Below are 144,179 nucleotides of genomic sequence, written 5' to 3'. Positions count from 1 at the left end.
TTTTGTGAGTATTGGTTCTTCATATCATGATTATATGACACTAATGCATCTAGATTTCAGCTAATGTTTATCGTTATGTGAATCACGTCGAGAAAACCACAATATTAGAAGCAGAAAAAAAAACGAGCGTGAAAGTTTTTTCTGATTCTGTTAACTCTCGATTATCCAACATACTCGGTTATCCGACATGATTCCTTCTACTACACTGGTGGGCAAAAAAGTGAAAGATAATTTACCAAATTTTCTGAAAGGGTACTGAAAGAGAAAGCCTATGACATTTATTTGTCTTATTACAGTGTTTTGTACACGATACGATCAATGAAATTTCAAAAAAATGCACACAACAGATTTGTGTGTAACATATAAGCATACTACTATATTGCTTTTCCACTTTTTCGAGGCTTAGTTCGTCCTGGACTGGAGTATGCTGTAAGGTTTTGAAGACCATACCTACAGAGGGACATAGACTTGGTTGAAGGGGTGCAGAGAAGAGCTACGCGTGTCCTTATTGGCACACAGGGCTTGAATTATGAAGAGAGACTTCATTTTTTGAATATGTTTACATTGGATGAACGCAGGTGCCCAGGAGATATGATCGAAGTGTTCAAAATTTTCAATGGGATGGATAGGATGGACCATGAACTTTTTGTACACCACCAATCGACTGCTTTTACAAGGGGACACCAGTATCGATTAGTGAGGGACAATTCTAGGTTGTAGTGTAGCAGGGAATTTTTCTCTAATAGGGTTGTTAATAAATGGAATAGCTTACCCCCGGAGGTAGTAAATTGTAACACAATTGACACGTTCAAAAAGAAATACGATAAACATGTTGGCGTAAATCGAGAAGCTATCCATACTTAGTATAAGACAACCATAAGTTTTCTTTATGGGCATTGTATAGTATTTTATCATGTGTATATGTTGATTATAATTTTTGTTAATTGCATTTTTAATTGGGTTGCTGTATTTTTGAAATATATGACAACCATATTTTTATGGGCATCTTTTTATCAGCCACCTCGTTGGGCATTTTGCCTGTTGTGGCGTTGTATTTGTATTTGTATTTGTACTATACAATCCTTGTAATTTCGGTTCGTAGCCTGCATCATCATCACTAGCCGAATGTACTGTGAAAATAACAAAACATTTCATTCATAGAATTGTGTTTCGAATATTACATTAATTTTGAAAATTAAACACTTGAAATAAATCAATAGTCAATTAGTATTTTTAATAATATTTCTACTGAATCCCATCTTTCACCATGTTAAAGGGTACGAACCCCCCCCCCCCAAATTCACCAATATTATTGAAAAATATTGATGTTTTCTATAAACTAATTGAATCTCTTCCATCCGATTCAGTCTTAGTGACACCGATGAAATCGCAAACTACAACCATGGAACAACTGGCTACTGATGCAACTATGACAGAAGACGTGACGGATACTTCTGATCCTGCGACTACTGATGGCGACGTGGTATATGACTTTAGAATATGCCCCTTCAAACCTCGTCTGTGTAATCTCATATGCATACGTAGGGGAGGAAGAGGAGGTAGATGCGGTGGAATCCGAAATTCCATCTGCATATGCTTTTAAAAGTTTTGGGATGTATCAGCTTGAAAATGCATTTTTTCGGAAAGAAAATACCGAATAAAAATATATTTCTCTCAATAAAAGGTATTTGAATGATTTCTTGGTGATTCAGTTAATGAACTACTTAAGGAAATAACTTCGATACCCCCCCCCCCCCATCATGGGCCGCAACTGATACTTGGGCTTCAGAGGCTTCTAACTGGGTTGCACAAAGCAACTTGAAATCCGGTTAGAAATTCATTTGTTGTACTACTGGTTTCAGAGACGTCCTCACGATTTTCTGTGGACCAGAACACTAGTGTTCCGGGAAACCCTGGGGTTCCGTGAAAGTTTTCCCGTGGTTCTGCATGGTCAAACGCCATGGAATTCTTGAATTTCTGCCTGCAAGACCACACTCGGCGATGGGGGGTAAAAAGGATCATGGGAAAGGGGCACGAAACCACAGAAACCCGTGTGGGTGTAAATCTTTTTTTATTCTTCGTAGGATGGGAAAAAAAGGTATTGCACCAATATTGCATATGTAAACGGGGTTTCAGTGATTCAAAATGGGTTCAACGTCTTTCGGTTACGTAAAAGATAAACATGGCAAAAATGTAACAGTGAAATAATAAATTATCAGAGTAATTTCTCACGTAACTAAAAGTTAAATTGGAAAAAAATATTGAAAATAATTATATTTCATTGCACAAGCAATGTTACCAATTACCGGGTTTCGGGGCAGAGCGAAAAATAGCAAGAAACAGGGACATCTGGCCACCCTAGTCCGGAGCAGCCAATCTTGGGTTTTTTAGGGCTCAAAAGCTCATAGCTGTTTTCCACCTTTTCTCAGTCTTTGACACTGCCCTCCCTATACACAAGCTAGTAGCTCTTGCCACTGCAGATAACCTGTAGATAACGTGGCATTTCTAGGCGTTATGAATCTATCCAAGTCCCCCATTCATAAAGTGGTATTTCTAGCCTAGAAATTCTAGGAACTCAAGCTCTACCTAAGGCGCCCAAAGAAAAGGCGATACTTCTTGGAGCTTATTGATTGGAATGATTAGTCAAGAAAACTAGACTAGAATGGGTGAATGAACGGCACCAAAACAATTTTTATGGTTCACACCCCACAAAACACTGAATCCGCATCCAAAAGGCAGGGTGGGGGAGAGGCAAAGCCCTCACAGGAGAGAGCTGTGGAAAAATTGACGTGATGAAAAAATTGCGTAAACTCAATCGCTTTGTTTATTTATTTTGTTGATAGCACAGCAGTTCAAGTTGATAGCACAGTTCAGTTTATAGGTACTGAAGAAGTATCTGGGAAGTACGGATGAAGTACCTTATAGGTACTGAAGAAGTATCTGAGACACCATGTGTGGCGTTTCCGATATATAGGTGGAGGCAGTGGCGTAGCCAGGCTTTGGTCCGTGGGGGAAGCGAAATTGTGAAAGGCGCCATTTTTTTGTTCGTGCTTAAGGCGCAAACTTAAAATTACGCATTAGTGGAAAGAACTTTATAAATTTCCCAATTTAAAAAAAAATCAATTTATTTTGTTTTTCAGTTGATGTAATTTTTCAAATTATAAATTAATTACTTGTCACTTGTGTGTGTGTGTGTGTGTGATTAATGTATTTTAATTTTTTAATTAATTTTAAATTCCAATTTTATGTTTTGTGTACTTATACAAATGCAAACCCCAAAAACAACTGGGAAGTCACCCTAAAAGGTAGTTGGAAGAAATTTAGATTAAAATATTAAAACAAAAAATGATAGGAGAAAATGAAATATAAAAAAGGAAAAATATATATTTTTCTCTCTCTAAAATTGTTCCAAGACATGAAAGCACAGAGAAATCTTCATGCTTCCATTTAATCGTTTTTATCATGTTACACTCTTTTCGTCAGCACGTATCACACGTACACTACTTCTACTTAATCGTGCATGTACTTCCAAGACTTATGGAAGATAGCAAGACCGATTCATCGAATTTCTAACAAATTAATGCACGCCGGAAAAAGTTCTTTCTTATATTATGCGTGACCGTAACGTATATATGATGTCATAGTTATGTATGGTTTCAGTTCGAGAAGTTTTGCCATCTGTCTTCCATATTAGAAGTAAAACTGGCAGATGCCTGAAGTTTCGTGTTATGCAAATACCACGGTGAAAGCCTGCCTGAGGGGTGCGGTAGCCCGGTCGATAAGATGCTCGCCTGAACTACCAAAGGATGTTTAGAGGTGTCGCGAGTTCGATACCCGGCTCGTCCTTGTCAGTAAACTTTCCTGACACAGGGGTACAACAAAAAACGGCGACTTGACCGCAACAAGAATTCCCCCATCGAGGGGTTAGCGCACCAACCTCTCGATGAGTATAAAAAACAAGCCTGCAGTTCGAAATCGGCAATAAATTGTAGGTCCCGATCTAACTAGCCCTCGTGTGCTAAAAATGACCGTGGTGCGAAATAAATTATCAAAGCCTGCCTGCTCTCTGCGGGAAGGCTTTCCAAACGAAAGCGTTTGTATTCCTACCTAGAAATTGGAAAAACAAAAGACTCGCTCCGGTCATCGCCACTGTGCCACTAGTGCAGTTCAAACCGGGGTGAATCAGAACCTCCTAGAGATAGAAGGCCTGGGCACTCAGCTTGTGACGTCAGTAAGCAGTCCATTTTCCCTCAGAATATTAAGGGAAAAAAAATTCCCTGCTCGTGCCAGTATCATCGTTGTGAGGAAAATAAATGTTCAGAATTGGCGATTTCTATGCCCCACAGCCAATCACTACGCCGTATATGTGAGCCAATCAGGAATATGCTACGCCAAAATAAGAAGAAACGAAATAGGATGCTGTGTTTCAAAATGTGGCTAACTTGCTAGGTACTCTGAATGACGTTTATGGCAAACAGTGCAGAGGCCTTCTATCTCTAGGAGATGAATCCACCATGATGCCCACACGATCGCTGTGGTTATCACATACTACTAGATTGCAGACGCAAAGAGGGTGACCTGAATCCAAAAAGGCTTAGGAACCACTACTTCAAACGAATTAGTGTGCGCCAGAAATTGTCGTGAAACCTGACGTGAAGTTGTTTTGTTTCTCTGTAATGCTTGTTATGTGTAGTGCTGCCATCTGCCACCAGTTTTTCTAACTATGAGTGAAGTGTTATGATTGAATGATTTATCGTTGTACCTTTGTGTAATTTTCAAAAAACGTCTTTCGTTCCCCCATCACTGTTCTGAAGTTATTAAAAAAGACAAGCAAGCCACAGCGGCCCTTAGCAAACATTTGTAGGCGTAATACCGCCCTTTCTATCAACAAAAAACACATTTTGTGTGAATTTATCATTCGTTCTACATTACTTCACGCAACTCCTGCCTGAATATACGCTAGGAATCATGATATTGTTGCAAATTCGTCTGCAAACAAACAAATTCTTCATTTGCTTTAACCAAGAAAAATAGACCAGTGAATGGTCTCTATCTCTAGGAAATGATGGGTGAATCCACCATGATGCCCACACGATCGCTGTGGTTATCACATACTACTAGATTGCAGGCGCACAGAGGGTGACCTGAATCCAAAAAGGTTTAGGAACCACTGCTTCAAACGAATTAGTGTGCACCAGAAATTTTCGCATGTGTCCGTAATCTGTTCAAGTATCTCTGAGGCGTGTTTGTAATGCCACTGCTCATCTTCCAAATCGAAGTGAAAGTGGCAGATGTATGAATGGATTGAAATATTTTTCATGTTCCATTATCTACCAGCTTCCTTTGGAGATACTATTTAAAGGAGAGTTCTCTCTGATCGAAGTTGAAAAACTTAAAAAAAGGCATTGTGCATAGTATATGTATATTTATTTCTAGTGAAATAAATTCATGCCATGTGTTTTATATAACAAATCAGAAGAATGGAAATATGTCTAGTAATGAATGGTACAGACTAGCGCAGGGGTTCTGAAACTTTTTCCATCCGCGGTGCCCCGTTACTTTAATCAATGCTTGTCCGCGGCTCCCCAGAGCAGTTTAACAAAGATTCTCTTTGAAAACCCTTCGGGATGCTTCGCGGTGCCCCCGACAAAGGTTGGTGTCGCACAGTTTGAGAACCCTCTGGACTAATAAGTTCTTTGATTTTTCCCCTCGTAATTTGACCAGAGGGACTTTCGGGCAAACCTCACGACGCCATAGTTCATATTAGAAAGTATCGTAAGCGCTCGGATAAGTGCCAATTAAAAACTTGATAATCTTTTAAAACTCAACGTTTCGTGGACACTTTGTTTTTCTGAAATAGTATCTGTATGCATGTATCTTCAGTTACTTTTAAACTTTCCTCATAAACATAGACAATTTCAGGCCCGGCCGGTCCAGGTGCTTCAAGTGCAAAAAGGACTTCATGAAGATGAGATCCAGTTAAAATTTTCGAGAGAGAGAACTGTTAGGCAGGCATTTCTGAACAGGTAGAGAGCCTTAGAAAAGTCCCTTTGATGGTCGTAAGACGGCCCTGCGTAGACCACCAATGTGTTGTTGTGGGAAATAAACAAATAACGCCCGAAATTCTGCTTTAAAAAGCGATAAAGCGATGAGTATACACATAGCGCATTTTTATTATTTTATTTATGAAATATTCAACGGATTCTCAAAGTGTATGTGCTTATGGCTCATCGCCACCCTTTTTTGAGGAACGTCTCAACGCGTTGGTGTATTGATTCGTGCTCATTCAGCTCTTTGTAGTGGGTTTTTTTTACATTATGCTAAGGGGTTCTCAAACTGTGCACCGCGACATCCTTGTGTGCCTCCAATCTTCGTCAGGGGTACCACGGAGCGGTGACCCTGACAAAGGTTTTTCGAAAATGTTTTTTGTTAAACAGCTCTAGGGAGCAGGCGGAGCTCGCGGATAAGCATTGAATAGGGGAAAAGGGCACCTCGGGTGGAAAAAGTTCGAGAACGCCTGCGTCATGCTATTCTGGGCAGTCACGGATAAATGATGACGAAGTGGGGGGGGGGGGGGGTGGGAGCCACGGGTGCCAAAAGTTTAAGAAATACTGGGATTAATTGGAGGGGAGATATATGTCATGAGCCGACAAACACACTGGCCATAACTTTTTGCAGGGAATAATTTCGCCGATTCGGCACACTGCTATGCATAATGATGAAACAAACAGTGATTCGTGGAAGCGAGAAACTACACCTACAGAAAAAAAAAAGGCAATGCTTCTGAAAAAGTCACATTTTAACATAAAACTATATACTATCACCGTATACAATATAGTATAATATATTGTCGTACAAATATACAAGACTAGTTTTCTCTACATATCAGAGCGCTATATGCCCAAGATTATAGGTCTTTATTTTCAAGAAAAACTCTTCCAGAACCCCCTTTTGTGTTCCAAAATCTTGGGTTTTTTAGGGCTCAAAAGCTCATAGCTGTTTTCCACCCTTTCTCAGTCTTTGACACTGCCCTATACACAAGCTAGTAGCTCTTGCCAATGCAGATAACCTGTAGATAACGTGGCATTTCTAGGCGTTATGAATCTATCTAACGTTCCCCCATTCATAAAGTGGTATTTCTAGCCTAGAAATTCTAGGAACTCAAGCTCTACCTAAGGCGCCCAAAGAAAAGGCGATACTTCTTGGAGCTTAAATCTTAGCCATTACTTCATAGGTTCAGTAGTCCGCCCAATATAGGTTCCCGTGCCTAATTTCTTCAAAAAGCGCCTTCGTCAGTGCTCTTGGTGGCATGAGCATTTCGTGAGCATATCCTCATACCTATCAAAGGTATTTCAAGGAGCTCTACCGAGAACGACCAATAGCAAGAGAAAAAAGAAGTGGGCAAGATTCTGCCCTTTCATAAAGGTGGGGAACAGAGGCTTATCTGAACATGCTTCCAGAAGAAGAGCTTGAGAGCAATTGTCAAAAATGGTAATGAAAAAACCTCCACTTTCTTTTCCTTCTCTTAGGGATTAAGTACAAACCCAATCACTGTGAAACTGCAAGAGGCGCAAATATAAATGTAGATTTTTTTTCCTTACTCACATCATTTTAGTCAATGAAGGTAGAAAATGAAAAGTCAATATTTTTCAAGTTTTTTTAAAGATCAAATGTCATTCAGAAAAATAGGCGCCGATGTAGGCAAAATTTCGATCGATTGGGGGGAGCAATCGTTCCCTCTGCTCTCCCCCCCCCCCACCCGGCTATGCCACTGGTTGGAGGAGCACCAAAATTTGTCTTTTATGTGCTTATGTTTGCCCTTATGTCTGCAAACTTAATTACTCTATTGTCCGTGTGATAGCCTACCTTGAGCATCGTACTTACGTCGTACAAATGGTTATATGGTTATGTCGGTTTAACGGTTATACTCATATTGTATAGCATTCACATTGACTCTCTTGCTGTTTTTTTTGTTGGCTCTAGGGTGTACGTAATTACAAACTGTGTCAAAATCTGAAAAAAATAAACTACTTTACTATTTTTAGTTACCTAAACTTCGACACGTCATTGAGCAGTTCAAATATTCCAATTAAACAAATGGCTGGAAATTCCACGGTTTCGATCAATCAGAATCGACGCCAAACATCTGTCAATGATCAAATTGTGTAGAAAAAACAAGCGCAAAAACGCGCATATGGTATTATTTGTTTAATTTGCAAAAACTACGGGAATTCCCAATTCGTCATCATATTATCAGCTTTAATTCAGCTCTACTATAAAAATCCATGGATGAGACGTGAATCCAGTAGATATTCCGAAAACCGGAACAAGAAACGCACCCTCAGGTGAGCAAAATACGTTTTATGCAAAATTTTCATAAATTTCAAAATACAAATACTCTTTTAACGGTCATCCCAGAGATGCGGTCAGCCCTCTTCTCTTTTACAGCCAACTAATAATTTCCTTTTACAGTCCACGCTGCTTAATGTGATCACATCGGGACTCGGGGTTCCCGATGACAATAACCGAATAATAACTACATCCTAAAACAGTCCCATTTGCAAATACGGTGACCATACATCCCGTTTGGTTGTCACCTATTTTCAAGAAGCATTAGTTTTTTCCGATTGCGAGATGATAACTGTTTCCTCCCACCCCAACAAGAAAATTTATCCACCCATCGCATTTACTTCCCTCAGTATGATACAAAAACACCTAGTATGACGAGTGTGGCTTTATATAGGAAGAGAAATACTTTTTTTTGGGAAAAAAATCTTTTTGTATTATTTTTATACTGAGTATATACGTATTTCTTTTTACTATGCTGAAAGAAAAGGAGGAAAAAGCACACAATATATATATATATATATATATATACACACACACAATATATATATTGGTTGAACATCCACAATTTCAACGCGTTTTTAGAAACTGTGTTATTTCGGGGGACGGAAATAAAATAGATCAAGTTTGACAAGATATCTCGGGATTGTCGCCAAACGGGACCTCTTCCCCCCTCCCCCCCTTTAAGCTAAAATTTAGCATTTTTGCTAATCAGCCATCGTAAAGCGTTAGAATGAAACTGTCTGATGTATATCACGAACTAAGATATATATATATATATATATATATATATATATATATATATATATACACACACACAATACGTTTCGACTTGACCGCAGCAAAAATTGCTACCGCAGGGAGTCCCCCATCGAGGGGTTAGCGCACCAACCTCTCGATGAGTATGAAAAACAAGCCTGCCGTTCGGAATCGGCAATAAATTGTAGGTCCCGGTCTAATTAGCCCTCGTGTGCAGAAAATGACCGTGGTGCGACAAAAAAGATCAAATGATCACAATACGTTTTATAGATCCCTTGAGAAAGTCTCCCGGGAAAAGAAATTTGAATCTGGTCAACACTGAAAGCAGCGATAGAGGATTGGCGATAAAATCCGTCCGGATTTCAGTGACGTTTTCAACATCTTTGGAGGCACGCGATGGCATGTCCTGAATTAGTGAATCGTTCTTGCGGTCATCCAAAAAAGGCAAGTGTTGTTTCTCAACTTTGCGCGATGGCTTCCTGATGAGCGATGGACCCAGCATTGACGCTTTGATCCACCGCCGTCTCGATGTTGGCTACGAGGAGGTCCCAGTCAAAATCCTTATTTAATCAGTGATTTTTGATGCAGGCGGAAAAACCCTTTGATTGAGATTGCTTTGCCGAACCGAAGAATGGCTGCCTCTGTTCAGGGTGGGTTTTTGTTCCCGCCAATAATGAGAGCCTGCTAGGAAAATTCCATCGAGAAACACATAAAAATCACAAAATCTGAGACTGAGTACGGAGCGAGAGATCAAACGTCCGTTCCCTGCCTACAGTGTTTGGGGCTCGAATGTATTTTCTTTTCTTTTTTTTTGAACTCCTCTCTCCCTTCACAATAGGAAGTCCATTGCAAAATCGCCTATGGATCACAGCGATCACACAGCACTATGTACTGATTACGACATACCGTACGGAAATGTGCTTATCAACAAGGAAATGGGGGTGGGGAGACACCGTCTATCCTCCTACGTATTGTCCTGCAGCCTGATAACAATAACTTACTGGAAAAAAATTAAGTTTGGTTAAACATTAGCTACAGAATGGGATTATTAGTCCCGATAACAACAAACGAATTTTTCCGTATGTTAGGGTAATGGTCCGTTCCGTTACTTGTAAAAATGATAACAATACCCGAATGTGATCACATTATCCACGATTCTAACAAGCGGCATCGACTGTATTATAAAGTATGCATTTCAAACCCCTAATTAATGGTCACCCGTTTTTTCACAGACAAATTTTTTTTTGTCACACCGGTGTCCTCAAAAGAGGGTTTTTAATGCATTATATACATGATAATAATACCGCAATATTAAACAAATACTAACGAGATCTCTGAGGATCTCTAATTTTATGTTTTTTTTATGCGAAATATTCACGGAAACTCTTTCGAACAATATATTCGTGTAACAAAAAAATACAAAGATTAAATTTCCTTCCGTAATTTTTTGCAGAGAGATGATGAAACCTATTATGTGGACCTCTTATTGCGTCGTGTTGCTCGTTTTTTGTGAGTATTGGTTCTTCATGTCATGATTATATGACACTAATGCACAGATTTCAGCTAATGTTTATCGCTATGTGAATCACGTCGAGAAAACAACAATATTAGAAGCAAAAAAAAAAAAAAAAACGAACATGAAAATTTTTTCTGATTCATTTAAATCTCGATTATCCAACATACTCGGTTTTCCGACATGATTCCTTCTACTACACTGGTGGGCAAAAAAGTGAAAGATAATTTACCAAATTTTCTGAAAGCGTACTAAAAAAGGAAAGCCTAAGATCCATGACATGTATTTGTCTTATTACAGTGTTTTGTACACGATACGATCAATGAAATTTCAAAAAATTCACACAACAGATTTGTGTGTAACATATAAGCGCGTACTATACAATCCTTGTAATTTCGGGGTTCGTAACCTGCATCATCATCACTAGCTGAATGAATAAACGCCAGGGGCTCTGCCACCGGACTTATCCCGTTGCCGAGATCTCTTCCAGCCCAGCTTCGAGGCAGAGTCTGGAACAAAGTGAGTACACCTAACAGTCTGAGTGTGAAGCTAGTGTTGTGCTTGATATTTCAGTGCTGCCATCTATACTTCAAATTGTGAGTGAAGCGTAATGATTGAATATTTGTTACGTTGTAGGCCTGTTGCTCTCTGTGGGGAGACTTTTTAACGGAGAGATCGGCTTGCATTTGCGCCTTGGATCATCATCACCAGCTGAATGTACTGTGAAAATAACAAAACATTTCATTCATAGAATTGTATTTCGAATATTACATTAATTTTTGCTTAAAATTTGACATAAAAATTACTTCATCGGAAATGACGTAGGTAGTCCAATATTGATTATTTATCATTTGATCATTTTTTGTCGCACCACCATCGTTTTCTGCACACAAGGGCTAATTAGACCGTCAGACCAGATACGACCCGGGCTCTGTTCCTCCCGGGATATAAGCCTTTTACCCGTGTGGGTTGGGTCGCGCTAGGGAGAATCAGGGGTGCCGCGGGGGTGCCTTCCGGATATTCTCCGGTGGGCGCCCCGGCCCGACCCTCTGTCTAAGACCCTAGCTGCAGGCGCAAGGCCTGGTCTTCAGGGCTTTCCGCCGCAGCAGCCCCCCCCCCCCCCGCCCAGGAAGCCAACCACCAAAATAGGCCCACAGAACCGAGTAGCAGCCAGGGGTGACCCGACCCCAAATTCCCCTGGAGATTTATTTATGAAGATGGGTGAAGATACAGATATGTATAGTTATTTTGATGAGTCAAACATGGTGGTGCTTCGGGACTCATGCTGTTTGTGGCCGCACACGCGACAAGTGCCACAACGGGGCGCGGCTTTCCTGTTACATTCCACGCGACAGGGTCCCATGTCGGGAGCGGTTCATTTTTTATTCGTGGTGTTTTCGAGTCTCTGTGGCCAGACGCTGACCCGCCTTTATTTCGATTCTGACTGTTTGGCTCTGGTGAGCCCGCTGCTTGTCTTTATGGCCAGCCCTGAGGGCTAATTAGACCGGTACCTACAACTTATTGCCGATTCCGAACGGCAGAGCCTGTTTTAAGACGGTGATGGAATTACTGCACTAACCCCTCGGTGTTGGACTTCTTGCGGTAACAACTTTTTTCTATGATCACATTGTCGCCGTATCTGTTGTTCCTCCGCGTGAAGAAAGTTACTGACGAGCACGAATCAAGTATCGAACTCGCGAAACATTTAAACATCTTTAAGGCGAATATCGACCTGGACCTACCGCGCTCAATTCATTGTTGTTTTTTACAATTTTGATACACTTTCTATCAAAGAAAGTTAAAGTTCACTCCAGAATTATTTTACAGAAAAACGCTAAGAAAAAAGTAGTCGGATGTTAGGAAGGGGGGGGGGTCTCATACCTTTTACCTGATGTGAACCATGTGATGTAGTAGAAATATCATTAAAAATACTATTTAAACCATAATTTATTTCAATTTTTTTTCACATATTCTCAATTGTATATGCCATCATACGCAGTAAAATATTTCACACAACACTAATGCATTAAAAACATCTTTCGCGCAAGACAAAATAGCACGACATCAATGTAATTGAAATTGATACGCAATATAGAGGAAACTGTTCAGTCCCTGAAATGAAGGAAATGATTGAAAAATTTCATTCACTTAATCTTATTTAAAAAAATAACATTTTATATAAATTTTAAATTTAAAAACTTTATATTTATCATTTGATTTCAGAAAAGATTGAGTGAGTGGAATCTCAATCTTTTGCTTCAGTTCATGAGAAATAAACAGTTTTCTAATATTTTGAATCAATTTCTATTCAATTACATTGATGCCATGTTATGTCATCATACGCGCAAGCTGTGTTTAATGCATTTTTTTCCACAAAAAAAAAAATTAAATATTAGAGATATGTAAAACTTTATTCAGGCATAGAATAGCATATAAAATTGAAAATATGTGTAAAGCACTTGAAATAAATCAATAGTCAATTAGTATTTTTAATAATATTTCTACTGAATCCCATCTTTCACCATGTTAAAGGGTACGAGACCCCCCCCCCTTAAATTCACCAATATTATTGAAAAATATTGATGTTTTCTATAAACTAATTGAATCTCTTCCATCCGATTCAGTCTTAGTGACACCGATGAAATCGCACACTACAACCATGGAACAACTGGCTACTGATGCAACTATGACAGAAGACGTGACGGAAATTTCTGATCCTGCGACTACTGATGGCGACGTGGTATATGACTACAGAGAACGTATCTTAAGAAGAATTGCACCTGGATAGTGTTATCGCATATGCAAACGTATGAGAAGATCCGGTGGTAGACGCGGTGGATTCCGAAGGCTCGTCTGCATATGTTATTAAAAGTTTTGGGATGTATCAGCTTGAAAATGCATTTTTTCGGAAAGAAAATATCGAATAAAAATATATTTCTCTCAATAAAAGGTATTTGAATGATTTCTTGGTGATTCAGTTAATGAACTACTTAAAGAAATAACTTCGATCCCCCCCCCCCCCATCATGGGTCGCAACTGATACTTGGGCTTGAGAGGCTTCTAACTGGGTTGTACAAAGCATCTTAAAATGCGGTTAGAAATTAATTCGTTGCGCTACTGGTTTCAGAGACGTCCTCACCATTTTCTGTCGACCAGAACACTAGTGTTCCGGGAAACCCTGGGATTCCGTGACAGTTTTCCCGTGATTCTGCATAGTCAAACGCCATGGAATCCTTGAATTTCTGCCTGCAAGACCACACTCGGCGATGGGGGGAAAAAAGGATCATGGGAAAGTGGTACGAAACCACAGAAACCCACGTGGGTGTAAATCTTTTTTTATTCTTCGTAGGATGGGAAAGAAAGGTATGAGCACAGTTGATTCACCAAATACCTCATTCTTCAAACACCAATATTGCATATGTAAACGGGGTTTCAGTGGTTCAAAATGGGTTCAACGTTTTTCGTTTGCATAAAAGATTAACATGGCAAAAATGTAACAGTGAAATAATAAATTATCAGAGAAATATCTCACGTAACTAAAAGTTAAATTGGAAAAAAATATTGAAAATAATTCTATTTCATTGGACAAGCAAAAACCGGGACAAACAGGCTCCCCGAGAGCATTTTTCAGAGCAGAGCGAAAAATATCAAGAAATCTGGACATCTGGCCACCCTAGTCCGGAGCAGTCAATTTTGGGGGGAATGATTAATCAAGAAAACTAGACTAGAATGGGTGAATGAATGGCACCAAAACAATTTTTATGGTTCACAGGCCACAAAACGCTAAATCCGCATCCAAAAGGCGGGGTGGGGGAAAGGCAAATCCCTCATAGGAAGGCCTGAAAATATGTAGTCGTTGTTAAGTGCTCGTATTTGGTGGGAAAATGGGGGCTGAAATGGGAAGAAAATCCTGCTGAAATAATTTTTTTTATTTTATTTTGGTGGTATATATACCAAGGGTTCTTTTTCCTTCAGATAGTGAACACATTCTCTTCAATTTCACCTCCATAGACCTGTTGTTTCTTTGAGCACAGAATTTGGATATTTGTGTGGAATGAAAAAAAAATATTCTACCTCATATACAACATAGGGATTTTTTTTCTGCTCAGCAGAAACTATGTACACAAAAGTGCTCTCATCCTTAGCCATTCTCAGACTTTGAACGTCCACATTTTGTAAACTTATTAACCATGAAAACAAAATGGTGCTTTTCTTAGTTATTTTCGTCCATAATCAACAAATGGGTAAAAAGAAAATTTTGTCAGTCAAAATATCTCTTTTAGAAAATAACTATAATGTACAGGATGTATTGTTATATTGAGAAACATCATTTAACTAGAATTCCTTCTGCCACCTATAAAATAAAAAACACAACTGTTAATGATCCTTCAAATTAGAAGTGGTGAAGAATGATGCGCTGCATAAAAAAGCAATATAGTATTTAATTTATGATGTTAATAAATATTTTTAAGCAATAATATATATTTAATTATCATTTGATTCTCAAGTTTGTCCCAAAAATTTTGACACTTGATATTTATATCTAGTAAAGTAATATTAATAATAGTGTAGCCATAAAACATTGATTGTCTTTTAATTTATAGTAATAGTTCAAAACGCATGTAAACTGAGAAAACAGTTTCATTACGACATTATATGCTCTTCGATTGCAATCGCAAGGAGCCAATGGGTAGCTATAACCCATCAAACCCCCTTCATCACAATTCTGCCGATTCATGTAGCAGTAGTGCACTTTGAAATAATGTTTAATAAACAATAATGTGGGTGAATACTCAGGTTCACCCGAAGGGGCTTCAATTTCGATTTTTTTTTCAAAATAAAAACAGACACAGCCAACACTGGCCCCAGCCAGTGGTAGATTCTCAATTACTGTCTACAATGTGATGTATTGTAATTAAATGTGAGTAAATACGATTATATATGGATAAATGTATTTATACTTCTTATTTACACCAACCAGGATCATAACGACTGCAGCTCAACCGAAAAGAAAGCCAAAATGAGTCACCCAAAGCATACATCTTTTTTTTTGATAAAAGGAATCTTATCAGGGGCCAATGGTGATATTCATCATAATAATATGTGTAGTATTATTTTCTTCTTTTTTTTTCAAGAACACTGGCATGCAGAATCAATTCGACCTCAAGGGCTTCTGTGCCATTACTTTCTGCTACCATCATAATTAGAGCTGTTTATGACACCTGGTAACGCAGATCTGGCATATGCAGATAGTTCTTTGGTCTTTTCGGTCTTAACTTCTGTCTACTGTCATATGATAGATTTATAGAAACGCTCACAACCCCGGACTGACGCAAAGAACCTTACTTCCGTTACCTCAAAAGAGACAGAGTTGTGTCGGAAAAGTTAGCAAAGATTTATAATGGTGGCTCCCCTTGCCCCGTGCTCGCAAGTATCGAATCACTCGCGTCGTTCTCCCCCTGAAGGCATCAAGCTCTACGCCGGTTCTAACGCACCAGCGCCATGGGCGGAGATACGGGGGGTGACGTGGGGGGGGGCATGCCCCCCCCCCAGCGTCAAAGATGGAGTCCACTGATCTAATGTATATATGTATATAAGAATTGACATCATCATCATCGTGCCCCTCAACAATAATGGCCGTGCCCCCCCCCCAGACTTCCAAGTCTATTCCGCCTATGACCAGCGCCCGACCAGTCCCACCATTTTTTGTAAATTTGAGAGCCTTACTAGGATCCTTATCTGTACGACATAAAGCGCTATCATCAGCGCAAAGAGCTGTGAAGCCCTTAGGGGCAACAAGAAAATCATTCATATGGAAGTTGTGCAGGACAGGGCCCAAAACACTTCTTTTAGCAATTGATGGACGAAAAGGTCTGAATTTCACATTGAGTCGTTTATCCGCTTTCGGAAAGAGCGCGAGTCGAGATAGTTGCTCACAAATTTAATGGTGTTGAAAGGCATTTTCATGCGAATCCTTTTAAGCAGAAGCCATTTACGCCAAACTTCGTCAAATGATTTTTCAGGTCAAAGAAGGCTACTGCTGCGGTGTCTTTATAAATTTTTGCTTCCTGAATGCGTTCAATGAATCGCAATAACTGGGTAGTAGTCGAGTACATGCTGCGGAAGCCGTGTTGGACCAATAACGCTGTTATGCTCAATGAATTTATGAATTCGTATTCCCACAATTCTCTCAAATAACTTCCTAAGTGAACTGAGAAGCGAGATTGGGTGCCAATTCTGAGGGTAGTGAAGGTCTTGCCCAGCTTTGGGGAGAACCTTAATTTCGGCTAGTTTCCAGCTATCCGGAAAATGATTCAGTCGAAGAAATTCGTTAAAAACTGTAACAAGATATTGAACCATATTGTCAGGTAAATTCTTGAGTGTGTTGTTGGTGATAGTGCCTTTTTATTTCACCGAACCCCAATCTATTTTGAATTGACGACCATGGAAAATTTTATATAACATTGTTAATTGAAAAATGAGACGAAGAGTGGAGGGAGGGAGGAAATTAAGTTCGTTTTTAAGTTCGGACACGGAAACGAAAGATGGCCAGCGGTCGTGAGGAAATTGGGTGTATTTATTTCGGATTGATTCGAGTTTGTCTATATTACAGGAGGTGTAGGGGTCCCAGATTTCAGCGGCGTAGGAAAGAACGGGAGGAGATATAAGTTTGGTAACAGAGTAGTCTGATATCCCGAGTGGAGGTTTAAGGTTGCGGCGGAGGAAGAAAAGTTAGTTTAGACACTTCTTGTAAACGTAATCAACATGTTTGTTGCAACGTATGTCGGCTGAGATTATGACACCGAGGTATTTGATTTGGGAAACTTGGGATAACGTTAAATTATTCATGGAGTACGAGTATTCAAGAGGAAGTAATTTACGGGTAACTTTCATGTGAATCGTTTTTGAGATATTGATTGGCATTTACCATAAAAAAAAACCAGTCCGCAATGGAAGCCAGGTTATGTTAAAGAAGTTATTGATCAGATTCATGGTGAATGTTACGGTAAATTACGCAGTCATCAGCAAATAATCTAGTGGTTCAGTTGAGGGCTTCTGGGAGGTCATTGATGTAAATTAAGAAAAGAGTAACGGGGAGAGGACCGATCTTGGAGGGCTACCAGACTTTATGGGGGTTGATGGGGAGTTATGATCATTAAAATGGAAAAACTGTTTACGATGTTTTAGGAAAGCTTCCACCCAATTAAGTAATTGTATGTTGAGGCCAAGTTATGAGAGTTTAAGAAGTTTACCATGTGGGGAACTTTATCAAAGGCTTTAGAAAAATCTAGGAAAACGGTAGAGGTCGTGGGTGGATGAAGAGGGCCAATTGAGAGGTAGTAGAGAGAGATTGTCTAAAGCCGTATTAGTTGGGGGGAAAAGTTGGTGGAGTCTAAGTGGGTACGGATTTCTTTTGCTGCAATATATGAGGCTTTTAGTGAGCGCTATGCCCAGAATAGCTGGATTTCGGCCAGCCCGATCAGAAAAGTGCGGGAAATGATTTATATGCTTCCATCTTAAAGAAAACGAAGTTGGAGGACATTTCATGTAGGAATAAAAATTTCTTTTTCCCTGCAAGCATTTCTGTGCTCATCGTGGCACATCCCTCCCCCCCCCCCCGATCCTCTATTCACAGACGTCCTCTAATATGAACTTTAGTGTGAAATAAAAATTATGAAAATAATCTTGGGCCCATGCTGGAGCTCTGCTAGTCTCCACCCCCATGTAGGGACATGCGGAGACTTGAGTTGAATATTGGTTCGATGATAAGATCTTTTACAATGATTTATCACAATAAATATGTATATTAAGAGCAGAGACACGCACGGAGAGAGAGTGGATGGGAGGGGGGATGCGTGATCCCTGCAATCCAACCAAACATTAAATAAAGTTCAGTATTTCCTTTAAAAATGTACATATCGGAAGAAAATACCTTTTATGTGCTAATTTAACCAATTGCTGTTAATTTCGGTGCTTTTTGAAGGGTGATAACTCAGAATTTCTCGGGGGGACATTTTTTGTACCTCCAAGCCGTTTGTGACCCTTCAAAGGTCGATCCTGCGTACGCCCCTGATTAAGAGGTGGTGCCCAAGCTCTCTATCATTTTGTTTAGATGCTATGGTGCTGTTCAGATGGCAGTAAGGACAAACTTTTTTTTTGGATAAATATATTTGAAAATTTGTTCCGTATTACAGCTTCATTATCATCAATGGTTCCGCTGCACAACCTTATAGCGAACAATGGATCCGCTGCACAACCTTATAGCAAACAATGGTTCCGCTGCACAACCTTATAGCAAACAATGGTTCCGCTGCACAACCTTATAGCAAACAATGGTTCCGCTGCACAACCTTATAGCAAACAATGGTTCCGCTGCACAACCTTATAGCAAACAATAGTTCCGCAAGTAGCTCTACGTTGGAAACCCCTGGACTAGAATTCCTGCGTCATTCCCCCAGCAGAACCGAGTGCGTCCCGCTTTGCTAATCTGTTAATGACTATAGTTTGCATAATCTCTGTACTGAACATTGAAGGACCGGACGCACCCCGCTTCCCATCTCAGAGAGATATCGAAACTTTCCCGGGAGGATGGGTGTATCCGGAAATTTATGTGAAAATAACAAACAACGATATACATAAATACAATAAAGAATCTGGAATAAAAATTGTGATCATAGCATCTTCCACAGATAATCAGTCCGTAATCGCAAATCGCAACACTGTCTTTATATAGATAACCAAAGAATAATCTTGTTTTATATGCGATAGAATCTGGAATTGATTTTATCCAATCTAGAATATACCAATCTCATTGATTTTCACTATAAGCAATCAAGCTGGAATGAGATGTAAATTGATGTCCATATGGCCGGCACCTCCATTTCATTCACACCCGTCAGAAAAGGATGAAACAGTTGACATTTGTCTTCTTGGCCTTAAATTATATCGATTATTAGATGTCGGTGAAACAATCGATGTTTTTCTTCTTGGCTGTAAGTTATACTTTTTAATAGGTAATCGTGCTACCTCTCTTATTAGCTCAATCAGACGGGTCCTCCAAGCGCGAATACCGTCCCCTTGATCCCACAGCTCGCATCTTATTGTGGAGTAGATGTAGGTACTGTTGGTACTGCCCATTTTATAGAATTCTTTCCAAAAATTATTTGGTAGACGCGTTGAATATTTATTGACTATCTGAAGATGTCTGTTTGTAAGAAAACAAATGAAAAAAACCGAATGAATGCGAGTTTTCCGAAATGACTAAATTGAACGATATTAGGAGCGCCATCTATCATTCCTTATCCCTCACAAACATTAAAAATAAGAAAATCAATACCTTTACACTGAAAGAGATTTCGGCTCTGTCACGGAATCAAGAAAAATAAATAAATACCGTAAATAAACAATAAATTATTGTGTTTCGTATTTCCTTCCACACGGCAAGCTAACAAGATGGCGCACATAAATTTTCTTCTCTATACACATATCTTCCATTAATGGAGCTCCGTTTGGAGATGTGTTTTTTTTGGACATTTTTCTTCCGCCCTTTTCAAAGCATCGTTCTCACATGCCATGAAACCTTGTAAGAGAAGAATAGAGCCGGGAAAATAGAGGAAAAAGTGGGATATTTATACCCACAAAACACGCAAGGAATCATTTTTCCTCACTATATATTTTTTTCTTTTATCAATACCTAATCGATGGATCTAAAAAAACGCCACAAGGATATTGTCCATTATATATATTTTTGTCCCGGATACCACAGAGAGCATCTCTACAAATATATCTCTGTCCTTTGATCTGTTTGTCACTAGCATTTCGCTCCTGTACTATATTCTGTATAGAATTGGCCAGGGAAAGTCATCGATCAGTATCTTGTGTCTAGATGGTCTGGAAGTCTGTCTACAACAGCAAGGATCAGCTGACTCCGAAAATGACAAATTTTGGGATGACAAAAGCTTTTATTGCAGTATTTCTCATCCTATGGTCCGAGGACTAGTAGTGGTCCTTGATTATGGCAAAGGTGTTCCGCTGCCAGACTTGATAATTTACTTCCAAACAGTTGTAAAATTGTTCAATTGGTGTAGTTGATATTAGTGATATGCTTATGAGTTCAGAAAAAAATTACAGCTTCATACTTGTAGTCACCATGTCTTATCGATAAAAATGCGGGAAATTACGACCCCAAATATGTATTTCTCGGAAAACATTCGTCATGACTTTGTGACCATATTTCATTAAGTTAAATACGGGAAGCAGGGATCTTTAAAAATACGAGACAAATACGGGACACGGCAATTCACACGGGAAAATACGCGACATCGTCAATTGTCACCAAAAACGTTGCAAAAAGTCTGCGAAATCCAGAGTTGTTGCTTAAAAATTACAAATGCTTAGGAAATGAAGGACTACTAGAAACAGTGGCGTAAGCAAGATCGACCTTTGAGGGACCAAAAATTTTGTTCACGAGAAGTTTTATGTTGTCATCCTTCAAAAATGGTTAGTATAGCGTATAAAGGATATTTTTTCCGACGATATTTTAATTTTTTCACCTAAATATCAATTTTCCCTTAAGTTTTGGTCGGCTTGGGGGAGAGCATGGGTTCCCTGTGCCCCCCTCCCTGCCTACGCCTCTGGCTGGAATACGCTGTGAATTGAAATGTAGCCATAATTATCATAATATGATTTATAAACTACAAAAATTTCATCATTCACAAGTTTAGAAAGCATCTCACCTTCATAATAGATACGAATTTGTTAAATGTGGTGAAAAATATAACAATATTATGAAACTATTAACTTATTAATATTAACTAAGATTTTTACTTTTCATTAATAAAGTTAACGCCCTCTATTATCTCAACAGAGAACAAAAATAAAATAATTAAGTGTACGTATTGGAAAGAGCTGGAGTACCTGGAGTCCAGTACTTATTCGCAAATGTATTTATTTTAACGTAGTGACATATTTTCCATTCACTCAAAATGTTTCTTTCAATAAAAACATTAATATGTACGTATATAGTGGTTGATGTGTATTAACTGTTGACACGTGAAGTGTAATATTCGTTTAAGCGTGGAGAAGTAGTATGTCATTATAAGTACTTCATGTGACTTATACATATCATATTCCCTATTTAACCTCAAGTTAAATATTATTTATCATTATTATTTTTATCTACATTTTTTATCATATTTTTATAGCATTAATCATATCTCTATTAACATATTGCATCTTTAGCATCTTACTCATCCGTATGGTGTGATTTTATTTTCATAATTCATCTCTCCACCATATTATATTACATCATATTATCACTTACAATTAGCATCAGTTATCATCAATATTGATATCCATTAGTTCATGCGGAGGTGGCTTTTAACTCCCGTTATAAAGATGTACGTCTAGCCACATTTATGAAGTTTTCGTTATCTTAGAGATGGTATGAGATGACTCTTAAATTGTCATCATCTTTAGCCTCTTATACCAGCCACATATATCTTCAATACACAACTGCATTTAATTGGCAGAACGATGATGGAGGGGGTATGAGATGTTAAAGTCTCATTTACGGAACCCTGATATATGAGTGATTATTATTGTAATTAAATATAATTTTCATTCTATTTTTGATGTCTGATTTGTTCGAGAAGCTTTATTAATATGTTGGTCCATCATCAGTTTTCAATGTATAAACTATACAAACGTTGTAAAATTTCGATTGAATGGCGCCCCGCATAATCGGATATTTTGTGCTAGAATCGTTGATATCTGATTAAGCGGGGCCAACTATACTAGCCGAATAAGCCTATACAGGAAAATTTTCAATACTGTCGGCTTTTTTTGCCCTCGGAATTTTACTACATACACGGGATAATCTGTTTACCTCGGATATGAGCAAAAGAACATCTTCATAATCCGGAATTTGAACGAATTAGCATCCGAACAAAAAGAAAAAAATTTGCTTTTTTTTTTCCCCCGCATCCTCTTCCTCTTGAAACTGTTCAGTCAGTGCAAAGTTCGGGAAGGATCACTTCTTTACTGGGGAGAAAATGTATCCAAATAATTGATGATCCTTTTCCGTCCCTTCTTTCCCAAACATCCTGTCGCAGGGAAGAGACTTTCGGGATAACTTCATTGTTCGGAATATTATGTATACGTACCTCCCTCTATTCAAAATGCCCGAATTTCACTTTCATTTTTATGCATTATTTTTCTTTCTAAGGGGTTTCCTTCTGGGATACGATAGAGATAACACGCTTCTTTTAAGCCGGTATGTTTTTGTGTTTGCTACACATTGAAAAACACCTTGGAACCTTGGAAAGTCTTTAAATTACCTAAAAGTTTCTTTTTTCCCCCCTTTTTTTTAATGATCGAATTGAAAGGTGACGAGGGTTGAAGGAAAAAATACACAGCACGCTTTAGCACAAGCTAAATGATGTGTTTTCCATCGTGCAGCGTGGTTGTGGATGACATTGTGTGCAATTTACAGCAGCATAAAATTACGAATTTTGTTGCAGAGAGAGATGTCTTTCATAAGAGATAATCCTTGTTGGATATCTGTTTGATTAACTGTCATAGATTCAGCTTGTCCATCTTTTTTGATGGTTTTCGAATTCTACTTCGAAAACTGAGCCCAACTCCGACGTGTCACTGAAGAATGATATCAGCATTCTTCTTTAATGGCCAAACAACTCAATAATCTTCGGATTCTTTCATGACTAAAAAACTCAACAAGCTTCTTCTTCTTCTTCGATGACCAAAGAACTCAATCAGCTTCAGCTTCTTCTCCATCGATGACCAAAGAACCCAATCAGCTTCAGCTTCTTTGATGGCCAAAGAACTCAATCAGCTTTAGATTGGTCATCTTTTTCTTTTAATGATATTCATTCTCATCCAGCATTGGCGATGATGAATGAATTCAATCAGCCTCGACTTGAACGTCTTTTTTTCAATGGCCAAGAGACACAATCAGCAATAGTTTAACCATCTTCTCTTCGAATGGCAAAAGGAACTCATTCAGTTCAATGTGGTCATCTTTTTCGATTGGCAAAAAGAACTCGATTAACTTCGACTTGGTCATAAAACGTAATCAACTTGGTCATCTTTTTTTGATGGCATTCACTCTCAATCAACATTGGGTTGGTTATCTTCTTCGGCGGTCAATGAACTCAACTGGCCTCGGTTTGACCATCTTCGTCAATGAACAAGGAACGTAATCAGCTTCATCTTGACCATCTTCTTCGAGTGACGAAAGTAATTCAATCAGGTCACCTTATTCATCTTATTCGATTTGCAAAAGGAATTGAAACAGCATATTCTGGTCACCTGGTCATATTTTTTGATCGGGTCTTCTCCGACCGGCAAAAGAAATTCAATCAGTTTGGGCTGGTCATTTTCTTCAGTTGTCAAAGGGAACTCCTTCGATCAGTATCGGCTTGATAATCTTCTTCGATAGACGAAAGGAATTTAGTCACATCCGGCGGATAGTCTTTCTTGATTGGCGTGAGGAATTCAAGCATCTAAGAGAAAGGGTCATCTTATTCGACTAGAAAAATCATCTCAAGCTAGTCATCTTCATTTGTCAAGGGGAACTCTACCAGCTTCAGCTTGGCCATTCTTCGATTAGCGAAAGGAATTCCAGCATAAAAAACTGTCATCTTCGACTGGCAAAAGGGATTCAATCAGTCCCGGTTTGGACATCTACTTTGATGATCAAGCACAGCTGCCGATTGAGCTCTTTGGACATGGGACTACCGCCAACAATCAGACGTAATTAGACATCGCAACGCTCGCATTCTGAAGTAAAAAAAAAATCGCGTTTTTTGGAAGATAACTCCTGATCATGCAATCTCAGCAATCAGCCGGTCTTCTATCCAAATTTCATTGGTAGTTGCTTGAACATCCGTCTCAAAGTCCCGACATGTGAATTTTTGCCTTTCAGCCCTAAAAAAAGCTTATGAAATAAAATAGGTTGGGGGGGGGGGTGGATGCACGATCTTAGCTTCTCGTGTTTTCCTATGGGAAAAGTCTCCCTCCTTTAAGGAATATTTAAAATTTTTCTATTCACTTTAGGCACTTAATTTTTTCTATCTCAAATACTATGGATATTTTTATGCATTTTATACGAGCATTTAGGCTTTTAACTTTGGTTATTTTTTCTCGAATTTTAACTTCAACCATATGCAACTTTTTCAAAAGTCATCGAAATTCACCCATATTTTGTGCCGTAAAATTTTTTTAAAATAGTTTTAATAAAAAATCTTCGTGTTAAAGTATGTAACATCATGGCGCTTAGAGACACAGTTTAAAGACATTCGAATAAGTGATGTTCGAAAAAATGTTACTTATCTAACAAAAAACTTAGTTTTGAGAAAAGAGCATTTTAGTGGAAAACATTAGCATATATAATACCCGCTAGCAGTTTGTTAAAATATTTTGAAAATATTTAAGCAACTTAATTGTGAACTTTATTCAGATATATGCATTCAGATATAATACATTTGAACATATATCTAATATATATAATAATGCCGTTGCAAAAATAGGTTAAGGGAGGTAGGTGGTGTTTTATTGGTTGGGGTTTTTTTATTCTATAGCTTATTCCTTTAGTCCTACTGGACGGACTTTTCAGTCCCTTGAGGCTACAAAGTATTTGTTTATAATATCTGTGTGTGTATTTTTCATGTATTATATGTTTGTATTCGTGTAACACATGTCTAAATTTATGTATTACATGTTTTTATTTGTGAATAAAATAAAATAAATAAATATATATATATATAGTACAGGTAGAACAAAATCTTGAATACAGTTAGACTCAGAAAATTTCATACCTTTTGAAATTCGAAAAATTCGAAAATGTGTTTTTTGGAAAACTTGCGTGCACCAGCCGCCTTAATCAGGGAGCTAATTTAATTCAAAAAGTGGAGATTAGCTGCTATTATAACCTAAATGGACCTCCTTTTGAGAAATACGCAGACTGACTGACAAAACTATGGGATTTGTACCTTCAAGCCCAAGGAAATAGCTCCAACCACTCTGGATGTTTTATCATCACGTGGTACTTTCTTGTCGAATTTTAATTTGATGGACGCTAATTACTAACGAGTATTCATTTACCCATGAATAAAATTAATAAATTTCTGAGGAAAGTTTACTCCAAAAAATTAATATATGAATGAATTTGTGTCCCGTGTCTAGATGTAATCATTATGGATGCATCGTCTGTAATCTGTCTTCCACGAGACAGACCCTTGTCTGCGTCTAGTCGGTTTGATTCCCTGTAGGATTCATGGCGATTATTCTTCTGGTCACTGATTAATTATTCACGAGAAACTGCGATGAAATATTCAGCGATGATGTGATAACTATGACAGAGGCAACGCTGTCATTTATCTGCGGCGAACTAGATGTTTATGAATCTTTAGAAGTTAATCTGGCATGATTAATTATCGAGCCAAGGCTTTCCATCAATGTCCATTCCATTCATATTCTCCAAGACCGTGAGATTATATTGTCCATACAATGAAATTGTGGCGTTTATCACGGTGATTTTATTCCTGAAATCAGAAGAAATTAGTCCTATTATATTGAAAGAGACTAATATCACTCTTACAAAGGGCTATTAGGCTGGTGTGAAAGGTTTAGCTGCCTGTGGTCGCGTAATATTAGGGCCGTAAAATTGGATTTTATAAGTACTTTTTTTGTACTTAACTACTAGTTAATCCAGGAGTCTTCAACCCATATCCCGTGGGCCAAATGCGGCCCTCTGAGCTTTTTCCAGTGGCCCGCAGACAAATTTTTAGAAAATACTTACCTTACAGAGAAAAACGATTAAAAAAAAATCGTTAACGAGCTCTGGTCACTGAGATCGGTACTGCTATATTTAGAACTGTGAGATACTTTCCAGATTTAATAGTAATGGCATTTGATACATTAATAGGAGCCAAAAAAGTTTTTGAGGCCTATGAATCCATAGGCTACATATTTCAGGTGGCCAAATTTTGACATCCAAAAGGTATACATAATTACAGATTTTACAGAAATGCTAAGGAACGTGTTAAAAAAGGTTTTGTAATTGATGGAAATTTATAATTAATGAAAATTTTTTTACAGAATTACTGAAAGAAATATTTTCAGAACTAATGATAGAAGTAATTGTAGAATTATTGAGAATAATTTCAGAATTGCCGAGAGTAATTTCAGAATTGTCAAGAGCAATTTCAGAATTGTCAAGAGCAATTTCAGAATTGTTAAAAGTAATAATTCATAAAAAAAGTTGAGAATTTTAGAAAGTAACAATTTCATAATTAATAAATATTTATAATTAATGAAAATATAATAATTTTAGAATTATTAGGACAAAGGAAGCCATTTTGATTTGATAAATGAAATAATTACTTGTAGAGAATTATGCAATCAATTAAAGGAAGTTATTTGAAAATAAATAAAAATTCAAATTTAATGGAAGAAATAAATATAAAAGTAAATATAAAAGTGTTCAGTAGTTTGGGGAACCTTGTTCTATAGACGAGATTACAATGTCATGACTTGGTGGCCCGCGGGCCCCCGGGGGGAACTTTAATTTGGCTCACAATGTCTGAAAGAAGGTTGAAGACCACTGGCTAAATCTTTTTCTTTCTTTCTTTCAACCCGAGCACAACTCCGGTCTATCACCATGATCAATTTACTACCGAGTGAGTTGTACCGGAAGTGTGAGTGCGTGTGTACCTAACAGTCTGAGTGCGTGTGTACCTAACAGTCTGAGCGCTTATATACTGCTGTGTCAGATTTTTCAGTGCTGCCACCTACATTTCAGAACTGAAGTGAGTGAAGTGTAATGATTAAATATTTGTACCGTTTTTAGGTCTGTTGCTCTCTGTGGTGAGACTTTTAAACGGGGAGATTGGCTCGCATTCGCGCCTTGAAGTTGGGAACCACAGAAAACCAACTTCAGCCGACCACCCCACCGTCCTGAACTCGATCGCACACGAACCCCGTAAACATGCCTCTGGGGAATTTATAACGAATAGGTGCATGCCGGAACGTTTTTTGTGTGTATGTATTCGTTGCCCTAATGTATTTATCTTGTTAAAGTTATGCTTGCTTAGTTTTTCACTGATACAGCAATTTGTCTTCCATATTTTGAAGTGAAATGACAAATGGCAGAATTTCGGACTTCGTACTTTAACTACTTTAACAAGGCTTGAAGTTAAATTAAGCACACAAGTTAAATTATTGGCAATATTGAGGATCGGGCCTGTGGGACTAATATAGGTTTACGCCTATGCGAGAGAGAGAGATTTATTGATAAGTTAGGTCTATATGTGATAAATCCGTTGTTATGCATAATAGCCGGTTATTATACATAATTACCAATCATCTTGGTAAGTTTGATAAATACTGAAAAATTATCACTTTTACCGGCAGTTATGCATAATAACCAAGTGTCGATGGTAAATTTGATAAATACTTTGAATCTATCACCTCTATGTGTGATTATGCATAATACCCAAGTGTAACTGGTGAATTGGATAAATATGAAAAAAATTCTAAATGAGTCTAGTATGTATGATGAATATAGTCAACCCCCCGATATAATGATAACATGTTTTACGATCGTCCCCAAATATAATGATATAATACAAGAATGAATTATCATATACAATCATATGAATTATAATTATGATTCATCATGTTTACCAACGACGCGGCGCTTGGGTATTATACATAATTACCGGTAAAAGCTATTAATTTAGGGAAATTTATCAAACTTACCAAAATGTTCGGTGATTGTTCATAATAACCGGTTATTACGTGTGATAACGGGATTTATCACATTTACCGCAACAGATACATTTCATATCAAAGGCACGCGAGCTTTCAATTGTTCTGCAGCCTCCCTGGCTGTTAGGCATGGGTCGAAAAATCCACTTCCTGATGTTTTACCCACATCCGTGGCAAATATGTTCGAACATTTAGTAATGCATATGTTGTTACGACAAATGAGAAAGGCGTATTCCTTATATGCACGTTTGAGGTTTGATCGGGTGCAAAAGAGTTGTATTGGCTGGTTTCGCAATAAGTCACACGTACAATTTTATAGTTGTCCATGAAATTGTTTTCACGCCAGCCTGAAAAAAGCCCAGGCCTTACCTTGCTGTGGCACCTCAAATTATCATCTCTATAACTACAGAATTTGTATTGCACGTTAAAGCAGTAAGTCGCAAGCATTTTAGAGACTCGTGAGATAGGCCAGAAGCTCTACAAGATACATATTTTAGAGATAAAATTACATTTAAAGTATAAAGTAAAGAAAAAAATCTAAAAAAAGTGAAATAGTTTATATAATAAATACATACATCTCTGAAGAAAATGCCTACAGATTAAAATTTTCGGTGATGAAAATTACCAAAACATATGACCGATTGCTTGAAAATGCCTGAAATATGACCAATCACTCGAAAAAGCCTGAAATATGACTTGTCATAGACAAATATGACGTCATAAAAATCCTAGTCCTACTGATACTGTGACTCCCAACCAGTGCGTCACAGCATTTTGGGGTACCTCGAACCCCAATTCGGGAATCCTTGCCTGATGTAGGAGAACCGTTTTTGTTTTTAAGCCTAATCCTATATAGTAGAAATGTAAGAAAATGGTCGCTGCACAGAGAAGTGGGTAAACGATCGTTTCCCGTACCATCTCGTCTTCATCAGAATATCAGACATCAAGTCTCCATGCGGGGGAGAATAAATGACGTTAGCCATTTTCTCCCTCCCCCACCCCGATTTTCAAACCAATTCCTTACCCTGTAAGAAATCTCATCAGAGGTTCATTTCAGCGAACCCCCCGCAAAGAGCTGAATAACGGAAAAACACTGCCTCAGCCAAACACTTTGGAAAAGCGTAGGGCAAGTTCCTGCGGAATAGTTTCTACTAGTCCAAACCTGGCTATCATAAGCTTTGTCATTGAGAGATATATGATTAAGTTCCCGAATACTTTGTCAAGAACTTTGATATGTCAATGGAAACGGTGGTATTTTATTTCAGAAATGTGTTCTGAAATAATATCCCGGGTTATTATTAAGTTGCACAAATTGCGCATTTCAAACCGTCATTGCCTCAAATGTCATGCGCATTTCAAATTTCATAAATTCTGAATTTCCCGTAATTCTAAAATTTTCATTAATGATTAATTCTCATCAATTCTGAATTCTCATCAATTCTGAATTCTCATTAATCATGAATTTTCATTCTTAATTTCTATTAATTCATTTCTATTAATGAAATAAATTTTCATTAATCTTAAATTTTTACTGATTTTGAGCGCTCATCCAAAATTTTAATTTTTATTAATTCTTGATTTTCAACTAATTCTAAATTTTCCTGAAAATTCTGTATTTTCAACCGACTCTAAACAAATTTTTTAATTTTTTTTTTATTAATTCCAAATTTTTATTAATTCTGAATATACATCAATTCTTGTTTTAAACTGATTCTGAATTTTTTAAATTCTTGTTTTAAAACTAATTCTAAATTTTTATTAACTCTGAATTTTTTACTAATTCTGAATTTTTTATTAATTCTGAATTCTCAACTAATTATAAATTTCTATTAAATCTAAGTGCAGCGAAATAAAAGTTTCTGCTAGCACTTAAACCTGTCTATATCATAAGCTCTATCATTGAAACGATGTTTAAGTTTGCGGATATTTTGTCAAGGACTTTCATATGTCAATGGAATCACCGGTATTTCCACTCAGAAATGTGTTCTGAAATAATACCCCCCGGTTATTATCAAGTTACACAAATTGCGCATTTCAAAATGTCCTCGGAAGTTGCATAAAATTTCCTCCAAGAGAGTACTGAGAGAATCTTTTCAACTTTAAGGAACGTCTTCCCTCTTAACTCCGGACATGAGCTCTAATTGCACTTTACTTGTGTTTGCTTCCTCCCATTTTACATCGAAATGAAGTTGAAACCACGTACGTGGAAAGAATAAATTACACTCGTGTGTGTTGTTCGTTTCAAAGTTCACGTGGTTCCCACGTAAATATAATTTGCGGCCCTGTGTACGTATATAAATATTCTCGAGCAGCTTTTCGAGCTTTACCGCGTTTCACAACGCAAGATGGCGAAATTACAAATTTTGCAAACGCTTTCACCCACGAAATAACGAATTGGTATCTCTTTTATTACGATTATAACATAGGTCTATATGATTACGATTGCGGCATTCTCGAGTATTGAAGATTTATGTCTGAAATTGCTTCGGGATGTTGCAGTATTGAGCGGAAGGTGTATATGTGAGTTAAAGAGTACTACCATATCTACCACTCAGAATATGGAATTATTAATACGAAAGAAAGATTGTAATTTAGAGTAATGATAAAGACTGAAAAATATTATTTCTATTGGACGAAGTCGTAAAAATTATTTGCTAAAGATTTTGATTTTTCATCGGGACACACTCAGATATGATTAAGTCATTGATTATCGTGATTTGATAGTCAGTTTTGAAATTATTTCTTTCACTAATTTTGAATTTTCATTGATTACGAGTTTTAATTGATTATAAATTGCAATTTATTCTTTATTTTCATTAATTTTGAGTCTTCAACTAATTCTGAATTTTCAAATAATTCTGTGACCTCACCTTATTCTGAATTTTCAAATAATTCTGAGACCTCACCTTATTCTGAATTTTCAAATAATTCTTAGAGCTCATCTAATTCTAAATTTTCATCAACTTTATATTTCCACAAATTTTGAATTTTCAATTAATTCGAAATTTTTATTAATTCTCTATTTTTTATTAATTCTAAATTTCCAACTAATAGATTTTAACATATTATTTTCTGAAAATAAATTCTCATTGCAACACACTCAGACATGATCCACTAAGTGACTATCGCTTTCTACTTTATCAACACGATTTGCTATTACTATGTGTAATAAATAGAATTAGAAAGAAGAGAGATCACACTATGTAAGGGATCACCTCTGTTGAGTAATAAACAAGAGTTTTGTATGACCAATGATGTCCAGTGAATCGGATACCACCTCCGTTTTCCGATTGTAATTGCAGGCAGAAGCCGTACGAAACTGTTTTTTCATTGTTATTGGTTCGGCTGGTGATTATGTGTAGTCTACATCAAAGTCCGATATCAATATCATCTTCAATAAATATCTGGATAAAAATAACCGAAATTAGAAATCATATTGGTAATTCAAGAAACAGATGCACTAAATTTATATTGCCAAAAGTCTGTGTCCTTTGTGGAATTTACACATTTTTTCTAGAATTTTTAAATCTCTCTCTAAATTTTTTCTCTTGAAATTTCGATCATTTAACCCTTGTGTTTGCGCTCATAATTTTCAGTGTAAATTTAATCTCGAGTACATTTAAGGGACCGACAAAAAATTAAATAAGAAAAAAACATCTGATCAACTATGTAATATAAAGATCTCGACAATATCTCAAGAATGGGAAATATCTCTTCGTAAAATCTCTGTCAATCCGCTCGACGGTCAGCATATGTAAATCGGATGTATAATTTTAGTGATAAAGTTAGGAAGACGTATTGTTCGAAGCCTATTTTATATTCCGAACTTCTGCAAAAAGTTCTTTCAGATTTATACAATTTTAATAGAGCCAACGGAATTCAGTACGGATAGAAGTAAGAGGAAACGTAGAAAAGAATTATAACTACGTATTATACGCTGTCCTGCGAGTGCTAATCAGGCTTTTATCTATGAAAGGATGGCGTCACTCTCCGCTACCATGCGAAGGTTTTAACAACTGGCTGTTGCGAAGATGAATTTTTGGAAAGAGAAAATTCAACTGCCTTTACGGGGAATCGAACCGACGTCCTTTCGCTTTCCGGATGAACGCCCTAGACCACTAGACTAAAATATCGTTCATGCCATGCCGACATTCCAACGGGCTTGGGCAATTCCAGCAGGACCATGCGACACCACACATGCCCGTGTAACCTGTTTTGCCGTATCGGGAAAATTCCTGGTTATTTTTTCCTCGATGTGTCATTTGTAAAAGGGCTCTCTCAATCTTTCCTTGGAGCTCGTGTGCACTGCATCCTTTCATAAGTCGTCATCTGGTGGCAGCGTCAACAGTTGTGAGCTTGGCCTGAGTTAGGTCCGGCCGTCCGTGTACGGTCCCTTTCAGTGCACACGAGCTCCAAGGAAAGATTGAGATATCCGTTGCCTCTGTTGTATAGTGGTCTAGGGCGTTCCCTCGGAAAATGGAAGGGCGTGGGTCCGATTCCTCGCAAAGGGAGTTGAATTTTCTCTTTCCAAAAATTCATCTTCGCAACAGCCAGTTGTTAAAAGCTTCGATTTTTATCTAATCAACCGTCCGTCGCGTCGTACAGGTATGATTCCAATTTAAAATATGCTTAGTTAATTTTTCACATATATTTGATCGATCGCCATCTTGCGTAATTTCTATGATTTATGAAATACATTTGAATATTTATTGAACATTCAACCATTTTTCCAGAGGTAACCCATGTCCGTAAGGACCAGTAGCCGATATAGCCGTAAGGCGATGTGGTCTGAGTGCCTCCCGGCTCCAAAATCCAATTTTATAAAATTAGATTAGAGGTCGCTACCACACCTCATGACCACGAGGGCTACATATGGCCCGTGGGCCATAGGTTGAACATTATATTGTAAGGATTTTTCTGTTCCTCAATAAAGCTTGTTTTACTTCACAGCTACCGAATATTTTACTGAAAAATAAAAAATAAAATATTTCCGACAAAAAATTTCGGAAATATTTTGCACAAATACAGGAATCCGAATTGAAAATAAATTGGTGAAACACAGGAAAATAGAGAGATATACAATATACGAAGATTCCTCCGTCACATAAACGATTCCGTAGAAAACAAATGCGACAAAAGAGAGCACCGCGTGTGGGAGAAGGGTCTTCGGTAAACCCCCCTCCAGAGAATAAACTTGTAAAATGTCATCTTTTCTTTGGTTTCATTAATATCGATGCGCATTTTGTTCTAGTGGCTGTTATGGCGTGAGTGGAGGATGACGGATCATAGCTTTGAGCTTTCAGTTTCTATGCACAGGGAATCGATCCACGGATCTTTCAACTTTTAGTACCAAAGTCTTTCCTTTCCTGTCTATCTAAGGGAGAGGAGGAAAACGAAAAAAGTCTGTTTATGAGAAGATGAATCCTTTTGATTTATTCATCCATGTCCATTCTTTTTCCCGGACAAAAAAAAAATAAAAGAGGAAAATTGTTGGTTGGTTGGAGTTTCTCCCCACAATAACATTTCTGTGAGGGTGAATTTCCAATGACGCGTAAGGATATTGGTTTTTAGCCTGGATCTAAGAGCATGGAGGGGGAAAAAGAAACACTTGGGACATTCTTGGATGGTAATAACACCGTCTATCCTAAAAGAAAAACAGTTTTTTTTTGGGAGGTTTGAGGGAATATCTTAGAACATGGTCCACTCTAAGAATCTCCTTTCAATCCTCCCAGACAGATAGGTATAAAGACTGTGGTATCATTGAGCGTTTGAAATTTTGCAATGCTAATCGAAGGATACCAGTTCCTGGATAACACTTCAAGGAAAGTGATTCATTCTCATTTTTAAACATGAATCTTTAAACGTATGGAATGAATTTTCTTCTTCTTTCTCGAATGATATTTTTTCTCTGTGTTGAAGATATTCGGTGAAATAATGAAAAACAAATGCATGTAATAGTTGTATTAGAATGGGATTACGCTATAAAAGTTTGATGAAATATATTTTACAAAACTTGAAAAAACAACCAGTTATTTGTTACATTCGAGAGAATGTAACCGATAGGCTTATTAGTTGCATTTTTCAAATTTTGTAAATTAACTTTTCTAAAACATTTATAGTGTAATCCAGGCCTTACAATATTTTATTACATTTTAGACGAGTTTGTTTCCTATCTGATATAGATGTTTCGGTAAATGTGATGAATCCGGTTATTATGCGTAATCGCCGAGCATTTTGGTAAGTTTGATAAATTTCCCAACATCTATCACTTTTACTTGCGATTATGCACAATACGCAGGAGTCGCGTCTTTGCCAGTTCTATGATATGCTGCTATAAATGAAATTCATACATGTATCATTATATCGGGATACGATCGTAAAATTTGTTATCACATCGGGGTCTGACTATATTCATCACACATACTACTCATTTGGAAATTTTTTCGTGTTCATCAAATTCACCAATTTCACTAGGGTATTATGGTATAATCACAGATAAAGGCGATAAATTTATTAAAGTATTTATCAAATTTACCATCGACACTTGGTTATTATACATAACTGCGGGAAAAAGTGATATTTTTTTAATATTTATCAAATTTACCAACAATGTTTGGGTATTATACATATTCGCCAGTAAACATGATAAATTTATAATAAACGGTTATTATGAATAACATCCGATTTATCACATTTTCCGTAACATAGACATGACTGCATTGTAACGTTTTTATGGTTGACCTTCATTAAAAACGTATTGAAAAACTTTTTTTTATAACAACGGATGTAACTTGCTGCTATTAGCATATTTTCAAATGAAACAATACATTAACACAGGAATTTAATTAATTAGAGTGGGTTTTTAATTAGCTAGAACGGTTACCTAAGGGTAAAAATATACAGTTTGCCTTGATTTTTATGTTATTTGTAATCAGATTGAATCTTTCTTCTTGTTTTCGTTTACCTTGTTGTTGTTTACCTTGAATTTTAGTTGTGCCTCAATTCGATGCGGTTTTATAAATTTCGTAAAAAATTTCAGTAGCGTTCAAAAAATGGCACCAACACGGTACCAAGTTTTTCTAGAAGAAAAAGCACTGTAAAACCTCGTTATAACGGACTAATAAGTGCTAAAGGTTGTCCATTATAGTGAAAGTCCTGTGTATAACAAATAACTCTTACAGTGTGTAATGCTACAGAGGATGTACATAGTGTTTTCCAAAGTGGGCAATATCGCCCTCTGGTGGGCAATGGAATGGTCCAGGGAGGTGATAGAAGCTACGTATTTAACATTGGATCCTGTGGGTTCACTTGAGTTGGGGGCGATGAGAGAAAAAGAATTCTGATGAAGGGGACGATAGAACAAAAAATTTGGGAAACTATGGTGTATAACAATGAAAGTACAGTAGTTATAGCTGTAAAAAGTGTTTACTACACTGGGTGCCCACTCTTATCGTTGTTCGATGACTATTTCGTTAACCGTTGGATTTAGAGACAACTTCCAATTAGGAAAAATGTTCCAAATGATGTCACCCATCTCTTAAATGCCGTTCATATGAAAAAATATGTATATTAATAAAAAAGATACAAAATCTGAATTTTTTTTTATCGTTCCCCCCTGTCCTCTTACTTGTGATTAGAAAGTTGTTGCCCTCTTTATCTCCTGAGCCCCGCAAAAAATTTCATGTTGCTAAGTGAAATATTCACTGAGATGTTAAACCAAAAATCGGTGTGAAAAGTTGGAAAAGAGCAGCAGCTTAAATGGGGCAAGTTTATGCTGTTCTTACTTTTTTTTTCTCTCATTTTTGAACTCAAATATCCCAGCGAATATTGCACTTAGAAACATGAAAATTTTTTTTGTTGGCCCTCAGGAGGGACAGGGTAACAACTTTTAATCGAAAGCTTTTGTGTTTTTCAATAAAAAATCATGGGAAATAAAAAAAAGAGAAAAAAGAAGTAAAACAAAAAAAGGAAATTTAAAGCAAGGAAATGGACAACAAATAAATTGTGCAGGAAAAAAATAGATCCATTTAAGCTTGAAAAAAAAATTGTAAAAATAATTAATATTTTTATCAAATATCATTTTCGTGTGATTTATTTGCGAATAATTAATGCTTTCTTGTTTGGCACGAAAGCGTAAAATTTTTGACTGCATATGGTTGCAAGAACCCTATATATTGGTTTCGATATGGGAATCCTGATTTTTGATAATATACATTTTACTCATGGATCGATCACACCATTTTTTTTCATTACGTGGTCGCATTGTAGCATTGTAAATGCCTCCAATAGGGAGCTCTATTTGTAACCCTGACCCAAATTCTTTTCTATACATATATATACGGGGTGATTATAAAAAAACTATCTGAAACTAACTGAATGAAATTTTGGCATAAGGTATTTTGAGCTCAAGAATGATATGGAAAACAACAGTGTCACTCTAACAGTTACGGTTACAGTGAGAAAATTTCGAAAATATCAAATGGCAACACCAAGTTTTTTGTATTGGAATGCGATCTCCATACTGAAAAACACTGAATAGCGTTGGAATGGCACCTGTAGCACGAAAATCCCCAGAGTTAGGCAAGGAAAAAGTAAAAAGGACTTTGCCGTGCACCAGAGCATTAATGTTCATTTCATTCGTCACACCGTTTCTTCGGCTGAGATCCCAGCCTGATTAGTCCTCCACAAGGTCATGTGGAAAATTTGTGAAACACAATAAAATGCTTTATTTTATGCTGCTTCTCTGTCCTTATTGGTTGTCCTCACTTTTAGCCTATCTACCGCCGGTGATTTTCATGCTACAGTTGCCGTTCGAACGGTATTTAGGGTTTTTCACAATGGAGATCACATTCCAATACAAAAAACTTGGTGTTGCCATTTGATATTTTCGAAATTTTCTCACTGTAACCGTAACTGTTAGAGTGACACTGTTGTTTTCCATATCATTCTTGAGCGCATACATCAAAATACCTTATGCCAAAATTTCATTCAGTTTCTGTGAAATGGTATGGTAGTTAGGGGCCCATATGTCGGGATAGTTTTTTTATAATCACCCTGTATATATATAATAGTTCCCAGTGATAATGTGATTTCAAGTTAAAATCATCCATCTAAGTCAACCATGCAATTGTTTTTGAATATCCTTTTACTGAATCTCTCTAATCATCCTGATGCTGAAATGATGGCCAAATAACATAAAATATGACTTTTAATTAATTATATCATTATGGTACGATTTCTTACGCTTGGATGTAATACCTTCACGGACCTATATTTTACAGTCCGAATTCACGAAATATCATTTAAAAAAAAACATGTTTGGCCTTGTTAAATGTAAAAGATTTTTCCAAGGTTTAGTGGATAACGCGATTCAGCTAACACGAAAAAATTGATTTGCCAAAATCCTTTGAATTCACATTAACAAGGTCCGACAGGAAACCACTAATTGCATTTAGGAAGAAATATTTATTTTCTTATGTTAGACATACTATATCTAATAAATAAATTTTTTTCTTTTGTATTTTATTTCTAATATATACACACACGTGATCAGACAAAAGTACATAAAACACAGTGAACGTCAAAATACAAAGCAATGCAATATAGACAAGAAACATTAAAGAGAAATAAACATAGTGTAGGGATTTTGTAATCCTTCCAAAATCCTTCCCTATCCTTGGGTCTAGATGAGATACATAATTTTCAGTTGTCACAATGCAACAGCGTTGGTTTGTATGATATTTCAGTTACTTATTATAGCATCGCACTCATAAATCATATAATTAAGATAAAATATTCAGACAGAATGTCAGAGGTCAAAGTATACGTTTTTTCTTGCTGATAAAATTCAGAATATTTTTTTATACGTTAAATTTATCTCACTGTATTATATCTGCATAATTTAATTTTTTTTAACTGAATGTCTTTTGTGGAATTTCTAATATTGATTACTAAGGAAAAATAGGTTGATGTTAGGTTAATACCTATGGAAATAGTTCAATATTTTCGAAGCTGTATAGGAGTAGTTTGTTTATAGCTTAAGTAGTGTTTTAGTTTTTACTACAACTTAAATAGTGTTTTAGTTTTTACTACAACTTAAATAGTGTTTTAGTTTTTACTACAACTTAAGTAGTGTTTTAGTTTTTACTACAACTTAAGTAGTGTTTTAGTTTTTACTACATCTTAAGTGGTGTTTTATTTGTTTGAGACGCGATTTATTTTTATATGTCTGGCTGAATTTCTATTTTGGTTTTTCATATCAACCAATCATTATTTAATAATGTAAATTTTACAATCCTGCACATATAATTTTGTCTAAGTGCTTAATGTATGACGTTATATTTTATTTGGTTTAGAAGTATTTATTGTTTAGGTTTTTATTCTATTGTATGTGTTGTTCACTTGATATATGTTTGTTTCAAAATTTTGTTAACTCCGCAAATGGTGGTTTATCCTTAAACATAAACGGCCATATATTTCCTCAAACTTCAACCGCAATGCTAACAGTACAACCTCCACGGATTTAAGAAGATAATGGAAGAAAAGTTTATTCTCTGGAATTTTTTTTGAAAGAATTATAATTCCGTTGGCATGGCTGTCATATTAATTCGATTTGAATATTTATGTCTCTCCCCCCCTACCTGGCAAACAAAACTTATCTTCCACGTGCGGTTACCACGAAGGCCATCATGTCTTTGCTTTTCTTTCTTAGATTTTACTTAAAAGATGTGTTGAGCTGCTGCTACTATTCTTGAACACCAAATCGAAGTTGGAACAAAAAAAGAAAAAATAATAATAATATAACGAAGTTTTAAAAAGAAGAGAAGTCGAAGTGCTTCCGAAGCACCTTGAAGAACAACAAAGTGCTTTGCTCTACTCCACCTACTTTCCATTGGCAGCAGCACTTTTTTGGCTTCTCCAGGACAAAGAATGGCTAGGGTAGATGTAAAAAGAAGAGACCTCCCTCCCTTCCTGTTCCTTTTCTGGAAGGATAAGAATTCATAATTGGATTTTCCCAAGGTTTTATCAACTTTAGTCTGTGACTTAACTTCAAACAAACAGAGATGAGTTCGGTCGAGAACAAAATAAAAGAAGAAGCGTATAGGGCTTCGTTTGTGCAACCTCTGGTTACGTGGTTAAATAAATCTATAGGGTGAAAGAAAAAAAATCAATAAATCATTCAAAAAATACTAGTTAGTGAAATGCAAAATGAATTTGTTACATTGGAGAAAATAGATTGTACTCGCACCTTGTTAGAATATGGAATTTCAAGTTAAGGGATCTCATACCTTTTAACATGAAAAAAAACTATGCTCTAGTAGAAATGTCATTAAGAATACTACGTAACCGTTAATTTATTTCAAATTCTTTACATATATTTTTGATCATATATGCTATCCTAAGTCAACATGAAATTTTACATGTCTCTAATACTAAATTTTTCACAAATTTTCAAAATAATTCATTGAAAGCAGCCTGCACGCATGATAAAATAGCATATCAAACAAAAGATTGAGATTTCTCTGATTCAATCTCATTTAAAATTGAATTTTGTATTTAAATATTTTTAATTTCAAAGTTTAAAATTTAAAATTTAATTTAAAATAAGACTGAGTCAATGAAATCTAAATTTTTTATTTTTTTTGCTTGCTATGCTATTTTACCATGCAGGCAAGCTATTTTTAATGAACTATTTTGAAAATTTGTAAAAAATTGTGTATTAAAGATATGTAAAGCTGTATGCTGACATAGGATAGAATATGCAATCAAAAATATGTGTAAAAAATTTGAAATGAACCAACGGTTAAGTAGTATTTTTAATGATATTTCTACTAGAGAGCATAGTTTTTCACCATGTTGAAAGGTATGAGACCCCTTAGAAATACACTCATGTCCATAAATTAAGGATAATGCCAGCTCCGGCAAATAAAGGTTCAGAAACAAAACAAACGTTACTTATTCATAAAGCCCATTTATTAAACAAAAGATAAAAAACAAAAACGATGGTGTATGTATGATACCATTCATAAAAACTACGATTTTTGCTCCCTGGAGCAATTGTAAAAAATATCTCCTTTACAAAAACTTACTATTACATGGTTGGTATGATGGTTAATACATTGTATGTCTCCCATGCGATGAAATACAGTCCGTACAACGCCTAGGCATGTGAGCATCAAATTATCGATCTGATCTTGGGGAAGATCACTCCACTCAGCAAGCAATGCTCTCCGAAGTTCCGGTACACATGTAGGAGGTGGTTGACGGGCTGCAACTCGGCGGCCAAGCATGTCCCACACATGCTCTATCGGATTCAAGTCAGGTGAGAATGCTGGCCATTCTATACGGGCTATATCCTCAGATTCAAGGCATTCGTTTACGATGTTTGCTCGGTGAGGACGGGCGTTGTCATCCATAAACACAAATTCTGCGCCCATGGCACCCCTACACAAACGTACATGTTGTTCCAGAATGATGTCCCGATAAATCTGGGCTTTCATGATTCCGGTTTGAACATGCAGATCTGTTCTGGAACCCAGTATAATTCCACCCCAAACGAGCAATGCTGCACCACCGTAACGGTGTCGTTTAATGATGTTGTCTTGGTGGTAACGGGTACCTGGCGTTCTCCATATGAAAGTCCGACGTGAATCAGACTGCAAGATAAACCTGGACTCGTCGGAAAACATCATACAAGTCCACTGCGACGATGTCCACATTGCATGTTCTCTACTCTGGGCTAATCGCTGTCGACAGTGAGTTGCCGTGAGCGGAACACATCTGACAGGCCTGCGAGCATATAGACCAATATCTCCCAAACGTCTGTACACGGTTTGCCTTGAAACTGTGGTACCCATGGCTGCAGATAGCTGACGAGACAGGTCGGATGCTGTGCTCCGTCTGCTTCGGCGGTCTTCATTCGGCGTTGCAACTCGGGGGCGACCTGTACTGTAACGTCTACTGACATTTCCGTTATCTTGGAATCGTTGCCAAAGCCCAGAGATGACACTTTGGGCAATTCCAAGTTCCTCGGATACTTCCATCTGAGTACGCCCACATTCCAGGCGGCCGATAATTCTACCACGTAAAAAATCATCCACATGCGCCCTCTGTGTCATAACTATTCGCTTATGGCACTGAGCGCCTTACAGAACTCTTGTGAACAATTTTATTTCTTTGCCACCATTCCTTATACAGTATACCCCCCTCTTACACTCTCGTCATTGTGACGTACTATCGGCAACATCTGGTAGCTTCCTGAAATTTGCATATCATTCTTGGAGATGTGTGTGATAATTCTACAGGTGAAATTTTTACTTTAGATTTCGATTTCCGTGTGATTCTGAATTATCCTTAATTTATGGACATGAGTGTATAATCGAGTCTCCGTATAACGAAATCATTCGATAGACTAAATGAATTAAAAACGTTACACATAGATAATTTTCAATGTAACGAAAATTATGATAAATTCGCTATATAGAATGATCCTCGAAGAGCGTTTGGAAGTAGTAAAGATTGTGGTTAATTTTGAAATAAAAATGAAACATAAAAGATTCTGTAAGGATAATGAAGAGATTTCAACTGTGAAGACTCCAAAAAATAGAAATTAGGGAATTATTTGAAATTAAAATTTCTATACTTGCTAAATTAAAAAACGACAATTAATAAAATTAGTGCTTATTTTTATTGTAATGAAAGAAATTTACTCCATGATGTTTAGATAAAAATTCGCCGAGATATTCGGTGATTGAAATTCTCAATTTATGCTATTTTTCTCGTTTCTTTTTTTAAGTCAAAAAAAACCTAGATTTCGAATTTAGTCCAAATCAAAGACAATCTCTGAGCAACACATCACTGCAAGTTCATATCCAAATATATATTACAGTGTCAATTTCTTCTAGTAGAATGAGGAAAAGCGTAAATTTCATTAATAAATTGACATTTTTTTTTATCAAGCCCGTATACGAATTTACATTTTTATGTTTCACTCCGTTCCCTTAATTATTACTTTTCGCGTTGGCTACGTTACTCCAATTCCTATATTTATTGCTGATCACATTTCTCATATTTTATTTTAATTGTAGAATCGAATCAATCATGGAATTTTCACCCGTTTCGGACACGCTACGGGACGTAGCCGAAGGCTATTGTGTTTTTTGGCTAGGTGTTCCTTCGTCTAGAATGTGTTTAGAACACACCTACCTATGTGTGTACCTATTAATGTTATTGAAAAATTTGTGAATATTAAATCGAATGTAATAACCGCAATATTTTTCAATTTATAACAAGAGGTATGTGATTCAGAATTTTTCTAAAATTTATGACATGCTGTTTTGAATTTTTTGTCAAACTCATAATATGTAATTTTGGTTTTTTTAGGATAGGTGATTTTGAATTTGTTAAAAAAAAACTATAACGAGAGATATGTGATGTTTCAGGATGGTTTTTTAAAAGAGTAATTTTTTTTTCATTTATAACAAGGCATGGATTAATTTTAATTTTTTAAAAATTTATAAAAAAAAGACGTGATTTTGAATTTTCTCAAATTTAAAACAAGACGTAATTTCGAAATTTTTTAAATTTATAACATGTTTTTGCACTTTTTTAAATTTATAACGTAATTTTGAATTTTTTTAAACTTATAGCATGTGATTTTGAACTTTTTTAAAATTTATAACGTGATTTTGAATTTTTTAACAAGAAATATATGATTTTGAATTTTTTAACAAGAAATATATGATTTTGTATTTTTTTCAAATTTGAAACGAGATATGTGTGCTTTTGATTTTTTTTAATTAAATTATCACGAATTTTGACAAATACAATTCATAGGCATTCAATATCTAGTCATTCAAATATTCCGATTAGCATTAACTCTTCAAATTTCCCGAACAATTTTCCTAGTTTTGTTTTGGAACAAGTTTTAAAAACCTTTCTATTCTGACTTCGAATAAAAATTTCATTCACCATCAAAAATAGATTTTTTTGTGACTTGAACTCTAGAGAACAAAACCAAAATTTATCATAGAAACACTATTCTATGTAGTATAAAATGGTCTTCAAAATTGAAAAAAAAAAAATCACATCAAATTTCGTGAGAGGATATTCATCAAAATTCAATAACAAAATATTATTACACATTTTTTGTTATAAGTACAGTTTTTAACAGTTTTTAGCCTTTCAATTACTTCAAATAAGATAAACCATCTGGCTATTTCTTTCATTTACAGCCAAAACAGCTTCTGCTGAACATCTCTTCGCGATAAACAATGCCACGTAATGACAGCAAGCGTAGGCCAAGGCCTCCATTTGTTGATAAACAAAACGAGACCCGTTTCCACCACACGCATAAAAAATTTTCTTTTAACCCTAAAAACAAGTAATCCACTTTTTCCGACTAAAGACCCGGATCCAAAAAATCCCAGAATTTTTCAATTTTTTTTTCCAAAATAGCCTCGCAATTAAAAACGTATTCTTTTGCAAAAAAAAAAAACAGCAATTATCTTGAATAATTTTTTTCCGACCTTAAGTCCTATCTAGTATTTATCCTATTTTTTTAATACTCCAGTATAATCTCGATAAATGATAATTAAATTGAACTAATTAGTCGCCTCTCGCTAATTATCACTATTTCAACTAATCCTAAAGTGAAATATGGCGTGTGACATTAACGTTAAAACAAAAAACGGAGGAATTAATTCATTTTTTTTGTGATTTTTTTTCGCCAATTACAGAAAAAACGCGTACAAGTAAATTAATTAATTAATTAATTTTTTCTGTAAATTAAATTGGCTCGTAATTGCCGTTTCTCACGCGAATTCACCGGGAGAAAGAATCAATTGGAAAAGCAAGCATACGTATTTTCAGTTGTAGAAATTGTATTAATGATTTTTTATTTAATTATATATGAACAATGATCATTCATTTGCATAGTAAATTGTGTTTTTTAATTGTAATTTATTCCTCTACCTGAATAATTGCTTCGAATTTGGATAATTGCCGGATTCGACGACCGGTCATTGAAACTTTACTGCCTTGTTTTCGTGTTTCTGGCTTAAAAAGACATTATTTCATAATGATGGAGGAACTATTCGTGGTTTCGGTGGGGGTCTATTTATAGTTTGCCAGGATCATTCCCCTAGATCTAAGAAGTATCTTTTATTCTCAAGATTTTGGTGGGATGATCGTGATGTAGTCATCCTTATGTAACTCAATGCTTCCGCTTGAAGTTGTAAACATTTTCTCCTAAAACCTAAAACTCCTACAGTTAGTTACTACTATTTAATTACATTGACAATACAATCACGTTAGAAATTTCGAAGGAGAGGAATTTCGATATGCTCTCCATAGAAATTGATTACAACACGCTCTCGATGGAGAGGGATTCCGGCAATGTTGTCGACAAAAACTGATTTCAACATGGTCTCGATGGAGAGGGATTTCAACACAGTTCTCGATAAAAATTGATTTCAACAATGTTATCGATAAAAATTGATTTCAACAATGTCATCGATAAAAATTGATTTCAACAATGTCATCGATAAAAATTGATTTCAACAATGTCATCGATAAAAATTGATTTCAACAATGCTTTCAATAGAAATTGATTTCAACATGGTCTCGATGGAAAGGGATTTCGACAAAGTTCTCGATAGAAATTGATTTCAACAATGTTATCGATAAAAATTGATTTCAACAATGTTATCGATAAAAATTGATTTCAACAATGCTTTCAATAGAAATTGATTTCAACATGGTCTCGATGGAAAGGGATTTCGACACAGTTCTCGATAGAAATTAATTTCAACATGGTCTCGATGGAGAGGGATTTCGACACAGTTCTCGATAGAAATTGATTTCAACAATGTTATCGATAAAAATTGATTTCAACAATGTTATCGATAAAAATTGATTTCACCAATGCTTTCAATAGAAATTGATTTCAACATGGACTCGATGGAAAGGGATTTCGACACAGTTCCCGATAGAAATTGATTTCAACAATGTTATCGATAAAAATTGATTTCAACAATGTTATCGATAAAAATTGATTTCAACAATGTTATCGATAAAAATTGATTTCAACAATGTTATCGATAAAAATTGATTTCAACAATGCTTTCAATAGAAATTGATTTCAACATGGTCTCGATGGAAAGGGATTTCGACACAGTTCTCGATAGAAATTAATTTCAACATGGTCTCGATGGAGAGGGATTTCGACACAGTTCTCGATAGAAATTGATTTCAACAATGTTATCGATAAAAATTGATTTCACCAATGCTTTCGATAGAAATTGATTTCAACAATGCTCTCAATAGAAATTTATTGCAACAATGCTCTCGATAGAAATTTATTGCAACAATGCTCTCGATAGAAATTTATTGCAACAATGCTCTCGATAGAAATGGATTTTGACTATATCACGACAGAAACAGAGTTCAACAATGTTTTCATTTCTTCTGATAGCAATGGATTTCATCACTTGTGATAACAATGATTTCAATAATACAACGAATATACGATAGATTACAACAATACTCTAGAAGAACATCGTTTCCCAAACTTTTTGTTCCATCAACTCCCTTCTTCAAAACCTTTTTCTTCCCATCGCACCCCCCCCCCAATCCAACCCATAGGATCTTATATTATACCCAAAGCTTCCATCACCCCCCCCCCGACCATTCCATGGCTCCCCAGGGGTAATATTGCCCACTTTAGGAAACTACTCTAGACAGAAATTTATTTTCGATAGCGCTCTCAACACAACATCTGTGTTTTTGAAATAACAATTTTACATTATACAATATTTTTAAGGCCGGGATTACACTATAAAAGTTTTGTAAAAGATCTTTGGTAAAACGTGAAAAATACAGCCAATAAGATCACCAGTTGCATTTGCTCGAATGCAGCCGATGAGCCTATTGGTTGAATTTTTCTAGTTTTATAAAAGATCTTTAATCAAACTTTTATAGTGCAGTCCCGACCTAAGGCCAGTTTTACACTATAAAAGTTTGATAAAATCCCTTGCATAAAACTCAAAAAAATTCAACCAATAAAGCTCATAGGTAACATTCGAGCAAATGAAACTGATAATCTTATTGGTGGCATTTTTCAAGTTTAATAATCAATTTTTATCAAACTTTTATAGTGTAATCCCGGCCTTACAATGATTTAACAACAATTGATAATACAATCGTAAAAATAAAATTTTAAACAAATTAAATCATGATCTTCTAGCCACCTCCAAGAACACACATGATTCATCAACAATGGGAAATTATTAAAATCACAACGGAAATAAATCACCAATTTTCATCGTACGAAAAGTACTAATCATTATCAGTGTAACCGCCAATAACACACATAATCATAAGCCAAATCCGGCCATAAAGAAGACATAAATCGTCTTGAGAACTTCATACGTTACACCGCCAAGTGGCGTCCGATGAAAAGTTTATGTTTGATTTGGCGCCACGCGATCTGACTGGCGTGAGTCATCTCACGAGAGACGTCTGGGGAGCGCGCTTTGTATTCTCCTCTCTGTGTTCGTGTAGGAAGTACGCAATCTTCCGCAGCTGCTCCTTTTGTGTGTTGTCTGTGTGTGTATTACGAAAAAAGTGATGAGAAAAGCGTGCTTTGGATTTCAATAACTCAATTCTCTCACGTGTACTATATGTTGTGTGTGTGTGTTTATAGTGAATAAATTTCATATTGAACTTGAAAGGAGAAAAATGACGGATAACGAAGAAGCTGCGAAATTGGTTGACGGCGCTTATAAAGTGAGTTGTTTTTTTTATTAAATTTGTGATTACATTTTGCTGTTTTAATTAAATTTTTGTTTTTTTGTAGGGGGTGGGGAATGGCTCGCGCGTCTAAAACAGATGGCGTGTTATCGGTTTTTATGATGATGATAATAGAGTGGATATTTATGGTTTTTAATGGTCGTGTTTGGCAAAGTTGAGTGTTTATCTCCACTATGTTCTACTTTCATGGTTTGTAATCTTTACTAAATGGTGGCTGCATTTTCTTTTTTTTAATGACGTTTTCTCGGATCCGATATCGGTGGTTGAATTAGACTGTGCGATGACCGAATTTTCAGTGAATTAAACATTGGGATTTATTAGGTCAACCATTACAGCGGCAATCCCGAGATAACTCGTCAAACTTAATCTTTTTTTTTTTATTTTATTCAGTCACGCCGAAATATATCGGGTGCAAAAAATGCTTAAATTTCCGATGCAGCAGTTGTATTGAGGATCAGGAAAATTTCAAAAACCGCTTAAAGGGTTAACTGGGCCGAAATGTTGCTTATTGCATATATATAGTGAATTTAGAGTGTAGAACAATAAAATTCACAGGGTCAGCTTACCTCCCTTGGAGGGCCGTCTTAAGAGCATCATGGGGCCCCCGGGCAGTGTGACTTTTCAGTGACTGTACCAGACAAATTTACATTCGTGCTGTCGAGAATTTCAACTAGATCTCAACTTTGTGACCCCCCCCCCCCACTCACTTGAGGCCTTTGTTAGAACCTTGCTTCACAGCCACAGATCTTTGAAGCAATTTATGGGATTTACTTCGTTTGTACATATATATATTAATGCAAATTGGAACATGAAATTTGATAATATTTGAAATAAATTTAAGTATTACAATTAGATCAATTTTTTTCTCAAACTTGATAAAAAAAATTTCAGATATTGATAAAAAAAATTGTTTCAGAAATTTTTGAAACAGCTCAAGTACATCATACTCATTAATGGTTATTTATAAGCGAATAACAGATCATTCAAAAATGAAAATGGAGGTCCATAAGTAATACGAGCCCGTATTAAGTACATATAGCCCATACAGACCAGAGCTGCTCGTATGGGGTGTGTGATTGCACCAGGCCCACACTCAGTGCCATATTAACTCATGGGCCAAGAGGCCTTAAGAGGAGAAGCGCCTCAAAAATGAGAACTGGTTGAAGTTTTCGAGAATTCACTAGGAAGGGCCTCAGAAAAATCACTTGGCCCGGGGGCTTATGATGCTCTTAAGACTGCCCTGCCATACACTATCAATGAAAGAAGAAAAAAAATATCGATTAAATTGTATGTATATTTTTTCCAGAAAATGTCAAAGTGAAATCTGAAAGCTAAATAAATAACGGAATTAATTTGTCTTTCCAATTGGGGGTGTATTAACGATTTAAATAGTATCCAGGGTGGGGGGGCTCTTCGAGCCCAGATGCTGAGATATGTTTGTACAAAAATATGAACTCCGAATTAAATGCAATTTTAAAAACAGTGTAAATTTACGCAAAAATCAAGTAAAACTCCGTGAAAATTCAAAACAACTGAAGAAATAATTTCAGAACAAATAATTAGGACTGTGAAAAAAATAATTTGCGCACTAATGGAAAGTATTGATAAGAGAATGCTAAAATGGGGATGGAAAAATAAATTAATGAAAGTAATAACTGAATATTAGTGAGAAAAATTCATCTGTATAGAAGAAAACTTCAATAAAAATTCGGATTTGATAAAAATCCAAAATTATCTAATGAATATTTGAGAGATCTTTTCTCCAAATCAATGATTTGAGGACATCTGTTTAATTCATGGGGGACCCCAGGTCTCGTTGGCCCATCCGTTAAGAAGCCAATGAATGATCACGAAGGGGCCCCTGGTATGGACCCATGCTGAGCTTGATTTACTCGTGTCAAAAACAGGTAAAATATATAGACGTAGGGCTGAGCTAGATTGATATCTAGGGCCTACATATTTATCTTCCCCCTAGCCTGCCTGCAGCGAACGGTGCTGCCGTGGTCATAAGCGGATACGGGCTCCTCGAACGAGTGGGGGGGATGTGTACCTCCTCCCTCCCGCATATACAATACAATGTTTCTCTACTGAACCGGGGGAAGATGATTAGGACGATCGCCCTCCCTCAGTACCCGCCTATGGCCATGTTGTTCGTGTCGATACAGTGGAATCTCTTGATAAATAGATATAAAATAGACTGAACTGTCATATCTTTAGCCTGTGCTACTGGGGTGGTGTGGGGGGGGGGGACAAATTTTAAAATAATAGTACAGAAATTTTCAATTTCAGTGTTTTAAAAAAAATTTCTTTTAAGGAAGTGTGAAAAATTTTGCCTGTGCAAAAAAATAGTTGTGAAATTTTAAATATAAATTGATTTAAAAACCGCATTTGCAAAAAAAATGAAACACACTCTAATAAATATGCATAAAGTTATTAAAATATGCATGCGTATATTCATGCTTCAAAATGGCTACTAAAGAACGTAAAATTGATCTCCGGAGTGCCGTGTTTTCAAAAATTAATAAAAACACTGGAGTACGTTTCCCAGACCTGGGAGCACTTTTTCACAGTTGTAAGAGATAAACTCTTGTCTCATTTTCAATGAAACCGCGGAAATCTTTAAAGAACACCCACATCTCGCCACTTCACTTCTAAGCATAAAAATTCCAATTATGGATCAATGTCCTAATATGTCCGACCCGCCAAATTTTTCCTTTTCTTCGGCCCACTCTTAAAGTTTGCTCATTGGCTTATCCCAACGGCTCATTAGGTAGTAAATTGTCCATGGCGATAGATCTGAGTTGTGCTCGGTTTGAAAGAAAGAAAAAAAAGTATAATACAGGGAGTGAAACCTCTTTTGGGGACACCTTGGGATAAAAAATTCAACCGTAAAATTGACCATTTGAAATGCGTACTTTTATTGTACAAGGGGAAGTTATTTGGCCGTAAAAGAGGGGTGACCGCGCGCGCATCTGAGGGGAGGGGTGTCCGTTAAGAAGGGTTTTACCGTAAAAGTATGCATTTCGAACTCCTGATTAACGGTCACCTCTTTTACGGACGAATTTTTTTTGTCCCGCCGGTGTCCGCAAAAGAGGTTTTACTGCTCAAGGAAAATGGTCTTGAATACGGTTTTATTTTACTTTCCCCATGTTACAAGATGTGTAATGAAATCAGAAAATTTTGTGCCATCCTTAAGACTCCAATTTAGCACCCACATTTAGAAAATTTTAGGCGTCAAATGCCGATTTTCTAGTGTTCCATGGTGACCTAACGCCTGAGATTTGTCCGACCCTGCTGTGTAGGCAGTGATGGTAACCTGGTAACAATGATGTAAAATTTCTTCCAAAAATTTCCCTTTTGAGCAAATTTTTCGCACAAATTGAGAACTAATGTGCTGTCATCTACTGGTGAAAATACCTAGTCAAGTGTTTCAAACTGGAAAAGCTTTGCACGAAATTAAAAAACAGTTTCTTGACGACGAAATTCTTAATTTCTCACAAACGCGAAGAAATTTTTTACATGAACAAATTTTAGCATTGTTCCCACGAATTATCACTGTGTATAGCATAGAAGGAGATAGATACGAAAGTATACGCTGTCGGGGGGGGGGGGGGGGGGGGGCAGTATGATGATAACAATGATGCCAATTCATTATACGCACATACATTAGATCAGTTGGCTGCGTCATTGACCAGGGCTGTGTAATACTCTACTATATAGTCCTAGTCCCCCCACTCCCGTATTTCTGGTGCAGAAATACGGGAGTGGTCAATATAATGAATTGGCATCACGTATGTTGGTAGACACTACTATCTACAGCCCACTAGAGCTGGTGTTGACTCTTCTGCTGGCTGCAAAAGTGTCCGGTATGGAGAAGAGTCCACTGTATAGTTTTAGTGAATCCGGAAGGTAGCTCTTCGATTCCCAACTACGTTTAGGTTACCCCCCTCGTCAAAACACTAATAGTTCAGATGTCACTGCATTGCCTCCACGTTTAAAATTTACGATTTTATTTCCAAGGTATCAGTAAACTTGAAAAAATATTTGGGAATCCCTGGCCGGTTAGTTTGGGGTCATTCAAGTATTACGTCAGCATCGATGGTGGAGAGGGGGGTTCCAATTTGCTGGCTTTTGATGACAAGAGGGGACGGGGGGTGTTTGGATGATGCTTTCGTCATTAACCACCATTTTTGAAGTTTGAGTGTTTCGTGATCTTTGAGTCACTTCAGTGATCTGAAAATGTGCCACGAGCAATAGGCGTATGCAGAATTTTCTCAGGGAGTTGAATTTTTTTTTCTTGAGGAGGTTAACTTTTTTCTTGAAAAATAGCACTATAATCTCCGCTTGACGGAGGGGGTTAGAACCCCAAACCCCCCCCCCCCTTTGCGTACGCCAATGGCCACGAGCCACGTAAATGCGCTGAAATTGTGCCACGGGTCATTTAAGCGATTTGTAAATGTGCCGCTTAGTTCATTTTTACAAAATTAGATTTGGGGGCACGCTGCATCAGATAACTTTCAGGGCCACATTTGGTCTGCGGGTCAAGAGTTTGTCATATATGACTTAAAGGGTGGGTCACAATGAATTTCTTAAAGAAATTTTTAGTTCTTACCCTTCAAATAGCATTGAAATTAACACATTGAACATTGAAGGACCGGACACACCCCGCTTCCCATCTCAGAGAGACATCGAAGCTTTCCCGGGGGATGGGTGTATCCGGAAATTTATTAATTTATATGAAAATAACAATGATATACATATATACAATAAATAATCTGGAATGAATAATCGTACAAATTGTGATCATTGAAAACGTGTAGTTTAACGAACAATTGTGTGTAGAAAACGTTCTAAAGATCGTGAATAATGCTTTACCGACATCGAGTGAAATGCAAATGAGACACTTTATACAGTTTGTCCTGTAAGTAACAACTCGACCTTTATCTCAACTGTTCGTCGTAGAGCAATGATTCCTGTTTGAGAAATGCTCAAAAGTCTTTTGTTGTACACCCTGTACGACTTTTGTTGGTTTGGATTCGGATTTTGAATTCAAAATGTCAAAAGTTCGAGAAAGAACAGCATAAACTAACGGACAATGCTTCTTTCTCTCATTTTGTTCTGATTTTCGAATTCAAATATCACAATGAATAGTGCACTTAGAAACGTGATTTTTTTCCCCCTCAGAAAAGACACGACAACTACTTTCTAATTTGGTTTTATAGAACAGCGTATCCATATAAAAAGATAGATTTGATTGATGAACCAAACCTCTACGACTAATGGTCGACGAGATAAAGGCCGATAATGTAAATGAGGTGAAGGCTGTAATATAAAGGCTGTATATGATGTAGATGAGATGAGCGTAATTCGAAACCTAAGCAATACATTCACTAATTACTTCGATCCATCAAATGAGGGAAAAATTGAAATTTCTGGTTAACGGGGGAAAAGTTCATATTTGAAAGTGATAGTGAGTTCAAAACTTCATTACTACTCTTGTTTCTCTTTTTATACCAATGGCTCGAGCATAAATGAATCCAATTAACCGTCATGATGAGAGAAAGTCAACCTATTGATCAGCGCATTTACTAGAATTCCTTTCAAGTTTTACAATTATACAAAGAAGAGAGAGAAAAAATTATCAGTCGATTATAATGAGCAGTAAAGCACAGAAGCAATTAACGATTCTTTTACAGTTTTACTCCGGCTAACAATATTTGTGTTGCTTGTTAACAATCTCAGTTGCCGAACTTTTTAATTGCTTGTACAAGGAGCAACTTTACGATGCCTTTGGGATTCAAAGACCGTGGATCCGTAACTTAACTATGTAAAGCTTAGTTTCACGCTAGTAAATATCCGTCACCAATTCGTTGTCATAAGCAGTTTTTTCTCTTTTTTAGAATGACTATTTCCGCACAAAAACTAGTCAGTTGCAGTTGTGTTATTTTTAGATTTATAGAATATGAATAAATTGTACGAAAGCTTCCCGTAAGCTCTGAAAAATCGACTAATCTTAAGGCGCGTATAAACTAGCGCGCGGCATGAAAGCATTCGCAATTGGTTGTTCAGTAATTTGTATCAAAAATATACACCGGATTATACGTACATAGTGTCCCACAATCGACTGTTTTCAAAATGGGATAGCAAAGAAAGCGGTGACATATATTAGTCATTCTTGCGAAATATGAATGTGCGAAGTCAAGAATTTCAGATACGTCATTCGTATTGCAAGGGGTTCTATAGTTATCAAAATAAAAATGTTAACTTTCTATACGTGCTGCGTCCAGAAACCCAATTAGAAAGTTGTCCTGTCTCTCGTGATGCCAAATTTCCACGTTTGTAAGTCCAATATCCGCAGAGATTTCCGAATTCATAAATAGGAGAAAAGTTGAGAAAGAAGCATTATCCGTTTTGTTCTTTCCTCAAATTTCCTCCGATTGATGAATTCAAATATCTTAGAAACGTGTAAGTTTTTTGTTGGCATCAGGAGAGAGACAGGACAACTTTCTAATTGGGTTTCTGGGCGCAGCACGTATAGAAAGTTAATATTTTTATTTTGATAACTATACAACCCCTTCCAACACGAATGACGTATCTGAAATTCTTGACTTCTGTACCCCTGTGCCAGAAAACTTTTCTGACAAGGGCGAAGCGGGTATCGAACTCGCGACACCTCTAAACATCCTTTGGTACTTTAGACGAGTATCTTATCGACCTGGGTTACCGCGCACTCCTCTGTATTTGATAGAAAATAAGAAAAACACCACCTTCATTCATGTGTTTAATCAGTATTTTGCATTGGGGTTCCTTGATTTTCAAAGGGTTAATGGAAGTAATAAATTCGGAATCGGACGAGAGATTATTCCGGAACAAAATTGATGAAAACTGAGAATTAATGAAAGAAATAATTTTTGAAACAAATAATTTCAGAATTAGCGAAAAAAAATTCTCATGAATCAATAAGAAATAAAATTCGTGATTTCTGATAAATTATTTAACAATAAAAGAGTAATTGCGTAATTATTGAAAATAATTTCAGAATTACCAAAATAAATAATCATTTTATGTGATTTCGGGTCAAAATCCATCTCAGAATTAATTAGTTTAATCAATTAATCAATCAAAAACGTTTTCAGAATTAGTGAAAAATTTATGAAGAAATCGAAATTTATTTACTCTGAAATTTTAAACACTTATCAGTCTCCAATTGCTTTTTCTCCGCTCTTACTCGGTCTCCTCCTATTAAAATGTCTTTAATTTACATGAGTTGGTGGCCTGCGCGCTTTGAGGGAAGTTTCAGTTTCGCCCGCCGTGTCTGAAAGTTTGAAGACCCCTGACGTAGGGTGAGGGTGAAAAGAGGGAATTAGTCGAATTAATGTCGGCGTGTCTGTTAGCGTGGAAAGGGTCTACAAGTCAAGGGATACGCTATTTTGGGCCATTTTTGTTTGGCTCCTCGAAATTCGAGTTGGTTCCACGTCACTTATGTTACCCGCGGCACAGTTCCAGATCATTCAGGTGGCCCGCGACCCGATTTCAACACCAAATGAAGTATCTCGCACTCTCAAAGGTTTAGCACCCTTTCTGTATATAGATAGACCAAGGGATTCGACAAATCCTGCGTCATCGTGGTTATTATAAATTCATATATTAGCGCACAAATTTTTCTATGTGAGATTACTAAATTTCTGTCAGCATAACACAATTTTTGTGCAATTTATGGGTGTATGAAATGGAGTAAAAAATATATTTTGCATGCATCGTGTTTCAGTGGGAAATAATGCTTTTTCTCCTTAGAAATTTGCCTGTATTTTTCTCCAGGCGCGTAGCCGACTAAAAATTCATATTTGCATTTGAAATTTTCTATGTGCGCTTACGAAATTGCAATTCGAGAAACATAATTTTTGGAATTTATGCTAATGTGTGTCTATACTACTACTTGATTGTACATGCACCTCGTACACTATCCTTACGGCATTAGTTTTCAAACTTTTGTCACCCGCGGCTACCTTACCCAATTTATGGTTCATGTGCGGCTCCCTAGAACCGTTTAGTAGATATTTTCACTTATAAAAAAATCACTTCAAAGCCTAAATAGGCAAACTAATCAATTTCTCCAGCTCGCCGCGATGCACACTTTGAGAAACACTGCTATGCGGAATTTCTAACTAATTGGTACCTGCTGGAATGTGTATTCTGATTGTATCTGTGGCCATAAACGTATTTATGCTGTCAGCATTGTTTTTTCTTGTACTGCCATCTATCTTCGGTATTCTTGAAATTCCATGTTACGTAAGTATCGTGTTGTAGCTCTTTCCGCTAAGAGCGGAAAGACTTTTTTAAATAAGAAAATCAGAGATCGGCTCGCATTCTCACGCCTTGAAATCAACGGGGTTCGAACCTGGATCCTCACGACATTCTAATGCGTTTACAAGTGCCAGAAAACTCGGTGGAGGGGACTTAGGTGTGAAGCTTTTTCCTTCCTCAAGAACCAAAATTTCCTTTCGATTTTCCAAGCATGAGCATTTTTCAGTGTACCCATGCGTAGTTTCAAACTCCAAAATGAACTATTATTACAGTTATTCGAAGAAGGAAATGCTATTGATTCTCACCGATATGTGTGATTTTATTTCTTAAATCCAGTATCTATGAACTACATTCCCTCAGAAAATATTTTCCTCACGTCAAAAGTTCATCTAGAAATTGCAGGGCCTCGGTCAATTCAGTCTCAGTTGTTCAGTTGTTTACGTTCTTATCAGTGGAAATGATAATATACATACATCTCTGCAAACGAGGAGGCCCATGTTTATGCTCTAATGTATGAAGAAAGATATTTGCTCATGAGATCCAAAGTTTCCTCGTTACGGTTTGAAATATTTAGGTATAACATCACGGAATCTTATGATGTGGCGATTTTTTTATCTTCAAATTTCTTAGGAATGTTTTCTCTTTTCACAAGAATTTCATGTCCAAAAAAGTCCCCAGATAAGCGTCTGTTTTTTTTTTAATATGATGACTGTTCATTCAACTATTCTTCAGTTATCAGGAAAAATCATCGAATGTCGTGACGCTAAAAAGATCCGAACCGTATCAGATAAAAGATTTGGTACATGTACTATATTTAAGGTCTGCCTGCCTTTCTATTTATTCACAAAGCTCTTCTTGTTTCTTTAATTCTCATTATTTTAAAATCTTCTGTTTGATAGCCATGGATCTACCAAAGTGGCATATAACCATATACACGAAAAATAATTAACAATTGCAGGAAAGAAATAGTAAAGAAATGGAAAAAAAATACAAAATTACTTTTGGCATAATCTACAAGAACGTACGCAATCTACGCCAAGAGTCATAGACGCATGGCCATCGGAGATTTGAGCAGTGGAACGTCAACCGTTTTTGAAAAACAACCATAATTACAAGATATATTGTAATTATTAATAACTAATTTTTTTTTCAGAATTGGGTATAGAAGTTTTTTCAGAATCAACCAAAAAACATAACTAATGAAATACATTATTTCAGAATAAATAAGTATTTTGCTATTAGAGGCTCCCATTTAATTTAGCAGAGTAAAGGCTTATGATAGGTTGAGGACCCATTCACTGCGCATTTGCTAGAATAAGGTCGCTTACTATGTTTTTATAGGGAGAGACAAGTACGCGAGCCCCCCCCCCCCCAATGTATTTCTTCTCTGAAGCTGTTCTGGTACCCAAATTCTATAATACAGTAGTTCTTAACCAAGGGTCCACGAACCCCTTGGGATCCTTGGATGTGTTTCTGGGGCCTGTTGAACTTGCATGAGCAAACCCATTAACTTTTTTTTTATATATATGCGGAATATTATTCTGCGATTGGGCCCGTGGGAAGTCCCTGGCCTTCGTCTCATTGGCACAAAGTAGCCGTAGAACGCAAGTGGTTAAGAACCCCCTGCTCTAATATTTTTTCGTATGAAAGATAGATTTTGTCTTAAGACAAATCCTTAAATATATCTCAGTGGTAGCCAATCTTGTCCTAATCCATGCTGATATTAGTGCCGTAAATTTTGCGCGTGCAATTTTCTAACACTTAGGCCGGTCATCTACTGGAAGCTACCACGAGAGAAAGCAAATCGCGTGCTTGCGCAAAAGACTACTTACTATATATTGCCGATCGTTCACTGGAAGCGTCTTGAAGCGATAACCAAGTCATGCGCAATTGTCTGTATTCGCGAGACTGAACCTATTGCATAGAAAGTAGGGAGACGTCTTCCACTAAAAACTATCTCGAGCAAGTGAGTTCTGGCGACAGCAGCAGACGATCGACAGATCTGAAAAATTGGGGATCTTACGCGACTTTCCGACTCTGCGTAGGTGAAGTGCATTTGTTTACTTTTTTTCGAACTTTTTTCATTCCGTTTGTTCTCTCTCCTCACTCCGTCTCTCTGCCTCCATTCCTGCGTGAACATGGATGCTGAAAAATATGACAGTTGCCGTTCATGGGTTGTGATGGTCACCGTGTGTGGATCTGTCGCCCCCTTTTTTTAAATCATTAATACGATTTTACAGTCCATATTTAATGTAATTGATGTTCTGGTGTAATCAAAAATAATTATTTCTCCTTTAAACATTAGAATTTTACTTATTTTTTTTAATACTTAGGCCTTCGTGGTGATTTATAATATGCATTGCTAATAGTTTTACAATCATCGGGGTATTTTTTCAATGAATGAAGTTCTTTTTTGTAGCTTCTAAATGAGGTGCTCCTCCACCGGGAAAGGGAAGTCATCGAGACACCACCTGTAAAAATCCCTGGTGGTATACAGTCATCTATTTTTTCCTGTCGCGGGATCCACTCGAATATACTACACCCTTGTTTTTGCGATTTTTCTTCTTCTGCCCCCCATCCCATTGCAGCTGCAGCTTGTGTACGTTCGCCATCTGGCGCGTGGGTGGAACAACTTTGCTTAATAAAGTTTGTTTAACGAGTGAGCAAATACGAAAAAAATGTATATCAGTATAGTAAATGTTTCTTTCAGCTTTATGGGAGTTTCTTTCAAAAGAGCATATTGTACCAATGCATACCCTTTCTGTTAAAGGTTTCGTTATCTGCAGATCTTGCCTTCCTGTGGGGGGGATCGAGTCGGAATATTTCCATTTTTTTGTGGATTTTGGATGCAATCCTTCACGAGACGCAAATGCACTGGTGCCTCTCAACACATGTGGTCAGTGCTTTAAGTCTGGCCAAACTTTTAGATTTTCGTAAGCATACCCATAAATATGTTTAGAGAAAGATGTACTCCCCACTTCTTAATGCAAGATATACAGAAAAACTGGGTAATTTTGTAGAGATAGATGGCCTGATGTCATTTACGAGCCATAGCTGATTGCTGTCACCGACCACACACAGTATCATTCAGCATTATATGCGTTCCATTGGTTAAATATTCTATCTCACTATAGCTTAGATGGTAAAGCACTCAACCGGCATTCGAGGACCCGGGTTCGAGTCCCGGTAGGGGCAGCGAAGAAATTTTTCCAAAAATCATTCTCTACAAAATTAGCCAGTTTTTCTGTATATCTTATACCCATAAAATGTTTGTGTCCGCAGTTCATGAAGTTCTCAAAAGTTAAAAATAAAAAATCAGTTTCACAGTATGGCTGTGATTAACATTTCCATTATCCGAGAGATTCTTCTCGAGCATATCCATGATAAATAAATTTTAGGACCGCCAAAAAAATAACTGGGAGGAAAAATAATTTGCTTACCGGCAAAAAAAAAAAAGGAATAAGTGGGAGAACCAATTTGAGGACAGGTAGAAAATAAAAAAGGAGAAATAATTTGGGATTCAGCCAAAAAAAAATAGGAAAAATAATTTGATCTGGCAAAATATGATTGCATGGAGAAATTATTTGCGAACTGGCAGAAAATAAATGGAAGAAATCATTCGCAGACCCGCTGACGACTAAAACCGAAATAAAATATCAAAAATATAACCATTCCTGAAATCAACTTAAAAATACATGTGAATACACATTGTACGCGAGTTCTGTGTTCAACTGACTAATTTTATGTGTTCATATTTAAATATATGTATATTTCTTTGTTCAGTTAAAAAATATCTAATATATATAACTTTATGAAATATTAACCAATTAGTACTGTAACAAGGCTGTTGCATAATTTCATTAACTTTTTAATTTAACTTATATTGACCCCACCCTGGAAGGACGATCAGTCACTTGGGATCACAGAGTGTCTGTGTCATCGTAATGTTGCTTTTTGTATAGTTTTATTGTTTTGTTTTTCTCAGTTTGATTGTATGTTTTATGTGTTAAGTCCAATAAAAAAATAAAAATAAAAAACCAATATAGATACAATGCAATACCGTAAAACTCGCTCTTTTGCACACAACGGTGTGGACAGAAAAGTTCGTCCGTAAAAGAGGAAAACCTTCAATCAGAGGCTTCCTTGGAATGTATACTTCCATTATGCAAGGGAAATTTGACCATTAACTCATTTTTGACAGCTTTTCCAATTTGTGGACAAATTGTACAAATTTTTTTTATACAAAGTGAAATAAACATTTGAAAAGCTTAAAAAGATTCGACATTAATTTTGCATGCATTTTTTTTTTTTTTTTTTTGCTTTTTAAATTTTCAATTGACTTTTAGTTATTATAAATTAACTTCAATTGAAATGAGTAGTTATTATGATTTTGGGGAACCTCATGTACCAGTCGACAAAAAAAAATTAACAAAACTATTCTAATTTTTAAAAAAGTTTTCTGCTCGTGGTTATGGGGAAAAAATCCTAGATCGAAAATCGGCCTGAAATTTTCGAAAATGTAATTTTTTGGAGTCGTAAGAAACCAAATTTCTCTTTGTAAACAATTTTTTAAAAAATACTATGGCGCTAGACTTTTTAATTTCCAAAAATGTTCATTTACAGTCGAATCATCCCGTTATAACGAACTCCAACAGACAGGAGAAATCACTTCGTTGTAACAAAATTTCGTTATAAAGGAATTCTAGGTTTTTGCATTGTTCCTATATAAACTTTTTGGGGGATTAGAAACGTGTTCGTTAAAACGAGATTTCCGCTATAACGACTGTATATATCACGCAAACCAACGAAGCATCGATGAGGTTTCTTAACCTATTTATTTCATCCTCTAGTCAGTGGCAAAAAAACCCTCATACAGTTTTTTTGCATTCACTAAAAGCATACATATATATTACAGGATGATTCATATAGAACCGGCCCCACAAAATGTGATACATCGCAAAAAGAGATAACGTATTTCTAATTATGTGCTTGATATATAACTGGCCTTGAATTGTGTACTGCAAGTTCGAGTGTCTTTTATTGTGATTAGAGCAGGTGTTGGAAGTGGATGCTGTTTTGTTGAAGGCATGCTGTCTCTCTCTCGATATTTCATATTTTCCGTGATTTGTTTGTAGTGTTCGCAGCAGAAATGTTATTCTTGAAGTTTTGTAATGTGTGGGTATGAGGTTTGCTTGTGTAAACACAGAAATATACCAAGCTTTCGGGAACTCTTCAATACCTCTCTGAAATGTGTTCCTGATCCTTCAATATACCAACGGCTTATATCTCTTTGAGACAGCGGTGAGCCATGTGTTCTGGTTAGAAGGGAGGTCCTTCAATGTTCAAGGTGGACACTGTTTTTCAGAAAGCCTTAATTTCTTTTTATGGAAGGTTATCAGTAGAGCCCGGATTATATGCACTAAAAAAGTGGCAAAATATACAAAAATATGCACTTAAAAATACCAAAATATGCACTTAAAAATACCAAAATATGCACTTAAAATACCAAAATATGCACTTAAAATACCAAAATATGCACTTAAAATACCAAAGTATGCACTTAAAATACCAAAGTATGCACTTAAAATACCAAAATATGCATTAAGCACCCCCAGAATATGGACTGGAAATCTTATGTCAAAATTTCCGAAATATGTACAAAAAAATATGAAAATATGCATTAAAAAATCGCCATACAAAAAAAGATGTTTTTAAAAGGCATCTTTTCTATTAGTGCACATGTATTCATTTACAAAAAATATACCCTCATATACTATATATGCATCACAAATATGCAAATAACTTGTACATATTTTCTAATTTTTAATTTATTGTAGCTGCTCAATAACGAAAATACCAGTAAAAGAATTTCGACACTATTTCTAAAAATAATTTAACACTTTGACATATCTCCAGAAATAGCCTTACGAGAAAACGGTTAGTATTCGTAAAATACTTTATAAATATGTATTAATTCACTAAATTTCACCTGCGGGGAAAAAACCGATGTTATGAAAATATTATGAACAGTATTTATTTGAAAAATTTATAAAAAAAAATTTAGTGTGCTTAAATAAACATTTTAAAATATGCACTTATACTGACAATTCTTTGATTTTATGCATTTATATGCATTAATGCTCAAAAGGCCAAAATATGCAAATGCATATAATCCGGGCTCTACTTATGAGGTTTGGGGATCTTGGGGTGGGGGGGGGGAAATTATGTGTTCTTTAAATTAGCACAGTATGTACTACCAACTGTTTGCGTTACTCACAAATTATTCTACTCTACAACAGTGGTTCTCAACCTTAGGAAGCCCGTGGCCCGGTTGATTTCTTTTATGTGAGTGAAAGGCCCGATCATACGCACGCCTTATGGAGTATAAAATGAATCGGTGAGCTGTTCACGGCCCGGCGGTTGAGAAACACTGCTCTATAAAGTCGAAAGACTAATATGTCCTAATGGTTGCATACATCAACTACTAAATTATTAGCAAATTCATTGGACCGGTTCTATAAGAATCACCCTTGTTCGTTCTAAAAATTGTTTGTTGGGCCACATTTATTGCGTAGATTGGGGATACCCCTTTTTATTAAGGGGAGGAGGGGTTCCATAAACACCAATAAATCATAAATCTCTAAATCATCGCCAATTAGATCTTTCCAAAGTTTTTGGGAATTTTCATCTTTTCTTGATATTTAATAATTATTTTTCTATTTGAAATAAGGCAGTCCACATTTAGAGCTCAAAATCTCTTGTAACAATGAGCGGAATGTGAGAAATCTCTCTTCTCCCTTTGAATTATCCAGGGGAAAGCGTCGATGGAGCACAACGAAACAAAATTGGTGACTAATCCTTGTTCGAAGCGAGGAAATTGACTAATAACGGAAGAAAAATCTCGGTTTTATTAGCCTGTCACAAAATAATTAGGATTGATCCTCTTTCTCCGCCCGAGCGGTAAATCGTCCGATAATTTGCGTTGGAAGCGTCACGAATTTATCGGTTAATAAAACACTTCCCCCCCCCTTCTCGCCTGATGTTATAATTGGTAAAAATACGTACGTTGTTAATGATCGATCAGTTTTTTGTTTTTTCCGGCAACCAGTGCTGTCCGAAAATGAAGGGACATTATCCCGCGTATTTGACGGAAGTCCGAAAAATATTATGAGTAGCGCTCTCCGTAATAAAATAACGCTTATCACATTATTAATTGCCATATTTTGGAATTATCCTAGGATTAAGTTGTCCCACACAAGTGGTATCTATTATTGCTTGTGGGAAATACGAGGACATATAGCGGATGGATGTCGCCGAGAGGGTAAATTGGGTTTTGGGATATTTTAACTGCGAAGAACCTGTGAATGACATCCTGCTTTTGTTTTGGTGCAGTCGTCGTAATTCGTTAAAACTAACGACCTCGGTCATTCTGTATAATACATTCTGACCAGAAAAGTCGGTCCCATAAGAACTTGGAGTTAATCAGAAAAGAAATCGCAAGAAATATATTTTTTTTTTTCTCTTTCACAGTCACTTTCCTGGGATGGGGTATGTCAATCCACTTTTCAAAACAATTAAAGTAGGGGGTGCGCGAACTTTTCAGTCCGTGGGATAGAAACTTGTTTTTGAAGGGTGACTATACAGTATGTCCTGTAACTTTGGTCGTCCCAACCGTTGTTATCCGAAAAACAAAATTTGAAGAGCAATTTCAGTTCTTCCAAATAAAAAGTATTTTTGTAAAAAGGTTTTTTTTTTTTTCATTAGTGAAAAAAACTGTTAAAAAGAAATCGTTCAAAATTCAGGACGATTTAGTAATTTCACCCCCCAATGAAATTTGTGGGAAATTTGAATTTCGATGCTCGAATCACGCATCTACATTCGCGTTGGTGAACACTGACCCCAACCTTTTCATGAAATGTCCTGTTTTTTCCCATAATTTCCAACGAGGCTCACTTGAATTTTTTAGATCATGAATGCTTATTTTCATGACCTAAATTAACGGCTTAGACAATTTTTTTTGGTTATAATTGACAACTTCCCTTGCCTGTGACCACCATTCTTGACCGTGATTTACTTGCCTTTGAAATATTTTTTGTCTGTAATTTGGCGTCGTTACTTGCCGTTGACAATTTTTTTTTGGTTATAACTGGCAATTTGCATTTGATAATTTTTTTGCGATAATTGGTGATATTCTGTATTTTTATGAAGGAAATATGGTCGGCACAGGTTTTTATCGTGTGTGTCAATAATTTTCTACCAGAACGCTTTCCGCGGGCCGAATGGAACTTCTTGGCGGGCCGCAGGTTGTGCACTGCACCCCTTGAAGTAGAGGAAAGCTTTTCTTGGTTGCTGCCTCAGTGAAACTTACACAACTGAAATTTCTACCAATTTATGCTGTCACAAACTTTCAAAACTGAAACATAAGATGTAAATGCAATGTTAAAATCATACTACAAACTTCCTTACAGTTTGGATCTTGTACCATGCGATTGCTAGTTTTTTCCGATGTTGAAGGAGAAGCTCTGTGGGAGAATTATTATCACAATTTCAGCTGTGTAGGGTTCACTGAGGCAGCTTCAAGAAAAAGCCTTCTCTACCTGCTTTGAAAAACGGATTGAATCATATAGCCATTGCATATCATCTGAGGGAAAAAATTGTTTTTTGCTGTAGCTATATTTTTATGATTTTACTCTCAGTTCTGATGGAATGCACCTTCTGCAATTAATTTCTTCAGATGTTTCTTCAAAATGAATATTTCATAAAAATATCAGTTGATTAAGCTTTTTAAGTTTGATAATTATGCATATTATGATCCAGGTTTCAAGTCTAGCAGTGTTCGTGAAGTGGCAGCCCCCTTTGCACATTCCCCAGATCTAGCTACGTGAAATTATATTGACCAGTTGCTGGTCGGTCACTAACTGGATCGTTAAAATGAAAATTTCCTTTTTTTCTCACTTTCATGGCAGCACCAAAAACTCAGAAACAACACTAGATACAAAATCGGACTGTTAGATACACATGCACATTTCCAGTACAACTGATTCGGTAGTAAATTGCCCGTGGCGATAGACCTACTGAGCTGCGCTCAGTTTGAAAGAATTTGCAATGTTTAACTTTTTTTTTTTCATAAATTCACGGTGGTTTGCAGTAGCACGTGATTTTCCTCCGCTTGGTAATTTTTTGTGATTTCAGTCATAATCGGCAGTTTTGCTTGCTGGTTCCCTACTTCGAGGCACAAATACGAGTTGATATCCACGTTAAAACATCTCATCGCAGAGAGCAACAGGCCTGCAACGGTGCAATTAATCAATCATTACACTTCACTAATGTTTAAAAAATTGACGGTAGATGGCAGCACGATACATAACAACCATTGCGCAGAAACAAAGTTCACGTTAGGTTTACAACATTTACACATATATTCCGGCATGTACCAATTCGTTAGAAATTCCGTAGAGGAATGTGTATGTACGGTTAAATAATAGTTTGCTTGCCTTTGGCATCATTTTTTGACGACTTCTCATAGTCTTCTGTAGGAAATATAGTCATCCTACCTATCTTGCTTTGCTCAACAATTTCCGATACGCCCTTTACAGCGGGCTCATGAGTTTGCCTGATATTTCAAACTCTATTTTTGGGTATATGACATCATTGCATTTGAAGTCGACCTCACTGAAGCAAACACGTGATCGTCACATCGTTGAACCTGAATGTAATGGTGATACCTACTTGTACGTATAAGAACTGCATTCACAGGAAACCAAAATAATTTTTTTGAACATTACCATTTATATGTTATTCACCAAAGTTCGGCAATGTTAATGTTTGCTGTGTAACTTTACCCTGTAAGTAAATTTCTTTGCACTATTCATAAGACACGTTGCGTTGCATGAGGGGGGGGGGGAAGTCGTCCTAATTGGTACAGCTGCCTGGGAGATTTTTGCGTCGTAGATATACAAGAACGTGATCTGATTCAGTGATTCATACACAGCCCGTGGGTGTGGCGATGTTGTACTTGAGGATAGAAATGCTGCGTGCATTACATTAGGTTCACCTCTTAATCTTGTCCCCTCCCCTTCCCAAACCTTCGGTATCACGTACACCAATCACGGTACATGGACACGGGACAGCGGAGATCGATATCACGCACAACTCATAAGTAAAAAGTTTGTGTGACTCGTATTTTCTCTTCTAGAAATGGGAAATCCAGGAGTGCATATCAAATTTGTAGCGAATACACAAGTCATGTTCAGTCATTATATACGTATAAGGCAGGGTACTTGAACTTTTTTTTTCCACAGACCTTATGCGTCAATTACACTAGAGCCAAGGACCCCCTCTTTCCGAATAAGATCGAAATGTATCCCTACACAGAATATATTTGACAAAATAATGAAAAGCAATAAGTTGATCGGTTTTTCCATTCGAGTTCATGGGTAAGAAAATACAGTCGGTTTCGCTTAATCGAATAACGGATAAACGGATACCACGCTTGAACAGATAAAATACTCCTGCACCCCAAAATTTCTCCCATACTGACTATGTTATTATAATTCCCCGCCGCTTAACCGAATGTTGCACTTCACGCGTTTACTGTTAATGCACATCAACCACTAGACGCAAAATGTTTTTTTATTGAATTAAACATTTGGAATTAATAGGAAATAAGTTACTAAGATAAATTCATTTGAGAACATACTAGCCTCCAAGTATTCAAATTGTCTTTAATACATATATTTAATTATTTTATTTTTGTTCTCCGCCGAGCCAATAGAGGGCGCTAACTTTATTAATAAAATGTAAAAATGTTAGGTAGTGTGATCATTGTGTGTAATTGAATCTAGTTTTCATTTCATTTTTGATGCCTGATTTTTTCGAGAAGCTATATTAATAATAATCCTTCATCAGTGACGGATCAAAGTCGCTCGAATCCCCGGGCCAAAAAGAAAATATAATGGGGCCCCCTTAAATTAGAAAAAAGTGTGGAGTTTTGGAGTCGGGCGTGCACCCGATGCTCCCACTGTTAAATCCGCCTCTGTCCTTCATCAGTTTTCAATACGCAAACTATACTAACGTTGCAAAATGATAATTGAATTGTTCCCCGCTTGATCGGATATTGTATGCTGGAATCATCGATAATGACATGGCTGATTGTACTGGTACAAGATATTTGTATGACGGTGTTGGCATTAGCCGTTGTGCCGTCATGTGGGCATCGTGAGAAATCAGGATCCAACACCCGTTGGCGGCTGAAGTTGGTTTTCTGCAGTTTGAAGTGATCGAATGCGAGCCGGTCTCCCATTTGAAAAAGTTTTTCTACCTTGAGCAGGCAGACCTTCAATACAATACTTGCGTAACATAAATATATAGGAATTTTCGATTTTCACATGTAAAAGAAGGATGGCAGCACCAGTAGAATCCAGTATCATTCTGACAGCATAAATATTCGTTAACGCCACCTGCATATATATATCCGCATAACACATTTCACCGTTAGAAATTCCCCGGAGGAATGCTTACGAGGCATGTACAGTCAAGTAGAGAGACCATTATTGAAAACAAGTCGTATTTCGTGTACGTACAGTAAATTGATGCAATCTGATGACAAGAAGGGCTTGAATTTGACTATAATCTCCAAGAAAATCTTGATGCGCCGAGTGCCTATATTCTGGCTAGATATCTTACCCCATTCTGAATTCAGTATTGATAGTATGGGAGTATAGTGTACATATAAAATCTAGCTCACGCATGTCATTATCCGAGCTGTGGTGGTGATGTCCACTATCGGAATATTCCGGAACCGTGAAGACATTCACATGTGCAAGGCGCGCGCGCCCGAACTGCATCTCCCTATCTCATTGCGTATGCATATGGATTATGAATATTGTATACATACGAAGGAACGATATGGCTTCTGTATTACGCGATCGATGGGGTGGAGGGGCAGTGAAAGAAGCCACTGGGCAGTTCCTTATGTGATCTCGATAATGCATTTGCATATATACGAAACACAATAGCTTTTGTAACAAGATAGGTAAGTTTGGGAAAAAAATATCAAGAATAACGTTTTGTATATTTTCCAAACTACCAAAAATGTAATTCCAAGATTCTAGTCACACCTTAGGTATCCACAGAGCCGTAGTTATGGTCTTCCGCCTGTGAAGGCTACATGAATTCTCCCCCCCCCCCCCGATCACCCATTCTAGTCGTAAATTCCTAATTTTCTTGACTATTCTTTCCCCGCATTCGCCACCATAATATAACCCGCTTGGCCTCCTCCACTCCTGCAAGTATACCTGTGTCTCATTTGTCACAGTCGTAATTTTTGGTCACTCCCATGCTCACACACTTTGGTCATTCACACGCTTGCACACGCTCTTGGTCACTCACTAACCTCGTCCCTAGATCTGTAAGTCGCCCATTTGGTAATCACATGATTGCTCACGTTCTAAGTCGCTCTTTTGCTCACACACGTGCTTGCAAACTCCGTAGGTCACTCACTGACATAGTACTTTGCTGTCTGGGCAGAGGTGAATTTACTTGGTTTATACAAATTTTGTCACCCTTCCCCAAATTCTAACTTTTTTGGCCACTCATTCCTCAAATTTGCTGCCCCTCTGATCTTTCCGCCTTGGGCCCACCAGGCCCCCCCCCCCCCACGAGTACGCCATTGAGTATCTATGGGGAGGGGGCATAAAATCTTTTCGATGTGGTATAACTTGGGGACAAAGAGCTACAGCTATTGCAACTTGTGTTAATCCCTACAGCTATTGCAACTTGTGTTAATCCCTACAGCACCCGATTGCCCGAGGAAAGATGCAGCTTGTTCCGTTTGTCCTTATCTCATCAACCGTTCGTCGTAGAGGTACTGCTCTGATTCAAAATGTGTTCAGAAATCGTTCTGAACCACTTTCGAGAGCAAAAGCAAAAATGCAGTGTCTCAAAATAAAAAAATATACTTCTTTTTACGGTCCCACTGTCCTAACTTCCAATTAAAAACTGGTTACACTGGTCTGAAGCCAACAAAAGAAATCCCACGTTTCTAGGTACAATATTTGCTGATATATTCGAGTTCAAAACTAGGAGAAAAGTTGTCAAAGAATGAGGGAAAGAAGCGTTGTCCGTTAGTTTGGCGATTTTTTTTACAACTTTTCTTCGAATTTTATAATATATATATACAAGGTTGCCATATTTTGGTGACTTCTGAGGTTAAGTAATGCACGTATCTCCCAGATGATTGGGTTGAGGTAACGGGTTTCGTTGCTAAACTGCCTTAACGTGCGCTGCCAGCCCTCTCATTTTAACGGTACCATATTACGAGACCCCCCTCTGTCATAGACAAAAAAATTCACGTTAAATTTGTAACCCGATCGAAATATCACTTGATGACCAATTGGAATTGGTACTTAAGTTTTCCATGTGTGCCTTAAAGAATCGGGATCCCAGTGCACCATAAAATGTTCGGAATTTATACCAGCGTATCTACAACTGGATAAAAATTACATCAAGTCCCAAAAAAGGCGGCGGGGGGGGGGGGGGGTTTGGGCAGGTGTTTTTCGGGGAAAAAATGCTTGGCTTCTGAGAACTACTTCATCTAAACTTTTTATTTTTGTAGGTTTGTCAAGCCCTGCCGTAACGTACGGATAAAAATTTACCGAAATATTGATTTTCTTTTTACATTATCCACTATAATTTTAAGATTTGGTTGTCTTAGCATTTTAAAAGTAGCAAACATCAAGAATTTCCATTGCTGATGTCTCAGCGGATTTTTATGTAAATTTTTTACGGGATAAATTTCTTTCGGCGGGTAATAGAGATATGAAAGGGATGACGTCACTTTCCGCTATCCATACAAAGGTTTTAACAACTGGCTGTTGCGAAGATGAATTTTTGGAAAGAGAAAATTCAACTGCCTTTGCGGGGAATCGAACTCACGTCCTTTCACTTTCCAGGTGAACGCCCTAGACCACTAACTTTTTGTCTAAAAAAACTTTGTAATAGATGTATATTTGGCGCAAATGTATACGGTTTTTTGGCGACCTACCTCGAATTATTTTTCTACGAGCTTTCGTTTGTTGCATCTTATCACACCTTTCACTTACACCGTTAAAGAATCCGAATACGTATAAAATTTTATTTTGGAGGAAAATATCGATTTCTGTTTTTCATGAAAGCCCCATTTCTCTCTCTTGTAATTCCAAAAACAGGCTTTGTTTTGTTTATATGATGCTTAGAACCAAAGTTACGTCCATTTCAGCGTTGAGTTTCTACATACAAGTAATCCGGAATAAAATCTTTAAACGTTTTATACGAAGAATACTATTTTTCCCCCTTTTACTTGAATTTGAAACATGATTTCTAAAAATGTATTGATTATTACAAAATTTAAATGATTATCATTACAAAAAAAAATGTGCATTAACAGATTCGAGTGTCTTATGAGCATACCATACAAATCAAATTTATTCAGTTCCACACTTACAGAAAGATTTAACGTTAGTTTTTGTAAAACATATTTACCATCCAGAGGCTACGATTCCTGTACGGATGACTGAAAACTTACATGATAATTAAGGAATAAGATTTAAAAAAATTACGACATTAAAAGACACAATCCTTCAAATTTTGGTTCGTAACCTACATCATTACCAGCTAAATATGCTATGAAAATTCACCGAATTTTTTTTGCAATCGTGTTTCGAATATCACATGAATTTTGCTTAAAATTTGACATAAAAATGAATTTTTCATAGAAAAAGACAGGTCAAAATTTATTGTTTTCATGATTTTGGGACACTTGATTATCAGAAAATAATATTAAAGGTCACTCCGGTACCATTTTTAACAAGTCATTGAGAAGTCACCAACACACGAAGGTAAATATACGAAAATTTCGTATAATAATGGCCTTATTCGTTGATGATTTCTTCCATCTACTCGTCAGTTAAAGAAAAGTGACGAGAAAGGTAGATGGATACCTTAACTAAGTTTCATGGATGTAACACTTCATTCCCAAGTTATTTCAGACTTTAGTACGAACTCCGTATATGTTTTTTGCACCTTAAACGCGTAAATGAAATTTAGAAACCCAATGTTTTCTATGCAGTATGAAATACGGTAATCGAATCCCCGATATTTTTTTTTTTTTTGGGGTGCCATAATCTAGATGAAAATTCGATTCCATCCAAAGAGAAGGTAAATGAAATAGAAATCTCAAAGTATTTTTCTCCAAAAATCATTTGGGAAGTGAACATTTGTGCCTTTAAGACGAATCAATGATATACTTTTCTTATACGGGAAGTGAAGTGTTTTCTATGAGATGGTGGTTTTCTTTCTTCCATATCGGAGTATGTCGAAGGAAATGGAAAGGAAATGTATTCTATGGTTATTTAAGGGATTTAAAAAAAACCTTTCTCCCCCGATTTCTAGGTGTGGGGAATCCTTGAATATCTTAAGGTTCAAAAGCTTTCCTTCCGATTGGATTTCCTGAATCCGATTACGAACTTTTTCTCCCTCGTAAATCATTCAGAAATCGGGTTTAGAGGTGGGCGAAACTTTTTTGGTTTTATGTATGAAATTATCACGGAAACGCGTGGTGATGGAATGGATGAATTTCATGTTGATCCTGGAAATTAATTTGCGAGTTAGAGATCATGTATTTCACTTCAAATAATTTTCAACTTTAATGGATTTGGACCCCCAACATGCTTTAAGACATCAGATTCCGGTTAGCAAAATACAGCATAAATGCGGGTAGAACTCGTTTTACCCCCATTTATCTGTTTTTGAATTCAAATATTTCTGCCAATATTACACTTAGAAGCGTGGAGTTTTTTTAATGGCTTCGGGAGAGACGGGGCAACTTTTTAATTCGGTTTTTGAGGTCAGAGGAAGTCCGTATAAAAAGGTTTTTTTTATTTCAATAACTATACAATCCCTTGAAATATGAATGAATTACCTGAGATCCATGCGTGATTTTGAAATTTTTTGCCAATTGGAAATATGTCTCTAGGATCAACCGGTTCGCCAGCAAATATGGTTCGTGCTGTTCGCTATGCTCCCAGTAAAAACGATTTGGTTGAGGTTGAAAAATTACCATAAGAAATGGTTTAAAAACTCGAAAAACCACTGTGTCGTAAAATGTTATTAAAATAGCAAAACGTAGTTAATGGCGTTCAATTGAAAACGCCAACTAATTATATCGGACACAAATAAGTTCGTAAATAGTTAAAAAATTCATAAAAATTAAAGAAATTAGTATACGTGTGAATGTGGTTTGCGAGAAAGTTATTCTCTCGAATGGTTTTTTTAGAGAAAACTTAGTTCGTATTTCTGTAGATAGAAAGCGCTGCTCGAAAGAAAATCACTGAAAATATGCAAATCAGAGCGAATTTACACTGGCTCTTACGTAATTTTCATTGTTTTGTTGTCATTGGGGCATGAAGCACGATTGATAAAGTTGTTTTACCCCTTCGCCGTGAATCTACGGCTGCAGCTTTACGACGTTTCAAAGGCAGAAGAGATTTAAGGAAGATTTAGATCCCACCACTCTCCTTCCGAACATGTTTCATTTTTCAATAACAACCCTGTATTTTTAATAGTATTTAAATTATGTAAAATTTTTTTCCAAAGACTGACTGGGTTCAAAAAAAGTTATTAAATGGGCACGTTATTTGGATACCTTTTTCCAATCGAAGTAATTTTCCATAGCCTGTTGGAAAAAAACGACGTGTAAGGACTTCCTGGACACGCTGTACAGCGTGTTAACGAGTTATTTAATTTCCAGCTAGGACTTTGTCTGGCAATAATGAATGGTAGATTATTTATTCAATGCATTTGTCTTTTTTTATTACATAGTATTAAACTCACACAAAACAAGAAAATAATTGGAACAATGACAAAACAAAAAAATAGCAAAAAAACATTGACCGCATACATTATGTGCCCCCAAGGGATAGCAGTCCTTCCAGGGAGGGCCAGAAATTTTAAATTCAGTAAAATGTTTACCCTTAATATTTTCCGGCCTGGTGCTGCTGCTTGACTCGCACCTGCTGATTCCAAGTCCATCCAGTCTTGGAACGTAAATGAGTTAGGATTCCATGAGCGGAAGTAAGCAGTAATATTTTCAGACACAGATAGTGCTTAAAATTATAATAGAGCTTAGATTTTATATTAGTGCTCGCATTAATTTTATGAGGATCAGCATCAAGAATTGATAAATTTAACCCTGAATCTGATAGGATGTCTTAACAAGAATAGGGAAAAAGTTTTGACAAAAAATGGCGAGACAAATAAGATTGAGAAACTATCATATCAAGTCACTAAAAGTGATAAGGCAGGTTTGGATTTACATTAAAAATTTGTGTATTCAATTTTTTTTTTAAGAGGATTATGTTAATAACTATTACGTGAAGGTATTTTATGTATTCTTTTCGACGATGGAGAAACGATTTTTACAATGAAATATGTAAATCCCGTAATAATATTTAACATTTTTCGGGCATGTAAAATGGTGATACGGACATGTGTTTTTTTAAGTCACATGCCCATTAAGGCATGTAAATTTTTAGAGATTCGTGCAGCCCTGACTGGCACCTAATTTTTTTTTTTCCCCCGATTTGCCGAGCACCGAATAGATCTTAGAAACGTGGAAAACTCTTTGCGCTACGTAGGAATGAATGACTCGAGCGCACAATAGGGCCCGGAATGCTAAGCAGTGCCATTTAGGAAAAGTGCCAGCAAGTATATACGCCATATTATCTCGGGATAAAGCTTTCAGAAAAAGCTGAACAAACTTCATAGATCTTTAATCTAAAACAGCTTGTTCAAATGAAAATATCAACACGGAATATCCGTTGTCTTTTATCATGCCCTAACATTCCGTGTCAGCTTTTTTTTTGCCAACCCCCCGATTAATTAAGTGAACGGAGATGGCAGTAGCCAAACTACATGTTAATAACCCAGGTGTGCAAACTCATTTATATCCGTGTTCACAGGTCGAGGCTCCACGAAACGTGTTAGGTGAATGGAACAGTTGCGTGTTCGAGTCTTCGAGAGGGCGTTGTTACATGCCGCGCGAGTGTTTAGATCGAAATCACGAATTATTTTAGCTGGGAAAAATATTTGAATTTCCGAGAGCTCATTCGCTTGCGATATACAGGGTGTCCCAAATTCGTAAATGGTTTAAAAATTCATTAAAAATTTTAAAGAATTCGCATACTTGAATATAGTTTGCAAAAAGGTATTCTCACTAATTGGGAAATTTATTTTGGTGCAGAAAAAAAATAATCAAATTCATGTCTGTAGAGGGGGCTCCACTAAAGTAATCGCTGGCAATATGCAAATCAGAGTCCTATAAAGTACGGGGTGTACGATTAATAGCTCATTTCTGAATTTTCGTGTTACTGGCGCTTAAGGTTTTAATTGTGATGTTGTCATTGGTGGGTAAACCCTTATTGGTGAATTTCTTTTACCGAGGCTGAAGCTTTACGAACGTCTCGGGCACAGAAGAAATGTAAAAACGTTCAGGTCCAATCACTCCTGCCGGAAAGTATCCCTGCCCTCTATCAACAAAAATTTGAAGTATTTTTTTCTTTCTGTACCAACATAAATATCCTTTCGTGAGAAGGAACTGAAACTGCATTAAAATATACCAAATTGCTTCGATTTCATGTATTCCTAAACTATTTACGAATTTATGAGACGCCCGGTAATATCAATATTTTAATAGTGATCAAGTGAAAGTTTTGATTTCATCTTAGAACAGGGATTTCTTCTTAAAACAAGGGATCCTCTTAGGGGAAGCCTCCTTGGAAGGCCTTGTGAGAGGTCCGTAGCTTGGATGAGAAAACAGTTAACAAATTTTATTTTATCGTATATATTAAATATTCTGCAAAGAGTTCAGGGGCCTCAAAGGTTCCGTGAAACTGTCCTACCATAATATTGAAATATTTGGTACAATTGATGAAATTCGACGATGAAAATAAATGCGTGAATTGCATTTTTAATTGGGTTACTATATTTTAGAAATATATAAAGTACATATTTGTGTCATAGACATTTTTTCTCAGCCACCTCGTTGGGCAGTTTGCCTGTTGTGGCGTTGTATTTGTATAAATAAAATTATGCTTTCATACTTAGGCACACCCTACATCATCGAGAGGAGAATGCGGGAAATTGCTACAAATACAAGGTATTATGTACTAAATTTCGCAAAAATTGCAGTTTATTGCTTTAATTGCAATTCGATAATTAATGCTAAAATTGCTGAAGGTAGAGAATTAAAGGTCTGCTACAAATCGCAGTGTATGCGGAATGTGTATCAAACATTTTACTGGTCCTTGTTTTCAGAGAGGTTGAGGAACACTGCACTAGAAGGTGCTGTTTTAAAATGAGAAAAATAATTAAAATCGACTATATCATTAAGCTTGCTTGTGTTTCCCCCTTCAGGTCTAGTCTGACGCTTGTCTGATTGCTCAGCAGACAGAATGATTGCACGTCTGTTTTAGCCAGACGCTAATTTCAAACCAGTCTGGACGGAGAATCCAAAAGAGCCACTATAATAATTATACGGGTCCATTTTTAATTTCTTCCGTTGGAAAAAAATGGTTTGTGTTCCGAGAAACTCTGAAACAAAAAATATTTAAATATTCTGACTATTTTTCGTTTAATGCTGAGAGGGGGGGGGGGGGGTTGCACAACCTCCCAGGGGGTTCCGTCTTTCTGAAGTTCTTAAGGGCCAAATGCAGCGCGCCAAGTGGTTTCAAGTCGAAAAAGTATCAATACGCACAACACAATATATTCCTATGCTGACCATATTTCTTCGGTAAAAAAATTAGAGAAAGTCATGATCCCCATACTGGTACATCGCAAAAAAGCTTTCAAATGTAATCGAAGTTGCCATTTATCGCTGAAAAATCGCCAATGGCAGGAAATGTAGCACTACTGCAAATCTTAATGGATTGAAATGTAATTCTTCAAGTAAACGTTCATTTTGACAAGTGCGTGAGATGAATATAATTATAATTATTCATAATTATCATTTAGTTTATAAGTTATGAAAATCTTAATCCTTGATTTCACTAAAAAATAAATTCAAATTCATTTTGGGAAGAAACGGGACATTTTTAAAAATAGATCGGGATGGCCAGAGTAATGGGAATATCTTGTGAAACGAGTAGCCATATGAGCCTTTTATTATACTGTATGCCAGTTTCTGGCCCGGGCACTGGAAAAATTGTACACCCCTGGTTTAATGAGAGAGGTCAGCGTCTGGTACAGTTTTTCGATATATAAATGTACAGGTCCCTTGTCTGCATTTTACTGAACCGTTGATCTTAGAGGCATACTTCCAATTAGAATAAATATCAAAATGACGTGTAGACCTCAGAAACGTCATTCATATTGCTAGGGGTTGTATATAGTTTTTGAAATAGAAAACGTAACTTTTTATTTGGTCACCCTGTACTAAAAATAAAAAGCCCAATTAAAGACAGACTTTTTGCCTTGTCTTCTTTTAGAAAAACCAAAAAAATTATCCCCCGTTTCCGAAATCAATATTCGCTGAGATATTTGGATTAAAAAATCGGAGAGAAGTATTAATATCAACGAGCAATGCTCCGTTCTCTCGTTTTTGATGTTTTTTTCTCAACTTTTCTCCGTTTTTGGAATTCAAATATCTCAACGAATATTGCACTTAGAAACGTGGATTTTTTTCCTCGATATCACGCACACACACAGAAAAGATGGGGATATGCCTTTATTGAGTTTTTGAGGGCTGGCTGTTCGTATACATTTTTTTTTTCATTTTATTTTAATAATCATGCAATCCCTTACAATATGAATGCCATATCTGAGATCTACACGTTATTTGGATAATTTTCCTGAACGGAAGTATGTCTCTGGTATCAACGGTTCGTTAGTGAAATGTGGCAAAGGGATTCCGCCGTTAACTCTGTATATAAATATCCTTCACACTATCTGCGTATGATTATTCTTCACAAATTTGAACGAACAATTTTTTCTTTTGGAATCTTTTCCATTGCAATGGGACATATACATGCTCAACCCATGGCCCACGAGCCAAATATAGCGCTCGGAATCATCTGATGTGGTCCGCAACTTCAAATCTAATTTTGTAGAAAAATAACTAAGCGAAGCATTTCTAGATCACTCGATTGACGACCCCCCCCCCCTTCCCGGTGCAGTTCCACACCACTTGTGTGACCCGTTACACATTCCTAGATCACTTTTATTGTGCAGCACAGTTCCAGATCACTCGTTCGGCCTAGGGCACATTTCGGATCACTTAAGTGGCCTAGGGCACATTTCGGATCACTTAAGTGGCCTAGGGCACATTTCGGATCACTTAAGTGACCTGCGGCACACTTCCAACTTATTCAAGTGACCCGGTATGTTTTCGTATCCCTAAAAGTGACCCGCGACACAGTTCCAGATCAGTCAAACGGCCTGCAACACGTTTTCAAATCAAGTTGAATATCCTTGCTTATAGATTCTCATATTTCAGGTACCTGACGCTGCTGCTATTGGCATTTTGTTTTCCGTTTTTCGGTAGTATTGCGAGCCCTGTAGCTTACCTCGACTCGATACTTCCCTCCGCATTTTATGAAAACGACCGGAGCTTTCAGAATATGAAAAATTTATAGGCGCACGTCTTTTTCAATATTCCAGAGTGACTTTAGTCTTCCATTTTGGATCTCAGGTGAACGCAGGGTCGTTTACATTAGGATGCGTTTAATCTCTCAAATTGCGACGAGGAAAAAGTCTCTTCAAATAAGTCATGCGAGAGTTTGATCGTGTTTCGTCTGTCATTTATTGTTTGTTTTTTGTGAACGTTACCTCACGCGTGCTTCATCACTCGCGACAAGATGATACACGAGAGGTATACCACAGAAAACCCTTTCCCCCGCTCTAAAGCAGGTAATTAACTTTGTTGCGAGAGGTTCGCGCAACTGCCTGTTCGCTAACCGTGTATTATGAATCTCTTGTTGGAAGGAAGAGTGGTTTGTGTTGGTCTAGAATTATGAGGTGCTTTGTGTGTGTATTATCCATTACTTTTTTTTTTAATATTATTTTTGCTTCACTATCTCGCTCTCTCTCTGTTCTGATCTCTCGCTCATTACTTTAAGCCAAAGATTTTTTTTCATTATTCTTTTCCGCCTTGAGTTAGAAGAATCCGTTTCTTGTCTAGAGGCGAGGAGGGAGAAGGGGGTTTGTTTTTTAACAAGTATTTATGTTCCTTCCAGAGTGAAATTACGTGTACTTTCAGCGGAAAATTTCACCGAGAGAGAATATTATTCTTTTCTTTGAAAGAGAGGGAACTAACATGGTATGTATCACCAACTGGAGATTAAAAAATCGTATAAATAATGGAGACTGTTTGTTCAAATTTTGAAAAGTTCGTGTGAACCAATAAAATATTTTGATACTGCTCAATGGCGCGTGTGTATATTGAATGAACGTAATATGTAGTAGATGAGTGATTCATTCTCCAATGTGTATGGGAAATGGCTTCGCGTTTGCGTTTCTCAGCCGAGGATTCTCGAGAGAAACACCGATGCCCATAATTTGAGGGACAGGTACAAAAAAAACCTAAATTTTGAAGGGGGTGGTGTATGCTAATTATCTAAAAAACACATTTTCCCGAATTTTTCAAATGCTATAAAATTCTGTGTCAGCATCCGGGTTTTTTTTTCTGCCTGCACTAGAAGTATTTTTTAACACTTCAATATACACTGCGGTGGGCATTATGTGTGCTAATGTTTTCCATTAAAATGTTCTTTTCTCAAAACTGAGTTTTTCCTCAGACAAGGAACATTTTCTGTTCCACCACTTGTTCAAATGCCTTGAAAAATTGTCTCAACACTATGTTGTTACCTTTGGAGCGAAGGGGGTTTGTGGGAGCACAAGGAATCTCACTGAGAAATTTTGAGAAACATTTACAAAAATATAGATTAAAACGGCATTAAAAAAGATTTTCTTTCGATACTTTAATTTTTTTACGAAAATATTTAATACCTTGAGGGCGGGCACGAGCCCCTGTGCCCTCCCCCCTTCCTGCGTACGTTTCTCTCTTGTAAAGATGAAAAAATTTTTACCATGCCTCACCAGGAGGCAAGACTAAAACGTATAACATCAACGGCTCCAGCACATAATATCCGATTAAGCGCGTTATTCGTTTATGCGGGGAACAATTCAATTACCGTTTTATATCGTTAGTATAATTTGTAAAATTTCTTATATTTTACAATGCCTTATACGTCATTGTTCCTTTGCTGCCATCTGTGTAACCATCCTTTGGAAGCTGAAAAAATTTCAGTTTTCAAAATCTTTGACGATTTCCTCTTCTTTTTGCATCATGGAATCGTGGATTAATGCATTTTTGGCTCTTGCGACACGAAATAATTTCGATACGGCTTGGCTAACACCGTCAAAATCATATTTTCTCTTGCGTTTTCTGATGAAGCTTCCGTTCTTTCGCCAATTCCATCAGAATTTTTACCTGAAAAGGTTGATACTCTCTCTTTAGCAAATTTCACTGAGTTTTTTCTATTGCATCCAAAACTTTTGATTTGTTGCCACAAACTCAAACTCTTTCTTTTCACGATCATTTTTTTCTTATTTCAAGACAAGATTCAAAGCATGAAACCATGCCGTTTGTGCAGATTTTGACATTCTAACTTTTATTGAAAATGTGTTAGCGCCCTCTATAGGCAATAGAAAAGGGAAATGAAATGATTAAATGTACTGATAGCAGCTCAAACATTCTGAAGATTCTGGACTGAATTCTGTTTAATTCATAACTACAACATGTTTTTAAAATTTTAAATGTTTCATCTAATAGAAATGCTATGTAATATACCGGTTAATATACAAGGTAATAAACAAAGTTCTTTATTCACATATAGCAAATATATTTGGATGAGATATTCCCATAAGTAAGTATAGTGCTTTAGAATAAGCATCCCGTTTTAACGAACTCCAAGAGACCGGAGAAATCACTTCGTTATAAACGAATTGCAGGTTTTCGCATTGTTCCTATGTAAACTTATCTACGGGATTAGAAAAGTGTTCTTTAAAACGGGACTCGACTGTATTAGCATTTCCATCATACTATGGCTTCAATGTACTATTGCATGTAATTGAGCGATGATGGAGAAGGTATCGGCTGTTTAAGTTTCATCTACGGTACCCCGATATGCCAGTGAAGGTTCACGTGTTGGGTTACATTTCGCATCACCGCATCCAAACTTTAGCCCATAGTTTCCTAACATTTTTCTCCCATCTCGCCCCCTTCAGAAATTTTTTCTCCCATTGCCCCCAACGCAATCTAACCCATAGGATCCTATGTTAAACCCGTAGCTTCTACCGTCCCCCTGGAACATTCCATCGCCCACGTTGGGAATCACTTCTTTAGGCACTAGATTTTAAACTGCGCCATGAATATTGTTTCAAATTTTGCTTCTTTTTTGCTTGTGATCAGAATGCAAAAACCTATTTTAAACTTCGATCATTGTCGAGGAAAATAAGTTTTGGATTTTTTAAACTTTTTAAGAGAAGTGCATTGTCTAAACGTTTGAGATAGACTGTAGTTGTCCTGTTTCTCCTGAGGCCAGCAAAAGGAAAATTACACGTTTCTAAGTGCAATATTTACTGGGATATTTAAATTTAAAAAAAATGTAGAAAAACCCCTCTCTTCAGCAATTTTAGCAATGACCAGTGAAATTTGTCGCAAATTGCTTTTTTTTTTTTTTTTTGCTATTATTTACTCTACAGTTAGGATTGCGATAAACAGTGTTTTTCTCAATTAGATATGGTTACCCTAACTGTGAAAATCTAATTTCTGAGGTGGTCCGCGGACCACAGGTTGAGAAACGTAGCTATATTAGTTTAAGTGGGAGAAATTATTGACATTGTTCTATCAAATGGGGAACTTTAACATTGGTTTAAGCGGGGCCAACTATTGTCATTGGTCGATTTTGTATTCAATCGCGATAGGCCTAGACCATTTCGTTTCCTGTTACTGTTTCGTTTATTAAATAAATCAAACTTTGAGATTTGCATAAACAATTCCCCGATACAAACCATTTGGGGGGCGATATTTGTTCATAATACATTAATAGCAAGCGAAATAGAGTTTCCGAGTTGTAACCGGTAGATTCACTGCTGTCAGTGTTTGGAAGTTTAAGTAATTACTGTAATTTTATTTTTAATTTCTCGTAATATGAATGGCAGACCAATTAAACGTGTAATTACGATAACAAGCAGCTTCGTAATTAAGACTGTTTTTTTTCCATTTCCTCCTTTTTGTAGAACATTCTGGAGAAATTCAACCCTTCCGCACGTCAACTGATATCTGCTGGTAAAGCCTACCTCAAAGCCCTACACGGTAAGTGAGAGTTTGATTAATAGCCTTAATATATATATATCTATATTTTACTATTACTTGAACAAGGGCTCGGACCTAAATGGTTCTGAATCACATTTTTTTTATTTTATATAATATGGAGGGGAAGGGAACAAAAAACACGAAATTCTAGACGTTACAAGAGACTTTATTGCAAGATTTTTCTTTTCTCTTGCCATATTTATGTAACCTAAGGGTTATTTGGCTGTGGGTAGTAGTTGTAGTAGCTGTTCTCGCGTAATTCCATCCACGTTGGGTGCCACATCATAGAAATGATGGATACGGTTTCGTTATGCGTGACATAGTACTCGTACCATTAGTTAGTGCTCTGTCTCGCTTGTCACGGTAATTCTATATGTTACAACAGAAAATGCGCATTATGTTCTTCTCGCTTCGTTCATTGGATACGATAACTTTTTTTTTTATCCCCCCGGAAACATTTGTTTTTGTTGCACTTGAAATTAACACAGCGTTCGTGTGACGTCTTTTATTACTTCGTGTATTGACCTTTACTTTATGATGATTTCAAGCTGAATTGGGACCAGTTGAGTAATATCTGCCCGAAACCACCACCCCCCCCCCCGATAGAAAATTTTCTGTTTTAAAAACTTTAGGCACAATTTCGAAATTTCACATTCGTAGTTACAAGAAGAGGGCATCTCTATATTCTCTATAGGTCGCGTATGAGTACGCTCTATACTTCAATCTCATATTTTCTATTTTTTGTGGTGAGTGGAACTACCAACATTTCATTTATGATTTGTTCCACTGAACCAGTGTTTCACAACCTTTCTGAAAACGGGAACCAGTGAAGTGCCTGAAACAATTTGACGGACGACCTGTGTCCCGTATTACGGGGCCTTCCTGTAATTTTCGTTGTTCAGATTTTTTTTATATATTTGTCCCGTGTCTTCAACGGTATTTATTTGAATTTTCAAAACATTTACTAGTCATGAATTTATACACAGACACAGCGTTTTCTTGATATAAATTATGTTTTGATAATTATGACAAAAATTGTAAACAATATTCATCGCGCATATTTGTCAGGTTAACGTTTTGTCTTCAGTTTTTTTTTGTTTTTCTTTTTTGGAATTTTAATCACGATTGGTAGCCTACTTCTGGCTGTTTTTGATGACAATGGGCGATGTACCGTATATTTTACGGATTATTATTTAAGATCTCAGTTAAATATATTTTTCTTAATGGAATATGGCCATCAGATCATCTGAATATTTTTCGTGAAATATATTTTTGTTTACTGCGATTTGTAGTGCAGCCCTTTAAATTCTACAAACCTTCAGCAATTTTAGCATTAATCATCAAACTGCATTCAAAGCAATGAACCGCAATTTTTACGAAATTTAGCAATACCTCGTATTTGGGATCGCAATTTCCTGCATTCTCCTTGATGAATTTAAGTGTGAAAGTATAATTTTATTTGAACCCATATTGATATTACTAATATCAATTACTACGGATAAATAATTTTATACGATGCACTAAACCAACATTCACCTCATAAACATTAATTTGAAGAATTTCTAATGAATCGGCGTGTCTGTGATTGGAAAATTTTGTGCGTTATACATGGCGCCCCGTAAATTCGTAAATATTTTAAAAATTCATAAAAGTTGTAGGAACGGATATATTTGAATGTTTTTGAAAAAGTTATTCTCACGAAAGAATTTTTTTTCTGATTCTGAAGAAAAATTAGTTCAAATTGCTTTCGATAGAAGATGCTACACACCCTGCATTTTATAGGACGGATTTGTTTTCATGCAGCGCCCTTTATTGACGAAGATTTGAAGCATTTCTTTTTCTGTACCTAAAAAAAAATCTCCCCTTCGTAAGAATAACTTTCTCGCAACAAATACTTTTCCCTCATTCAAAAATACACGAATTCCTTAAATTTCTACACGTTTTTAAACTATTTACGAGTTTATGGGCATTCGTAATTCACATGCTATGTATGTTGCCTAGCATATAGCATGTGTATTCCAGGCGTGAATTCAAGTTCATATGCTTGTTATATTTTCGGTATTCATGCATTTGCAGATTTTGAATCATTGTCTATAATACGAGACTTCATGAAAGAATCAATATCGGATTTTAAATTTCGAAGCTTGGGGGGGGGGGGGGGAGGACTCGTTCACCAAACCCTAAACTTCAATATTTTATTGCCTCAATAGATTTTTTATGTTTTATAATATAAATAAGTTATTGATTTTTAGAAAAGTTTTCTCGATCGCTATAGCATAAGAAAAGGGTTTTCTCTAATTAAATTTCCAGGACCATCTTCCAAAACAAATCCATTAGAAAACCTTTATCGGATATTTTTCTTCATCTTTCCAAAAATCATCGATAGAAGTGAGGTTCTATATCTGTTCAGTTCAGGTAATGCAAGTAATTGCAAAGTCAGCACACAATATCTTCAAGCTCCAATTCCGTGTATGCGTCGACCGCGCACAATCACTATCACTACGAGTCGTTCTATAGTAGAACCTCTCTATAACGGGCACACATGGGGACCAAAACTTTTGTCCTCTAACGGGGAGGTACGATACACAGTGGGGGGGGGGGAGCATTTAAGTATTACGTCAGCAGATTTTTAGCCATTTTTGCCAAGATCTCCCCATTCAAGTCTCGCCACAGAGAGCAACAGGCCTACAACGTTGCAAATATTCAATCATTACACTTCACTCACAATCTGAAGTATAGATGGCAGCACTGATATATCAGACACAACACTAGCTACACACTCAGACTGTTAGGTGCACTCATTGTGTTCCAGACTGCCACGAAGCTGGGCTGGAAGAGATCTCGGCAACGGGATAAGTCCGGTGGCAGAGACCCTGGCGTTCATTCGTTCAATCATTTTTGACTCCCCTCTTCCCCCCCCCCCCCCACCTTGTCAGCAAAATTTCGTCAGCACCTTAGAATACTTCATATCTTCAAAAAGAGTGGTTGATAACGTAAGCAACCTTCAACCCCCCCCCCCCCCCCCCATCAAAAGTCGGCAAATCCGAACCCCCCCCCCGCGCTGCTGACGTAATACTTGAATGACCCCTGGAGCCTCATCTCACATTTGTCATGTTTTTTAATTCACTGCAATTTGGGGTGGCGCTTCATTTTCCTCTCGGTTAGCTGCTTTTCTGTGATTTCAGCACGACTTGGCAACTTTGCTTACTTTTGGCATCATTTTTGGCGATAATCGGCTATGTCCTATATTTTCCGGTATTTCGAGGTCCAATTTCACGTATTTTTCTCGAAAAAATATGGGCCGAATTTGGATTAGCAGAACGCTTTGAGTTAGATTAGTTTAAGTATCCGACTACGTTTAAAACGTCATTTTGGAACACAATGTTTTTTTTATGAACGCCCTATTTTTTGCGATTCAAAAATACGCCTTGTTTTGGATAACTTTTTCTCGGCCCACGATACATCAAATTAAAAAATTTTCTGGATATTATTGCAAGCCGAGGTGAACTGGGGGGGAGGGAAGTTCGTTGTCTCTCCACGGCGACGATGTAAAGAAGGTCATATCTCTGGTTTAATGTTCAGTGTGCTTGCCCGGTTTGCAAGAGGTTCTGGGTTCGATTTCCAAGTTCACCTCGGCATAATATCCAGAAAGTCGCTTGATTTAAGGCCTCATTTTTGTTCATGTGACTCTTAGAACTGAAGTTACGTCCATTAAAAACTTTAAACGTATTTAACGAAGAATACTATTTGTGACATTTTATTCGGGTTTGAAGCATGATTTCTAAAAATCTATTGATTGTATCATTACAAAATTTTAATATAATCTGCCATATATTGGTGAGGTTATCAACTAAAATCTAAGGTCTATCATATGTGTTTGTCTAATTAGTATTTTATATGCCATATGCTAAATGTAATTTCTAGAAATCCACACGCACATAAACAGATGTGGGTGTAACTTATGAGCATAACCATACATTCCTTTAAATTTTTGCTCATAGCCTACATCGCTAGCTAAATGTACTTTTGTGAAAATAAAACATCTCTCTCTAGATTTTTTTCGCAATTGTTTTTCGAATATCACATGAATTTTTCTTAAAACTTGACATAAAAATGACTTTTTTCCCAAGAAAATGACAAATATTTCGAAATTTATTGTTTTCGCCATTTTGAGACACTTTCTATCAAAAAATGTTGAAGTACCATTTCATAGCAAACTGGTGAAAAAAGATAGTCGGACACCTTTAATTTCGATAACACTGTACTCTACATAATTTTTTTTCCTCCCCTTTGCAGGAGTGGTGTCAGCCTCTAAAGCGTACATAGACGCTCTAAGCAAATTGGCGCGCCATGCTCATCAGGGAACCTGGGGAGGATGTGCGGATATCGGTGAGTTTATAAGACTATCATCGCGATATTGTATTCTATAGATGTGATTAAAATCACGTTTCAGAGAAAACTTAATCGAAAATTAAATCGGTTATTTATAAAATAAAGTTCTTAGAATATTTCTAGTCTAAAACAAAGGTTAATATAAAGAAAAACCTTTGGCTATCCATTTCAAATGTATTCCCGCTCTAGTGCTTTTTACTCTAAGAAAAAAAAAATCGGAATTTTGCTATTTAAATTGGATATCTGAAGTTTCGTTTCTTTTTGGTTCAGCTTTTTTTCAATTTCCTGTTCTTGCAAATGACACATTTTTTAAAAAAATTTAGAGGGACTTTGACACCGAAAGCTTTTTTATTTTGTTTTTCGTGTTGTATTGCTCACTCTTGTTTTGTATGAGATGATTTGTATTCTATGCTGTGTAACGTGTATGTATATATGAGTTCTTGTGTTGGGAATGAAAAAGAATCGAGTGGATAAAGTGGAAAAAGAGAAGAAGCAAATCTCGCGATCCATTGGGATTATTTTGAAACAAGAAAACTTTTCAGGTGGTTCCAAAGGGAAAGAAATTTCTTTTCCATTGCTGCTTACCCTTTTTTTTTTCTGATACTAAATTTCGATTTCTTCCAAAAAGAAGGCCGATTTTTCCGTACATTTAAAAAACAATCAAATACACAGGAGAGAAACGAATTAGAAAAATGTCGATGGTAATTTTTCCTTTTACCCTGCTTGAAATAATACCATGAATTGGCTTTGGATCGGAAGATTACATCTTCTATATTTTTGTTTTACCCCCCAGGCTTTATCGATATTCTTTTGAAAGGTATTTCTATCCTCGAACAGAGTATTGAGTATCCAACTCAAAATTTATGGTTTTAATGCTTTGTATGTAAATTGTTGGACAGTGTTTCTGAGTAGAAATGAGGATATACTTAACCAATGGCATCGCGTACGCACCCGGTCGGATTCAGATCATCTATCGCTGTTTCCTACATCCTTTTATATTTTTAACGATTTGCGGGACATCACTTGGAGTGGCGAACTTGCTCAAAGACGGACAAGTCTACTCTAGACGCATCAAGATAGAGGAATAGCCGTTGGTTATAGCGATGCTACTGACGTTACACTTTTTCTCAAAGATGGCGTAAGAGTCAGCCTGGTATTTCAAAGGAGCTCTATTTTTCTATATTTCGGTCCAGCTGACATGATTTATATGCTATAAATCATGCATAAATTACATCGCCAGATAACTTTTAACAACCCGAGTCCTCAGGTTCCAGTTACTATGCCCAACATGGTGTAAGTAAGATGAACTTCAACCGATTTTCATGTATACACGATCTGCATTGCGATAATCGAATTTATGGCTCATAAGTAAAAACATTTTGAACTCAAAAGAGTGACAAACAGCCCCCCCCCCCGTATCTCCGCCCATGCTGACGATACTAGGAGCATTCGCAGAACGTTGCATGACGAAATTCTTTAAACGCTCATACCTCAGGACGTACGCTAGTCGAAAGCAATGGTATCTTTCAATGCACGTTGCAAAGTCAAATCCAATATCACTCCGGTTTCAATGCGTCTTCCCATCTGGGCACCAAGCCCGCTGCTTTGATTCGTAACAAATTGTGCTATATCTCAAACAGTTCACAACAAAAATAGATGACATTGGTATCGTTTGTTAGCCATTCCAAAAATACAGCTGATGATGATAATTTCATTACGTCAGTACCTACCACGCGATTCAAGACACAAAAAACGCATGCACATCAAAACTTGCGACCGCGTCTATGACACAGCCTACACCCAATTTCTTTTAACAGTGACCTTAAAAATCATTCTAGGATTTTCTTTTTTTTTTGCGATATTCGAACCGAAATCGTATTAGAAGCAATGTTTCAATCTGCTATAGGGAAAATTCGCACAAATTCAGGAGTTGAAATTGAATGCATAAATGCGTCCAAAAAGTGCATTCAATTTCACCGTTTGAAAGAAACAAATTCGGAAATTTTTTTATGCTGATAATAAAAAAAATTTCTCGAAATATTTAAGCAATAGATAAAGGATTATATTTCCCTAAAGCTCTGGAAAAGGAGGAAGCGGATCCACGAGAGATTCATCCGTACGCTCCATCTCCGCGGATTCTGGTTGTTCTTGACAAGATTCATCCCTTCGTTTCACGGATTGCTGGTTCATGTCCGGATCAGAACAACATCCAAGACGACTCGATGCGCATCGGTGAAACGTGAATACAACTAATGGAATACATACAGATGCGTATCCCTTTTATTCCGAAATTGTCCTTCCGCGTGGTGGCAATAAAAACCTCAAATATTTCGCGTGATATTTCCATAAAAACCCGCCTGATTTCAGACACTCTGATATCTGATACATAATCATGGTATTAAGCATATTTTTAGCATTGTAATTTTCAACTTGGGGGGCCGTTCAAGTATTACGTCAGCAAATTTTTCGTAATTTTTGACTTTCTCCCCGCTGTCAGCAAAATTTCATCAGCTCTGCCCCCCCCCCCCCGAATCCCTTATATTGGCCGAATCCCACGGATATTGGCGAGATCAGAGACGTACGCGGATAAATTTCGGAAGAAAATACCTTTATATGTTATAATCAATTTCTGTTAATTCCAATGCTATTTGAAGAACTCAAAATTTCTTTTTAAGAAATTCATTTCGACCTACTCTCTAAGACATATATAATAAGCCCTTGGCCCGCAGATCAAATGTGTGGCCCTGGGGGTTATCTGATGCGGCCTGCCCCCAACCTAATTTTGTAAAAATGAACTAAGTGACACATTTGCAGATCACTTAAGTGACCCGCGACACAGTTCCACAACACTTAAGCGATCCGTGGCACATTTAGAACTCCATTGAGTGATATGTGGCACAGTTTTAGAGCATTTTAGCGGCACCCAGTGCAGTTCAACATCATTAAAGTTATCTGCGGCCTATTCCAGAATACTTTAGTGATCCGCGGCATAATTACGGATCACTTGAGTGATGCGTGACACAGTTCTAGAACACTTGAGACACATTTACAGACCTTTTTCCTTCTTTTTTTTATCCCTTAGACACTAGAGGAATTAATGCCATTGAATTAGTGCAGAATATGGTTTATGAGCACCCAGTAGGAACCCCTGGTATGGTTTTTGGTCTAGGTTGGGGACAAGCTGGGGGGGCCCCCCCGGGAGAGGAGAGACAATGATGACGATGTATGGCACTGTTCTATATGCAACCATTTCGCACCACTGATATAGGGACATTTAATTTAAAAAAACATCTTGAGCGGCATTGCTCATTCAGCGTCCGATTAACAGATATTGTCGTATAGCTCGTTGGGCCAGGACGACGCTTAGATGACTACATTTCCAGATCACCTGAAGGACCTGTGGGACATTTGAAGATCACTAAAGTGGCCTTATAGGGGGACACACACTCTTAGGACGTATGACATATTCTTAGGTGCTGGTAGGATGCCATTAAAATATTTCACTTTCATAAAGGGTGGTTAATGACGTAAGCATTATCCAAACCCTCCTCTCCCCCCCCCCCCCGTCATCAAAAGTCAGCAAATCGGAAACTAACTCCCCTACATCGATGCTGACGTAATACTTGAATGATCCCTTACATGCACATTGACATTAATGGACCGGACATACCCTATTTCCATCTCTAAGACGAGATATCGAAGCATTTCCCTGCGGATTGGTGCATGTGGAAGTACAAAGCACCCTTATTAAAAATTCTTATTTTAATTTATAAAATAACATAATATAAACCAACGAGCAAACTGATTTTACACGCATCAACATCAAACATTATTAGTATAAATAAACCATAATAATCGTCTGTAGATGAATCAAAACCAATAAGAATCAATCTATAGCTGAATCGTCAATACATGAGTTTTCAATAAAAATGATCTGGCAGGACAGGTTCTGCGTGATTTTCAGCACATTAGTGATCACGTCAGAATTGGACCGAAATATAGAATAGAACTGCTTGAAATACCAGGCTAACTCGTACGCCATCTTTGAGCAAAAGTGTTATCAGTATCATCGCTATAGCCTTTCTTGATTTGCCTATAAAAGAGTAGACTTGTCAATCTTAGAGCAAGTTTGCCATTCCGAATGTTGTTGATTCAACCATTCAGGAAGTATTTGAAAAGGCAGCAGTACAGAAAGGGAACAATGATTGGCTATTGAGATAATATTGACGTCACACTTTTGCTCGAAGATGGCGGATGCTTCAACCTGGTAATTCGAGAGCCCGGAGGAGGATTTCATTTGGGCCCGGGTTGTTCTGGGAAACGGAAAACTTCACTTCCAGCGAAATCGTATATCCTAATGGTAATCACGGAAGTAGAAAAAAAACTGAATATACGTAAAAATATATTTTCCAAAAAAAAGATACAGTACATGTAATATGGCTTCATTATACAATATAAAAAGTGTCCGAAAGTGATAAAAATTTTGCGATGGATTCTAAAAATGAGGAAAATATTTATGCTACGTTTCTTTTCTATACAAAAATTTGGAAAAATTACCCATCACGAAAATATTGGGCTCTCACTGCCACCTATCAAGTAAAAACTGAACCATCTGTTATAATTTTTAAATAAAGTTAGTTGTTGGTTTTAAACCAATATTCAGAATGAAAACGAGCAAAAGGTATTACAATACTACATACTTGTGTAAATTTTATGCTCCAAAATAACGGTTAAAATGTTTTTATGATTGCCCCTAGATTATTTTTGAAAACACAATTAACCATAATATTATACTTTTCATACAACATTTTCATTCTGCACATCGGTTTACTTCCTAAAATAAGCCAACTACTACTTTATTATTAGTAGTACTACTTATTTTAGGTATTATAACATAGTTTTGTTTTAATTCAACATTGGTCCAAGCTTGAAGCGGTTTCTCGCATTTTTAATGGCAAAATATGAAATAATATGAGTCAGAAGGTTGGGAAATTTACGCAAATTTCACCGGTTCGCAAATACTTTCTCCCATTTATGCCGGATTACCAAAATGTTCACCCTTAATTTCAGTGGTCTATAATGAGAAGACTGAACTGAACCGTACAAGAATCGAGCTTTTAGTGTCAATAGGTATTTTATCCAATGCCTTATACACAATTTGACACATATAATGCCATCTCAAAATTTTTCCAAGATGTCCCGCTTTTGATCAGAATTCGTTCCGGTTTCTCAGTCGCATGATCTGACCACCCTGCTCTGGGGGTCCTTTTGAACTACTGCGGAAATTTCCTTCCGGCAATATAGCACTAAATCGAATCGCCACCAGAAAGAGATGGCGGCAAAAAAAAATTCAAATTGGAATAAATACATTGTGCGTTTTAGGGGGCGGTGGATACGATCGAACGGAAAAAGTTCATCGACATTTCGTCATTCAACGATGACCTACCTACCGACCTGCCTGATAGCTTACTGTTCGTGATACTTTTCAAACGGATTCCGTGCATTTAATTTCGGTAGTAGCTACAGAACACGAAACTGTGCGGGTAAAAGGCATTTACCCGAAGTGATTCTAATTTTAGAATCACACACTATATCCGCGTGTGTGCTCCGAGGCTTCTTTTTCTTTTATAGATAAGTTTTCGGATTGGATGGGGAGGAGGAGGGAGATTTTCGCACGATGTTTGTTGCAGGCCCCGAAAAGTTTACCTTTTCAAGTCCAAAGAAAAAAAAGCTCAAGTTTACGTTAAATAATAACAACTGTCTGAAACAGACATCTCATCTGTTTCAACGTCCCAACGTTTAAGAATAATGTAAAAAAAAAAAATTTTCAAAAGCCCATAAAACGCGGCAAATTGTGACATTCCCCCCCCCCTCCGGAAACGTTTATTTTCATTGCTTTGAAGGCAATAAAAATTTATGCTTTGTTTTTACAGGTCTAAGCTAATTATTTTCTCATGTGCTGGTTTAAGACTCTTTTTTTTCTTAATGATAACGTTTCGCGTTCTGTTCTTTTAGCCCACCATATTTGTTCAGCTTGAACATATCTTGATTTCACTGTTGAATGCTATGGAGGATGTGACGTACATGCCATCGTCAGATGTTCCATCTTATTGATGTTCACTTCCATCTCGTAGTCCGCATCTATTTCTCAGGATCAAGTCCGTCCTCACAGCATCATGTGGGCCCCGAAAAAGTGTTACTCTGAGGCCTTTTACCTGATTGATAATCTAACAATTCCCTTGTGCTCAATTCTCTTATTTAGTATCAGATTTCATCATCGTGGAAGCTTCTTAGGCACCCAAAGGCTCACCCTGGACCATGCCCGGGTGAGCCCTTGCGTTAAGAAGGCCCTGCTTGAAATTTATTTCACCGCGAGAGCTAGGGTTTCGTTTCTCATCTGATTGTCGAGCGCATACTCTTAAACACCTATATCTCGGATTTCATTTGCATTCGTTGATTTTTGCGGCCACTAGGGGCTCGTATATCGGCAAACTTATTTTATGACAACCCTGTATAAGGTAAACGATTTTGTTTCTAAACAAAATTGAGTAAAAGACTGAGGAAAAAATATCCTCTTTTTTTTCTCTCGTTATGATGTTAAATTTCCCGTTGGTGAAGAATCGAGATTGCAATGCAATTCGCTCGGTTTGATACGAGGGAAAAAATATCGCGGATATCTCTTGAGGGGCTTGCGTCAAATCTTCCAATTTAAATGCAGATGTGAACGATATTTCAAGTCGCGGTGAAAACGTTACTCGAGATTCTGTTGAATTTGCATTCCCGTTTGTGGGAAAGCTCTTCTACAGATCTTTATTTATTCCGGGGATTGGTGGAAATACCTCCATTTTTTTTATTTTTTTTTCCTTCATAAAAGAATCGCAGTTTACCTTATCTCTGAAACTAGTGATTTATACGCAATAAATAACGTGGCCTTTCAAAATTAAAGTTCCTATGACAAGTGAGATCTTTTCTCTCCGCAGGAACATCGTTGATGCAACTCGTTGATGTTCAGAAGGAAATCGAATCTCAGCAATTAAACATTGTAGGTTTGTGTATTTCACCGCATTTATAAATTTTCTGTCAAGTTATTTTTGTTTGAATGAATCAAACATTGTATCTAACTCAATTTATTGTTATTGGCTCTTGACAGCTCAAAGCTTTCTATGTAGATCTTCTAGTCCCTTTAGAGTCCAATATAGACAAAGACACAAAAATTGTAGCGGTAAGTACTTAACTACACCAATTTATCTTGTTTCCTACTGCAGTGGAACCTCCCGTTAATGGACACTTTCCTGATCCCCGGTCCCGTAGAATAGGAGTTTAATGTATTTCACTCCTCGATATAGCGCACAGTAGAATCAAACTCTAATTTTTTTCCGAACTCTAATTTTTTTCCGAACTCTAATTTGTTAATTTTTGGTCACAGGCCGGAATTGCACTATAAAAGTTTGATAAAAGTTATTTTATAAAACTTAAAAATGCAACCAATAAGATCATCAGTTGCATTTAGTCGAATGCAACCAATATGCTTATTGGTTGGATTTTTCAAGTTTTATAAAGGAGCGTTTATCAAACTTTTATAGTGTAATTCCAGCCATGAACCGATAATTTATCATATTCAGTTAAGATTTATGTTTAATCCCAAGCTCTTGTTGGTAAAGATATGGTAAATCTTCAATTAATTACTTAATGTAACTGAACATTCCAGGATGGCAAATTCGAATGGTAATGTTGATTTTGTTTGTTGATGCGTGTGAAGAGAGCCAACATTTCCAGACTAATAATGTTATGAATGGGTTTATTTCCATCACACTTATTTTAATTTAATTTCAATATACGTGTTGTTCACGTATATTGTGCTTACGGGCAAAAGTAATTAGTTTAATGAAGAGAGATAGGTTACACACACGCACATAAATTTGTGCATATTTTATTAGATTTTCCAACTTTATTTGGGAATTATGCATAATCACCGGTAAAAGTGATAAATGCAGTGAAATTTAAATGAACTTCCTTTTTCTTTCGAGACGATTAGTGGTTACGTGTAATCACTTTTACAGTAACACACATTTCAACAGTAAAGTTTATAGGAACCAATTGTAACAGAAGCCAAATGCCGTATAAACGAGGTTCCATTGTATATCGTACCTCCCCGTTAGCGGACAAACTTTTTTGTCCCGTGGGTGTCTGTTATCGAGAGGTTCTACTATACCGTTATTTCACGTAATAAATTCGTCCGTAATAATTTCCGGACGTTACATACGAGCCTCAATAGTGAATTTACCTTTTTCACACTAATATACCGTCATTTCTTGCTTGTAATTGGAGGATTTTAAGTTAAGAAAAACATTCGAGTAGAAGAGTTTTTTTTCTAAAAAAATAATTAGTCTTTTCCATACTTCAAGCTTACATCGGTAATTGGTGGTACGATACCTCAAGCTGTTGGCGATGCAGCTAGCTACCCCTGAAATTTGCATTTGTAGGTTATACGTTACTATGGATTGCCTATCTAATGATGAAATTTGCATGAACAAATTATAGGCAAGAAATTACAATATTTATGTGTTAATACCAAGGCCCCCAAAGTGTGGCTAGTTCGTGACGGGGCCGGCCACGTCGTGAATCGGCCTAAAGTTTTAGCCAAAGTCCGAACTGCAGAAATGATCTGAACTTTGGCCGGAGATCCCTGGCCAAAGCTCGATGTACTGATGTAAGACGGTCCAGTAGGAGCCAAATCCATTTGTCGTATCACACGTTGGCGATAAATGTCTACAATATAACAGCTGTATTGGATTAGCTTCATGTGACGAGAGAGAGGGGAAAAAAGTGAAATTTGAGAGAGAGAAAAAAAAAAAATTATATAAATATTTTTTCTCTCCGAAATTTTTGGCAGAAAAAAACTATTACCGCATCGTGACTGCAGTTTGATGGGTTGCCATAACCAAGTGGACATAATTATCACTAAAAATACGCCATTTTGACGATGATCCTGAATCATTTCTTATCGGACTTTGGTCAGAGATCACCGGCCACTTCGCGAACTGGCCGGGTCAATATTTAACTAAATTTGCCAATTTTGAGCTTTGGCAGTAACATATATTTTTCGCCACTACCCTACTGCAGGGTTTGACAAAACCCAGACGCTAAGTCACCATGGTGACTATAAATTCGGTATTGGCGACTAAAATTTCCTATAGTTGATCATAATTGGACCTACCTTGGACCATAATTTAGCAAAATTTCTGATTTCATAATGCGTTTTCCAGCATGGAAAGAGGTTCATTAATCCCTTCACGATCACGGACGAAATATTTCGTTCAAACGCCAGTGGAATAAATTCAGTCCAGTTCTGTTTATTTTCCTCTCTCCTCCTCATCGCGAAGCTTTATTGTAGCACTATGAACCGAACTTGCCCCCCCCCCCGTTCTTTCTATAGGGCCTACTCCTGTTAGTGATTTCCCCCCCCCCCCCACATATGATGTATCTTTTCACTATATACTATACATGTAAGAACGTAAGAGAACACGCAGTCTCTCCGAGGGTAAAAAGAGATCTAGTGTATAAGACTGTCTTATCTATTATACCGTTTTTCTTTTTCTATTTACTTTTTTTCCTTCTGTTTTTTTCTTTCCTCTTCCTTTTTCTAATGTGCGTTAGTTATAACCAGGTTATCAGATTTATCGCCGATGCGTCAAATAAAGATCATTCAAATTAGTTGTCGAAAGCCTGCACGTTAACTACTTGCCTTATTTGCCCGTGTCAGACACGGTCATCCGATTCTTCCCGAAATTGACTTGTCCCTAGAGAGTACTAACGAAAAGTAAACATTTAACTAAATCTGCACAAACGATATGGCTTCATACAACAGCAAGATAATGATATCCACATACATAATCTTGTAATCTAATTACATAGACGCATAATCTAGTTTAGTTACATAATCTATCGAAAAACTAGATTACTTATATCCCATGCGAAGAAACTAGATTTTGAAAAAAAATTAATCCAAAGAAAGTTAATAAGTGAATCAAAACTTAAGTACAATTTTCTGCAATTGTCTGTTATTCCTAGTCATAGACATGAATAAAATGAAAAAAAAACCCCCACATTTTTGTGCAAAAAATGAATTAAAACCCATCGGGCTAAGAGGGGTCAAGTTTCGGATAGGTCTAAAAAGTATTATTTAGGACTGTTTTTCTCTTGGGAAAAAACACTGTGCTCGGGGAAAAAATCCAAATAAATTTTACTTGCGCCTAAATTTTTTTTTTTTTAATTTGTCTCTCGAGTCCTGTCCTATTGCTAACACTAATATTAGTGTTTACTATACGGTGATTAACTCTTATAAAACGTTCCTTGACCTTTGCAAATAGTCCGAACAAAAGAGGTTTCTTCAGCAACACAAGTGCCTGCAGGAATCTTACTTGAAAGCACTTACAACTGTGAGGAAGCAGAGAAAGAAGAACAAAGGCAGCCGGTCCAGCATGGACAAAGAAATTAAAGTGAGTACATAATCTTTTTTTTTTTTTTTTTTTTTTTTTTTTTTTTTTTTTTTTTTTAATGAAATTTAGAAACTAATGCAATCAATTAGCCGTATTCAAACTTGGTAACACTATCAATGTCTACATACGTAGGAACAACATTCTTTTTTATTTTATTTTATGAGAAAGTCCTCTTTCTGGAAAATTAGAGGCAAAGTTTTCATCCCTTGATTAAAATTTATCTTGGTTTAATCTTATTAAAAACAGCTTATTTTTATCTTCAATCAGGAAAGTTTATCCCTCGTTGTCGTATTCGGACACTATACTTATCATTACTCTAACAAGAGAATTTTGGACCAATTTTAAACAGCAATTCAGGACAAACAAAGTTGCAGGGTTCACCCCGGAAAGTCAGGGAAATGATAAGTTTGGTCAGTGAAAGTCGGCAAATTCACAATATTTGGCAAATGGGATAAAAGTTCAGTGAAGGGAATACTCGAAAAAAAATTGGAAGGTTAAGATTTTTAATTATTTCTTTCGGAATTTTGTCAGGGAAATGATCAGGCAAATTTTTGCTGGGAGCCCTGAAGTACTTTTTTAAAGAGATTTTTCCAGGATGAAAAAAGCGATACGTACTTTGGAAAAACCCTAACTATAGCATTCGGCGAACATTAATTTGATTTAAAAAACCATTGATTCTTTATTGCTCTCAATTACAAAATGAATATCCGATAATTTTGTAAATGTAAAAAACTATATAATATTTACAGAATATGCAAACACTAGAAGAAGAGAAAATGAAATTGGACTGCTTCTGTGAACGCAGCTTAAAGCAGGTATAATATTCATTTTTGTTCAAATTCGATACATTTTCTTAATTTATTCGATAAAATCTGTACGGATGTGAATAAAAAAATTGAAATTGTAAAATTAGGTGCAGTGTGAACGAATAAAATGAGCACATATCATTTATAGTAATTTGATCGTTTATAACTTGGTTCCTTTTAATTAGAAAAATCTATTTTGATGGTCCTATAAATTTGTCTTTTGTAAAGTATACATTACAAGTGAAAATAAAAAAAAAATTAAGTTGTTTTTTTTGCAAACTAACTAATTTAATTTACTTCTTATTCCTATCGTTTATTGGGGATGAAATGTGTCTTTTCGTTATTATGGTAATTATTTTGTTACCCCGATCTAATGAACATCATTAATAGAAAAAAAATTGCATCAAGTACTAAAAATTTCAGTATAATGATACCAACATTGCTTCTAGGCAATCATCCAAGAACGCAGGCGTTTCGGATTTGTCCTTGAGAGACAGTGTTCTCTAACGAAACATAATCTAGTCTATTATTCACAGGTAAGAAGTAGACACTTTATATTTGAATACAATGAAACCTCTTAACAACGATACTCGATATAACGATAAATCCCACTACAACGATTTTTTTTTTTTTTCAAATCTTGTTTGAAATTGCCTGTAGACTGATGTTAAACTCCTCTCGATACAACGATATCCTTTACTACGACAAATCCTTCTATAAAGTTATTTTTTTAGGAGATTTTAAAACTCTGCTACAACGATATTTTTTATATATCACTCAAAATCACTTCCAATATAATTTTAAATTCCTCAACTGTTCTTTGGACTGTGTTTAATAACGCCGTTATTTTGTGCTATCTACCCTTTGAAAGTTTTTTTAAATTCACCGTGCAGTGTACAAAAATACTGTGCAATAAACCACTTTTCAGAGTGAAATAGCTGAGTTTTATTTGCTGCGAATAAATACTTATAAGTTGAACGCACTTTATGGTGGTACTAACAACGCCTATTCAGAAGAAATGCCAACGATATTGAAGGACCGGCCGCTTCACATTTCGGAAAGATATTGAAGCGTTCCCGAAGTATGGGTGTATCTGGAAATTTTAATAAAACAAAGAAACATGGGCCGCTCCAGACAGGCAACAAAAAATAAGGACTGAATATTGCTTATGTTCAATAATTTAAGTCATATAACAGATAAATAAAATATAACCAAACTACGCCAATGGGTGATCAAAATGAATTATAAACGATTATAAGGTGCCATATAGCTGTCCATCCTGTAAGAATTTAATAATCGTCAATCAATCGAATGATCGTTGATAATCTTATTAGCCAACGACATGAATATGGCGGTGACTGATGATAATGCTACCTCTCGATATAACAATAACCTACCTCTCTGCAACGATATTTTTTTCCTTTTCCCGCACGGTATCGTTATATTGAGGTTTCGCTGTATTAGTCTCCATCAAGCTGAATTTGTTTTTCCTATATCAAAACATCTTTTAACCAAATCGTATCTTATAACTGCCGCATTGGAAATAAGAGCTTATTAAAAACCAGAGATATTTCGTGATGACCGAAATAAAGCAGATCAAGTTTGACGAGATATCTCGGAATTGCCGCTGTGAGGATTAATCTGACTATTTCATTTGATTTTTCTGACCATAGGGCGAAAATTTATTGCAACATCGCTTGCCTGAGTGGGAAGAAGTGGCAAAAGGTCGAGAATCTCTCCCAGAACCAATAGATAAGTTGTTTCCTCCCAACGATGACTTTAGGGTACGTTGGATGCTTATGTATTTTAGATAATTGTGTGCTTCATGTTTTCCGAATTACTACTCTATAATGATGAACTTTTTCTATAGATATTTTTCTTTCGTTCCGATTCCTTTGTAGAGCTGTATAGAATACAGCACCGGCACTATTGGGATGACAAACTCATGTATTGGCATGGGTGGAGGAGGTACTCTCAGGAAGACCAGAAGCATCGATACCAGCTGCATGGATATCAGAGAAGCTCCGATGGATCCTAACCCTAGGAATCTCTTCAGAGCCAAGTCAGACTTCAATATTGCAGCAGCATCTAGCGTTGGACTGATGGGCAACGATATTCTAGGAAACCAAAGTAAATGAAATATTTTTCCGTGTGAATATGGAATGACATAGACTGAGACAATACAGATGTTAAAATTTCTAGGAAGAAAGTTTTTCCGACTTCTTCGTCCCTTAATATCCAACCAAGAGGGGGACGATCACCACACCAAGAGTCTTATAATATGGTAGAATAAATCTGTCCCGTATTTTACGGGACAAGTAATGAAAAAATTCCTCCTCCTGACACGATTTGCGCCTGGGGGGGGGCTGATTACTACTTTTGCACCGGGCGCCACTTGGTCTAAAACCAGCCCTGCCCGCAGGCTACCAACTTATATTTAGGATTGCAAGATGGAATTTAGATTCAAAAGAACGTAATGTATATACTAGACTGGCGTTTAAACAGAAGGGTTAATGGATTCGTGACTTCAACGTCCCCCCCCCCCCCCAAATGATTGAAGACTTTGAAGAAAAAATAATTTCAGAATAAATGGGAAAAACTCCTCTAGAATTGCAGAAAAAATGTGAGTTTTCTGACGTGATTGCAAAATAAATGAATCAGAATTTATTTAAGAAATATATAAAGAAATTATTTCTCTCGGAATTTTATATAATTCTGCAATTTTAAATTCATCAGATTTAAAATTGAAGAAAAATAATTTTATAGAATAAATTGAAGAATTTGATGAATTTCGAGAAATCATTTTTTTATCTATTTTTGAAATAGATTTTAATTCTTTTATTTATTCTGCAATCACTTCAGAAGATTCTCAAATTATTTCTTTCTGTAATTCCAGATAATTTTTTTTTCCATTTCTTCTGAAATGATTTAGTTATTGAAATTTTTTCATTAATTATGAAATAATTCTTCATGAATATGGAGAATTATATTAATATTCATTCTTCATGAATATTCATAATTATGAATATGGTTTTTTCAATTATGAAATTATGGAATCCTTTTTATGGATTCCATAATTTCACAAATTATGGAATTCTTTTTTTCAAAAATTATGAAATATCTTTTATTACGGAGTTTTTTAGAATTTCTGTACGTTCCATAATTCTGTATGCCTTTTTTGAATGCCGATTTCTCTCCTGGAATATATGGTATCGGCGCCCCCGCCCCCATACTCATTGTGGTACTGTATTAATTTACTGAATACACAACGATGTCCCTGATGAAACTGGGGAAACATTTCGCACCGAGCTAATCGAATTTTTTTTAATTTAATGGTCTTTTTCAATGCTTTTAACTATGTTTTGAAAATAATTCGCGGGCCACGGTGAAAAGCAACGGTGGCCACTTGTGGCTTGCGGGGTGGGGGGGTCATGCGTTTATAAGACCCCTGCTTTAAAGTGAACTTATTAAGACATCTTGGGAAGAAAGTAGTCATTCAATCCAATTTGAACAGTTCATTCGAAACTAACATGTCTGAAATCATCTTTATTGAATATTTATCGTACATGTAAAATATTTATAGGAATGGGGCTCCGTCCAAAGAGCTTCGCAGATAGCGAGCCGGGAGGTATAAGGTACTTGGTGAGGGCGGTCTATTCGTATTCTGGCAGTGGAGAGCATCAACTGTGTTTTCAGGAAGGAGACCTAATCGGACTCATTGGTAGTCGAAACAAAGGGTGGCAGTATGGAGAAAACCAAAGAACTCATAAGTATGTATTTCAGAGGTTCTCCCATAAAAAAATTTAATTTTTATTAATTAATTATTAATTTTTATTTTGACTTTTTCAAATATTAGAAAGATAACATTTTTTTACTTTCACAATTTCTCATTGCAGGTGTGGCTGGTTCCCGATAGCATATACAGAACCCATTTCTGATGATATAGAGACTGATGATTCATTCGATAAAAAGTACGGGTGGGATAGATGAAATATATTTTCTGAAGTAATCATGTGCATCCCATGCCCCGCGGGCCAAACGTAGCCCTAGGAAGCATCTGATTCAGCCCCGTGACCTAAACCATATTTCGTGAAAATGAACTACGCGGCTTGTTTCCAGATCACTAAAGTGACCGGGTTGTTTTAATTTCATATTACTTGGCCGGAACTAGAGACGGGCAGGAGAAGCAAAATTTAGGGGGTGGCAGTTTTAGGTGGGAACAAAGAACGCCGTTAAAAAATTATCGAATTTTAAAGTTGTGGGGGTGGTAAAATAATGTTTTAAAATAAAATACATCATTTGAATGACCTGTGGCACATTTTCAGTTTACCCATGTGGTCCATGTCACAATTCCTTGTCACTCAAGTGGCCCATGGCATATACAGAGATCATTTGAATGTCCAGTTCCATCATACGGCACATTTCCATATCAAGTGACCTGTGTCACAGTTCCAGATCGATCAAGTGACCCATGGTAAATTTTCACATAAACGACCCGTGGCTTATTTACAGTTCATTTGAAACGTCCTTTCGGCACTATTCCAGATCACTCAAACGGTCCATTCAGATTATCATATTCAGATTATTTAAATGAGCTGCGGCTCATTTCCAGAGCACTTGGGTTAGCCGCAGTACATTTACAGGTAACTGAAGTAATCGTGTTCCGATCACTTAATTAAGTGGCCCGCGACACATTTTCCAATCAATCTAGTGGTCCTTGTTGTTCTAAAGGTTGACCACCCATGATGTACATAGTTAAAGCCGTTAAAACTGCACCTGAAGGTCGGATTCGGGCAGGTGCAAAGAGTGAGGCCGCACCGGAGCTACAAAACATTTGGACATTGAATGTCTTGTATATGATTTTTAATAGAAATCTCCAATATAATTTGGGAAGCCTTAGTATTCTGGGCCAGGGTATTTGATGGGGGAACTGCAACCAAAACTTTCAATAGGTATCTTACATCGATCGATTTTACTACTAAATTTATGGAGTAGGAATTCGTTTTTCAGGTCTCTTGTGCAAGAATTTTGTCATTCTCTTGCCAAGTCCCACGTCACAAGTATCCTATGCTCGGTCCCTTCTAAAAATCCAAGATTTTCCCACGTATTTCTACTGCGCCGCATGTGATGATTTTCAAAAATATTTTAGACTAAAATTAACTCCTATTTTTTTTTTAACCATATAGTCAGGGCCGCAACCAGAAACGAAAACTTGCTCTGTTGCCTAAGGCCAGTGTTTATTTTGCACCCCCCCCCCCATGGGTGGAGATACGGGGGGGCATGTACCCCTCTCCAGCGTCAAAAGTGGAGTCGACTGATCTAATGTATATATGAATTGACATCGTGCCCCCCAGACTTCCAAGTCTATCTCCGCCTATGCCTCCCTTAATTTTCAGAGGAAAAACAGTAAACCCTGCAAACTTCCTGGTTCAGCCATTATCTCCTAGAGAGATTCTGGGAGTTGTATCATAGGCGGATACCTTTGAAAGGCTGAAGGAAGGAAGGGGTTATGATGATGATTATTATATCAATTCATACATATGAATATACATTATATCAGTCGGCTCCACCATTGACGCTGGGGGGGGGGGGAAGGGGGAAGAAATGCCCCCTCTCCTGTATCTCCGCCCATGAGTTATATCTAGAACATAGTGGTCCGGGGAACCATACCTTTTCCCTGCTATCCCCTAGTTGCGGCCCTGTATATAGTTATAGCTGCTGCCGATAGTTTCAGCTAGTGATTGCCCTTATGCTTTTCAATGTCCTGATTGCATCCTCTTCTCCCTCTGCAGTTTCTCCGATTCTCAGAATCATAGCAGTGACAGCTTTATCCAAGCTGGCTTGAAGACACCAGTTACCCGTAGCCTCACTGCTCCGAGCATCAATGCTTACGATATGGATTCCACGTACGCTTCGGCTGCTTCGAGTCCAATGTCAGGTGACTTAACACTGCCTGCAGTTGCCGAGGTTAGCAGGCCATTTTCTACTTTTACAGATAATCCTAGGAACGGTGATAATTTGCAGGTAAATCGCTGTGCACGACATCAGCTTGATTCCATGCAACTTTTATGCTGTAATCCCGGCCTAAGGCCTTGCTTCGAACGAATTTAACCAATAGGCTTATTGGTTGTTTCTTCAAGTTTTATAAAAGATCTTTTATCAAACTTTTATTGTATAAACCCGGCGTAATTCGAAAAACCTCAAATTTTTTAAATATCTATTTCTATCCCGATTTTTAAAATAAAATTTTCGGGAAAAAACGAAGGGGGTGTATATATAATATCCGCTCCCCCACAAGGTGGGGTTACATTATAAAAGTTTGATAAAAGATTATTTTGCGGAACTTGAAAAACAGCCATAAAGTCAATTGGTTGTATTCGCTCAAATGTAACAGATACGCATATTCGTACATTTTATCATGTTTTATGAAAGAACTTTTATAGGTAATCCCGGTTTTATAAGAATATTCCGATGTTTTTCTATATCAGCGGTTGGCAAATTAAATTCCCGCTGAGTCAAATCTGTTCTATCATAGTGCTGCCATCTATAAAACATATTACTTAATAATAATTTGAGGGAATTGTTCACTGCTGTGCTGCCATCTAGGTAGCAGATAATGTACTTGACACTTTTTCCATAAAAGAAAATTTTTTTTCCTAAAATAATTTTTGGAAAATTTTAACTGTTAAAAAATTAAACATTTTTTTTAAATCTTTTCTAAAACTTTTTTTTTGCACTAATAAATGAAAATTAAATTCGAAAATAAAGTTTTCCTTTATAAAACACAAGCTATTCAAAGATAGAATCATTCCTAATCCAACATTTACGTCCATTGGTGTACGTCTCGGCTTGGGGGGTTTTAGAACCCCCCTCAAGCCGAGATTATAGTGTTGTTTTGCAGGAAAAAATGTAACGCCCCCAAGAAGAAAAATAAATTGAAAACCCCCCTCTTTTCGAAAAAATTCTGCTTTGGCCTATGGTTACGTCATTGATAGTTCTAATAATTTTTACTTTGTTTCAGATATTTTTCCCACCCGCTCATTAAACTTTGCATGATGGATATTTGTAATAATTGCAATTTATTTTTTACTTTATTTTCAGCAATATAAACATGATCCACTGCACTCTTCCCCGCATTCCACCGATGGTATCGTTACCTCCCCCTCCACCACCTCTCCCACCAGTGCCTCTGTGACTATACACCAACACACCGCCAACCAAATCCATCCGATGCCAACTTCACTGCACGGTAGCAACGACAGTGGATTTTCTAATGACAGCAATTCCTGTTACTCTTCAAAGCCACCGTTGCTACGTTCCCATTCCATTCTTGCTGGTGAGGAATTTGAGGGAGAATATGCGAAACCAAAGTAAGACTGTGTTTTTGAAATGAAGCAATTTCATTTTTTTTGAATTGTCAGAAAATTGGGATATCGCTCCATGAAAATAGTATTTCCAAGTCTTCATAACTAACAATATACCTTGTCCAGTCTATTTACTCGTTTTTCTCTCATTATAATTCTGTGTCTCAGGGTATTCAAGTGCCATTAGTAAAATGCCAACAACTTTGAAACACAAACCTATTTTGGTATCTTAGATAGTTAACAAAAATCATTCACTAAACACACTTCAACCACAGAATTCAACAAAATATTTAAAATACTGTATACTAAATCAAGAAAATATTTAGATGCCAGTGAAATTTTTTTTGTGTCAGGCATTTTTTTTCCCATTAAAACCAGTCCAGAATATTTCTAACAACTTTTTGACCTTTTTATTTTAGCAGAAACACTGGCATAATGTTAGGGACTTTGTCTTGTCTCTAAAAAATTTTAGATGTCATTGACAATTTTTTTAGCTTCTATGACAACCTAGCATCTTGTCAAGCTTTGCTATAGACCAGGGGTCCTCGGAAAGATTTTAGGAAGTGTGAGAACTTAGATGAGAAAACAATTAACTAATTTTATTAAACAAATAGCTAAAATAATTGGCGCTACATGGATTTTCTCAGTATACTGGGAGCATTGAAGAAGTGGCAAACCATTGTAAAGGCATAAACGTGTTTCAGGCATATTGTTAGGGAACAATGCAAACCAAAGTAATTCCTAATTAGAGACCTAATTCCTAATTAGTCATTAGGGACCTATGAGCAATTGCCCTGACAGATTTCACCCATTTTGGGCATTTGCCCTGTTCTGACGAACTTTCAAAATAGCCTATTGTTCACGTTGGCCTTATTTTATATACATATAGTCTAAAATTGTAGATTTGTTTAGAGAACACACAGACAGAGAAAATCAATTTTATATGCTGGGTGCATAGCAAGCAGGTGAGTGTGGCATTTTACTGGGGAACCGTTGGTCCTAGAGCCCTACTTCCAGCTAGAAAAAGTATCCAAATAATGTGTACTCAGATATGTCATTCATATTTCTATTTCAAGGGGGTTGATAGATCGTGAAATAAAAAAATTAACTTTTTCTGCAGTCACCATGTGCCTCAAAAACCTCTCTCCTGATGCCAACAAAAAATTCCATGTTTCTAATTGTACAATTATATATGTACAATATATCTCCGTGAATATATTGTACAATTCCATTGTACAATATATTCACGGAGATATACTCGAATTCAAAAAAAGGAGGAAAGAGTGGGGGGAAAAACAGCTCTAAATGTGAAAAAACCATTTTATCCGCATTTAGCGTTATTTTTCCCCTGGTTATAAACTTGGTTTATCAAAAGAGATTTATTTGTGTGAAATATGTTTTATATATCTTTTGGACCGTAGGCGGAGATAGACTTGGAAGTCTGGGGTACGATGATGTCAATTCATATATATATACATTATATCAGCCCCCCCCCCCATCTCCGCCCATGTTTTGGACACACCATAGAAAAAAAATTTAATCTCACAAACATTATTTTTAAAAATGTTTTTTTGTAGACCCAATAGAGGCTTAATGCTATTACAGATTTCTACACATGTACTGTAGAAACAAAACAGCACTCGCAACATTAATGAGCGACATAATGCAAGTCAATTTCACCCATGTCAGATTTTTGTTCAGACCACAAAGCATATTTCTAAATGTATTTTTGGCAAATATTTATTTCTATTTTATCTGTGTTTGTTTTTTTTTCAATAATTGGCATTCAAAGAGATTAATCTTTTAAAAGTAACCTTGAAAGAAATCTAGTCCATAAGTTGAAAAGTTTGCTTACCAATGATTTTCAATATTGGAAACTACAGAATTGTTTTGGAATTGGTCTAAGTGCTGAATAAGGAGAAGCTCTGCTGTACTACAGAAACTTTGTTTGTTCAAATCTGCCCGAAAAGTTAATTTTAAAGATTTAAAATAAGTTTATAAAGAGTGGATGTAAAATCCTGGACATATTTTAAAAATTAGTGAAAAAATCAGAATTGATGTAAAAAAAAGTGTAATTTGCACAAAAATACTTAGTGTTATTGATTTTTTTAATACATAACTGAAAAAGGTTCAATTTTTCACTCACAGATGATGCTGCATCGCAAAAATTTGTCATAACATTGAAATGTGACAGTGAATAATTGATGTTTATTACATTTTGTATTACATGAAACTATCACATTTCACCATGAGCACCCTTTCCAGCTCGGGCTACATATAAGGTGATGTGAAAGGGTGTTCATATTTAAATATGGTCGTTTTATGTAACACAAATTGTACAAAATATTTATTATGCACTGTTTGTGTCACATTTTATGTTGTGTTTTTGTGATACTGTACCATCTATAAGTGACATTTTGAACTTTTTTTATTCATTAAAAAAACGTATTTTAGTCCAAACTGCACCTTTTTTTTTCTTAAATGGCTGATTTTTTTTAAATTAATTTTTAAAACACTCCTAGGACTTTTTTCCCCCTCACCCTGTGTTCTTTGCAATTCAATCTTTCTGCATTTGCTTTGCAATTTTTAAATTTGTACTTTTTTTTTTTTTTTTTTAAATTTTGAATAACCTAGCTGATTATATATTATTAGAATTACAGGCTCTCTCCAGAAGCGCATTTATGGTTTTTCCACCTGTGAGCTATACAAATTTTGTCGCCCTTCTCCCACTCTAATCTAATTTTCTTGACTACTCTTTTCTTGAATTCGCCACCCTGTACTATAACCCATTTGGCCCCCCCCCCCCACTCTTGCAAGTACAACTTTTGGTCACTCATACACTCTCAAAGACACTTCATTCATTCACATGCTTGGCACACTGTTCCGATTACTCACATACTAGCACTCCCTCTAGGTCACTCTTTTGGTTGCTCGCTAACAGGGTGCCTTGCTTCATGGGTCACTCTTTGACCATTTGCACATTTACTTAGATATTCTAGATCACTCTTTTGGCTATTCACATGCTCTCACTCTCTTTGGGTAACTCTTTTGGTTATTCGCATGCTTTTCAACATTCTAAGTGCTTGCAACGTTCACTCGGGCGCTTGCAAACTAAGGCAATCACTCATCTAGTCCCCAGCTGTCTGGGCAGATGAGGATCTACATGGCCCCACATCCTGCAGCAGGACTCCCTAGGTTGGGTTTTTTTTTTTTGGGCCCCCAGACTATACTTTTTACGGGCCTCTCTATAGTGAATTCAAAGAACGAAAGGAGAAAAAATGAAAACCATTCCGGGCTGGAGCACTGTTAGCCCCATCCCCCCCCCCCAGTGGGGCCACTGGATTTATTGAGTGCTATACAAGTATTGCCGCACTCTTCCCATTCTACTAATGTTCTTGACCACTCATTCCTCAAATTTGCCGCTCCTTTGAACTTTTTGCCGTGGGCCTGCTAATCAACCCCTTCCCTCCCGTAAATATGTCACTGTGTGTCTCCTACTGAATTTTGTAATTTATTATTCTAGGTTTCTTATATTTTCTACCGATATAGCTATAAATAAATTATTTTCCTTTCACAGAAATATATTTGCTTCTATCAAGTTACGTAAAGTGATAACGAATGATCGCTCGGCTCCAATGTTGAGTTGAAGTTGCAATTTCTCCAGTAAATGTCGCCATCAAAAGCACGTTCGAACTGCAACAATATCACTGCTGCAATAAATTATTTGTAAAAGGACAGATTCATGTAAATACACACTAGAATGGAAATGTTCTTCAATGGCATTGGTGGTGTTAGTAAAATATTTGTATGACATCAGGCATGTAGTACTACTATGTACGATTCAGTATTTGCTGGCATTTTTGGGATGTTATCAGTGGATAAAAAGAAAAAAATTAGTTACTGAGCTGTTTATAATCATAGTTTACTGTTTTGTGAATTTTGCAATGTTTTATTTTTCCTTCAAAAGGTACTTTTCTTTGATTCAAATCAAATTTTGTATTTTAAAAACAAATTATTGAACCTTGCAACAGAAAATTGTTATTTTTTCAAGTGTTTTTTTGTGCATGAGAGAAAACACTTTTTTTAACCATGTTATAACTGCATGATTGAAGTAAGCTAGTCTTTGTATAAAGATGAATGTTATAAGAATAAATTCTTGAAGTTTTATAGATCTTCCTCTTAGATGTATAGGTTGTATGTGTGTGGAGATTCCCTTTATACATTTTTACTGTTCTGGAATTTCAATAAAGTCAGATAAATGTTTACTACTGGTGTGTATTAGAAGCATTTATTGTTTAAATTATTGCTGTTGGACGTTACATCTCCATGAGTGCCGTCTTAAGAGCGTCCTGGGCCAAGTGTTCTTGATTAAAGTAAAGTCGTCATTGATTAAATTCGTCCAAAAATCATTAATGTCATGACCTTTCTTTGTTTTCTTCATATTCAGATAACTTTTAAGCATAATCCAAAAGTTAGACATTATGGGAGAATCACTGCTAAAAACAAATACTATGCAGTGATTCAGTCTGTCGTATAAATAGGGTGTTCTTTCTTTCCACTGTATTTTTTTTCTTCAATTCCCCTATCTTCATATCTGGAGACCACCCAATGTCCGAATTTGAATGGTTTGTGCGACTACACTGATGTTTATCTCTCTATATTGCTCTAAAATTGAATGTTTTAACCCTGGCACCTGATGACAAAACCTGTTAACTTTAGATCCTTTCTACTCCCAGAGTTATATAAAACTAAATCGTTTTCACTTTAATGAGCATAAAAAAAATCAATCAATGGCGCCGTTGACCATTCCTCATCCAATTCCAGTGTCATCTGTCAAAACCTCTGCTGCTTGCACCAAGAGAGACTGTTATTCCTCCTCATACTGAACTTTCATTGACCATTCTGATTGAGTTACTGATCTCGGGGACGCAATCACTCAAGTCTCCTTATTTACTCTTTAAAGGTATGAAACATACAAATCAAGTTTATGTTCTTCACGCCCATGATGACAACACGTATTTGCAAAAGGTTTTTAACGCTTCAGCTGAATCTGCATCTATACTATTCGACACTTCCTTGGCCAAAGTTGAAAATATTGAGTTCAACGCGCACAAGATACCTGACCTTCCTATCTCTCCAGACGATTTTCCTGAACTTGATGAGACAACTCATTTCAACTTGGCGCGGTCCCCCGCCCGGCTCTTGAGGATCTCCTACATGAATATCATGAGTTTGCCACTTCTCTCAAGGACTTGTCTGGCTGTGGCACCCTCCAGAAACGTGTACATCTCTACGATGATGTTCCTGTACAGCAACGAGCATACAAAATGCCCCATAAGCTCAAGACTGAGTTGTATAGTCAGCTGAATGACCTCTTGGACACTAACATCATTGAATCATCAGATTCTCCATATACTGCACCAGTACTCTGTCAAGAAACAAGATGGTACTCATCGCCTTTGCTGTGACATGAGAAAGCTCAACACCAAGACTGTCCCAGACAGCTACCCATTGGCAAACATGAATGAGATCCTTGACAGACTCTGAGTTCTTTTTTTTTTTTTCTCGTCTCTTGATCTAAATTCTGGTTTTCTTTCAAATAAAAATACATCCCTCAGATTCACACAAAACTGCTTTTGTTACTGACTATGGACTGTTCCAGTGGAAGAGAGTTTGGTATGAGAAATGCTCCCAATTCTTTTTAGAGACTCATGGAAATAGTTCTCTCAGGTTTGCGTCCTTTGCAATTCGGAACGTATGTTGATGATGATGTGCCTAGTACTACTGTGTCTGAAAATCTAGAGAAATTGAAAATTTTTTCTAACCGTTTAAGAACTCACAATCTTAAATTAAAACCCTCTAAATGCACATTTTTGGCAAGAGAAATCAAATACTTGGGTTTTCGTATTTCAAATGGTGAAGTCACACCAGACACAAACAAAATAAATGCAGTCAAAAGTGCCAGTAAACAAAAAAACAAACAAGATCTTTTCTCGGCTTGACTGGGTTCTATAGAAAATTTATTCCAAACTATACACAAATTGCTTTACCGCTGATTCAGTTGATAAAATCAACAGTCTTTTATATGGTCACAGGAAGCACAACTTGCATTTGACACACTTGTCAATGCTATTGTTTCAGAGAGCCTTGTCTTAAGCTTCCACAATTTGACCATCCTTGGTTTTTGTATACAGATGCATCCTCCCAAGCTCTCTGTGCTGTTATAGCACAAGATGATGACAATGGTGTAAGACATCCTGTAGCCTTTGCCTCGCGCAAACTCAAGGGTGCTGAACTAAATTACTCAACAGCTGAACGTGAACTACTTGCTATTATTTTTGCTGTGTCACACTTTAAAACTTATCTTTATGGTACCACCTGTATTGTGATCAGGCTAGTCTGTCAAATGTACTGAAACTCAAGGACCCACACAGTCGTATTGCCAGATGGGTCATGTTACTTCAGAATTACACTTTCCAAGTTCAACATAAACCTTTCTGACACAACATTACGGCTATTTATCACGTCGTGTCTTGCCTGTATCTTTCGTACAATTAGAACTTGTTCCCAACCACTTGTTGGATGATTTGAAGTTGGCACAAGACAATGACAAATTCTATCAACACATCAAGGACTGCATAACAAAATAAACACTTGCCAAAACAATACAAGGACATGAATTTTTTTTACCAAAATGACATCTTGTGTGTTAATTCTAAAGCTAAACCGTTTAATATGAAAACAATTCTCCCCATATTATACATTCTAGAAGCCGTGTCATTGTCACATGTCTCATCATCTACACATGCAGGGAATTTACAAACACTTACTCGTCTTCAATAGAAATATTGCTTTCATAATATTAAACTAACTAAACTCTTCATGTATGTCCTGTATGGAAAAATGTGGTCATAGACCACAGGACAAGTCACCATTCTTAAGAGTTCTGTTAACTCGTCCAGGTGAACATGTAGCTATGGACTAGGACCACTACCTACAACATTTTTTAGTATTGTCAGACTATTTCACACGATGGCCTGAAGCATATGCTGTGCCACACATTAGAGCTGACATGATTGCATGTCTTAACTAAGTGCATTTCTACATGTGGTGTAGAAATACTTACAGATAGGAAATTTGATCCTCTATCTCAACTAATGACTAATCTGTATAAAAAAAGCTCGGTATACAGAAAATCACCACACATGCGTGTGGTCACACATCATCCTCGAAGTGATGGTGTCTTGGAAAGATTAAATGCCACGTTAATTCAATCTTTCAGTCATCTTGTCAATGAAACACATACTGATTGGGATACTCATTTACCATGGGCCTTGTTAGCGCTCTCTCTCATCATTCTTCATTACACTCTTCGACTGGTTACACACCAGCATTTCTACAATATGGCAGAGAACTTCAGGTCCCTGTACACTTACTCACACCTGATTTGTCATCGGAGTCCTCAAACTCGTACCATGAATTTGTCCAAAAGTTAGCTCGTACTCTAACAAAATCATTCAGTATACTGTTCCAAAATCTTGAATTAGCAGCTGTACAACAAGAAAATACATGAAAAAAGTGGCCACGGACAAACATATTCATCTACATGATATTGTCTATCTGTATGTACCAGTTGTCAAAAACCTCACCTTAGTAAGAAATTAATAAAGTTTAATCATGGCCCTTACAAAGTCATTGGTCAGTTGCCACCTGTAAAATTTCAAATACAACATGTCAACAATGACATGGACAATTCGCATAAGGACTATACACAGGCGCTCACTGACAAGTCTCTATTGTTGACAATACACCATCAAAGCCTAGTTATTCAGACCATACTAACATGGATGATATGACATTGTTATTCCCATATTTGTGTTCTCTTTCGTTAGTGTAATCTGCACCTCAAGTCCATCGTACCTCCACTAGGTATAATTTGAGGTCATTTGTTCGTCCTCCAGATAGGTATCATCCTTAGTCGTTTCTTGAGGCTTGAGGATTGTGTTGGTAATCATATACTAGGTTAAATTAGATATGTGCTATTGTTGTTTTTTCTTTTCCTTTATATATTCACACCTTGTTCCTTGGGCCCTAGAGTTACCTTTGTGAGGGGATATCACTTTTTTAGGTCCCAGTGGACCTCTCGCTACCGGAAACCACCAAAGGTCTTGCTAGTGTACCGTCACAGGCTAGTTCGTTCACTTAGTCTCTCAAATGTAGGGTGGGGTCTTCCAGTTTTTAGACGAGAATATGACCGCAGGTCGGGTTGCTGATGTCCCACATAATTCAAATTTCCCACTCACTTAGGAAAGCCCACTTACATTTTATTATTCTTATTGTGTTGAATCTTATTTTTAAATTTTTATAACCACTGTGCCACTCGTCACTTATATGTCCACTAACAAGAACTGACCCAGTCTAGTGACTGCATCTACTTTAAGTTCTTGGCTTGTATGTCATGCATCAACTATGTGATATCAATATATATATATTTTTTTGTGTGTGATCTTGAATTTTTTTTCTTCAATTTGTGTAACGCTTAAGGCTTCTATAGCATATCATTAAATAGGTACTGGTACTCTCGCTCACTCACTCATTGTCTTCTATGTCTTATATATGGTGTGTGTAACTTAGATATTACTGTATATGTGAGCAAAATAATTTTTTTTTTTTTTTAAGTTTTTCTTTCTAGTTTAAAATTGAAGTTATGAAAAATATCATGCATGTATTATGTCTTTCAAGGTGAAATCTTTTTTTTTAATTGTGTTGAAGTGAAAATTAATTGCAGTAGTTGTTGATATATATAAAAAGGTTCTGTTCACTATGTTCATGGACACCTAGAGTGTTGAAGTCAATTAGTTGTTATAATAGGCCTATCGCGTCATAAATTAGTTCTTGGAAATTGAAAGATAGTTATAGTGTGTGATTACTTGGTTTTTATATGCGTGTTATGTCTAACATTTCCTTTTTCTATCCCTTGGAGCTGAAACACACCGAATATATTCTGCAATGGTATTCGTCATAGATCAAGCACTGTGTATCAAGTTTGTATACTTTTCTTTGTTATTCTATATAACACCATGTTCAACACATACTTGAAATCAACATTTTTATAGCATTGTTATTTGATTCGTATAGTATCACATTTGACTTTGCTAATACAAAATTCTTTTCTTTTTTTTACACAAACTATGATACTATCTACATCTATGATGCCATATACTTTGTTTTTCTTCCCGACACATATAGTCATGCTCAGCTATTTACAAACCCACATACCTTTGTAAAGTGCATACATATACATGCACCATATGTTTTTTTATTATTATTATTGAACTCTGCTTGTTGCATTAACATTTCATGTTTTTGTTCGTTTTGTTGTACACCACATTATGTTTACCGTGTTTACATTATCGTTGTCATGTATGTTGATTCACTCTCACCTTTTCTATTATGCTATATGTAATGATGTCTCAACCATCTAGTATTTGAAAATTTTACTTTGTATAAAATTCTCCCCCCCCCCACTTCCTGTAGGTAATATGTCAAGAGTGCACCAACACTCACTCTCCCCTCCCTCTTTCACATAGAGAAACCACAAAACACACATCAATATATGAAGCAACACGTGTGTTCACCTTTCCCTTGCCAAGGAATTCTACGATGCACTTGAGTACCGAAATAAGTACTTATTACACAACAACTCTCTCCAGACATTGTGACGCTGAGCCAATGAAAACCCCATAGATATCAGGTGATTGCTTTCGCCCAATAGCAGAAATCATCAACTTTGTGTAAAAAACACGAGGATTTTCAGCAGGGAGGGTAAAGTTTTTCATGGGGTAGTCGCGTTTTGAACTCTCTCTCGGAAAGGGCCAAGCTTCTATGGAGCAAAATAGGTGTGACTTTAATTCAGGTGATTTAAGAGCGCCAGTATCTTGAAATATTAATTAACAATGTTTAGTTATTAGTAGTGTTATTTGATTTAATATGATTGTTTTGTAACATGATTATCTAGATATTGTGAATAAAGTCAAGGTTTCTTAAGGAATCTATGTACTGTCTGGCAGTAACTTTAATTTGAATATCATTATGACCCATCTTCATTCAATTATATTTAATTGGAATTTTACATCATGGTTAAAGTAACGAAAAGTTGCTATGCAACACAAGTATACCACCCTCCAAATTTGCAATTCTCGTCTCGCTAAGCACCCCTGTAAATTCCCCACTGCTGGGTGTGACTGGATTTGTACAACCCATTTCGCAAGTCCCTGCTAATCAAATTTAATTTTGTTGTGGCCCATATAGCCCCTGGCTGTTGAACAACCCTTCTCGGGTTGCGACTTAGGTTAAGTAAAATCCCTGAAGGTAATCAATAACTTATAGTAATCGATCAAGTTGAGAAAGACTACTCCATGGATGGACCAAGAGACCAGTCATAACATGGTGACTCTCTTTACTACTTATTGTTTGTGTATATTACATTTGCAAAAGATGAATGTTTTCTGTAAAAAAAAAAAAAATGTACCCTAGCTATAGATGAGCTGATAACCAGACAACCTTTGGAAGACACAAGAACAAGTAAATCTGGGTTTCATCATACTTGTAGCCTAGAACCTACACAGTTTTCTTTTCAATGCCTGCTCGGCCGGCCATTCCTTTGCCACATCCACTCCCATCGAACAGTTCTTTGTGGGCACCGCCGTAACCAGCCACGTCAGGGAGGCAGTTCATCACATTCGCTGCTGCGCTCATACCAGCCGTCTGCTGATGAGAGGGAGAGAGAGATTTTAATTTTAAATAAATAAATCTAAGCTACAGGTTTAAAACCCAATTACAGCTTGAAGTAAAAAATAAAAATTCGCACAGAATAGAAAAAATGACAACATGATAAAGTACACTAAAGACAAATAAAAAGTAATGAAAGTTATGAAAAATATAAAAATTCTATACAAAAGATATATTCAATGCAATCACAGCAAACATCTTTTAAAGTCGATAACAGACGAATGAAAAATATCTAGATGTTGAGGAGGCTCATTATAAAATTAGATAATTTCAGTAATTAGCAATATTAGTACTGAATGATTTCATGGCAAATAAGCAATTAATCTTCACACTTAATATTCAAACAGATTTCGTTAAGAATGGGTATGCAATCAATTTGGTTAGTCAACAGTTTCTTGAAAAAAAATAACAAGCAAGTACTCTCTGCATTTTTGTAAACTAATAACACTGAAACTGTTTCATGGGTGGGTAGCAGATAGAATATTGTTATAAAAACCATGTTTTTTTTAAATATAAATACCTAAGAAAATTGTTTTGAATAATTTCAAGACTCTTAATATGGCAAGCATGAAAAGGGTTCCAGATAATTGAAGCATATTCCAGTTTAGATCATATAAGCATATTAAAAAAGGATATTAAAGTATTACTATCATTGAAATCTCTCGACATTCTTTTAAGCAAGCCAAGTTTTTTATATGAACAGAGCAAAGATTTCTAATGTGATCAGCACAGTTAAAATTGGTACTATAAATAACGTCCAAATCTGTCGCAGAGATTCTTCTAAGTAATTGGCTATTATTAATGTTATACGTAAAAAAAGATTGGATTCGACTGTACAAACACTTTATATACATGATAAAATATTATACAATGCCCATAAGAATACTTATGGTCGTCTTATTCTAAGTATGGATAGCTTCTCGATTTACCCCAACATGTTTATCATATTTATTTTTAAACGTGTCAATTGTGTTACAATTTACTACCTCCGGGAGTAGGCTATTCCATTTATTAACAACCCTATTAGAGAAAAATTCCCTGCAACACCATAACCTCGCATTGTCCTGTACCAATCGATACTGGTGCCCCCTTGTAAAAGCAGTCGATTGACGGTATACTAACAATTCATGGTCCATCCTATCCATCCCGCTGAAAATTTTGAACACTTCGATCCTGTGTGCCAATAAGGACATGTGTAGCTCTTCTATCCATCCTATCCATCCCGTTAAAAATTTTAAACACTGTGATCAAGTCCCCCTCCCCCGACATCTGCGTTCTTCCAATGTAAACATTCACAAAATCCCGTCTTTCTTTATAGCTCAAGCCTTGTGTGCCAACAAGAGCACGCATGGCTGTTCTCTGCACCCCTTCAACCAAGTCTATGTCCTTCTGTACGTATGGTCTCCAAAACCTCACAGCATACTCCAGTCCAGGATGAACTAAGATTCAGAAAAATGGAAAAATGACTTTAGGAGAATGTGAAGAGACCTTTTTGAAAATGAGACCAAGCATTCTATTCGCTTTTTTGACCACCGCTGCACAATGTTCAGAAAACCTAAGCCACTCATCAATGAGAATTCCCAAGTCGGTGACACTAGTTGCATTCGTGATAGTGACACCATTCAACTCGTAAGAGAACAGTGGATTTTTCAAACCAAAATGAGCGATAATGTACTTGTCAATGTTAAACGTCATGCTCCATTCATTTGCCCATGCTGCAATCCTGTTTAAGTTGGTTTGTAACAACTCCCTGTCACTTTGATTCCCGATTACCTCCATTAGCTTCACATCATCTGTGAATTTGCTAGCAATCCCATCGATACCCTGATCGAGTTTATCGATAAAAAGTGAAAAAAGTATGGGGCCCAAGGACACTTCCTTCGGGAACTCCACTTGTGATGCCTGTCCACCCAGAGAATTCCCTGTTCACCATAACTCATTGGGATCTATCTCTTAATCACGATTCTATTCAATTCAGCAAGTTGCCCCCAATCCCAATCTCGTGTAAACGCTTCAAGAGTTTACCATGTTGGACCCGATTGAATGCCTTCTGGAAATCAAGATAAACAACATCTACATTATTGCTCTCACCCAAAGTCTTAGTCACATGATCATAGAAGCAAAGGAGGTTAGTTACACATGACTTCCCCTTCCTAAACCCATACTGATTATCCGACAATACATTATTCTCGTCTATCTACTTCACAAACTGCCTTTTGATGATAATTTCCAGGGGGGAGTTTTCGAGAGGGAGCTCGTCAAACTCACTTGACGATAATTGGACGCCACTTCTCTACTACTCTTCTTAAATATTGGAACAACGTTAGCAAGTTTCCAATCCCTTGGGACAATACCCTCAGCAACACTACTCCTGTATATCTGTGCGACTGGCCCCAACAATTCATTAGCACACATTCCCTGAGGACCCACTGCATTCACCTAAAGTTACTGCATGGGCTGCGGTATGCGCCATGTGTGCTGACAAATTGTTCCAAAATTGTAATGTAACGTTCAGTAGTAATCGTTTCTCGCATGAAGAAGGGGCCGGTAATGCCTCTGGCGCATACAGCAGCCCATGCAGTAACTTTAGGAGAATGCAGTGGTTTCTCTTTACGCGAATGAGGATTTTCAGAACCCCAAAATCTCCAGTTTTGTTTTTTTTTTTAATTTTAAAAAATTAAAAAAAAACAACTAAATTTTCGAAATTTCTGTACAACATTCTTACAGTTTTGCTAATAAACGTACCGTTTACCGCATAATTCTATTGATCTTTGTTGTAGAGATATTTAATTTTGAAATAAGGGCTTATTCGCTGATCACCCTGTATATATATATATATATATATATATATATATTTTTTTTTTTTTTTTTTTTTTTTATTTATTACTTTTTTTTAAATTTGTCATTTACTGATTTTCTACTAAAATATGTAATCTTCAAGCTCGTGATAATATGTGTATTGAAGTGCATATAAAATATATGTTAATACTTAATACTGTAAGTTATAATACATAAATTGACAAATATAACTTGCATCAGTGTTCTTTGATGTCGTGGAAAGTTGGGTGATTGACGAACTGATCTGCTTCTGTATATAGGTTCTTTTTTTATGTTGAAAGATCAAATGATTGTCTGACTCATATGATGATATGTGAATGTATATCTACAGTGTGATAATTACTTATGTAAAATATAATACTTAAGTAATTATTATAAACCCCAGGGACACACTAAATTGCTGTTAGTGAGTTGTTAATGGTTGCTCCCTGGGGCACGGTTCCTTCAAGTGCTCTGGAAATGTTTCCTGGCCGCTTAAGTGCTCTGGAACTGTGCCACACATCACTCAAGTGATCTGTAATTATGCCAAAGATCACTTAAGTAATCTGGGAATGTTCCGCGGGTAACTTGAGTGATGTAGAACCGCACTGGGGGCCACTTAAGTACTCTAAAACTGTGCTGCACGTCACTCAGGGGATCTCTAAATGTTCCACGGATCGTTAAAGTGTTCTGTGACTGTGTCACGGGTTACTAAGGTGATCTTTGAAAGTGAAAGCGATCTTTGAGGCCTACTTCAGTGATCTGAAAATGTGCCACAGGCCACTTAAATGCTTTGGACTTCAGCCACTAGTATAATTCAAGTGATTAGTAAATGTGCTGCTTAGTTCATTTTAAAAAATTAGGTTTGGGGGGGGGGGGGGAAGCAAGCCACATCAGATAACCTTCGATCACCTATAAATGGTGATAGACACAAGTTGTTCTCAGTTTGAAAGAAAGAAACCTTCAGGGCCACATTTAGTCCGCGGGTCAAGAGTTTACCATATATGGCTTAAAGGGTGGGTTGCAATGAATATTTTAAAGAAAAATTTTGAGTTCTTACCTTTTAAATAGCATTGAAATTAAAATAAATCGATTATAATAATGTATAAAGGTTTTTTTTTCAAAATTTTAATTTTTTTTTAAATATTTTTTGCATTACAAATTTTTTTTTTTTCGTCTGGGGGGGGGGGAGAGCGCACGAGCCTTCTATGCCCCTCCCGCATACGTTTTTAATCCCGCCAATATGTGTTAGGAGGTAGAGGGCAGTGATGACGAAATTTTGCTGACAAGGGGGGAGTCAAAAATAGCTAAAAATTTGCTTACATAATACTTGAATATCCCCTTACCTTTTATTTCCTCCCACATACTTCCCCATGAAGAACAAATCTTCCGCTTCCTTCATTTTCATTGGAACACCACTTACTTTACACCATTTGAAGAAATTTTTGAATGCGAGAAATCCATCTGGACAGTATTGCTTCCTCATCTGAGCAAAGCCCACTTTCCGATTAATCATGTCAGTAAATTCTTTTTTCTGCTGGAGTCATCTGAAAGCAAAAGAAATTGAAAAGTTTTAAGGCAGTGACCAAAGAATTTTTTTTTTCACTTTTGCCTGGTATTTTACCAAGTTGGGAGCCACAGGAAACCCAGAGCCGTCTTAAGACCATCATGGACTTCCAGGCACTGGGCAGCAATTAGATGGTCAGTCGGGGCAAGAACATATTTTGGCCCCACTAATACTGAAGGAGGGAGTTAATGGGTGAAATTTGCGCCCTCTCTGGTTCGGTGCTTGAGGCACCAGATCCGCCTGCAACCCCCACCCCCCCCAGTTGCAGCCCTATAAAGAAATTTTTCTGAGACACCCCCCCCCCCTCCCCCACCTGGCTAGACATTCCTGCTTACCAATTAACATGCATTTCTCTCGAAAATTTTAACCAGATATCATTTTCAAAAGTCCCCCCCCCCCCCACTTCTGCACTTGAGTCCCTCGGGCCATGCCCAGTTCGGCCCATGCATTAAGACGGCACTAAACCCAGGATGAATCTTTTTTTCCCCCCAACACACTATCAATACAAAATAAAGCGCCGTGAAAAATCCTGTATCCTTGGCTCACCAAAGATCCCAGCCTATGGGCTCAGGGCTGTCTTAATAGCTCCATCGGCTCCCGGGGCAAAATCATATTGCGGGGGCCCCCAAATTAGTTGAAAGTACCTTCTTATAGATTTCTACGCTTTCTCCCGAAAATCACTGCACCACATCTCATGAACACGAGACCGCCTATGCCATTGAGCCTACCCACTTCCCTGGGCTCATGTGTCAAGTCAGCACTGATGTGCCCAGCCACATAATGTGGTGGGGGCACCATTGGGTTGCCGTGAAAAGAAGTAGAGAAAAGAAAACCACATCTTTTGTTTTGATCATGTGTGTTATCTCTCTGTCACTTCATTTTCTCCCCCCTATTCTTCTTCGTTATGACAAGAATATTCCAGAGAAAAGCTCTACCCACATTTTCTCACCGTATCTTACGTATCGCGCCAAGGAGGAAAGGAAAATCCTGCCAAATGCGCCCCATATTCCACGGTCTTGGAGGGTCAAGATGAAGAATCTCTGCCTTCTATTGGTCAAAAGTAAGGACTGTTCATGACGTCATTGAGTTACAGTGAATACAAGTATAGCCACTATAATCAGGGCCTTCTTAAGAGCATCATGGGCCCCTGGGCCAAATAATTTTTCTGAGGCCCTATCAGGCAAATTTTCAAAAATCTCAACCAGATCCCATTTTTGTGAGGTGCCCGGGTGGGCCGGGCGAATGTATTAGAATATACTTTCATATTCGAATGCATGCACCATGCAATCCAATTAAATTTATCAGTGTTTTTCATCAATATGTAGATGCCTGAGGGCTGGAGGTTGAGCACTCGTTCCGCGTTATATGGCAATCATTATGGATCGGAATAGGATACAGGACAGAAAAGTAAAAGTTAAGTGCATTTATATACAGTACCCCTTTTTTGTTTGATTTATTAGTAATATATATAAAATTGATTTTCTGTGTGTCTGTCTGTGTGTATGTTCTCTATACAAATCTACAATTTTAGATTGATCATCACCAAATTTTACATATATACCAAATAGCACTCGACTTGAACGATATAGGCTACTTTAAAATTTCGTCGCAGCAGGGCAAATGCCCCAAATGGGCAAAAAACTGTCGGGCAACAATGGTTTTTGGGCCTCAACAATCACTTTCGGAATGTTTACTTTGGTTACTGTGGTTCCCTAGCAATGAGTTTCAGAAGTGTATATGCCTTTACAACGGTTTCTCACTTCTCTAATCCTGTTACTGTATGTATAATAGTTTATGCCTTTGTAATGACCTGCCACTTTTTCAATCCTCCCAGTAATAAGAGCCTTTAGAATAGGAGCCATCATCAGCATCACTTTGAGGGTAAGGCAAAGGATGATCCTTATAGAAATCAGTGTTAAAATTGCCAATTTTAACTGTAGAAATGCGGAAGTTTAGTGGGATTTTCTACCACATCAATAATTTTGAAAATTGTATTGAATTCTCAATTTTTGAAATATTGAGTTCACTTAAAGATACGAAACCCAGAAAATTAAATGTGAATTAATTAGCCGGACCTAATTTTGAGTTGGATATCCAGGCAATAACATTGATTTCAACTTTTATTTAAATCTTCCCAGGCATGAAAATTAATGCATCCGTATTGTCTTTTGATATTCAACTGCATAAATTCATATAGTTTAGATTGTTTTAAAATTATTTATGGGCCCATAAATAGAAGAATTTCCACAGCTTTTAATTAAGCATTTTTTGAAGCAGAAATAGTCAGATGGATAACTTGAAGTTCAAAAGGGGGGGGGGTCGAAATACCTAGGAGTCCTTGGAAAAGGAAAGAAATATTTTTTGATTTCTATGTTTCTTTAAATCTAAGTTTGTTTATTTCATGAGCTGCGCAGAAAGTTGCCGTATATTGGTTAACGTGGACACGGTTTGCATGTCTCTCAAAGAAAGATGGAGCTATCACGTGATCTAAAAAGCCTCATTGAAGAAAACCCGGGCAGCGCCGGGTACTATAGCTAGTTAGTAATATAATGGGAGGGGTGGAAGGGGGATGAGTAAAAAGCTAGACTGAAATGAGAAGGGGCAGCAAAATTTGTAGCCCACAGGCAGAAAAAACATAAATACGACCCTGAGCATGTTCATACTAAGATAGAAATTATTTTGTAGCTATCAAACTATGTAGGAAGAGTTTTTAAAGGTATTCTTAATAAAAAAATTTTTGGCCGCTAAATGTGGTGTTTAAAAATATAAATGGCCATAATGTCACGCAATCGATGGGCAGTGAATCCCACTTGGCGATGCTGAAAAATATAAAATAGCTATGTCTATTTTGGTTTATATTGGACATATTTACATGGCAAATGAAATATATAAATCTGTAATCACTATAACATCAGATTAAAGTTTCACATTCTATGTGTTGTGCTGTATTTAATTTTTTTAATGAAAATTTGTCTATATAAATTGAGCATGTGTGTAAATAAATAATTTTGATTATTGACATGAAAATTTGTGCTTGGATGACTATATGTTATATAATCAGTAATAAATAAAGAAATTGCAAATATGTTTTAGATCAATCTCCCTTTAATGCATAAAGTAACTGATAAGCTACAACTGATTGATAATAAAATATTGTACCTAATTGACAAAACTTTACTTATCACCAAAAATAAATAAATAATGCAATGTTAAAATTTAAATAAAGCGTGGTAAATTTGTCTTAATGTTAAGCATTAATTTTTCTCAATCTCATTCACTGAATGATTAAAATCTTGATTTGATTATCAATCTTTAACTGTTCAATCATCTAAATTTAAAATAGAACATTGAGACTTTATGAAATTTAAATTTTTTTAACAAGATTTATTTTTTAATCATGCTGTGAGTAAACAGCTGATGCATTTGTACAGTGAGGTTTTTCTAACTCTCAAAAAATTTTGTTTCCTAGTAACTGGGCAGTGGCTAGCTGCGAAGTTATGTGGAGGTTTTCATGGAGCAAATGAAGGGTTCTGAAATATGCTTTGCAAGCAAACAAAGGTAATTTTAATTCTATGTATTTGCCTTTAAGCAACAGTATCCATTATTATTTTCATGGAAAAAAATATTTCCATACATGATTCAATCACACAAATTTCAACATTATATTGCCTTATTTTCATTTGTATCACAACCCCATTGGAACAAATATGCAAAGAACAGGGAGAACATTAAAAAAAGTAGCCTTGGACATTTTTTCTAACTGAAAAACAATGGTATTAATTCTTTGAAAAAAATTATATTCTTTGATGAGCATTATTTTGGGAATATTAAAACAATCAATATTACTTTACAACAAATAATATCGCACCTTTCAACCACAGTGACACCATACGACATTGCAAAATTTATATATTAACTTAAATGGGGGCCCACAAGAGATTATTAAGGATCTGTTTTAGAGCAAAAGTGGCAATTAGAGTGAAAATAAAAAGTAAGCTGTCAGCCAATAGGGTTTTTCTCTTCATCTGTTCCATGGCCGAAACTTTAGGGTAGAAACAGGGCTAGAAAAATTTAAAAACATTCATGGTGCCAGCCAAGTATATTTTTAAGAAAAATAGTCCAAGGTAAAAAATAAATTATTAGAGTTTTTCAGCTATTAGTAACCATTCTCATGTTAGAAGATGCACAAATATAAATTCCAAAAATTTTGTGATCGTGCATAGGAAATTTTAGTTGCCAATATAAATTTTTTTTTCACCATGGCGACTTGGTACCTGGGATTTGTCAAGCCGTAGGTAAACACATCTAGACATGAATCTGTGTGCAATGCCTGGCCTCCTTTAAAAAACACAGTTGATACATCTTGGTTCCTACTGTGATAAAATTATGGTGAGTCGCCCGAATGTCGAAAAAGTGCTTTTGTACTGTGTGTCCAGAAAATTCACAAAACATATCAACATATGTGAACGAATGATCGGGTGAGTAAGTGAATGTTGCACACTCTGTCACACACTCAATCACCAGGTCATGCACTTTGTCATTCATTCTGTTACACACTAGATCACTTAGTCTACCACTAAGTTGCCACTCACTCTCTAAGTCATTTACTCAATTTCTAGGTTGCTCAATCTGTCACTAGTTTGCTAACTCACCATCTCTGTCGTTCACTCACTAACTACTGTATATCATTTACTGACTCATTCACTTGGTCATTCTTCGCTCACTGACTAGTGAGCCTACTCAGTAGCCTACTCCAGGGTTAGAAAATTTTTCTTATGAAAGCACAATTCCCATTAAAGCTAAATATTTTATATAATTCGGAATTCAAAGTAAAATATCAGAAGACACTTGAAATTTATAGTGTTGAAGAAGAAACTGGATCTGACTGTCATTAAAAGTGCTACGTAAAAGTGAAAAATCTGTTAATCATCATTACATCATTAGACCCATCCGACATCAATATTTTTATCTTGAAGAGTGGATCAAGTTCTGCACATTTATCTACTGTGTGTAAGCATCATAGAGCTTTTTTCTTAAAGAAGAATATCCGAACTATGAAACATACTTTGTGCTTTAATCTTTTTAAATGCCATAAGAAAAAAATAAAAGGTTTAAGGATAGTAAACTTGCATTTTTCGGGTATAAATGAAATAGATGGTTGCACAAAATCAATTCCAAGGTTAAAAATATGCCATGCTTGTAGGGACAAAGTGAATAAACACATCAATAAATTAGGTGAAGAAACGGAATACTGAGAAGAAATGAACAGTGATAGTGATGTAGAGATAAGTAACTTGGAAATGTCAATTTCTAAAGAAGAAGCACTTGAAAAAATAAATTTATCTGCAAAGTTATGATATATTTTCATAAATAATATTGCTTGAATGGGGTTAGCCTTAGAGACATCATTCGCGGGGGAAGGGGGGGGGGTTAGGAAATTTTTCTCAAAATTTTTTTGAGATATGTACATGAAATTTTGATGGTCAACAAGGATGGTAGAAGCAATAAACAAAAAATAATAATTGGAATCTGGGATGATGGGTTGAATTTTAGTATTTAGTTGAACGATTTGAAATCAGAACGATCCAGTCTTATTTCAATGAATTTGTGTTGAGAGCCAGAATAAATATATTAACGGTCAAAAAAACATTATTTTTTTTTCTCCAGTCTTTTACTTCATATACTTAAGAGAAATTTAAAATAAAAGTTGTTTTGGTAACTGCTGTGCCTCTGGTCTAAAAATGCATTAGAAAAATTGTATTTTTTCTAATGAAAAATTCCACAAAAACAAAGTTCACATAATTTTTTTGCACGTGAATTTCAAATGCAAGTGTATGAATTATTTTTACTCATATTCGGTATGTTTTTGTGAACACTTTAGTGAAAATTTCACTTGAATATATTGAAAATTAAAAAAGTTATGATTTATTTTCTCAAACAATGGCACTTAAAAATTGAGCCTCGAAAAAGTACCTAATGCTTCATTTTTTGATAAATTTCAACATTTTCTTTCTCAAAAAGTTTTAGAGATATGCAAATAATATTTCACATGGTTAATAAAGATGGTAAAAGCAACAAATGAAAAAAAAAATCATTGAAATCTGAGACTATGGGTGTCATTTTGGCATTTTGCCAGGTGATTTGAAATTGACCCTGTCTCAACTAAAATAAAATGTACAGCATACTTTGAAGATTAATAAGCATAATAATTTAAAAAAATTCTCTCTCTCGTTTCATTTCAGATAAATCAACATTTGAAGATGCGGATGAAAGTTAATGAATCACAGAAAACGTATTAAATTCTTGAAGCGCTGTGATTTAAGAAAAGTGCAACAACTAAATTATGGTTACGATAGATCTGTATGACCCATATGTGTGAAATAAAATGTTTTTGTATGACAAATTAACGTGTTCAAGTTCTGTGATTTAATTCATGTTTCTATTAATAATCAACTGAAATGAAGTATATGGTCAAACCAAAGTTATCAGGTGAAGTTATTTGTCGGAAGCTAAGTATGAAATGGATAGATTGGTAAAGAATCTTTAATATACACGTACATAATTTTTTAAAATATTGAAGTATTTGCTTACACTAACAGGCAACTGCTCATTTATAGAGAATTATTAATATTTTTGATTAAAAATTATCAATTTAAAATTTAGTTGTTCCAAAAAGAATTTATAGTTCATTGTTTCAATGAAGTTATTTGAAAGCAATAGAACTGGTGATAAAAGAAATTAACGAATTGATCTCTTTAAATGTAACTCAATATTAAAAATATTATTCAGCAGGAGGGGGTTCAACCAGTGCCGGCCACTTGAATTTAAAATCTTATATTTTGTTGCGGAATTTGTTTTTTTCGAATTTCAGTTTCATCCATATGATGTGGTCCAAATAGAAATGGGTCTACTTCTATATGCAGCTGGGGCCCTAAATACTTGTTTCTTCAATTATACAAAAGCACGGGTCTTCGAAAATATTCCAAGTGTGTGGCCGATGAGCACGGACAAGAAAAACATATTTACTATTATATAATGAATTTTAATTTTAAAAAAAATCTACAAAAGTGAAAATACAACAGCTTTTTATCGGACTTTTTAAAATTGGCCATTCTTCTAGTACCCACAATAGGTACAACAGATAAGTGTGCACAAAATGACCACTGTGCAATGAAAATAAATCCAAAATGGAAGATAGAGAACTAGTGAACGCTTTTTTTTCAGGAGCAGATCAGATAAATGCTGAGCCAAGTGCAACCCTCTTTTTTCTATCAAAATGGTTGGCGCAAAGATGGAATGCCCTGTTTTTTCTCCTTTGTGATATTACTAATAGTTTTTTTTTTGTAAAGATTCAGAATCCCAAAAAAAGGGTTGAGGAATGTAAACTAGAATGAGGCTAGAAAAATACGCAGAAATCTCTCGCGATAAGCTTATCTGCCTTAGGCCGGGATTACACTATAAATACTTGATAAAAGTTTTATAAAACTTGAAAAATGCAAGCAATAATCGTACCAGTTATATTCAAAATTATATTAATTATACAAATGCAACTGATAGTCTTATTGGCTGCATTTTTAAAGTTTTATAAAATCTTTGAAACTTTTATAGTGTAATCCTAGCCTAGGTGGTGATAAACTTGGAAGTCTGGGAGGGGGTACAGTATTAGTGGGAGGGGCAAGATGATGATGATGTCAATTTATGTATACACATATACATTAGACTAGTCAACTTCACCTTTGACGCTGGGAGGGGGGGGGGGCAATATCCCTATGCCCCCTCTCCGCATTTCTGCCCATGTATCTGCTATTTTTTAAATTTGAATTCAGTCATTTCCTTGAATTCCATGTCATTTTTCAAAAAAATAGAAAATATGAAACATTATTCTCGAGTACAATGCATACTTTTTCATTTATTTATTTTGCTTTGGAATGCACATATACACTTTTTTCCATTTTACGTGAATTTTTCATTGGCATCAAAAATGAAAAATAATTTGGCATTGTTCGACGAACTGGTTTCAATTATTCGCATATATATGTCCTTGATTTTTATGTGCATCTTATCTGTGTATATTTATGCTGTTATTTGCAAATCGAGAGAATGACTAACATTTTTCCTACACAGCTACGCCCTCCGCGGTCACGTGCTTCAGGGCGGTATTCCCCGACATGGTTTAAACTATAGTCACAATTTTTCGATAAGAGATCGACACGGATTGGTTAGATTCAGATTTTTAACCAATCTCTGTTGATCTCTTATCCAAAAATTGTGACTACAGTTTAAAACATGTCTGTGAATACCGCTCTAAATTGCGCAAGCGACAATGCCTGGCCGTGTTCGGTAAGTGAGGAAGATGCTGCCCTAAATTTAAGTGAGCTTTAATTGTGCTGTGGGCCACTTAAGTCTTATGAAACGAGATCTCACGTGATTTGTGAATACACTGCTGGTCTCTTAAGTAGATCAGGAAATGTTCCGCAGGCCACTTAAGTGATGTTAACTGCAGCACGATTTACGCAATATAAAGGGGATCTGTAACTGTGCCATTTAGTTCATTTTTACGAAATTAGATTTCTGAGTTTTATGGGACACATCAGATAATTCCAAGGACCACGGATTCAGCAAGTATGAGTTACACCCCTCCCCCGGAAATTCTACCACCAGATCTCATTATTACTGCCCCCCCCCCTCCTCCTCATACAATAGAGGTCTCCGGGTAAACCTACGTGGTTAAACGAAGATGCGTGTGCAAGTTAATACTAAAATGAACCATATCAACTTACTTAATGCGCTTGACAACCTTGTTGAAGATAAGTGATATATACGCTGCAGAAAACTCTTCTGAGAGATGAGCATCGTCAATCCAGAGGATTATGTTCTTCAAGGTAATCCTGCTGGTTAGAAATTTTTCATCTGGTGTCGAATAGGCTCTAAAATTCTCCTGGAAGCTCCCATGACAAAGTGCTGACGAGTCCATGACGCAAACAGACTAAACTTGGATTGGAAATCAAAAAAAGACGAACATCAATGTGCGAACGGCTCTCAGAGGCATCAACATGAATAAAACATTGGGGGGGACGAAAGTTTCCCCTTTCCCCCCCCCCCCATTAAGGCCTGTCAAAGATCCCACCATAAGGGTCCGGCTGCAGGATATTGGGGGGGGGGGGAGGGGACTACAGAGAGCTGCGAGAAGAATGTATAGTCCAAAGGGCCATCTAGGCAAAAAAAAAAAAACGAATTGGACTCTTGTCCTAACCATTACCGATGTCCCCAGTTCGAGTAACCCCCCATTCGGAGAAACGCACGCATTTAGGATTATCATAATCCTCGAGATTTCTGGATTCACATGACGATCCATTAATCATTCAAAGACAATGGGAAATATGACGTGTGTAAGACCGAAGAACTCACCAGATCTAGAACTCCTTGTTAGTAGGATATTACAGTTACAGTTGAATTAAGCAGGGCTATCGGCTGCAGAGTTAGTAGGATATGAAGTCGTCTTAACCAACCTTTCTTCTTCTTCAATTATACAGGGCTTTATGTCTTCGGCTCTTCGGGCCAACCAGACCTCTCAAGAGCAATTCCAGATGATTTTTAGACTTTATCGGAACGAAAGTGCCTGCGCGTAGTCGTCAGAGTTGCCAGGTCCTTCAAAAATTCCCAGCCAAAATCCTCTCCTGGAAAAACGGCCCAGAGATGGCCTGGAGTCGCGGCCGTCTTAAAAGCATCATGGGTCCCCCTGGGCAAATTGATTCTGCTCAGCCCTCTATCCACACTGCAAATGCCTACTTACCAATTCACATGCTTAATCTCGCAAATCTTAACCATATCTCGTTTTTTATTCCCCCCCCCCCCCCGCCGCTCTTCATTCAAGGCCTCCGTGACGTGCCCCCGGGTTGGCCCATGCGTCAAGACGGCACTGCCTCCCTTCGTGCATTGGTGTCTACGAAATTTGGTACAATGATTTTAAATATTAGGTATGGGTCCCAGACCAGATTTTTCACGGTCTAGTAAACAAAATAAGTTAAGAACTCTTCTGGGTTCCTGGCAGGGTCGTTTTAAGAGCATCATGGGCCCCGAGAGCCAATATTTTTATAATTCCCTACATGGAAAATCCCCGAAAAATACAACTACCTCTCGATTTTCTGAGGGCCCCTCTTCTCTTGAGGCCCCCGGGCTCATGTGTTAAGACAGAACTGGTTCCCGGGCTTGAGCCCTGCCAGCTCCACGCTTGTAGAGGCTACGGTTTCTTTCACAGGCTTCTGTGGTCTAGACATGGCCCCCACAACGGGTGGGCTGTCAAGGCTTCAGCCCTGGGACCCGGGATTTTCAACATTTTTTTTTTTCACGCTATAAATTCATCATAAAGGGGGCCCGTGGAAGTGTTGTCAGGGATCCCGCAAAAGCTCGCAGCCCAAGGGTCCTGCTTCAGGATGGGGGAGGCCATGGGTCTAGATACTGTGTTTCCCAACCGTCGGGCCGGAGCAACACCTTCTATAGCAGAAGGCCTCCGCGCGAAGCTCGTGACGTCACTGAAGTCTCCCATTTCCCTTATAATGTTGGATATACTACTTCCTTTATATATTATAACCGATTGGCCGTGGTTCTAGAGCCTAGGACAATTTCCCAAGTTTTTGTTTTACGGTCCCTTCAATTATTGGGTGGCAAAGGCATTATGGTTGAAAGTTCTTGCTTTCCATAGTTGGGTGAGATGCCCCCCACCCCTTCTGCCTTGTCAGGAAGAAAACACAACATGAGGTTGGGGGACTGAAGTGAAAAAGAAAAACTTCTTTCCTTCAAGCAAAGAAAAATAGGGAGAAATTCGCTATGAACACAATTTTGGAAAAACCGCCCAAAAAACCGCCACCCGCCGACGCCAAAAATTTCCCGCCGAACCGTTTTCAAACCAGCCCAATTTGGCGGGAAAACCGCCAATCTGGCAACTCTAGTAGTCGTCCAATCAGGAGGAGCTCTCGTCTCTTATTTTTATGGTAACCTTGTTAGAGATGGGCTACCTCTTTCTGCTTACAAATTGTTGATTTTTAGAATTTCTCTCGCGGAGTGATGTCGGCGGCCGACATCACTCCAAGCATCAATCCAACATCAATTAAAAGCTTTAAAGCTTTATCTATTGATTTTTTTTATTAATAAAAACTTATGTTTCATAATTATTTGTTAAATATATGCGTTTTAAATTATATATAATATACGGTGACCATACATTTCCCGGGACAGTACCGGTATTTTCTGTTTTTTTGGCCGTCCCGACTTTTTGGCAAAAGTGTCCCGGTTTTTCCCGTATTTTACACGAAGCCTACTTGAATTTTTATTCTTTATTGAAGTCAAAGATTGACATTATTTTTCAACTCATAAATTATTTAACGATAATTACAACTATATATGAAAATATTAAACTCCCACATTTGTCTTGAACGTTTGTTTTTCGTAGAATACATTTTAATCCACTGCAATTTGCAGCGATGCATCATTTCCCGCCATTGTGATTTTTCCGTAAGTTCAACAATATTTGACAACTTTGTTTGGTTTTGGCGTTGTTTTTGGCGATAATTGGCGATGTCCCGTATTTTCCCGTATTTGGAATCCCAATGTCTCGTATTTATCTCGAGGAAATATGGTCAGCCTAATATAATATATGTATATATATATATATTATTACTTTTTTACGTTATTGGCGTGGGCAACTTGTTTGAACTTTCCTTATAGCTCAGTGCTTGTTATCCAATTTTTCCGTCGATAGGCTGACTAGATTTCCTCGAAAGAAATACGGGAAGTTGGGATTCCAAATACGGGACATTGCCAATAATGACACTAAAAGTAAACAAAGTTGCCAAATATTGGTTAAATCACGTAAAAATCAAAATGGCGGGAAATGAAGCATTACTGCGAATTGCAGTGGATTTACATGCACTCCACGAAATAAAACGTTCACCAAGACAAATGTGAGAGATTAATATTCTTATTTATAATTGTAATTATCGTAATCTAATTTATGAGTGGGAAAATAATTTGATTCTTTGACTTCAATAATGAATAAAAATTCAGGTAAGCTGCACGTAAAAAACGGAAAACTTTCGATAAAAAGTCGGGACGGCCAAAAAAACAGAAGAAACTGGGACTGTCGTGGGAAATACGGGACATATGGTCACCTTATCTAGCTTATATTACTGGAGGCTAGCTTATATTACTGGAGGGAGCATCCAGTCACCGCGACGTCGTCTACATCTAATGCGAGGAAACCACGTGACTCGGTACAAACAAACACGATCCCCCACAGAGATCAATGTTAAAATTGCCGATTTTATCATAGAAATGCAGAAATTTAGTAGGGTTTTCCGCCACATCAATAATTTTAAAAATTGTATTGAATTATCGATTTTTGAAACATTGAGTTCTCTTTTAGAGATACAAAGCCTACAAAATTAAATATAAAATAATGAGCCAGACCTACTTTTGAGGTGGATATCCATGCAATAACATTAATTTCAGCTTTTTATTTATATCTTGTCAAGCACGAAAATTAAAATTAATGTCTCCGTATTGTCTTATATTATCCAATTCCATCAATCCGTTTTGAAATTAATTCTGGAATTATTTCTTTATTAATTAGTACTTCTATCATTACTTCTGGAGTAATTGCTTTAATCAATTCTGGATTTGTTTCTTTCATTAATTCTGGATTTGTTTCTTTCATTAATGTTGATATTATTTCTTTCATTAATGCTGATATTATTTCTTTTACTAATGCTGGAATTATTTCTTTTACTAATGCTGGAATTATTTCTCATTAATTCTGGCATTACCTCTTTAATTAATTTTGGAATTATATCCCAGTAATTTTGGAATTATCACTTTTTCATTAAGCTGGAATTATTTCTTTCATTAATTTTGGAATTATCACTTCATTAATGCTGAAATTACTTCTTTCATCGATTTTGGAATTATCTGTTCCATTAATTCCATAACTTTTTCTTTAATTTTGGAATTTCTGGAATTATTTCTTTGATTATTAATGCTGAAACTATCGCTTTCATTTATTTTGGAACTGAAATTATCTGTTTCATTAAAATTAGAATTTTTCTTTCATTAATCATCTTTCATTAATTCCGAATTATCTTTCATTAATGCTGGAATTATCACTTTCATTAATTTTTGGAATTACCTTTCATTAATTTTTGGAATTACCTTTCATTAATACTGAAATTATCACTTTCATTAATGCTGAAATTATCACTTTCATTAATGCTGGAATTATCACTTTCATTAATGCTGGAATTATCACTTTCATTAATTTTTGGAATTACCTTTCATTAATTCTGGAATTATCACTTTCATTTATTCTGGAACTGAAATTATCTCTTTCATTAATTTTGGAATTATCTTTCATTAATTTTGGAATTATCTTTCATTAATTTTGGAATTATCTTTCATTAATTTTAAAATTATCACTTTCATTAATTTTAAAATTATCACTTTCATTAATTTTGGAATTATCACTTTCATTAATTTTGGAATTATCACTTTCATTAATTTTTGAATTATCTTTTATCAAGTTAAAGTCAAAGTGCAACGGATACGGATAATAAATAATCATAGAAAGCATGGGGCTCTACTAATTTAGGGCTTGAAATTTAAGCAAAATATCTTTGTTGAAAAAAATTAGGCATTCTTTCCCAAGTTGAGGTCTTCTGTTCACTTTTCCCTGCCCAGGGCCTCTCCACCAAGTCAAGTGTTCGAGATTACTTTGTAGTTGTATCATGATGAAGAATTAAAATACTAAAATTAAATTTGATGTCTATGTAAAATTAATGTGCAATAGAGAGTTCTGTTATGAAGAAAAGCTACTTATAGCTTTAGACTAACTGTTGCTCTGTTAGTCTAAATTAAAAATTACTAGAATAAATCAAAGTGTACAGTACATTTTACCACAATAATTTAAGTAATAAGAGATAAAAAAGGTAAAAAATTGTGAGTGTGTGTGTGTGTGTGTGTGTGTGCTATTAATCTTTTCTTTCGCGATGTATAAATTTTATTAATATTGTTATTTTGATTCATACTTTAATAAATTTCATATTACTTTAAATTTATACGATTTTCACAACATTGCACATTGAAACTTACGGCACTCCGCTTAAGCCGTCATAATTTTTCGATAACTTGGGGTGACGACTTATCGAGGTTTTACTGTAAACTGTGTATAATTTTGAATGCATATATCTTGACGCACGGTGCTTAGGCACCTACGGCCCTTAGAAGATCCCTTTTTTGGATGGAAAACCTTTACGACTCGACCTCGTTCCCCTCCTCCAACAAGGAGGGAAACAGGACAAGGACTAGAAAAATAATAGAAATTCGATCGAAAACTGCGATTATCTGTCTATGCTACCCTCTCGCGCACCGTTGGAATTACGTTTTTTGAACCTTGAAACCCCGTAAGGGAGAGAAGCGAACTTTCACAAGGAAAGTAATAAATCTATCTACTGTATAATATAAAATCACAAACTCGAAAAGGGCCTGTTTCTAAGCAACCGAAATTAGTGACGGAAGTGGGTGACGTTTTTGAGTGACGGAAATCTGCTACGTTTTTGTGTTACAGAAGTCGGTTACGATTTTGGGTCTCTTGCATCGATCGATTTTACTACTTAATTTATGGAGTAGGAATTAGTTTTTCAGATCTCTTGTGCAAGAATTTTGTCGATCTCTTACCGAGTCCCACGTCACAAATATCCTATGCTCGGTCTCTTCTAAAAATTCCAGATTTTCCCACGTATTTCTAATGCGTCGCATGTGATGATTTTCAAAAATATTTTTGAGTAGAATTAACTCCTAAACCATATATATAGTCAGGGCCGCAACTAGGAAACGCAAACTAACTTCTTGCCCAGGACCAGTGTTTATTTTGGCCCTCTTTCCCCGTACTTTTGAACGGAAAAACAGTAACCTCTGCGAACTTCCTGGTTTAGCCATTATCTCATAAAGAGATTCTAGGAGTTATATCATAGGTGGAGATAGGTTTGAAAGGCTGGGGGGGAGGGAAGGGGTTATGATGATGATTATATCAATAGGTGATAATGGTCCGGGGACACCAGACCTGTATATAAAGTAGTTATAGCTGCTGCCGATAGTTTTAGCTAGTCATTGCCCTTATGCTTTTCAATGTCCTGATTGCATCCTCTTCTCCCCCTGCAGTTTCTCCGATTCTCAGAATCATAGCAGTGACAACTTTATCCAAGCTGGCTTCAAGACAGGGATTGTATAATCCCGGCGTAATTCAAAAAACCTCTTGCGAAATAGTTTTTAAAATATATATTTCTACCCCGATTTTTAAAATAAAATTTTTGTGAAAAAACAACGGAGTGTATATATATAATTCGCTCCACACACAAGACCGGGGTAAAATTTTGAAAGTTTGATAAACTTTTATAGTGTAATACCGGCCTAAGACTATAATAGTTTGGTAAAAGTCCTTTCATAAAACGTGAAAAATGCAGCCAATAAGGTCACCGGTTGCATTTTCTAGAATGTAGCCAATAACCTTATTGGTGAGATATTTCAAGTTTTATAAAAGGGATTTCATTAAACTTTTATAGTGCAATACCGGCCTTAAAAATATTCGGATGTTTTCTATATCAGCGGTTGGCAAATTAAATTCTCGCTGGGAGTCCAATGTGTTCAATGTGGAGCCAGAGCTATCATAGTCCTGCCATCTATGAAATATATTACTTATTGATAACTAGAGGAAGACTGCTCACTGCTGTGCTGCCATCTAGGTAGCAGATAATGTACTCGACTTCTTTTTTTCAAATTAGTCATGAAATCGTTTCAGAGAAAAATTACAGAAAATTACCTTTGGGAAAATTTTAATTATTGAAAAATTATACATTTTTTAAAATCTTTTTTAAAACTTTTTTGTACTAATAAATGAAAATTAAATTCGAAAATGAAGTTTATTGTTTCATTTATAAAACACAAGCTATTCAAAGATAGAATCATTCGTCAATCCAACATTTACGTCCATTGGCGTGCGCAAAGGGGAAGGGGGGTTTGCGGTTCTAACCCCCAGCCCTCAAGCTGAGATTATAGTGTTTTGCAGAAAAAACCAAATGGGAACAGATAGGGGGAACAGAACAGGGAGGGGGGGGGGTACATTTTTTAAAATTTACCCCCCCCCCCCACAAGAAAAAAAAAATTGAAAACCCCCTCCTTTCGAGAAAATTCTGCGTACGCCTATGGTTACGTCATTGATAGTTCTAATAATTTTTACTTTATTTCAGGTATTTTTCCCACCCACTCATTAAACTTTGCATGATGGATATTTATAATAATTGCAATTTATTTTTTACTTTATTTTCAGCAATATAAACATGAATCACTGCACTCTTCCCCGCATTCCACCGATGGTATCGTTGCCTCCCCAGTGCCGTCTTAACTCATGGGCCTACCCGGGTACGACCCGGGGGGCCTCAAGAGAAGAAGGGCCTCACAGAAATCAGATCCGGTTGAAATTTTCTAGAATTTACTAGGTAGGGCCTCAGAAAAACCACTTGGCCCCGGGGCCCATGATGCTGTTAAGGCATTGAAGAAGTTGCAAGAAAAAAACATTGTAAAGGCATAAACATGTTTGGGGCATATTGTTAGGGAACCATGAACATCTTAAAGGCCATTACCCCCAGACTGGACTTTTTACGGGCCCCCCCCCTCTATAGTGAATTTAAAGGACGAAAGGACAAAAAAAAATGAAATCATCCCGGGCTGCAGGGCTGGATCACTGTTAGCCCATCCCCCAGTGGGGGCCATGGGATTTATTGAGTATTATACACGTATTGCCGCGCTCCTCCCATTCTACTAATGTTGTTCACTCATTCCTCAAATTTGGCACCCCTCTGAACTTTCCGCCGTGGGGCCCCCCCTCCCGTAAATACGCCCCACCCTGAGTCTCCTACTGAATTTTATAATTTATTATTCTAGGCTTTTCGTACTTTATACCAAAACAGCTCTAAATAAATTATTTTACTTTCACAGAAATATATTTGCTTCTATCAAGTTACGTAAAGTGATAACGAATGATCGCTCGGCTCCGATGTTGAGTTGAAGTTACAATTTCTCCGGTAAATATCGCCATCAAAAGCACTTTCGAACTGCAATAAATTATTTGTAAAACAGAGGACAGATTCATGTAAATACACACTTGAATGGAAATGTTCTTCAATGGCATTGGTGGTGTTAGTAAAATATCATCAGGCATGTAGTACTACTATGTACGATTCAGTATTTGCTGGCATTTTTGGGATGCTATCAGTGGATAAAAAGAAAAAAATTAGTTACTGAGCTGTTTATAATCATAGTTTACTGTTTTGTGAATTTTGCATTGTTTTATTTTTCCTTCAAAAGGCATTTTTCTTTGATTCAAATCAAATTATTGAACCTTGCAACAGAAAATTATTTTTTCAAGTGTTTTTTTGTGCATGAGAGAAAACACTTTTTTTTTACCATGTTATAACTGCATGATTGAAGTAAGCTAGTCTTTGTATAAAGATGAATGTTATAAGAATAAATTCTTGAAGTTTTATAGATCTTTCTCTTAGATGTATAGGTTGTATGTGTGTGGAGATTCCCTTTATACATTTTTACTGTGTTCTGGAATTTCAATAAAGTCAGATAAATGTTTACTACTGGTGTATATTAGAAGCATTTATTGTTTAAATTATTGCTGTTGGACGTTATATCTCCATGAGTGCTGTCTTAAGAGCATCATGGGCCCCGGGCCAAGTGTTTTTTCTGAGTCCTACCTGACAGTCTCGAAAAACACAACCAATTCCCATTTCTCTGAGGCTCCCTGACGGTGCCCGGGTTGGCTCATGCGTTAAGACGGCAGTATAGATATCAGGTAAAATGTAGCGGGAAGTCGCATCCCCCGTTTCAACGTACAGGCTGTCCCACATTGTTTACACAGCATGTATATTGGTAATGTATATCACGTGTATCATGTTGATTTCGTAAACGTATTTTCAATTACAAAGTTTTCAAATGACGAGCAGTTACTTAAAATGTCTAAATTTGTTCGAGGGAATCGAATATATAAAAAGTAAACTGACTTTTTCTGCAATCTCTATGTGCTAAAATAATCAGTAAAATGTGGAACCTGCTTTAAAAAGTTATTTTCAAAAATCCATATTTTCAAATGCAGTATTTAACGATATATTTAAACATATAAAATTACAATGTTTTGGCAAATTCTCACTGTGTTGAAAAGTTTTCAAAAGGTGCCATTTCCATAAACTGTACACAAATAGAACGGAACTGAAATATTTTATTTTCTTTATTCATAACAAATTAGTTTAATTTGACAATTACAGGATGTTTACAACTTTGAATTTAATTTACGTTTCACTATTTGGGAACTACACCCAGAATGAATGAACGCCAGAACTCTGCCTTTGTACTTATCCCGTTGCCGAGATTTCTTCCAGCCCAGCTTCGTGGTAGAGTCTGGAACACTTTATTTTGTGTCAAAAAAGAAAAAAAACACACACAAAAGTTTTACAACATATTTTCCCCGGACAATTGGGTACTGTCACGATTAACAAATTTTGTGGTGATTACAGACGAGATGGGATTGGGAGTTGGAGAAAAGTTTCGGGGGTTTCATTAAGAATAACTACACCCACAATCATTGGCGATATATTCTGAAAACTTGTCATATATCTCGATAAATATTACATTTAAAAATATGCTATTGTTTGTAAATGTGTGTGTGTGACACCTCAAAGCCGCATTTACATTTCGCCAATTGAAAATTTTAGCACATAAAGACCCTATGTGCTAAAATTTTATAAAAAAGTTTATTTCTATATACATATTTATTTATATTCATGTATCCTCTTCCACACCTGAGTTTTGTAGATTGATATATGTTTAGTGTATACTGAAATACCCTTTGAAAAGGAGAAAGTAAGTAATATCTCAACCAGAGCCGTCTTAAGAGCATCACGAACACCGGGCCAAGTGATTTTTCTGAAGCCCTACCTGGAAAATTTCAACCATTTCTCATTTTTGTGAGGTCCTCGGGCCGTGCCCCGGTGGGCCCATGCGTTAAGACGGAACTGCTAGGACCATCTGAGTTTTGTACACATGCGTGCCACAGGTCTTAACTTGAAAAAAGGCTGACGTAATGTAACTTCTGTGGAGCAAAGGGATTAATATACATCCCGTTGAAAAATTCAGGACATTTTGCGTAACTGCACATCATTAAATTTTTTTTTTTTTGTGAACGGTTGCAAAGATGTCCTCTGAGCAAACAATTTGGGACAGTGTGTACAGTCGACGCTCGTCGACTATGCGTTGTTGCGACCGTTCCACTAATACGGCAGGCACGATGCATAAGTCCCAATTTTCTCCCTATTCTTCCTATGTTATTTTTCATCCAACATAACTTCCGAGAGAGAGAGAGAGAATTCCTCTCTGCCCCTACATTTTTTTTTTCAAAGACGAGAACAAAATCATTGTTTTTCATTGGCTAAAAATGTGTTTGACCTTTAATATCTGAGAATTTGGGGGGGGGGGTTGCATTAAAGTATTACGTCAGCAAATTTTTAGCCATTTTTGATCCCTCCTCATCCTTTGTCAGTGAAATTTTGGCATTTCTGCCCCCCCCCTCCTCCTAACGTACATCAGGGTCGTTCGCGGGGGGGGGGGGGCATGAGTCCCTCCACACGCTCAAATATATATATATATATTTTTTTTTTTTGATGCAAAAGATACTTTAACAAAATTTAAATATCAGGGAAATACCTTTGTTAGAATAAATTCCTGTTTATTTGAAGGCTAAGGACTGAAAATTTCTCAGAAATTCATTGCGACCCACCCTCTAGTACATGTATGTTAAACCCTCGGAGTTATCTAATGTGGCAAGGCACCCTAAACCTAATTTTGTAAAAATGAACTAAGCGGCTCATTTACAGATAGCTTAAGTTTCACAATTCCAAAACATTTAGGCGGCCAGTTTGCACATTTTCATACCACTCGAATAGGCTCGTGGCACATTCACAGATCACATAAGCGGTATGTGGTACATTTATAGGAGGTGTCTTTAAATGACGTGGAACAGTTTTAGAGCACTTGATGGATCCACGGAACATTTAGAGATGGCTAAAGTGGCTCTATTGGGGACTTATCAATGGGGGATATTAATTCAGGTGCCCACACGAACTAGCGCAAGGTTAAAATTTTCTGTTTTCAAACTTCTTATAGTTATGGCTTAATACGAATTAAATATATTTCACGTTTGACACATCAAAATCGCTAATTTGTCGGTTTATACAAAATATTTTTCTGAATTTCTTTTTCCTAATTCAACTGTAATTCGATTGGAAATTATTTAGGCAGCAATTGGCGATATCACGTATTAACTATCACAAAATTGATGACATATCGTTACGATATAATCGAGCCACTATCTACAGATTTTCTACCGATTCAAAAATCTCATTCAAAATCCCCAATTATAATGACCTATAAAACACTTCCATAAACACATATTTCACAACGGCAGTTTTATATCCGTAAAATAAAAGCAATTCCAGCTATAATATCCAAACTACTTTCTATTATTCGAATAAAAAAGTAGTTCTTGAACCACTCAAGCGGCATTTCTGTGTTTATTTTGAGCTCCTACTGATAAAACCTACCTTCATATTATACGGTATAAAAACGCATTTTGTCGTCCTAAACACAAAAAGTGGGTAATATATTCAAGAAAAATGTATACAATCCCGTATCTGTTATGTAAATTAGTTATTTTGAATATGGTAAACGGTGATTTATTCTTTGTTTCGGTTGGTTTTTTTTTCAACATGGAAAGTATATAATAATCCTCTCTCTCTGTGGAAAGTGTCATGTCATGGTTTCTTGATTCGCTTTCTTGAAGGAATAATCTGTTCCGTCGAGCGGATTTTCGACCATACAAATACAATAGACAATTATGTGTTTTCTCTTTTTATTTATTTTTTATTTTTTCAGTTTTCTTCCATGTTGTTTCTGTGTGAATATTCAAACAGCTCCATTGTCCTGAAAAAAATGTATAATTTCATCAAAGAAATCAGAGAAATTGCTCCATTTTGTTGCTGGTAAGAAACAACTTGTCGTGATTGATCTTGACTCTGAATGACAGAGTCAGAACAGAGACACACTCACAGTGCGTGTCATCTATGGAATAGTAATGTCCGAGAATATAGCTACACATTTCGCATGTTAAAAAGCCAGGAAGGAGAGCATTGCCTCTTTCGAGAGCGACCTTCATGTCCAGAATGGACAGTTTAGCATTTTTTTTCCACCTCGGGAATTTCTTTTTTTACGAGGTCATTGTGGTGATGACCGAATACGAGAAATACATTCAAGTAATGTTACGTAAGATATGGTGATGGGTGTCACGGACATGTCGTGAGAAGATTTTGCCTATTGTGTATGTTGTTTTCAGGCACGATCTCGGTGTCCTCGCACTTCATGATGTCAACGAAAGCAGCTGAATAGATACGTGTTGAATATTATACGGTGTTGTTTTTTTTTTTTTCAAAAAAACACTGGGAGAACGTAAGTTGTCGGTCACAAAACAAATGATGATGGTCATCATCTTGGCATTGATCACAGTGGGTATTTAGGCTGCCTCTATCCTTCTTATGGGAGGAGAAACCGTAAATAAGAAAATGGTGGGGAATCCAGGTCGCGTTATAATTGCCTGAAACCTCGTTATCGATGCCCGTTTTTTTGGGTGAAACTCTCGTTATTCACACCGACGAGTGCATCGGTAGCCGAGCCGAGATGAAAGGTCATAAGCTGCTTTGACGTTAGGAAAAGATAATGATTGGTACATTTTCACTTTTTTTTTTTTTCTAATGAGTTCATTGTGTTTAATGGTCTGCACCTAGACCGCATTTCAATCAACAGCTTGTTTATGTGTCTAGGAAAATTGTCATAGGAATATGGGTAAACAGAAAAAAAAATGCGAAATTTAAAAACCGACCATGTTAGTATATTCGGCTTCATTTATTTTCCATAATCCATTTACCTCATTTCCTCAATGACAATCGACACTGCGCGTATTTTTTCAATTTTCTTTGCTTCCCTCATTGAATTCTAAGCATAATTCTAGGGTGCATGAATTGTTGTATGAGGAGAAACAATTAACGTATTGTTTTAACGTTATTACGAGTTTAATATTATTTTGCAAAAGGTTCCGTGGCTTTCACGTCTTTTCGTGGATATTTCTCAGATTGCAGTTTTTGAGCTCATCCGTAAGATTTGAAAAAAAAACGACTGCACCAAAAAATTCTGAAATTTTGCAGAAATGCTTATTAGACATATCTTAATAAAATTAACCTCGAACTTGATTATAAATCATAAAATTCAGTAAAATTCTATGATTTATTTTTAAGTTTGAAAAAAATATAAATTCCAGAAATCTGAATTCAGTATTTTTAAAAACACTTTCCATTGATCAATTGCGAAATCTATGTTAATTTTACTAAAACATGTCGAATAAGCTGCAATCCAAGAAAATCACGTTTACAATGTTTTTCTTTTATATGTTACGGTAAATGTGATTAATCGGGTCTTGTATACATAATAGCCGATTATTATGCATACTTACCAATCGTCTTGGGAATTTTGATAAATTTATCTCTTTTACCGTCGATCATGCATAATAACCAAGTGACGTTGGTAAATTTGATAAATACTTGAAATTTATCGTCTTTATCTGTGATTATGCATAATACCATAGTGTAATCGGGGAATTTGGTAAACATGAAAAAATTCCAAATGTATGTGTGATGAATATTTAGTCGAACCCCGATATAATAATAAATTTTATGATTGTACCCCGATATAATGACATAATACATATGTGAATTATCATGTATAGTATATCATATAATACGATTTATCATGTTTGTCAATGACGCGACGCTTGGGTATTATGCATAACCACCGGTATAAAAGCGATAAACTCAAAGAAATTTATCAAACTTACCAAAATGCTCAGCGATTATGCATAATATCCGGATTTATCACATATATCGTGAACATTTACACTATAATTCATTAATTTTCTCTTTAATTAAAAAAAATTAACCGATTGTCACGAAATTTTTTGATTTGATTTTAAATTGAATGAAATATTAATGTAATTTTTGAAAAATCGACTTCAACGGACATGACTACACTTAAGCATGGGTCCATGAGCTTGGATGAGAAAACAACGAACTCTCAACACTCATAATCTTTACATTGTGTGTGTGTGTGCTATGTAGGCTACTGAATATTATTTCGTTAAGGGGTCCGTGGACTTCATCTTATTAGCATAAAGAGTCCGTGGAATACAAGAGGTAAAACGGGATGCATTTACAGGTGTAAATGTATAAATGATTATGTAGATAGAGTATTAGGACAGGTTGCTTTAACATAAATATAATTTTTTTATTATAAATTATTATTGATCTTCTGGAAGGACTTGAAGGTCATAAAGTATGTACATGTCCATGTTTGTTTATTTTTCGTGAATTTTCACTGCAGAATATATATCACCGTGCTCTATGACCCTTTAAAATTCATACCATAGTTCCGAATCAAAGACGGCCATTGTCCCTTAGTGAAAATATATCCTTGACTATAAAAAAACAATAATAGTTTTAAAGGAGATGACCAATCAGAGAAGTTGAACTGCATTCAAATCTTCATTCCTCCTCCCATATGAATAGAAATTTAAAAGAAGGGGTCAACATCCTCCATAACTGATCTTGTCAAGAACTTCTCAAACTATCATGATAGGAGTTTCTAATCATAATAGAGCTTATAATGGCTTCTATACTATCCTAGTAGCCTACGGAATCATCGAGATCGTGAGAATAGAAGCGGATCATGCATCAAAGTCTTGGGTGAGGCACCTTCATTCTTATTTTCAATGGCTTCTTCCATGATGCTATTCCCTCCCCATGAACTTTGAAGCAATACAGAAAAATGAAATACTAATTACAACATTTGCATCATCATCATCGTCATCATCAATTTCGATGTTATCCTGATTGAATAAGTAAAAATTATCGATTTATTTTTTTCAATAGTTGAATACTGGTATCAAACCGTAAAAGAGCGCGTATTAATTTCATAATCAATGAATCTGCGTGACCTTCTCTTTTCTTTATGACCATCACAAAAGATTGAATTCCATTCATTTTTTCCGCCACTCTTAGATGGCCTTGTACGTGCATGTGCATCATGTCGGGCAGTAAATTAGCAATTAGTGGGACCTCTCGAGCATGACATTGATGTCGCTTGACCTCTAGTGACCGTGATATGGCCCTTTTTTTATCAATACATATCGGAGATTTTTTTTCTTCTTTTTTTTTACATTTAATTTACCGGCAGGATGCGACACTGGACGTTGGCGGGACAACGCCCCTGGTGTCTCTGAGGTACAATTTCGAGCTTTATTTAGGCTCGAATATCTTTTATAAGGGAAATTTGTCATTGGACGTTGTAAATTAATTGATATTTTACCGACAGGATACGCTACTATATGCTACTGGACATTGGCGAGACAACGCCCCTAGCGTCTCTGAGTTACAATGTCAAACCTAATCCAGTATCGAACAATTTCTGTTGGAAAATTTTCGCAAATGTAAATTATTAAAATCTGTTGGTTAATATTTTTTACCAGCATGATACTCCACTATCTACAACTAGACGTTTTGACCCCTATTCAGAATCGTAACAATTTCTGTAGGAAAAATGCGATATTTGAAATTAAAATTTATTATCTGAGGGTACGCCAGCGTTTACTACTGCACACTGGCGAGACAACGACCCCCCCCCCCCCGGGTATTTGTGAAGTACAATTTCAAGCATGATCGTATCATTTTACGAAAAATTTCCATAAAAAAAATTTGGTAATGATTTATCAAAATCAATTTGTTGATATTTTACTAGCGGCATAACACTGT

The 144,179-nt window shown here is 36.5% G+C and overlaps 1 protein-coding gene and 3 long non-coding RNA genes across 8 annotated transcripts in view; 3 read left to right on the top strand and 1 right to left on the bottom strand.

The window, feature by feature from the left end:
- The window catches only part of LOC149077132 (uncharacterized), a 2,097-nt gene extending 494 nt beyond the window's left edge, over nt 1-1,603 (top strand). The window contains exons 2-3 of the long non-coding RNA XR_016193986.1: nt 1-4; nt 1,368-1,603. The exon at nt 1-4 is cut by the window's left edge and continues 52 nt beyond it. This is a non-coding gene — a long non-coding RNA (uncharacterized LOC149077132). The remainder of the gene's footprint in view (nt 5-1,367) is intronic.
- Nucleotides 1,604-8,321: 6,718 nt separating this feature from the next.
- LOC149077131 (uncharacterized) lies at nt 8,322-13,487 on the top strand. Its single transcript, XR_016193985.1, has 3 exons — nt 8,322-8,345; nt 10,559-10,614; nt 13,243-13,487. It is a non-coding gene; the product is annotated as an uncharacterized LOC149077131 (long non-coding RNA).
- A 33,353-nt stretch (nt 13,488-46,840) lies between these two features.
- On the top strand, nt 46,841-108,144 carry LOC149077130 (BAR/IMD domain-containing adapter protein 2-like). 2 transcript variants are annotated; one of them, XM_089244862.1, is made up of 15 exons: nt 46,841-47,194; nt 80,855-80,930; nt 85,227-85,319; nt 92,303-92,364; nt 92,473-92,544; nt 95,693-95,821; nt 96,571-96,636; nt 97,077-97,163; nt 98,301-98,411; nt 98,529-98,757; nt 100,211-100,397; nt 100,524-100,598; nt 102,420-102,651; nt 103,729-103,997; nt 107,569-108,144. In XM_089244862.1, the coding sequence occupies exons 1-15, from the start codon at nt 47,147-47,149 to the stop codon at nt 107,636-107,638; spliced, it is 1,806 nt and encodes a 601-aa protein (XP_089100988.1). In that variant the 5' UTR covers nt 46,841-47,146; the 3' UTR covers nt 107,639-108,144. The 2 variants fall into 2 exon arrangements, with proteins under 2 accessions (XP_089100988.1, XP_089100989.1); XM_089244863.1 differs by having other exon boundaries at nt 46,902-47,194; nt 102,420-102,594.
- Nucleotides 108,145-114,433: 6,289 nt separating this feature from the next.
- On the bottom strand, nt 114,434-128,782 carry LOC149077129 (uncharacterized). Of its 4 annotated transcripts, none has more exons than XR_016194149.1 (4): nt 128,676-128,782; nt 127,947-128,157; nt 118,946-119,146; nt 114,434-114,761 (listed from the first exon to the last, which is right to left on the bottom strand). It is a non-coding gene; the product is annotated as an uncharacterized LOC149077129 (long non-coding RNA). The 4 variants fall into 4 exon arrangements; XR_016194147.1 differs by lacking the exon at nt 128,676-128,782 and adding an exon at nt 128,575-128,669; XR_016194148.1 differs by lacking the exon at nt 128,676-128,782 and adding an exon at nt 128,426-128,568.
- Nucleotides 128,783-144,179: the final 15,397 nt, after the last annotated feature.

The sequence above is a fragment of the Pholcus phalangioides genome, unplaced genomic scaffold (genome assembly GCF_987345545.1).
Source record: "Pholcus phalangioides strain wild (caught in Gottingen) unplaced genomic scaffold, Ppha-v1.0 ptg000015l_1, whole genome shotgun sequence".
NCBI lineage: Eukaryota > Metazoa > Arthropoda > Arachnida > Araneae > Pholcidae > Pholcus > Pholcus phalangioides.
This window is presented reverse-complemented; position numbering and strand designations above follow the sequence as displayed.

Excerpts from the sequence above, each read along its gene's own strand:
- LOC149077130 (XM_089244862.1), top strand. The coding sequence starts at position 47,147 with ATGACGGATAACGAAGAAGCTGCGAAATTGGTTGACGGCGCTTATAAA. Across the intron at positions 95,822-96,570 it reads GCATGGACAAAGAAATTAAA|AATATGCAAACACTAGAAGA; the intron begins GTGAGTACATAA and ends TAATATTTACAG. Across the intron at positions 98,758-100,210 it reads CGATATTCTAGGAAACCAAA|GAATGGGGCTCCGTCCAAAG; the intron begins GTAAATGAAATA and ends AAATATTTATAG.